This window comes from Rhinopithecus roxellana, chromosome 2, assembly GCF_007565055.1.
Source record: "Rhinopithecus roxellana isolate Shanxi Qingling chromosome 2, ASM756505v1, whole genome shotgun sequence".
NCBI lineage: Eukaryota > Metazoa > Chordata > Mammalia > Primates > Cercopithecidae > Rhinopithecus > Rhinopithecus roxellana.
In genome coordinates, this window is record NC_044550.1 from 142,846,691 (window position 1) to 142,990,869 (window position 144,179).

General features: G+C 43.0%; 1 protein-coding gene, 2 non-coding genes and 1 pseudogene across 4 annotated transcripts; 2 read left to right on the plus strand and 2 right to left on the minus strand.

Moving 5' to 3' along the window:
• Positions 1-3,120: 3,120 nt before the first annotated feature.
• Positions 3,121-95,122, minus strand: SMIM14 (small integral membrane protein 14). The gene is made up of 5 exons (XM_010384533.2): positions 94,771-95,122; positions 55,889-55,998; positions 28,952-29,000; positions 8,833-8,975; positions 3,121-3,862 (listed from the first exon to the last, which is right to left on the minus strand). The coding sequence occupies exons 2-5, from the start codon at positions 55,961-55,963 to the stop codon at positions 3,830-3,832; spliced, it is 300 nt and encodes a 99-aa protein (XP_010382835.1). The 5' UTR covers positions 55,964-55,998; positions 94,771-95,122; the 3' UTR covers positions 3,121-3,829.
• On the plus strand, positions 61,851-63,350 carry LOC104679057 (annotated as a pseudogene). Its single transcript, XR_750267.1, has one exon. The product of XR_750267.1 is annotated as a kinetochore-associated protein NSL1 homolog pseudogene (transcript).
• LOC115896133 lies at positions 76,688-76,751 on the plus strand. The gene has a single exon (XR_004056089.1). It is a non-coding gene; the product is annotated as a U7 small nuclear RNA (small nuclear RNA).
• Positions 95,123-141,651: 46,529 nt separating the features above from the next.
• On the minus strand, positions 141,652-141,759 carry LOC115896326. The gene has a single exon (XR_004056208.1). It is a non-coding gene; the product is annotated as a U6 spliceosomal RNA (small nuclear RNA).
• Positions 141,760-144,179: the final 2,420 nt, after the last annotated feature.

Genomic DNA, 144,179 nt, shown 5'->3' on the forward strand with positions numbered 1-144,179 from the left:
AGCCACAATTCAGGTGAATGTTTACAAGCCAAATAACGACTTAAGAGTGTGCTCAATAACAAGGCCACAGGTAGAAGCTTTAAGAATTAAATAGAATAATATAAATTACTAGGTCAACAAGAATATTTCATGTATAGTACACTGTCTCAGGAATGCAGAGAAATTTTACAAGAAACCCAAGACTAAATACTTCATTAAGAACACTGGTTACGGCCGGGCGCGGTGGCTCAAGCCTGTAATCCCAGCACTTTGGGAGGCCGAGACGGGCGGATCACGAGGTCAGGAGATCGAGACCATCCTGGCTAACACGGTGAAACCCCATCTCTACTAAAAAAATACAAAAAACTAGGTGGGCACATGTAGTCCCAGCTACTCGGGAGGCTGAGGCAGCGTAAACCCAGGAGGCGGAGCTTGCAGTGAGCTGAGATCCGGCCACTGCACTCCAGCCCGGGCGACAGAGCGAGACTCCGTCTCAAAACACAAAACACTGGTTACCAAGTAAATAGATGGTTCATGTGGGAAAAAGCTAATACACATAGACGTAATGTCAACTAAGTGCATGTGACAGAAATTAAGAACTAGGAATAAGAATCTAGATTTTCCAGTCAGGCACGGTGGCTCACGTCTGTAATCCTAGCATGTTGGGAGGCCATAGTGGGTGGATCACCTGAGGTCAGGAGTTTGAGACCAGCCTGGCCTACATGGCGAAACTCCGTCTCTAACTGAAGATACAAAAATTAGCCGGGCGTGGTGGTGGGCACTTACAATCCCAGCTACTCGGGAGGCTGAGGAAGGAGAATCGCTCGAACCCGGGGGTGGATGTTGCAGTGAGCCAAGATCGCACCACTTCACTCCAGCTTGGGCGGAAGAGCAAAACTCCATCTCCAAACAACAACAAAAAAGAATCCAGATTTTTAGGTGTAATACTAGACATTCTGTGTCCAAGTTTCAGCCACTTCTTCCAATAAAGCCTTCTAAAAGTCTTTTTTTTTTTTTTTTTTTTTTGAGACAAGATCTCACTCTGTCACTCAAGCTGGAGTGCAGTGGCCTGATCTTGGCTTCCTGCAACCTCTGTCTCCCAGGCTCAAGAGATTCTCCTGTCTCAGCCTCCTGAGTAGCTAAGACTACAGGCTGTGTCACCAAACCCGGCTAATTTTTGTATTTTTTGTAGACACGGAGTTTCACCATGTTGGCCAGGCTGGTCTCAAACTCCTGACCTCAAGTGATCCACCCGCCTCAGCCTCCCAAAGTGCTGGGATTACAGACATGTCACTGCGCCCAGTCCCCAAAGCCAATTTTCAATTATTTGTGAGCCATAGATTCAGTGACTACATCAATATCTCTTGCCAGGAATTGGCCTTCTAGCAGCTCAGAGAACAGATTGTTAGGATATATATATGGGCAAGCCTTCTAAGTTCAAGAGGCAAGAGCAAAAAATGGCATGCTATAGGGATTTAGCTCCCTCTTAAGCCATTCTGGCCCTTTCTGCTCTACTTCACCAGCTGCAGAGTTAGGAAGGCTTCCAGCAGGCCACAAAAACCTTTATTCTGTGGGGCTCATTTATCCAGGATTTAACTTACCTGTGTTATGTTACCCATCTATTAACACAAGTAATTCAGAGTTGGTTATATTATTTCAAGAAATTGAGCACAAAGCCAAGATGTGTACAAGGAGGAATTCAAACAATCAATATTGGATTATATAACGAAAAGATACCCTTACAATGTTTATGATCTAGAATGTAATCATAATAAAGGGGAAAAAATCTCTTATGAGTATCACAATTGTATCAGAGACTATTAAACAGTACAATGATACAGAGAATTTATTCAATTCATACAAGCAATTTACCAAACAGTGAATAGACTGACCTAAGGGGAAAAAAATCCTTACGTTGATAGCAAATTATCTTCTAGCCCCCATAAATAATCTGCAATCATTTGCTAGGAAAAAAACTTCATAACCACATGGGTCATGCAGACATTTTTATTTATTTGTTTATTTTTAGACAGAGTCTCGCTCTGTCGCCCTGACTGGAGTGCAGTGGCACGATCTCAGCTTATTGCAACCTCCGTCTCCCGGGTTCAAGCAATTTCCTGCTTCAGTCTCCCTAGTAGCTGGGATTACAGGCACACCCCACCATGCCTGGCTAATTTTTGCATTTTTAGTAGAGGCGAGGTTTTACCATGTTGGTCAGGCTGGTCTCGAACTCCTGACCTCAGGTGATTCGCCCGCCTCGGCCTCCCAAAGTGCTGGGATTATAGGCGTGAGCCACCGTGCCCGGCCCATGCAGACATTTTTAAGTGCTATTGGTATTCACTTTATTTCAAACTGAGCAAAACAATACAACCTTTTACTTTTTTACACATTTCAAAATTTCTCTCATATTAACATTCCTTCCTACCCCAATCCATCCCATCACCAAACAGGAATAAGATAAGGAGTGAAAAAAAAGATGTTTGTTTCTCATTTTCCTTCTTTTCCCTTGAAGTAAACCTGTTATTTATTAAAATTTTTTATAGGTCAGAGGATAACAAAGGACTCAATGGAGTAAATAAGTAAATAGGCATTCAAATGTCAGTAACCTAATAGGCCCTAATACAGCTTTAAGATTTTATTTTTATTTTTATTTTTGAGAGAGAGTCTCGCTCTGTCGCTCAGGCTGCAGTGCAGTGGTGCAATCTCGGCTCACCGCAACCTCCACCTTTTGGGTTCAAGCAATTCTCCTGCCTTGGCCTCCTGAGTAGCTGGGATTACAGGCACATGCACCACGCCTGGCTAATTTTTCTGTATTTTTAGTAGAGACAGGGTTTCACCATGTTGGCCAGGCTGGTCTCGAACTCCTGACCTCAAATGATCCGCCCACCTCAGCCTCCCAAAGTGCTGGGATTACAGGTGTGAGCCACCACACTAGTCTAAGATTTTCATTTTAACAGGCAGTGTTAGAACAGAAAAAAAGCTTCCCAAGAGGCACTCATTTTAAAAATAAATTATAGCTTAAATTATTATGTGGATTATACCAGCAAAGGCAGAAAGAATTAATGTTTTCCTCCTTTCATGAACCTTGTAAGGCTAGTGTTGAGTGGCTTACAAATGTCATATAATGGACTGTAAATCATCTGCCATATTGATCAATCATGTTTATTTAAGGTTTTCTTAACATTAGAGATTTTTAATGAGAGTATAAAATTAGTAAACAACCATTTCATTTTTTTCTCTCTTCCTATTCTAGCCACATAAACCAGTTTAATCCATGACACGGATTTCAGCTGTAATTTGCAAAACAATCCAAGAGCTACCACAGTGCCCAAAACTACAGAAAACTGCCATCCACAAATTAACTACCAAGGTAAATGTAAATACAACGTGGTTCTAATTTTCTTTCATACAACCTCAGACAACCTGAAATAACTTTATAAATACCTCATGAAAAAAAGCAATTTAAAAAGCTATCAAATCTATTTAAAATATATAAATGCAGACCTCTCAAATTTCGTTCAATCAGGCCAGAAATTATCACAAAAATTATAATCACAGTTACAAACAGAATGAGTGGAATGTTTGTAAGTTTAGGACAACCAAAAACGCCCCATGTAACTTTTTAAAAATATAATCATTCACTCAAATATACTGTAAATAGGAATGGCAGTAACACAGGAAGCAAAAATAAACTTGCAAGTGAAATTTCTAGAAGCTCATGAAAACAAAACCATCCCATATTGCAGATACAAAAGGAAAAACAGTTCTAATGGGGTTAAGAGTACTCTGGTCATCTTCGTTCGTTTGGTCGTGCAAGGTGTTAACTATTTTCACTTCCCATATCACAAAGTTAGTCCACAGGAGGAGCTGGTGGATCTTGTCCCTGGCATTAGAAAGAAATAAATTATTTAACTGACTTTTTAAAAATTTTAAATTTTTTAACATTTATTTTATTACTGTTTAAAAAATTGACTTATTAAATCCCAGTGCAACCAATCTAACACATAGAGAAAGAACTGAGCAGCAATGCCCCCCACCATCCCATCCCAAATATATGCTTATTTGGACTTTTCATATGTTTTTACATGAGGGAACACTAGATTAAATAACACTGTGATTTTCCACCATTTGTCTCATTTTTCCCTGTAGAATGCAATAGAGAGGGAATCTGTATAACAGTGATGTTATCACTCCTGCCAGCAACCACATTAGCTGACACACAGTCTGCATTGCATTAATATGGTAATATTCAAAGTGTCACAGATACAATACTTGCAGGATTATGCATGGACATCTTGACTGGTTAACCAGGAGAATGTAATGGTAAAATTTCCAGGCTTGCCAAACAATTCCGGAATTTTTTTTTTTTTTCTTTTTTGAGACAGAGTCTCACTGGGTCGCCAGCCCCAGGAGTGATCTTCAAACTAATGAAAGTATCTTCATCCCTCTTGCTAAGGTTGATTGGCTAAGCGAAGTACTGTATATTTAAAATGAAGCTAGGGACTTTTGTTTCTCAATACTGAATGTCTACGAGGAAGCATGTGGCTGCAGTTGCTTCTGGCAGTCATCCTATGACCCTAAGGGGAGCCCATCTTGGAATGAAGTTGATAGTAAGAGGAAAGAAACTGGGTCTTTGATGACACTGTTAAACTTTCTTAACACTGACCCTACCTCTGAATTTTTTTGATGTGTAAATCAATGAAGCCACTTGTTTTAAACCGTTTTGAATTGACTTTTGCTAACTTGCAATAGAAAGCAAGTGAACTATAAAGGAAAGATCAGAGTTTTTAAGATTCTCAAGATTTTATTTATTTACCCTGAAATGATGTATGAGGCCTGAGTTGGGGGTGATCAATATTTCTACTTGGAATTAGTCTCAACACATTTTCTTACTTATTCCTAAGATAGCGGAACTACTATTCCTAGAAACACTGGCCTACAATGAATTAAGGTCCAAAAGAGTATAATCTTGCATTTCTGTCGTTTTAATAGTTTCTTTTTTTTTTTTTTTTCCTATCGCCCAGGCTGGAGTACGGTGGTGCGATCTCGGCTCACTGCAGCCTCCACCTCCCGGGTTCAAGTGATTCGCCTGCCTCAGCTTCCCAAGTAGCTGGGATTACAAGCATGTGCCACCATGCCCGGTTAATTTTTTTGTATTTTTAGTAGAGATGGGGTTTCACCATGTTGGTCAAGCTGGTCTCCAGCTCCTGACCTCAAATGATCCACCCGCCTCAGCCTCCCAAAGTGCTGGGATTACAAGTGTGAGCCACCGCACCCAGCCCATTTTAATGGTTTCTAAGTCAGGTTATTAAGAATTCTATTTCTTTAGCTCCAAACATTGAGGAAGTTACTCTTTGATATGAAAGTAACAAAGCTATACAAAAAAAGTAAGAAAGACGGCTAAGGAATAAACACTTTATCAAGACAATATGCAAGCTGTTTTATAAATACTCTCTTCTCCAAGAAAAAACAAAAATACATGTAAGGCTTTTTATATAGTGCTAATAATGCCTTCTTTCTTTTTTTTTTTTTTTTTGAGATGGAGTCTCGCTCTTGTAGCCCAGGCTGGAGTGCAAAGGTGCGATCTCGCCTCACTGCAACCTCCGCCTTCTGGGTTCAAGCAATTCTCCTGCCTCTGCCTCCCGAGTAGTTGGGATTACAGGCATGAGCCACTGCCCCCGGCCTATAATGCCTTCTTTCTTTTTTTTTTTTTTTTTTTTTTTTTTTTTTTTTTTGAGGCAGAGTCTCGCTTTGTCGCCCGGACTGGAGTGCAGTGGCCAGATCTCAGCTCACTGCAAGCTCCGCCTCCCGAGTTTACGCCATTCTCCTGCCTCAGCCTCCCGAGTAGCTGGGACTACAGGCGCCCGCCACTTCGCCCGGCTAGTTTTTGTATTTTTAGTAGAGACGGGGTTTCACCGTGTTAGCCAGGATGGTCTTGATCTCCTGACCTCGTGATCCGCCCGTCTCGGCCTCCCAAAGTGCTGGGATTACAGGCTTGAGCCACCGCGCCCGGCCTATGCCTTCTTTCTTAAAGTTAGCATGCTATGTATCTTTTTTGTGTATGTTTTTCTTTTCGATTTCTTTTTCTTTCTTTCTTTCTATACTACATATGTTCTACTCCTTTAAAAACAAAGCAAAACACTGACCAATTAACACGGCATATTTGCTTTCTCTTATATAAAAAAATGAGTCTAACCGAACTTCTGATATCAACACCACAACACTGGAGAAAAGAAACAATTATTTCAGGAATTCCACATGCTAAAGGTTGGAAAAGAGAATTAGTGGGATAATTTGGTATTCAACAAGTGAATCTGGCCAGGCACGGTGGCTCATGCCTGTAATCCCAGCACTTTGGGAGGCAAATGCAGGCGGAGCACCTGAGGTCAGGAGTTTGAGACCAGCCTGGCCAACATGGCAAAACCCCATCTCTACTAAAAATACAAAAATTAGTCAGTTGTGGTGACACACACCTGTAATGCCAGTACTTTGGGAGGCCGAGGCAGGCAGATCACCTGAGGTCAGGAATTTGAGATCAGCCTGGCCAACATGGTGAAACCCCATCTCTACTAAAAATCCAAAAATTAGCCAGACGTGGTGCATGTGCCTGTAATCCCAGCTACTCGGGAAGGGGAGGCAGGAGAATCGCTTGAACCCAGGAGGCAGAGGCTGCAGTGAACCGAGATTGCACCACTGCACTCCAGCCTGGATGACAGAGTGAGACTCCATCTCAAAAAAAAAACGAGGCCGGGCGCGGTGGCTCAAGCCTGTAATCCCAGCACTTTGGGAGGCCGAGACGGGCGGATCACGAGGTCAGGAGATCGAGACCATCCTGGCTAATACGGTGAAACCCCGTCTCTACTAAAAAAATACAAAAAACTAGCCGGGCGCGGTGGCGGGCGCCTGTAGTCCCAGCTACTCCAGAGGCTGAGGCAGGAGAATGGCGTAAACCCGGGAGGCGGAGCTTGCAGTGAGCTGATATCCGGCCACTGCACTCCAGCCTGGGCGACAGAGCGAGACTCCGTCTCAAAAAAAAAAAAAAAAAAAAAAAAAAACGAGCAAATCTATTATGGAAATTTTCCCTTTTTCTTATGATGCTCTATCATCTTATAGTTTTTTTAATTATAAATTTTAACATTTTATTTATTTAAATTGACAAATAAAAATTGTATATATTTGTCATATACAACATGTTTTGAAATATGCATACATTTGTAGAATGGCTAAATTGAGGTAACTGGCATATTCATGGAAATTTTTTTTTTTTTTGAGACGAAGTTTCACTCTTGTCGCCCAGGCTGGAATGCAATGGCGCGATCTTGGCTCACTGCAACTTCCACCTCCTGGGTTCAAGCAACTCTCTTGCCTCAGCCTCCCGAGTAGCTGGGATTACAGGCGCCCACCACCACGCCCAGCTAATTTTCGTATCTGTAGTAGAAACATGGTTTCACCATGTTGGCCAGGCTGGTCTCAAACTGCTGAACTCAGGTGATCTGCCCATCTCGGCCTCCCAAAGTGCTGGGCTTACAGGCGTGAGCCACTGTGCCCAGCCTCATGGGAATATTTTTAAAGAGATAATATTCAAATTCAATGTTTAAAAAACACACACACATAAATACTGGTTCTGAAAAGGATTAAAAGGAATCCTTTAACAGAGGTTCTTTTTTTGTGAGACAGTCTCACTCTGTAGCCCAAGCTGGAGTGTGGTGGTATGATCTTGGCTCGCTGCAACCTCTGCCTCCTGAGCTCAAACGATTCTCAAGCCTCAGCCTCCTGAGTAGCTGGGACTACAGGCACACACCACCATGTCCAGCTAATTTTTTGTATTTTAGTAGAGACAGGGTTTTACCATGTTGCCCAGGGTGGTCTTGAACACCTGAGCTCGGGCAATCCGCCTGCCTTGGCCTCCCAAAGTGCTGGGATTGCAGGTGTGAGCCACCACGCCTGGCCAACAGAGTTTCTATTAAAGATAGTACTGAAAACTCCCTGTTGGGTCACTTTATCATAGTTTTAATTTAGAAGGTTCTAAAAATGGTTGTAATCATGACTATCAAGATTTATCAACATGAATGATTCTGACCTCTCCTTTTGCCAGCTCAGCTGATTTGTTGTGGTACAGAAATGGAAAACGGGTTTGAGAGAAATAGGATGGGAAAATGAGGAAAATAAAATAAGACAGGCTCAGTGTCTCTACTGAATAGCTAGGCCAGAAGGGGGTCAAACATTTGAGCTGAAGCTACTAAGAGTTTAGGGGTTAGAAGCATGAGAGGCAAGGGATCAACTGTGAGGTGGACAGAACTGAGTAGTGGAGGATTGAGATTTAAGCAATATTGCTGTGGATTATGAAATGGATTATTTTTTATGCTTCTCATGCGAGTAAAGATTGGAATTCAAGCCTGGGCAACCTGGCAAAACCCCATCTCTACAAAAAAATACAAAAAACTAGTCAGGTGTGCTAGTGCAGGCCTATGGTCCCAGCTACTCAGGAGGTTGAGGTGGGAGGATCACCTGAGCCTGGGAGGTAGAGGCTACAGTGAGCTAGATTGCACCAATGCACTCCAGCCTGGGCAGCTGAGCAAGACCCTGTCCGAACAAAAAAAAAAAAAAGGAATTCATTTTCAAATTAATTTTTGGCTTCTGGTCTGTGCTTCTTTCTGCACTTAACTCCACAAAGATTAAGCCATCAATTAAATCTTGGAATTGCAAGATTTAATAGAACTACATAGGTAGAATACTCTATGAGTTAAATGTAATTTAACTAATTTAGGTATTTTAGTCAAAACCAAGTCCTTCCCTGCCCCAGGTCACATACATTCCCTTACCCAAAAAGCATTTAAAATCTGCAATACTTACATTATGAGGACTGGTTGGCTTTCCAGGTAGGTTGGATCCTCTTAGATTCGGAGGTCTCAGTAAGAACAAGATCAATGCAATAACCATCCAGGCCACTAAGATCATAGTAACACTGATGCCATTATCACCAGAGGGTCCTGGTACTAAAGACAAACAAAAATGTAGCATGCTCACAATATTGTTAAAAGTAAAAATAAATTCTAATGTTTAAATGTCAGTTTCAAATATTGTATTACTATAAAAATTGTATTGATAAATTAGAGAAGTCCATATTATACCTTCAATTTCCCTTTCCTCCAGTGAGAACATCTAAAACGTAAATGATGTTAAATAGTCATAAAACAAAACCTAGTAAGTTTTTGTTGTTTTCATTTTTTGAGATGGGGTCTTGCCCTATCAAACAGGCTGGAGTGCGGTGGCTCAGTCATAGCTCACTACAGCCTTAAACTTCTGCGCTCATGGGATCCTCTCACCTCAGCCTCCTGAGTAGCTGGGACTACAGGTGTGTGCCACCATGCCCCAGGCCCCTAATTTTTAATTTTTGTTTTTAGGAGAAACACTGTGTTGCCTGGGCTGGTCTCTAACAATTTTTTTTTTTTTTTTTTTTTTTTTTTTAGATGGAGTCTCACTCTGTTGCCAAGGCCGGAGTACAGTGGGACGATCTTGGCTCACTGCAACCACCGCCTCCCAGGATCAAGCAATTCTGCCTCAGCCTCCTGAGTAGCTGGGATTACAGGCATGTGCCACCATGCCCAGCTAATTTTTGTATTTCTAGTAGAGATGGGGGTTCACCATGTTGGCCAAGCTGGTCTTGAACTCCTAACCTCAGGTGATCCACCCGCCTTGGCCTCCCAAAGTGCTTGGATTACAGGTGTGAGCCACTGTGTCCAGCCCCACACCCCTAATTTTTTTTTTTTTTTAATTTTTAGTAGTGATGACGTCTCACTATGTTGTCTGGACTAGTCTCTAATAAATTTTTTAATAGTACAATAATTCTTAAAATTTGGGGTAACAGAATCATTTGAGAATTTGATAAAAATTAAGAACTCTATTTTAAGAATTCATGGGGTCCTTCAACAGAGGCCTTGCAAGGCAAGCTGCCCATGCCATGTTTGTAGATTAGTGAGGCTAGGCGCCCTAACTTCCCTAAGATCTACTTTTCTAGCTACCTCTGCCCTGTGTCTGGCACCTACATCCTTCATGATTGTTCTTTTTGATCCATTCTGGATTAAAAATAAATATGAAAAGCACTCATGTATACCAAATTCCATAATTTTGCATATAATTGTGGAAGGTTTAAGGACCCACAAAGCCACGAATCCATAGATTTGCTGAGATCTATGAATCTGAGTTAAGACCACAGAAAAAACACTCTCCTTTGGGGGGAAATCTGCATCTTAATTGCAGAGGCATCATGAAAAAGAAAGGGAACATCGGGCTGCATAATATATACATTAAAAGATCCCTTTAATTACAGTCTCAACCAAAGAGATTACTTTGGCCTTCTTTTTCACACAAAGAAGTTGAATTCAGGTCTAGATATTTTAAAATTTTATCAATTTTTCTCTTCTATCCATTTTTTATCTTCTATTTATCAAGAGAAAAAAGCTAGACGGGATGTATGTAAGTATACAGGTATCAGTTTTTCCTGGCTCCTTGACATAGCCGTGTCTTATTTATTTATTTATTTATTTATTTATTTATTTATTTTTATTTTTTTTTTTTGAGACAGAGTCTTGCTCTGCCGCCCAGGCTGGAGTGCAGTGGCCGGCTCTCAGCTCACTGCAAGCTCCGCCTCCTGGGTTCATGCCATTCTCCTGTCTCAGCCTCCCGAGTAGCTGGGACTACAGGCGCCCGCCTCGTCGCCCGGCTAGTTTTTTATATTTTTTAGTAGAGACGGGGTTTCACCGTATTAGCCAGGATGGTCTCGATCTCCTGACCTCGTGATCCGCCCGTCTCGGCCTCCCAAAGTGCTGGGATTACAGGCTTGAGCCACCGCGCCCGGCAGCCGTGTCTTATTTAATTTGAAATAACAAGTGCCTAGCACAGTGCCTGATATGAGGTTAACAAATTTCTGATAAATGAAACATAGATTTTTTTATTGAAGTATATTAGAGAACTCAATTTTCAGAAATAAAAATGGCCGGATGCGGCGACTCACGCCTATTATCCCAGTATTTTGGGAGGCCAAGATGGGCAGATTGCCTGAGCTCAGGAATTCGAGACCAGCCTGGGCAATATGGTGAAACCCCATCTCTGAGGGGAAAGAAAAGGAAAATCCGTTAGATAAACAGTTAAGGCTGGGCCCCGAGAAGTGCTTGCCTGAAAAATCACAGCTGCTACAGCTGCACAGTTAAGTCTGGACAGATAAGGAGCCAGTAAAGCAAAGAAGCCTTTTTGTTCTTTGTATAATTAGTGAGCTCCCAGGAAAAAGTTTCCTCACCTTTTCAGGCATATACACAGTGGGCTCCATGGGAACTTGTACAGGGAGCAGTGGGGCTTACCTAAAAAAACCCACAGTTACACAAACAAGAGAAGCTGTGCTTTGTGCTTAGAAACAATCCCACAGTTGGAAAAAGGGAGTTGCACAGACAGCTTTACTGATAAGAAAAATTAATCAGTTACAAGGAGAAGAGCAGTTTCTTTTTTTTTTTCTTTGTTTTTTTTTGAGACGGAGTCTCGCCCTGTTGCCCAAGTTGGAGTGCAGTGGCACGTCAGCTCACTGCAACCTCCACCTCCTGGGTTCAAGTGATTCTCCTGCCTCAGTCTCCCCAGTAGCTGGGATTACAGGTGCCGCCACCATGCCTGGCTAATTTTTTGTATCTTTAGTAGAGATGGGGTTTCACCATGTTGGCCAGGCTGGTCTCAAACTCCTGACCTCATGATCTGCCTGCCTTGGCCTCCCAGAGTGCTGGGATTACAGGCGTGAGCCACGGCGCCTGGCCGCAGTTTCTTATAAAAGCATTTTACATTCAGTTGTAACCAAGCGATCGGATTCCCCTCTCTGCAGAGAGCTTTCTCCTTTTGCTTATTACATTTTCACTCAAACTTCACCCTTGTGACCATGCTCCTTAATCATTCTGGAGGTGAGACAAAGAACTCAGGGTGATACCTCATAAGAAAAACTGTTATATTAAGGTGCATTAGTGAGACTGCAAAATCTCTACGAAAATTAGCCAGGTGTGGTGGCGTGTGCCTATAGTCCCAGCTACCCGGGAGGCTGAGGCACGAGAATTGCTTGAACCCAGGAGGCAGAGGTTGCAGTGAGCTCAGATTATACCACTGCACTCCAGCCTGGGCAAGAGAGCAAGACCCTGTCTCAAACAAAACCAAATCAAAACAAAACAAAACAAAAACAAAAGAAAACAACCACAACAACAAAAAATGAAAAGAAAGAAAAAAATTATAGATTAGATTTCTAGAGGAAAATGTAGTATCCCTAGGTGATTACTAAAATAGCTTGTCAAGACTACAGCTGTTTGGTTTTGATCTCCTTGCCTCAGGAAAAAGTAAAAGAAATCCAGACAAGATGTTGAAACTAATCTGATACACTGCATTGGGGTCAGTGGGTCCAGGGCCCAATTCCACAAAAGGAAAGGAATTGGTGGCACTGCTGAGGCCAAAAGGCTAGTGATAAGAGGAGACAAAGTCAAGTTAAGAGTTGCACTGGCCCTGCTGCAAAGAAGTCTTACGGCAAACAAATTAGCACAAAATATATATAAAAAAGAGCTGAGCTGGCCCAAGGCAGGATGGACAGCAATGCTTGTAGCCTCTGTTCCAACCCCAGTCAATTCCCTAGAAACAGCTAAACAGGCCAGGCACGGCAGCTTGTATCTGTAATCCCAGCACTTTGGGAGGCCAAGGCGGGCAGATCCCTTGAACTCAGGAGTTTGAGACCAGGCTGGGCAACATGACAAAAACCCATCTCTACAAAAAATTTTTTAAAAAATTAGCCAAGTGTGCTGGTGTGCACCTGCGGTCCCAGCTACTCAGGAGGCTGAAGTGGGAGGATGGCTTGAGCCCAGGAGGTGGACGTTGCGGTGAGCTGTAATTGCACCAGTGCACTCCAGCCTGGGCAACAGAGCCAGACCCTGTCTCAAAACTAAAACAAAAACAAACCACTTTCTTCCATTGTCTTCTGTGTCATTCCCATTGTCTGATCTAACAGTTGGATACTCCTCCATCAATAATTCTCTATTTCTTTTTCTTTATATTAACAGTCCTTTTGTTCTCTCTCTTATTTTTTTTTTTTTTTTTCGAGATGGAATCTCGCTCTGTCACCAGGCTGGAGTGCAGTGGCACGATCTCGGCTCACTGCAACCTTTGCCTCCCGGGTTTTATTTGTAGTAGAGATGGGATTTCACCATGTTGTCCAGGCTGGTCTCAAACTCCTGACCTCAGGTGATCCACCTGCCTTGGCCTCTGAAAATGCCGGGATTACAGGCGTGAGCCACTGCAACTGGCCAACATCAATAGTTCTTAAACTATGGTATACATCAGAGTCATCTGAAAACTTCTTAAAAATGCAGAAATCTGGGAAACACGAGGTCAAGAGATCATCCGGGAGGCAGAGGTTGCGGTGAGCCGAGATCACGCCACTGAACTCCAGCCTGGCGACAGAGCTAGACTCTGTCTCAAACAAAACAAAACAAAACAAAACGCAGAAATCCCACCTTCCATTTAACATATTCAGTACTTTAGTATTCCAAACAAAAATCATGAGCATCTCCCCCTGCCCTACCCCTTTCCACCCCAACTACCAAACTGGATTTCCATTCATCCAGTTGCCCAGGGCAGAAACCTAAGAAAACACCTGTTTTTTCTCTCAACAACCCTGTATTTAATCCATTATGAAGTTTCTTGCAATTTTTTCCTCCTAATTATCACTTGTATTTGCCCACTTTTAGCTCCATGTCCCCTCCTGCTCACGCTACCATCACCTCTTATCTGGTCTACTGCAGTGGCCTCTTAAGGGATCTCCCTATATCTACTCCTGCTTCCCCTGTGTTCTGTATTGTTTCCAGAGTGATTTGTTTTTCTTTTTTTAAAAGCAAATACATGTTGAGTGTCCCTATGTGAAATGCTTGGGTATACAAGTGTTTCAGAATTGAGATTTTTTCAGACTTGGGGATATATGCAATATACTTATTGGTTCAGCAGCCCTGATCCTAAAATCCAAAATCTGAAATGTTCCAATGAGTATTTCCTTTGAGCATCGCGTCAGCACTGACTAAGTTTCAGATTTTGGAGAATTTCAGATTTTCAGGTTAGGGATATTCAACCTATACTATCATTTTTATTTTAAATAATAGTTCAGGCCAGACCTGATGGGGCTCATGCCTGTAATCCCAGCACTTTAGGAGGCCAAGGCAGGAACATCCCTTGAGCTCAGGAGCTCAAGACCAGCCTGGGCAAAATGGCTGGTGTGGAACTTCTGGCCTCATGCAGTCCTCCTGCCTGGGTTTCCCAAAGAGCTGAGATTACAGGTGTCAGTCAGTAGTCATGCCCAGCCATGACTTTTTAATATTCTTTGCAAGTAAAAGATTCTGAAGCTTAAGAGAGTTAAACCTCAGATTCCAAGTTTACTAATTCATATTTCTAGACAAAGGATACCTGATCCTTTTTTAGAATCTCATGCTGGGCACCGTGGCTCACGCCTGTAGTCCCAGCACTTGGGAGGGTAAGGCGAGTACGTCACCTGAGGTCTGGAGTTCAACACCAGTCTGGCCAACATGGTAAAAAAAAAAAAAACAAACAAAAAGTCTTTACTAAAAATACAAAAATTAGCCAGGCATGGTGGCGCATGCCTGTAATCCCAGCTACTCGGGGTGTTGTGGCGGAAGAATTGCTCAAACCTGGAAGACGGAGGTTGCAGTGAGCCAAGATCATGCCACTGCACTCCAGCCTGGGTAACACAGTGAGACTCCATCTCAACAACAACAACAAAATAGTAATGTCCACTTCTTTTTTAGAATCTCACAATAGTAATAAGACTCTTAGTTCCCTTAACTATCTCCTAGCTTGGTTCCTATTGCAGGTTTTCTTGCTTGCTTATTGCTGCCAGAAAAGTCTGCTTAAAACTGTTCTTGGCTGGGTACAGTGGCTCATGGCTGTGATCTCAGCACTCTAGGAGGCTGAGGCAGGAGGATCCTTGGAGCCCAGGCATTTGAGACCAGCCTGGGCAACATAATGAGACCTCTGTCTCCACAAAAAAATTAAAAATTAGCTGGTTGTGGTGGTGCAGGCCTGTAATCCCAGCTACTTGGGAGGCTGAGGTAGGAGGATCACTTAAGCCTAGGTGGTCAAGACTGCAGTGAATTGTAATCACACAACTGCACTCCAGCCTGGGTGGCAGAGATATACCCTGTCTCAACCCCAAAACAAACAAACAAACAAACAAACAATCCCCTCTGTTCTTAACACATCTCTGCTGATCAACGTGATAACTCAGTTTCCACTGCCTACTGTTTCAACTCTGGGTTTTTGTTTTTATTGAGTCAGTGTCTCCCTCTGTCTCCCAGGCTGCAGTGCAGTGGCACAATCACAACCCACTGCAACCTTTGCCTCCCAGGCTCAAGCGATCCTCTCACCTCAGCCTCCTGAGTAGCTGGGACTATAGGAGTACGCAACCATGCCCGATTAATTTTTTAATATTTTAAAAACTTTTTTTTATTTTATTTATTTTTATTTATTTTTATTTTTTTTGAGACGGAGTCTCGCTCTATCGCCCAGGCTGGAGTGCAGTGGCCGGCTCTCAGCTCACTGCAAGCTCCGCCTCCCAGGGTTCAGCCATTCTCCTGCCTCAGCCTCCCGAGTAGCTGGGACTACAGGCACCCGCCACCTCGCCCGGCTAGTTTTTTGTACTTTTTAGTAGAGACGGGGGTTTCACCGTGTTAGCCAGGATGGTCTCGATCTCCTGACCTTGTGATCCGCCCGCCTCGGCTTCCCAAAGTGCTGGGATTACAGGCTTGAGCCACCGCGCCCGGCACTTTTTTTTATTTTTTAGAGACAGGGTCTCACTATGTTGTCCAGGCTGATCTCGAATTCCTGAGCTCGAGTGATCTGCCCATCTTGGCCTGCCAAAGTTCTGGGATTAAAGGCATGAGCCACCCTACCTGGCCCTAATTTTTGTATTTTTAGTAGAGACGGCGTTTTGCCATGTTGCCAAGGCTTGTCTTGAACTCCTGAGCTCAAGCAATCCACCCACCTGAGCCTTGCAAAGTGCCAGAATTATAAGCATGAGCTACTGTGCCCAGCAATTCTAAATTCTTTAGCTCAGCCTTTCCTCATATGATTTGGCCTTATTCATCTAATCTTACCTCTTACCACTTCTCAGAAAATGCATCCGCTGCTCTAGTCACCCCCTATACCCCTCCCTCCCTCCCTTCCTTCCTTCCTTCCTGCTCTAGTCACCCCCTATACCCCTCCCTCCCTCCCTCCTTTCCTTCTTTTTCTTCTCTCTCTCTCTCTCTCTATTTTGGGACAGAGTTTCACTCTTGCTGGCCAGGCTAGAGTGCAGCGGCACGATCTCTGCTCACTGCAACCTCTGCCTCCCAGGTTCAAGTGATTCTCTTGCCTCAGCCTCCCGAGTAGCTGGGATTACAGGTGCTCACAACCACACCCAGCTAGTTTTTTGTATTTTTAGTACAGACAAGGTTTCACCATGTTGACCAGGCTGGTCTCGAACTCCTGATCTCAGGTGATCCACCCACTCAGCCTCCCAAAGTGATGGGATTACAGGCATGAGCCACCGCCCCTGGCCCCTCTTCTTTCTTTAGCCAATGATTCCCTGGCCTGGCTATGCATCAGAATAGCCTTAGAATCTGTATCAACACCACAGATTCTAAGGCACTGCCTAAGATCATCTGATTCAGGAGCAGCTTCAGGGTGGGAACAGGAGCCAACGATATTTTTTAAAAGCTTTCCAAATGAATCTGATGCAACAGTTGAATGCGAACTTGTCTGGCAGCATTTGCCAACTATGCAAATTCAGTCTTCCTGGGTTACTACTCATTATTTCCCTGTCTAGCATGTTCTTACAACTAACTCCATTTATCCACCTATATGCTATATCCCTCTTCCATAAAAATCTCCATTTCCTCCACCCACTTTTTCCTCTGCCTTCTCTGGACTAGTGTAGCATTTCTAGTTTGAAGGAAGGGTTTCCTATCTCTCCTAATTAACTTTTTAAGAACTGAGACCATCTCATAGCTGTTTGACTGTACCACCTCTTAGATATATAATCCCTGAGCCTCAGTTTCTTTTTCTTCTTTCCTTCTTCCTTCCTTCCTCTTCTTCCTCCTTCTTCTTCCTCTTCTTTTACTCTTCCTCTTCTTCTATTATTATTATTATCATTTTGAGATGGAGTCTTGCTCTGTCACCAGGCTGGAGTGCAGTGGCACAATCTTGGCTCACTGCAACCTCCGCCTCCCAGTTTCAAGCGATTCCCCTGCCTCAGCCTCCCGAGTAGCTGGGACTACAGGTGTGTACCACCTTGCCAGGCTAATTTTTTGTATTTTAGTAGAAACGGGTTTTCACCATGTTGGCCAGGATGGACTCGATCTCCTGACCTCGTGATTCGCCCACCTGGGCCTCCCAAAGTGCTGGGATTACAGGTGTGAGCTACTGCACCCAGCCGAGCCTCAGTTTCTTTACCAGTGAAGTGGAAGTATTTCCATCATCTCAGAGCAGCTACGACAATTGAAATGGTCAATACATGACAAGCAGTTAGCGAAGTGCCTGGTACACAGCAGGTAGTCAATAAACATTATCCATTAACTTTGGGAGGCAGAGGCAGGCGGATCACCTGAGGTCAGGAGTTTGAGACCAGCCTGGCCAACATGGTGAAACCTCATCTCTACTGAAAATATAAAACTTAGCGGGGTGTGGTGGCACGGGTCTGTAATCCCAGTTACTCGAGAGGCTGAGGCAGGAGAATCGCTTGAACCTGGGAGGTAGAGGTTGCAGTGAGCCGAGACTGCGCCACTGCACTCCAGCCTGGGTGACAGAGTGAGATTCTGTCTCCACAAGAAAAAACAAAAAACAAAAAACACCATATCCATTACCAGTATTAGGATCAATTAGAATACAGAAAAGTGGTAACAGGATGGAAGGAGCACAATACTTGGTAACTAACTGTACTGCTGGGAGGAGGAGGAAGAAAAATTAGTGAAGGATGCCTCTAAAATTTTCTGAAGGGTAACAGTATGTGGTAGAATTTCTCTACTTAAAAAGCTAAATGGAAACAGTTTTCCTGACCTCCAAGGTTTGATAACATCATTTTCTCCTATCCTCCAGTAATTCACGGCCCATCTCAGAATAGGATACTAGGTGAACCAATTAAAGTAGAACCTCTTGGTCACAGCCAGTCGTTTTCTGTTTACAGCAGTCCCATGAAATTGAGATTGACTTTGGGATGTACTATCACATGGGCATAGCATGCAAGATTATTAACAAAAAACTGGAAACAAACCTAAACGTCTGCCAAGAGTGCCTGATTAATAAATTATGGTACATCTATACAATGGAATTATTATGAAGCTGTAAACAATTTTTGAGGAAAGTCTCTACGAGGTATAGTTTTTTTGAACAACAAAAAAAAAAGCAGGTGAAGAATGGTGTCTAAAAAGGGGAGACAAGGCTGGGCACAGTGGCTCAAGCCTGTAATCCCAGCACTTTGAGAGGCCGAGGCAGGTGGATCACTTGAGGTCAGGAGTTCAAGACCAGCTTGGCCAACATAATGAAACCCCCTCTGTACTAAAAATACAAAAACTAGCTGGGTGTAGTGGCTCATGCCTGTAATCCCAGCTACTCGGGAGGCTGAGGCATGAGAATCACTTGAATTTGGGAGGCAAAGGTTGCAGTGAGCCAGGATGGCACAACAGCACTCTAGCCTGGGCGACAGAGACAAATAATTTATAGTCGCTCGTACATGTACAAAGACACTCTGGAAAGATAACAGAGAAGACCAATAATGCCTGGAGAAAGGATCTGGGTAGTTGGGATAATATGAGGCAAGACAACTCTTCACTGTATACTAATTAACTTGATTTTTGAACCTTATGTAAAATGTTAATAGAATTAAACAAAAAAAGTAGCCTAAAGTATCTTGGGGTTGAAAACACTAGGTATCTGAACTGACTTAGACTCCTTAAAATATTTAGGGACAGGAAATAAGAGGGTCACTATAGGCTTTCTGTGATTATTCACAGTCCCTTATGACAAGACCTACTCTTTAGAAAGTCTCAGAACACAGGAAAAAGAGAGTTCGACTGGCCTACTCACACTCCCTGACACTGCATGCAGCTGATAAGTAAGAACATCAGGAGCAGCTTTTTTTTCTTCTAAAACGGGGTCTCTAGGAACTCCCTATATATTATTTACTTTAAGAAGTTAAGTATTTTTCACTTTATGGCCTGGAAAGATATCAAATCATAAAAATGTAGAGGGACTTTATACACCAAAATATAGCATTTCGTATTTTGCTTATGCATTAAGTTTTTGGTTACAAGCAAACATGAGTAGAGTTGATGGCCAGAGACCTCACAAATAAAATGCCAAATGGAATATTCACAATGCAGTCGTTAACTTAGCTGGACACCAAGAAGATGAAAAGGTAGAGACAGAGGCTCTAAGAGCTGACCCATCCCAAGAGATTAGTTGTATAAACTTATATAGGTTTCCACTGGGGAAAGCAAAAACAGAATAGCAGTGAAAGTGGACAATACACCAGTATGCTCTAACCCTGTAATTTTTGGTCCTATATAGTAATTACATTGTCCTAAGCATAGCTACCAGTTTTCAAAAAGCTGAGTCAAGGGTGATCTCTATCATTCCCTAATGTAGATCTGTTATCCTACTACAGGCTGAGTATTCCTACTCTTAAAAATCCAGAATGCTCCAAAATCCAAAACTTTTTGAGAGCTGACATCATGCTCAAAAGAAATGCTTATCAGAACATTTCACATTTTCAGCTCAGGGATAGGTCAACTGGTAAATGAATCTGAAAAAAAATCTGAAACCGAATACCCTTCTGGCTCCAAGCATTTCAAATAAGGGATAGTCAACCTATACTTTCATATTGTGTTCTGCGAGGGTGCCCCCTGGTGTTATTTCAAATTAGTGTTTTTAGAGAAAGATAACCTGAATGGAAAGCATCCTCTCTTTTGTTTAAAGGATTCTATTAAAAAAGAAATACATGATATTTTAAGCAGGGGGCTAAGGGAAACCTCACTAAGAAGGCACTCTGGAGTAAAGAAGTAAAGAAAGTGAGGGTGTCATTTGTGAGATTATCTGAAAGAAGCACATTTCAGGCAGAAGGAACAGCAAGAACTCCTGATTCAGGAGCCTGTGGGATGTTCATGGAGGCCAACGTGGCTTAAGTGGAGTGACCTGGGATTGGTGGTATAGCGAGGTGGGATGTAAGAAAAATATTAGGCTGGGTGCGGTGGCTCACGCCTGTAATCCCAGCACTTTGGGAAGCTGAGGTGGGAGAATCACTTGAGGCCAGGAGTTCAAGACCAGCCTGGGCAACATAATGAGATCCTATCTCTACAACATAAAAAACAAACAAACAAAAAAAATCAGCCAAGTGTGGTGCCACACACCTGTGGTCCCAGCTACTCAGAAGGCTGAGGTGGGAGGACTGCTTGAGCCCAAGGGGTTCCGGTTGCAGTAAGCCATGATTGCACCACTTCACTCCAGCCTGGGCAACAGAGTGAGACTCTGTCTCCAAAAAATATAATAAAAAGATTAAATCAAAAGAGTAACAGGATTCAGATCATGTTGGCCTTATAGGTCATAATAAGAACCTTGGCTTCTGTTACATATTAAATAGAAAACCACTGAAGGGGCTTTTTTTTTTTTTTTTTTTTTGAGACAGGGTCTCACTCTGTCACCCAGGTTGGAGTCCAGTGGCTCAATTACAGCTCACTGCAGCCTCAGCCTCCCAGGCTCAAGTGATCCTCCCAACTCAGCATCTGGAGTAGCTGGGGCATAGGCACAGGCTACCACGCCTAGCTACGTTTTATATCATTTCAACATTTTGCTCACGCTGGTCTTGAACTCCTGAGCCCAAGTAATCTGCCTGCTTTGGCCTCCTGAAATGGGATTACAAGTGTGAGCCACTGCGCCCAGCCACCTCTGAAGAGTTTTGAGCAAAATGCAGATGATATCTGACTGTCATTTTGACAGAACCACTCTATCTGTTGTCCTGAAGAAGGAGAAACAGAAAGACAGTGATATGGTTTGGCTGTGTCCCCACCCAAATTTCATCTTGAATTGTAACTCCCACAATTCCCATATGCCGTGGGAGGAACCTGGTGGGAGGTGATTGAATTATGGGAGCAGGTCTTTCCTGTGCTGTTCTCATGATAGCAAGTCTCACGAGATCTCATGGTTTTAAAAAGGGGAGCTTCCCTGCACAAGCTCTCTTCTCGTCTGCCACCATGTGAGACGTGTCTTTCACCTTCCGCCGTGATTGTGAGGCCTCCCTAGACATGTGGAATTGTAAGCCCAATAAACCCTTTTCTTTTGTAAATTGCCCTATCTTGGGTATGTCTTTATTTTTATTTTTTTTATTTTTTTTTTGAGACAGAGTCTCACTCTGGCCCCCAGGCTGGAGTGCAGTGGCCGGATCTCAGCTCACTGCAAACTCCACCTCCCCGGTTCAGCCATTCTCCTGCCTCAGCCTCCCGAGTAGCTGGGACTACAGGCGCCCGCCACCTCGTCTGGCTAGTTTTTTGTATTTTTTAGTAGAGACGGGGTTTCACTGTGTTAGCCAGGATGGTCTCGATCTCCTGACCTCGTGATCCACCCATCTCGGCCTCCCAAAGTGCTGGGATTACAGGCTTGAGCCACCGCGCCCGGCGGGTATGTCTTTATTAGCAGTGTGAAAACGGACTAATACAGACTAATTAGACAGACTAATACAACAGAACCTGTTGCAATAATCTGTTAACATATGAGATGATGATGGCCTAGAGCAGGGAGGAGGCAGTGGGATAGTGAGAAGTGATAGAATTTTGGATGTATCTTCAAGGTTGTGCTTGCTGAAAGATGACTGAACAGTGTAAGAAAAAGGGAAACCAAGGATGAGTCTCAGAAGGATAGACCTGCCATTAACTGTTATAGGAAGGATCTCGAGAGGATCAGAAATTCTTTTTTTTTTTTTTTTTTTTTTTTTGAGACGGAGTCTCGCTGTGTCGCCCAGGCTGGAGTGCAGTGGCGCGATCTCGGCTCACTGCAAGCTCCGCCTCCCGGGTTTCCGCCATTCTCCCGCCTCAGCCTCCGAGTAGCTGGGACTACAGGCGCCCGCCACCGCGCCCGGCTAGTTTTTTGTATTTTTAGTAGAGACGGGGTTTCACCGTGTTAGCCAGGAGGGTCTCGATCTCCTGACCTCGTGATCCACCCGCCTCGGCCTCCCAAAGTGCTGGGATTACAGGCTTGAGCCACCGCGCCCTGCCAGAAATTCTTAAGATGTTGAGTTTGAGGCACCTCGTGAGACATCCCAGTGGAAATGCCCAAAAGACAGTCATCAGCATACACGTAATGAGTCATGAGACCAGATGAGATCACCAAGCGAGTGAGTGTCTAGAAAGGGAAATGATCCAGGGGCTGAGTCCTGGAGCATTCCAAAAATAGGAAGCTAAGAGGTCAGGGGGACAGACAGAGGCACCAAGAAAGAGGACAGCAGATAGAAAGACACAATGCAGCCAGGCACGGTGGCTCACGCCTATAATCCTAGCACTTTGGGAGGACAAGGTGGGTGGATCACCTGAGGTCAGGAGTTCAAGACCAGTCTTGGCAACATAGGGAAACCCTGTCTCTACTAAAAATACAAAAATTAGGCCAGGCGCAGTGGCTCACACCTGTAATCCCAGCACTTTAGGAGGCCGAGGCAGGCGGATCACGAGGTCAAGAGATCGAGACCATTCTGGCCAACATGGTGAAACCCTTCCTTTCTACTAAAAGTACAAAAATTAGCTGGTGTGGTGGCACACGCCTGTAGTCCCAGCTACTCGGGAGGCTGAGGCAGGAGAATCGCTTGAACCCGGGAGGTGGAGGTTGCAGTGAGCTGAGATTGCACCACTACACTCCAGCCTGGCGACAGTGTGAGACTGTCTCAAAAAAAAAAAAAAAAAATTAGCTGGGGATGCTGGCACACGCCTGTAATCCCAGCTACTCAGGACGCTGAGGCAGGAGAACTGCTTGAATCCAGGAGGTGGAGGTTGCAGTGCGCTATCATGCCATTGGGCTCCAGTTTGGGCGACAAGAGCAAGACTCCATCTCAAAAGAAAGAAAGAAAAAAAAAATTAGCCAGGCATGGTGACATGCTCCTGTAGTCCCAGCTACTCAGGAGGCTGAAGTGGGAGGATTACTTGAACCTGTAAGGTCAAGGCTGCAGTGGGCCGTGTTTGCTCCATTACACTCAAGCCTGGGTGACAAAGTGAGACCCTGTCTCAGAACAAAACAAAAAACAAACAAAAGGCCGGGCGCAGTGGCTCAAGCCTGTAATCCCAGCACTTTGGGAGGCCGAGACGGGCGGATCACGAGGTCAGGAGATCGAGACCATCCTGGCTAACACGGTGAAACCCCATCTCTACTAAAAATACAAAAAACTAGCCAGGCGAGGTGGCGGGCGCCTGTAGTCCCAGCTACTCAGGAGGCTGAGGCAGGAGAATGGTGTAAACCCGGGAGGCGGAGCTTGCAGTGATCTGAGATCTGGCCACTACACTCCAGCTCGGGCGACAGAGCAAGACTCCGTCTCAAAAAAAAAAAAAAAAAAAAAAAAAAAACACCCCAAACCATATTCAGTGCCAAATGCTAACGCCCAAATAGATTGTATAAATAAGAACATACGGGCCGGGCAAGGTAGCGCACCTCTGTAATCTCGGCACTTTGGGAGGCGGAGGTGGGTGGATCACTTGAGGTCAGGAGTTCGAGACCAGCCTGGCCAACATGGCGAAACCCTGTCTCTACTAAAAATACAAAAAATTAGCCAGGTGTGTTAGTGCATTCCTGTAATCCTGACTACTTGGTAGGCTGAGGCAGGAGAATAGCTTGAGCCTAGGAGGCGGAAGTTGCAGGGAGCTGAGATCGCGCCACTACACTCCAGCCTGGGCAACAGAGCAAGACTCCATCTCAAAAAAAAAAAATTATATATATTATATGTATATATATATACAAACACACACACACATTTATATATGTCTTCACCATTTACTCTTTGGTCTGTGTTTTAACAACGTTGAATCTACCCAGTAGCTACTTCTAGGACTAAAGGAATAAATGACATTTCTGGTATCACAATGATTAAACACTGTTCTAAAACAATGGAATAACATCTGTGAAAAGGGGAAGAGTAAAAAAATAAGACAATGGAATGTATACAAAATAGAACTACAGAAATGAAAGGCAGAAGTGAACGAAAGCAACCAATGTAAAAAACAAGTCAGGAGAAGAGAATAAAACATATATTTCTTCAAGGCTTATTTCAATTCTTATGAAGCCTCCAATTCCCACAAACTTAAAACACATATTTAATTTTAAAAAATAACTTTTTCCAATTGAATAGTAACACATGTATCTAAATATAAAGATAGCTACAAAATATATGTTTTATTATTTTAAGAAAAAAGTATAAGCTCACTGGAGAAAATTTAGAATATAAGAAAAATAATTCTATCCCTCACAGTAAACTACTGTTTAACCATTTAAAAGCCTAGCTCTCAGAAAGGATTTTTACCAACTGCTAAAAGAATTGGAGGGAAAGAAAAACTTGCCGATATGCCTAAATGAATGTTCAAAGTTTTACCTTTCTTTTTAGAGTTAGGAAGTCACATTTTACCTACAGGAATGAGTATATTTGGTTATAGGTGGGGCTGGTTCAAGAGTCACAAAAGCCGCACAGGTAATAAACACCTGTTTTCCTATGGGGAGGTTCAATAAAATTATTTTCAACTAGGAAAACAGGTTTTAGCTTTACCTGTTGAGGCAAATATTTGAGCTGTACACTGCAGGTTAATGAATGCTACTGGAGAAGTAACATAAAGAAGTCTGGAGGGAGGGAACCACCACCCATTGCCCTAACAATGCATGTTTCTATTGCTTTCTTGTCTTGAAGGCATATATATCGCCCAAATGGACTAGGTTCTGACCAAAGTTCTACTTTAGGCTAGGCACTGCACTAGCTCCCACTTCTCTAAGTTTTATCTGTGGAATCTGATGGGACACCCAGTTCACAAAGTAATAAAAATCATAATGTATACAACTCTCTTTAAGATTACCTTACTGGGCCGGGTGCGGTGGCTCAAGCCTGTAATCCCAGCACTTTGGGAGGCCGAGACGGGCGGATCACGAGGTCAGGAGATCGAGACCATCCTGGCTAACACGGTGAAACCCCATCTGTACTAAAAATACAAAAAACTAGCCGGGCGAGGTGGCGGGCGCCTGTAGTCCCAGCTACTCGGGAGGCTGAGGCAGGAGAATGGCGTAAACCCGGGAGGCGGAGCTTGCAGTGAGCTGAGATCTGGCCACTGCACTCCAGCCTGGGCGACAGAGCGAGACTCTGTCTCAAAAAAAAAAAAAAAAAGATTACCTTACTGTGTCTTGTTTTAGTTTCATACACATAATAAACTGGCAGCTCTGCTTCGGAGATGTTACATATCAGCAACTAACCTACTAATAAATGCAATTTGGTAATATGTAAATAGCCTTAAAATGTGTGAAGAAAACCAGAACGTATCACTCCAAAATATGCCTCTTTCACATAGAAATTATTTTTGAGAGGCCAGGCATGGTGGTTTATGCCTGTAGTCCCAGCTACTTGGGAGGCTGAGGCACTAGAATTGCTTGAACCTGGGTGGCGGAGGTTGCAGTGAGCTGACACTGCGCCACTGCACTCCAGCCTGGGCAACAAAGCAAGACAAGGAAGGGAGGGAGGGAGGGAGGGAGGGAGGGAGGAAGGAAGGAAGGGAGGAAGGGAGGGATATTTTTGAGCTGTAGGCAATTAGGAAGCAGCAAATAGAAGAAAAGCTCTCTCTATTCCCCTCTTTTCTGCCTAAAGGTAGGATACAAATTCTCCTTTATACACAACTCTGCAGACTTAGTAGCCCAGAGACAGCACCAGAGGAGTATGCAAACAAACCTTACTCCATTAGTTTCCTCCCAAATATTTACTTTCCCCGTTTCTTTCTTTTTTTTTTTTTTTTTGAGACAGAGTCTTGCTCTGTCGCCCAGGCTGGAGTGCAGTGGCCGGATCTCAGCTCACTGCAAGCTCCGCCTCCCGGGTTTACGCCATTCTCCTGCCTCAGCCTCCCGAGTAGCTGGGACTACAGGCGCCCGCCACCTCGCCCGGCTAGTTTTTTGTATTTTTAGTACAGATGGGGTTTCACCGTGTTAGCCAGGATGGTCTCGATCTCCTGACCTCAGTGATCTGCCCGTCTCGGCCTCCCAAAGTGCTGGAATTACAGGCTTGAGCCACCACGCCTGGCCACTTTCCCAGTTTCTTATCCTTCGAAGTCTAAAATCTCTTTCCTATGTTCTGCCCTTTTTCCACAAATGTATTGTTCTTTGTTGAAGATGCTACATAAGCCAGAGTTCTGAGCCACTGCTTTGAGTTACTTTGCACTGAGGTTTCTCCCACGCCACACACATTAAACTTGCTTTTCCCTTGTTCATCTATCTTTTTTGTTGTTGTTGTTGTTGTTTTTGAGAGGGTCTTGCTCCGTCACCCAGGCTGGAGTGCAGTGGTGTGATCTCAGTTTACTGCAACCTGTGCCTCCTGGGTTCAAGTGATTCTGGTGCCTCAGCCTCCAGAGCAGCTGGGACTACAGGCACATGCCACCACGCCCAGCTAATTTTTGTATTTTTAGTAGACACAGGGTTTCCATGTTAGCCAGGCTGGTCTCAAACTCCTGGCCTCAACTGATGTGCCCGCCTCTGCCTCCCAAAATTCTAGGATTATGGGCGTGAGCCACCACGCCCGGCAATCTATCCTTTGTTATAGGGTGTCTCAGCAAAGAACTCTGAGGTTGAAGAAAAAATTATTTGTCCTCCCCAACATATGCACACAAATAATGTTCAAGTATTGTTTATAATAGCAAAAAATATATCAGTAACCTAAGATTCTAGTAAAAGGAAATCATTTAAACACTGGTGCTTCCCCACAATGAATTATTATTTAATCAATAATTTTTTTCTTTTTGAGATGGGATCTCACTTTGTCATCCAGGCTGGAGTGCAGTAGCATGATCATAGCTCACTGCAGCCTCAAACTCCTGGGCTCAAGTGATCCTTCTGCCTCAGTCTCCCAAGTAGCTGGGAGTACAGGAGCATGCCACAATGCCTGGCTCAATAAATAGTAAGACAAATATATGTTGATATTTTATAAGCAGTGAAAAATAACACATACAATGTGATCCCATTTCTGTAAGTTTATATGAAATCTAATTATGCCAGGCTTCACCATCCTGTGAATGTCATACTTTCCTTCTTGCAGTCTTCTGGTACAAGACTGGATTGGTTTAAATACTATTTTACTAGTTCCCCTTAAAGCATCTCTCAAAATATTTCTGAGTTTCTGAGTGGAGAAACTTCTCCACTGCCAAACTCCCTGATATGCATGTTAATGTCAGAGCCAAAGGAATGAACTCCACAGCCACCCAAAGTTTCCACACATGGAAAAGAATGGCCTCCTCCCCTAAGAAGTTCTCAAGTGGCTGAGCATGCTGGCTTACGCCTGTAATCCCAGCACTTTGGGAAGCTGAGGCAGAAGGATCACTTGATCCCAGGAGTTCGAGACTCGTGTGGGCAACATGGGAAGGCCTTGACTCTACAAAAAATTCTGAAAAATTAGCCATGCATGGTGCATCCCTGTAGTCCCACCTACTAGGGAGGCTGAGGTGGGAGGATCACTTGAGCCTGGGAGGTCAAGGCTGCAGTGAGCCATAATCACACCACCATTCTCAGTGTGGGCGACAAAGTAAGACACTGTCTCTTAAAAATAATAATAATAATTCTCAAGCCTGCCAACAGATGCACATAGATGTTAGGAAGAGAGTGAATGGTTTGCGCAAGCAGCTTTGATGCCCCAGTTACACCGGCCCACAGTGCCCTGTTATAGACATATTTACCAAGAAAAAAGACTAGGATATACCCGAATTTGTCAACAGTGGTTATCATTAAGTATTCTGGAAGTTCTTTCTTTTCCTTTCTTCTTTTTTTTTTTTTGAGACAGGGTCTCACTCCGTCACCCAGGTTGGTGTGCAGTGGTGCCATCACAGCTCACTGCAGCCTCAACCTCCCCCAGCTCAGATTATCCTCCCACCTCAGCCTCAGGAGTAGCTGGGGCTGCAGTTGTGCACCTGCCACACCCCACTAATTTTTGTATTTTTTGTAGAGACAGGGTTTCCCCATGTTGCCCAGGATGATCTCTCGAACTCCTGGACTCAAGCGATCCGCCTCAGCTTCCCAAAGTGCCAGGATTACAGGCGTGAGCCACCACACCCAGCCATTTTTTTCCTCATACTTATTTTATAATGTTCTGCAATAAACAGGGTTTTTGAGTCATGAAAAAAAATTTTAAGTTAAAGAATGAAATAGACAAGTAGCAAATACATTACTGAGAACCATTTTTTTTTTTTTTGAGACGGAGTCTCGCTCTGTCGCCCAGGCTGGAGTGCAGTGGCCGGATCTCAGTTCACTGCAAGCTCTGCCTCCCGGGTTTATGCCATTCTCCTGCCTCAGCCTCCCGAGTAGCTGGGACTACAGGCGCCCGCCACCTCGCCCGGCTAGTTTTTTGTATTTTTTAGTAGAGACGGGGTTTCACCATGTTAGCCAGGATGGTCTCGATCTCCTGACCTCGTGATCCACCCGTCTCGGCCTCCCAAAGTGCTGGTATTACAGGCTTGAGCCACCGCGCCTGGCCTGAGAACCATTTTCTTATTAAAGAGCAAACTATGAAAATAATTTCCTTCTTTTGTGTCAGTCTTTTTTTTTTTTTTTTTTGGTAACCACCAGAATAGGCAATATAAGAATACATTCTGACAAATATTCACAGGCATCTGGCCTCTAATTCCACCCCCAATGCCATCCTTCCTCCGGTCTCAGTGGTACTTACATTCCTGAAGACACTCTGTGTCTGTGCAGTAAGACTGGGACTGCCGTAACTACAATGAATAAGAAAGGGAAGTTAGCTATTAGACTTCAACAAAAGTGGACAATAATTATTAGAAAGATCATGTTTTGGCCGGGTGCAGTGGCTCACGCCTGTAATCCCACACTTTGGAGGCTGAGGCGGGTGCATTGTTTGAGCTTAGGCATTCAAGACCAGCCTGGGTAACACAGCAAAACCCCATGTCTACAAAAAATACAAAAATCAGCCAGGTGTGGTGGTGTGTGCCTGTAGTCCCAGCTATTCAGGAGGCTGAGGCAAGAGGATCACCTGAGTGTGGGAGGTGAAGGTTGCAGTGAGCCAAGATGACACTATTGCTCTCCAGCCTGGGTGACAAAGTGAGATCTTGCCTGAAAACAAACAAAAAAAATTCATGTTTTGTTTTGTTTTGTTTCTTGAGACAGGGTCTCACTCTGTTGCCTAGACTGGAGTGCAGTAGTGCAATCCTGGGCTCAGGTGATCCTCCTGCCTCATCCTCCTGAGTAGCTGGCACTACAGGTGTGTACCACCACGCCTGGGTAATGTTTTAAAAATCATTTTGTAGAAATTTTTAAAAAATCATTTTGTAGGGTCTTACTATGTTGACCAGTCTAGTGACGAACCATGTTTTGGTTATTATTATTATTATTATTATTAGAGTTTCACTCTTGTTGCCCAGGCTGGAGGGCAATTGTGCGATCTCAGCTCACTGCAACCTCTGCCTCCCAGGTTCAAGCAATTCTCCTGCCTCAGCCTCCTGAATACCTGGGATTACAGGCACCCACCACCACACCCAGATACTTTTTTTATATATTTAGTAGACATGGGCTTTCACCATGTTGTCCAGGTTGCTCTTGAACTCCTGACCGAAGGTGATCCACTTGCCTCAGCCTCCCAGAGTGCTGGAATTACAGGCGTGAGCCACTACACCTGCGCACCATGTTTTTGTTTTTAATGAATGCTGTCACAGAATGTATCTTCAAAATCATACACAAACACAGAATACTCTGAGGGACTGTCTACATTTTTTTCCTACCCAAAATAATTTTCAAATATACTGTGATCTGTTGCAACTGACCCATTTAAATTAAATAATTTTAAAAAAACCACCCATGACACAAATTCTTGCTGCCAATATATAATTAGGCATCCCAAAGGGAAAGTGCTAAACTGTAGAGAACTAGAAGAGTAAACCTTTGTTAAAGAGATTTTTGTTCTCATTGAAAATTAGAAGCAGATAAAGAAAAAAAAAAAAAAACAGATTCTATTTGTAGAAAATGCATCTTTGAAAGGAAGCATAAAGAATCAGTGGTTGGATAGATAAGAAACCAGTAAAAGGAGTTATGAGTGAAGGTGCAACGGGGCAGTAGAGAAGAGCGACAGAAATAGAAGCTAAATTTTTCAATGTCTACCTTTTTATATAGTTTTAAAATCATGTGATTATCAATTTTAAAAAGAAAGTTAAAAAAAAAAAAAGGCCCATCTATCTGTATTATAAACCATCCTTTTATGAGCATACAACCTATGCCGAGAGCTTTTAGGATGTTTAAAAATGAAAATCTCATAAACCTTAATATAGAGATGAATAAATAGTAAAGAGAATGAGGGGCATGTAACTTTCCAAGTTAGTCTCATTACTAACTACACCCTCTCCATTAGAGTAGTAAGCCACACTTGCAATTGTTTGGGACGGCAACTATGGTGCAGTAGTGCTTAGCTGGTTCAGCATGACTCTGCAGAATGACAGGCCTAAAGTCTGGTTCTGCAACTTTTTTTTTTTTTTCCCTTTTAGAGATGGAGTCTCACTCTGTCGCCCAGGCTGGAGGGCAGTGGCATGACCCCAGCTCACTGCAACCTCCACCTCCTGGGTTCAAGCAATTCTCCTGCTTCAGCCTCCCTACAGGTGCATGCCGCCATGCCCAGCTAATTTTGTATTTTAGTAGAGACAGGGTTTCACCAGTGTTGCCCAGGCTGGTATCGAACTTCTGAGTTCAGGCAATCTGCCTGCCTCGGCCTCCCAAAGTGCTAGGATTACAGGTGCGAGCCACAGCACCTGGCCCTGCAAGTTTCTAAGTTTCAAGACCTTCGGGCAAGTAATTTAACACCTCTAAGCTTCAGTTTCCTCATCTGGTAAAATGGGGATATAATATCACCTATATCTAAGAGTACCAGTGAGAATTAAAATGGGTAACAGATGTGAAATGCAGTAACCACTCAAGAAATGTTAGCTTTTATTACTGTGCCATACAAATTATGACCTCAACTAAACAATTACTGGAATTAACAACTAAACGAATCATTTTGTAAATTATTCGATGTTTGGAGCCAGGCACGGTGCCTGTAATCCTAGCACTTTGGGAAGCTGAGGTAGGAGGATCGCTTGAGCCTAGGAGTTTGAGACCAGCCTGGGCAACATGGCGAAACTCTCATCTCTACAAAATAGAAAAATTAGCCAGGTGGTGGTGGCAGACCTTGTTTCAAAACAAAAACAAAAACAAAAAAACTAGTCTTGTTTGAATAAGAATGAGAAAGCAGATTTTTTTTTTTTTTTTTAAGACAGAGTCTCACTTTGTTACTCAGGCTAGAGATGAGTGGCATAATCACAGCTCAAAATAATCCTCCTGCCTCGGCCTCCCAAGTAGCTGGGACTACAGGTGCCACATTTTTGTACTTTTTGTAGAGATGGGATTTCATCATATTGCCTAGGCTGGTCTTAAACTCCTGAGCTCAAGCGATCTGCCAGCCTTCCCCTGCCAAAGTGCTGGGATTACAGGCATGTGCCACCAAGCCCAGTGAAGAAAATATTTTTTTAAAAATTAATTTTAATGAAATAGAAACAGGGTCTATGTTGCCCAGGCTGGTCTCAAACTCATAAGCTCAAGCAATCCACTCACCTCAGGCCTCCCAAAGTGCTGGGATTACAAACAGAAATTAATGTGGATTTACTTACTGCCTTAATACAATTATCATTACTATGTATTCTTTTCTAGTCTTAAAATATGCAGACTTTCACATAATCGCAACTGTTGCAACAATTTTTAAAAATTATTTATTTTTAGATACAAGGTCTCACTATGTTGCCCAGGCTAGTCTCAAATTCCTGGACTCAAGTGATCCTCCTGCCTCAGCCTCCTAACAGAACACAGGTGTGCACCACTGTGTTGGGCAATTGTAACAAGTATTTCTGGGAACTTGCTATATGCTAAATACTATACTAACAACTTTAATTTATTATCTTATTTGGTCCTCACCATGTTGGTCAGGCCAGTCTCGAACTCCTGACCTTGTGACCCGCCCACATCGGCCTCCCAAAGTGCTGGGATTACAGGTGTGACCCACTGCACCCAGCCTGTCACTCAGTAGTCTTTTTTTTTTTTTTTTTTTTTGAGACGGAGTCTCGCTCTGTTGCCCAGGCTGGAGTGCAGTGGCACATCTTGGCTCACTGCAAGCTCTGCTTCCCAGGTTCACGCCATTCTCCTGCCTCAGCCTCCCGAGTAGCTGGGACTACAGGCGCCCGCCACCACGCCCGGCTAATTTTTTCTATTTTTAGTAGAGACGGGGTTTCACCATGTTAGCCAGGATGGTCTCGATCTCCTGACCTCGTGATCCACCCACCTCGACCTTCCAAAGTGCTGGGATTACAGGCGTAAGCCATCCACGCCCGGCCGTCACTCAGTAGTCTTTAAGATGAACATGACCAGTGTTTTCTTCAGCACTAATCTCTCCTCCTTCCACCAGGAAGAGGAGGAGCCTTCCCTTTGATGCTAAAAAAAGAGTAATGTACAATTTTTCCTGCTATATAAGTAACTATAGAACCAATTACTCACACACAATTGGTAATTAGAGAAATTGTGCCAGTTTAATATGGAAGGTATGTTGGTTCTTAAGTATTTTTCCTAGGTAAATGGAGCTGGAAAAGCAGGAGTCAAATTATGCCTTTCAGTAGAAAAGGATACAGTCTTTAGCTTACTGCTGGGCAGACAGGAGCCTTTTTAGTCTTTTTTTTTTTTTTTTTTTTTTTTCTGAGATGGAGTCTGGCTCTGTGTCCCAGGCTGGGGTACAGTGGTATAATCTTGGCTCACCACAACCTCCGCCTCCTGGATTCAAGTGATTCTCCTGCCTCAGCTTCCCAAGCAGCTGAGATTACAGATGTGCACCATCACGCCCGGCTAATTTTTGTATTTTTAGGAGAGACTGGGTTTCACCATGTTGGCCAGGCTGGTCTTGAACTCATGATCTCAAGTGATCCTCCTTCCTCGGCCTCCCAAAGTGCTGGGATTTAGGGATTTAGGTGTGAGCCACTGTGCTTGGCCTCCTTTCAGTTTTAAACGAAAAATGAGTGCCTGTGTACACATACTCACAAACACAATCAAGAATGAAAGAAATTATCAGGATCCTGGCTAAGAAAAGCAACTTCATCTTAGACCAAGCTATGGTGAGTCTTTGAGACATCTTGCCAAGAGCTGGTGTTGGATCCTTCTCTTCTGTGCTTGACGGCTACATTCCTCATATTCATAAACAGGCTATGCTCTAGGCTCTGAATAATGAAATGCCAACGTATCACAGCCACATTCCTAGTCCAGGACTTAAGGTGTTTGGCAAAGCAAAGTGTGCTGGGATGTATATTCAATGTGTTGAATTCAAACACCTATGACAGGTAAATCATAGTCTTTTAAAGCATTCAGAAACCATGTATCCAGTATCCAGTAAAACAGGAGAATTTTAGTTTTGGGGGGTTTTGTTTGCTTTTTAAGAGACAAGGTCTTCCTCTGGTGCCCAGGCTGGAGTGCAGCAGCACAATCACAGCTCACTGCAGCCTACACTTCCTAGGCTCAAGCAATCCTCCCGCCCCAGGCTCCCAAGTAGCTGGTACCACAGGTATGTGCTACCACACCCAACTTGAGAATCTCACGGTTTTGATGCAACTCTTAAGCAGAGAGGCCTAATTTACAATATATCTCAATTTTCTCTTGACTTACTTGGAGAAAACAGTGGTACTAGTGATGCTGATTTTGTCTAGTCCAAAGGGAAACAATTTGTAAAAACAATAATTAGAGAAAAACCAAAGATAATACCCACCGTGAAGGAAACAGACCTTAAATTTATTGTGAGGATTAAGTGATATAAATAAATATAAATAAAATATTAATGTACATAAAAAACTCAGCTCATGGCCCATAGAATGTTTTCACATCATTGCAATATTATAGCTAATATCATGTGCTTAATTAAGAAAGTGTCTTAACAGAACTCTAGTGCTTCCTAATGAGCAAAATTTATTGTACATCATCCTAGAACTTATCCTTAATCTTCAATTTGGCCTTTCTGCTTAAGAAGGAAAAAAAATCTTAAAGACCTTAGTCTTTAATATTCTGGATTTTAATATTATTTATATTGTGCATTTTTCTCTTTTTTTTTTTTTTTTTTTTTGAGACGGAGTCTCGCTCTGTCTCCCAAGCTGGAGTGCAGTGGCGCGATCTCAGCTCACTGCAAGCTCTGCCTCCCGGGTTCATGCCACTCTCCTGCCTCAGCCTCCCGAGTGGCTGGGACTACAGGCACCCGCCACCTCGCCTGGCTAATTTTTTGTATTTTTAGTAGAGATGGGGTTTCACCGTGTTAGCCAAGATGGTCTCGATCTCCTGACCTCATGATCCGCCCACCTTGGCCTCCCAAAGTGCTGGGATTACAGGTGTGAACCACCTCGCCCGGCCGTGTATTTTTCTCTATACTGTCCAACAAAATGTTTTTTAAATATTTTATGCCTAAAAATTTTATATTCTCCCTCTAAAATTCAAATGTTTAAGTTCCTTCTCTATTAATGAGCAGATATGCCCATTAACAATGGAGTTTTATACAGTTTGTCTCTTCACTTTAACCAGAACCTGAATTCGTATTTTTGTTTTTGTAGACTACTTAATTATCATAACTTCTTATAATCATCAGAATTAAAAGACACACACACAGATTTCCACTGGTTAACTTTAACTCAATAGGTGTCTTTTCTTTTTTTGTTTTTTTCTTTTTCTTTTTTTTTTAGAGACAGGGTCTTGCTCTGTCACCCAGGCTGGACTGCAGTGGTGCAATCTGGGCTCACTGCAACCTTTGTACCCCTGCCCACCCCCTACCCCAGCACCAGGCTCAAGTGATGATCCTCAGCCTCCTGAGCAGCTGGGATCACAGGAGTAGCTGGGATCACAGGAGTAGCTGCGCCAGTAGCTGGTGGCGCACACCACCACGCCTGGCTATGTTTTTGTATTTTTAGTAGAGACAGGTTTCACCATGTGGCCCAGGCTGGTCTTGAACTCCTGAGCTCAAGCAATCCACCCGCCTGGGCCTCCCAAAGTGCTGGGATTACAGGCTGAGCCATGGTGCCCAGCAAATGTCTTTTCTTAAACTATAACCAACACACTGGAAGAAGAGTACCCTCTGAAACCTAAAGGTTATTATCACTTTGCCTATAGTGTCTGTGTTGTCTTGCTTCCCCCATAACTTGTATTTAACTGGATCTTTCCTTTGCAGCAAATAGTTCATAAGAGAAAAAAAGGGGAGGCAGTGGATTCTTTTTGAGTATGAAAGGGTCTTGCCGGGCGCGGCGGCTTATGCCTGTAATCCCAGCACTTTGGGAAGCCGAGGCAGGTGGATCACTTTGAGGTCAGGAGTTCCAGACCAGCCTGACCAACATGGTGAAACCCTGTCTCTACTTAAAAATACAAAATTAGTCGGGTGTGGTGGTGTGCGCCTGTAATCCCAGCTACTCAGAAGGCTGAGGCAGGAGAATCGCTTGAACCCGGGAGGCGGAGGTTGCAGTGAGCCGAGATTGTGCCAATGTACTCCAGCCTGGGCAACAAGAGTAAAACTCCGTTTCAAAAAAAAAAAGGAAAGGGTCTTATAGAAAAAGACCGGCTATATATTCCAGTTGTACTGGTCCACCAGTATGCTAAATTCTACTTCAATATTCATTTAAATGGCATTTGTATTTCACCTTTAATTTTTTATTTTTATTTATTTTTGCAAGGGAGTCTTGCTCTTTTCACCCAGGCCGGATTGCGGTGGCAAGATCTCGGCTCACCACAAACTCCACCTCCCGGGTTCAAGATTCTCGTGCCTCAGCCTCCCAAGTAGCTGAGATTACAGGCGTCCGCCATCACACCCAGCTAATTTTCATATTTTTAGTAGTTCAGGGTTTTGCTATGTTGGCCAGGCTGGTTTTGAACTCCTGATCTCAGATAATCCACCCGCCTCAGCCTCCCAAAGTACTGGGATTACAGGCATGAGCCACCGCATCCAGCCTTTTTGTTTTTTTAAGAGACAGGGTGTCACTCTTGCCCTGGCTGGCGTGCAGTGGCATGATCATGGCTCACTGCAGCCTCGACCTCCCAGGCTTAAGCAATCCCCCCACCTCAGCTTCCTGAGTAGTTGGGACTACAGGCACACACCACTACACCGGGCTAATTTTTTATTTTATTTTATTATTTTTAGAGACAAGGTCTCATTGTGTTGCCCAGGCTGCTCTCAAACTCCTGGGCTCAAGCAATCTTCCCGCCTCAGACTCCCAAAGTGTTAAGATTACAGGTGTGAGCCAACTTACCTGGGCTATTAGTCTAACTGGTTTTAAGTATTCAGATCATCAGCTTCAGGTCATTCATTCCAAATTGGGCTTTGGAAACATAGTCACAAAACGAGGGAGGCTGTATTACAGATCCAAAGATCTAGAAGGAGCCCAACATGGAAAATAAAACAGAAAGCCCCTATAAAAATAACACAAACATGACCTTCTTTCTAATGTCGCTCCCTATTGTTGTAGTTGTTATGGATAAAGCAGTGGACAAAATGGACAAAATCCCACCATCCAATGATAACCATTCCGTTACCATTTTGGTTAATGTGTTCCACATACATGTATACATTTTTCTAACACAGTATATATATGATTGCACATATTTTACAAAATAAGACACTGAGTTATTTTGCTATCTTTCTGCCACACTTACCAATCAGTCACAAACTGATGCCGCCAAATAGCTCAAGCTTATCTTTTAGTGCTGAACACAGTATTTCATTTAATTTCATCATTTCCAAATTTATATATGAAAAACAATGCTGTGTATATGTTCCTATAAATACATTCTTACACACCTGATTAATCTCCTCAGGAAAGAATTACTAGAACACAGGTATGCACACTGTAAGTTTTGATACACATAGCCAAACAACAAGAGGAGAATTTTTTTTTAATGACGAAATACAAATAGAGTAGGTTCAATTCAAGTATTCCTGCATAATCACATCTCTGCAGAAGTCCAGGGTTTCAACTGGGAAACCAGCTAGAACCTAATACTACATCTGATCACATTTTGATTAAGTAACATCTCTATGCGGTACTCCATAATGAAAATAATTTGGACTGGGCACAATGGCTCACTCCTGTAATCCTGGAACTTTGGGAGGCCAAGGCAGGTGGATCAGCTGAGGTCAGGAGTTTGAGACCAGCCTGGCCAACATGGTGAAACCCTGTCTCTACCAAAAATACAAAAATTAGCCAGGCATGGTGGCGTGCATCTGTAATCCCAGTTACTCAGGAGGCTGAGACAGGAGAATTGCTTGAACCCAGGAGGCAGAGTTTGCAGTGAGGCGAGATCTCGCCACTGCACTCCAGCCTGAACAACAAAGAGAGACACTGTCTCAAAAAAAAAAAAAAAAAAAAAAGAGAACAAACGGGCTGGGGGCAGTGGCTCATGCCTGTAATCCCAACACTTTAGGAGGCCTAGGTGGGCAAATTGCTTGAGCCCAGGGGTTCAAGACCAGCCTGGGCAACATAGGGAGACCCTGTCTCTACAAGAAATATAAAAATTAGCTGGGTGTGGTGGCACGTGTCTATAGTCCCAGCTACTTGGGAGGCTGAGGTGGGAGGATGGCTTCAACCCAGGAGGCAGAGGTTGCAGTAAACCAAAGTCATGCAACTGTACTCCAGCCTGGGCAACCAAGCAAGACCTTGTTTAAAAAGAAAAAGAAAAAAGCTTTTTTTTATAAAGACTACAAATAATCAGGTTAAAGGCAAATAAAAATATATTTTGAATGTCTAACACTAATAGGTTCGGTTACTTTGACTAAATGATATGCAGGTTGAGCAACCACTCCAGATTTTCTCATATGCTTTCCCCAGCTCTACAAAGCACATTCTGAATTTGAGTTTACTTTATTGAACCAAAAATGATGCAATTTACTGTCATTAAAGAGATAACAGTATAATGTATAGCCATATCCTATGAAAGTTTATTTCAATTATATATAGAAGCATGTAAGTGCCTAGAAATGTGACTGAAAGGTCCACAAACTTAATGTGACCTCTGGCAAAACAAGTAATAGTGGCCATGAAGTGGGATGGATGAGTGGGGGACAATAGAAAGGGACATGTTTACATTTTGCTCCATATTTCTATATTATCTCAAGCTTTCATGGTCTAGATATACACATATTACTTCTATTATTATTATTATTTAAGACAGAATTTTGCTCTTGTTGCCCAGGCTGGAGTGCAGTGGTGCAATCTTGGCTCACTGCAACTTCCCCCTCCCAGGTTCAAGTGATTCTCCTGCCTCAGCCTCCCAAGTAGCTGGGATTATAGGCATGCAGCACCATGCCCGGCTAATTTTTGTATTTTTAGTAGAGACGGGGTTTCTCCACATTGGTAAGGCTGGTCTCGAACTCCCGACCTCAGGTGATCTGCCCGCCTCAGCCTCCCAAAGTGCTGGGATTATAGGCATGAGCCATCGCGCCTAGCCTACTTCTATTGTTAAACGAAAAGACAGAATTCCAATACTATGACACCTCTAAAAAGGAGCCTGCCTTTGATTTGCTAATATCAAAAGATTAAAGTGAAGATGTATGAAGTGGGGAAAAAAAAAAGTTGCAGAAATGTATTGTCCTACAAGGCTCCAGGTAGCACCAACCCCAAGGCTTTGATGACCAAAAAGCTTTGGGCAGATGCCAGCTGGTGTGCTGATACAGAAGGGATGGTCTACCCCTTTTGAAACCGAAGAGGCAGCCCTGATGATCTCTGAATCACTGTTAAGGTCACTCTTCCCTTTTCATGAAGAATAATGTCCAGATCATTCTTCCCTTGTCTTGAAGAATAATGTACACTTGCAGGCCAATAGCTCTACGGTCTTGTCCTGTAAAATAAAAGAACTCTGACATCTATTCTCCTTCATTCCATCCAGTCTCCTTCCCTTTTAGTTCAATCTGGCAGTTTCCTGCTGGGAGTTGGTGATTTGATTCTGCAATTCTCACCCACACAAATCTTAACAAGCGGTTAGTCTACCATATCTTCAGTGTTCTCTTGTGAACTTTCTTTTTGTTATGTGGACAGGCTGAGAATTTTCCAAATCTTCAAGTTGTGGTTCCTTTTTGCTTAATAATTCCATCTTCAATTGGCTTCCCTCTTTTCAATTTTTACTATAAACCATCAGGAGGAACCAAGTCATTCCTTCAACATTTTGCTTAGAAATCTCCTCAGCTCGGCTGGGCGCGGTGGCTCAAGCCTGTAATCCCAGCACTTTGGGAGGCCGAGACGGGCGGATCACAAGGTCAGGAGATCGAGACCGTCCTGGCTAACACGGTGAAACCTCGTCTCTACTAAAAAATACAAAAAACTAGCCGGGCGAGGTGGCGGGCGCCTGTAGTCCCAGCTACTCGGGAGGCTGAGGCAGGAGAATGGCGTAAACCCGGGAGGCGGAGCCTGCAGTGAGCTGAGATCCGGCCACTGCACTCTAGCCTGGGCGACAGAGCGAGACTCCGTCTCAAAAAAAAAAAAAAAAAGAAATCTCCTCAGCTAAATATCCAATTTCGTCACTCACAAGTTCTACCTCCCACCTAGAAAACACTAGAACACAAACATAATTCAACCGAGTTCTTTGCTGCTGTGTAACAAAGATTGCCTTTTCTCCATTGTCCAGTAACGTTCTTCATTTCTATGACCATATCAGAATGGCCTTTATTTTCTACTAAAATTCTGTACATGATTATTTATGTATTATGTAAGATGGAAGCTTGCTCTACCATTCTCTTCTCTTCTTGCTGAGCCCTCTCCAAAATCACCTTAATGTCCTTATTTCTACCAACAGTCCCTCACAGCAAATATCAGCTTGTTATAGCATGCACTTAAAAACTCTTCCAGCCTATATCCATTACACAGTTGCAAAGTCACTTCCCCATTTTTAGGTATTTGTTATAGTAGCATCCCACTTTTTAGTAACACTTTTTGTCTTAGTTCAGGCTGCAACAACAAATACTATGGGTCAGGTAGCTTACACACATTTATTTCTGACAATTATGAAGGCTGGGAAATCCCAGATCGAAGTTCTAGCTGATTTGGTTCCTGGTACGGGTCCTCTTACAAGCTTGCAGATAGAGGTCTTCTTGCTCCATCCTCACATGGTAGAGAAGAGGATCATCTCTTTTCTGTCTCTTCTAATATGGGCACTAATCCTATCACAAGGCCTCTAACCTCATGAACTCATTACCTTCCAAAGGTCCCACCTCCAAATGCCAGCACGTTGGGGATTAGGGATTCAACATACGAATTTTGGGGGGTAGGTACACAAACATTTAGTCCATAGTATGTATATATACTATGATGCCTTCTATGTAAAACAAAAACATAAACTATATACATACGTGCATGCATATTAAATTTCTAGAAAGAGTTGGGCGCGATGGTTCACACCTGTAATCCCAGCACTTTGGGAGGCCAAGGTGGGTGGATCACAAGGTCAGGAGATCGAGACCATCCTGGCTAACACAGTATAACCCCGTCTCTACTAAAAATACAAAAAAATTAGCCAGGCGTGGTGGCAGGCACCTGTGGTCCCAGCTACTTGGGAAGCTGAGGCAGGAAAATGGCATGAACCTGGGAGGTGGAGCTTGCAGTGAGCCGAGATCTCGCCACTGCACTCCAGCCTAGGTGACAGAGCAAGACTCCATCTCAAAAAAAAAAAAAAAAAAAAAAAAAATTCTAGAAAGATGTATGTGTCTATCTATATTTTCCAAAAACAGCCACAAAAAAACAGACACAATTATTTTAAAGTCAAACACGTTCTTCTAGAATCTTGCCACTCCCCATTGAGAGGTGAAATCTGGCCAGACTCTGTGGCTTATGCCTGTAATCCCAACACTTTGGGAGGTCAAGGCAGGAGGAATGCTTGAGCCCAGGCTATGGTTAAGCCATTGCACTCCATCCTGGGTGACAGCGCAAGACCCTGTCAAAGAAGAAAGAAGAAAGGAGGATGAAGGAAGAAGAAAGGAAGGAGGGAGGAAGGAAGGAGAGAAATCTATTTGCCCTCCTCTTGAACCTGGACAGGCTCATGACTGCTACACCCAAGAATACAGGAAAGGTGTTGTGACTTCTTAGACTAAGTTCTCTCCCTCCCCCATCTCCTCTCAGGAGGGATGCTCTCCCTTGGAACCAAGCCACCATGCTGTGAGGAAGCCAAGCAGTCACATGAAAAGGCCTTATGTAGACATTCTGAGAATACTGGCTAAGGTTCCAGCCACTCATCAGCATCAACTATCAGACAGTGAGTAACCAAGCTTCCAGATATTTCCTGCCCTCAACTTCTATGTCTTCTAGCTAAGAACACAAACAATGATCAGCAGACAAGCTATGTGAATTCCAGACACAGTCTGTCAGCTTAATGAACGAAGTTAGTTCATGAACTTAGTTCTATGGAATTAAGTTTTGGGGAAATTTGTTATACAATAATAATAATGGGAACAATACACAAGAAATCGTTGGCTGAGGGTGGTGACTCATGCCTGTAATCCCAGCACTTTGGGAGGTCAAGAAGGGAAGATAGCCTGAGGCCAGGAGTTTGAGACCAGCCTGGGCAACATAGAGAGACCCCATCTCTATTCTAAACAAATAAATAAAACATAACTTTACATCCTAAATGCACAGTTCAAAATTGGTAAGACCAATTGTATCGCTAACCATAGAAGGCTATGTGCCTTCTATGTCTTCTAGTGCCTGGATATTGATTTAAAAAGATGATTAAGATTTGAAACAAAGTAGTCCACTGAAATTTCCTTATTGACTAAAATAAAACTCGAAAGTTATCACACGATTAAAAAAGCTATCATAGCAACATGAAAAATGCAAAATATTATTAAATTGAGGAAAATATACATATTCCATAGTATCTAAAAACATATTTCTTAAAAAGATCTGGGAAGATACAAACCAATTCATCTGGGAAAGTAGGAAATAAAAGCTAAGTATGGAGAAGGGAGTTCAGCCTTACTTTTAATGTACTGATATTTTTTGAAAGCATATATTCATATATTATTTATATAATTAAATATTTTAAAAATAGAAACAAAAAGAAAAACAAATATTTTACAAAAGTTTTAACATAACTAGCAAAAATACATTTGCTGCATAGAGAAGTCTCTCAAAGAAACTTTCCAGACACAGATATTTTTCTTCCAGGAAAGGTCCAATGGGCCTTAAAGTGACTTACATAAGTACAGTAGACATCACAATTTACAGGGCATTCAGGCCTATAAAAAGGAATCTGACCAAGGGTCTCCCAAATCACATGTTTTTACAGTACTTTAACACAGAAACAAATTTATTTTATTTTTTCTTGAGACAGAGTCTCGCTCTGTCACCCAGGCTGGAGTACAATGGCGCAATCTCTGCAGAGTGTAACCCCCGCCTCCTGGGCTCAAGCAATTCTCCTGCTTCAGCCTCTCAAGTAACTGGGATTACAGTACAGGATTACAGCCACCACCACATCCAGCTAATTTTTGTATTTTTAGTAGAGATGGGTTTCACCATGTTGACCAGGCTGGTTTCAAACTCCTGACCTCAAATGATTCGCCCACCTCAGCCTCCCACAGTGCTGGGATTACAGGCGTGAGCCACTGCGCCTGGCCCAGAAACAAATTTCAATAAAGATGTAGAAGTTTTAGTTATGCTGTTTAGATTAAGAGTTGAAATATAGAGCTCAACAATTAAAACATAAAAATAAAGAGGATTACTTGCATTCCAAAATCTTAGATTCCAACAAAACAGGAAAAACACATGAGCATAATCCAAGTTCACATTTCTAAATCCATCTGCTCTCTCTTCTAGAATTCCTATCATTAATAGAAGAAACTATATACCAAGACAGCCAGTGAAGCAGAACAACAGAAGAGGGTGAAGCCAGAAGCAAATTATTTCAATGGAAGAAAAATCTCCGCTCCAGGTTGTTTTCATTGGTATAAGCATATGAGTGGCTTTTTTTTTTTTTTTTTTTTTTTTTTTTTTTTGAGACTGAGTCTCGCTCTGTCGCCCAGGCTGGAGTGCAGTGGCTAGTTCTCAGCTCACTGCAAGCTCTGCCTCCCGGGTTTACGCCATTCTCCTGCCTCAGCCTCCGAGTAGCTGGGACTACAGGCGCCCGCCACATACTAGGCATCCGGGTGTGGTGGCTCACACCTGTAATCCTAGCGCTTTGAGAGGCCGAGGTGGGTGGATCACAAGGTCAGGAGTTCAAGACCAATCTGGCCAACATAGTGAAACCCTGTCTCTACTAAAAATACAAAAAATTAGCCGGGTGTGGTGGCGTGCACCTGTAATCCCAGCTACTCAGGAGGCTGAGACAGGAGAATCGTGTGAATGCAGGAGGCAGAGGTTGCAGCGAGCCGAGATCACGCCATTGCACTACAGCCCAGGCAACAGAGCGAGACTCCGTTTCAAAAAAAAAAAAAAAGAATACTAAAGTAGTTACAAGGAAATACCTGATTTTTCTTTTTCTTGTTTTATAAAGAATACCAGACAACTTAAAAGAATAATTTATGCCAGGTGTGGTGGCTCACACCTGTAATGCCAGCACTTTGGGGGGGCCAAGGCAGGCAGATCACCTGAGGTTGGGAATTCGAGACCAGCCTGACCAACATGGTGAAACCCCGCCTCTACTAAAAATACAAAATTAGATGGGTGTGGTGGCACATGCCTGTAATCCCAGCTACTCAGGAGGCTGAGGCAGGAGAATTGCTTGAACCTGGAAGGCGGAAGTTACGGCGAGCCGAGATAACGCTGTTGCACTCCAGCCTGGGCAACAAGAGCAAAACTCTGACTCAAAAAACAAAAAAGAATGATTTATGATTAGACAGGGGTTTTGTGTAGGCAACTTTCCATACATATACTAGTATTCTACTACTACAGCACTAAAGATCCATAGTTATCAGCTGGGCGTGGTGGCTCACACCTATAATCTCAGCACTTTGGGAGGCTGAGGCAAGCGGATCACCTGAGGTCAGGAGTTCGAGACCAGCATGACCAACAAGGCAAAACCCCATCTCTACTAAAAATACAAAAATTAGCCGGGCATGGTGGCAGGCGCCTGTAATCCCAGCTACTTGGGAGGCTGAGGCAGGAGAATTGCTTGAACCCAGGAGGTTTAGGTTGCTGTGAGCCCAGCTAACGCCACTGCACTCTGGCCTGGGAGACAGGGCGAGACTCTGCCTCAAAAAAAAAAAAAAAAAAAAAAAAATCCATAGTTATCACGGGGCATTTTCCCTACTAAATAACACAGAATTATATGTAACATGATGAAGATACCCAGATTGTCATTGAAAGAGACTCACCGTCTATCTATTCTTATCTACTTTTTTGAGTCCTTTTAGCCAGTATTATAAAGCACTAAATCTCTAATTAAAGTACAGTTATCCCTCGGCATCTACAGGGCCTTGGTTCCGGGAATCCCCTCTGATTCCAAATCCAGACACTTGAATCCTTTATATAAAATTGTATAGTACTTACATACAATCTATGAACATCCTCCCATAGACAAATTGTCTCTAGGTTACTCACAATACTTAATACAATGTATAGGCTACGTAAACAGTGGTTGTGCTATTGTTTTATTATTTGTATTATTATTTTACAAGGATTTTTGATTTACATTTGACTAAATCCACGAATCCAGAGAGCACAGGTACGAAGGGCCAACTGTATTAGATTAGGAAAGAAAAAAGTCCATGAGGTGAGATAATACCTCAATTTTTTAAGTGTTTCTGAACATTCCTGAGACAAACAGAAGCATGCATACACCTGGCAAAATACTGCATTAAGAATAGTCTAACACTCGCTGTAACTCAATGACTGTAATTAAATCATAGGAAGGACCCATGCCAAGTGAGTAAAACCTTGTCACCAGCACCCCAAAATGGGCATTCTTTGTACTGCAATCATATCAGTCTTGAACTTAAACACTATTAGTTTATAACATGTACTTTTTTTTTTAGACAGTCTCCCTGTCACCCAGGATGGAGTGCAGTGGTGTGACAGCAGATCACTGCAACCTCCACCTCCCAGATTCAAGTGATTCTCATGTCTCAGCCTCCCAAGTAGCTGGGATTACAGGTACCTGCCACCATGCCCAGCTAAATTTTGTATTTTTAGTAGAGACTACTAACAACAGGGTTTCACCATGTTGGCCAGGCTGGTCTCAAACTCCTGGCCTCAAGTGATCTGCCTGCCTCAGCCTCCCAAAGTGCTGGGATTACAGGCGTAAGCCACTCCACCTGGCCCTATAACGTGTACTTTAAAATACCCCTATAATAACATAGAGAAGCGTAATGAGGTCACTCACAACTGTAATCTTAGCACCTAAGGAGGGTGGAACAGGAGGAAGCTTGAGGCTAGGTATGTGAGACCAGCCTAGACAACACAATGAGACCCCCATCTCTACAAAAAAAAAAAAAAAAAATACAAAAATTAGCCAGGCACAATGGTGTGTACCTGTAGAACCAGCTACTCCAGAGGCTGAGGTGGGAGGATTGCTTGAGCCCAGGAGTTCAAGGCTGGAGTGATCTACTATCACACCACTCCACTCCAGCCTGGGTGACACAATGAGACCCTGCCTCTTAAAATAAAAATAAAGGAAAAATACAGATAGATCAGAAAGATAATCATTTGCCTCCTTTTTTTTTTTGAGACAAGGTGTTTCACTTTGTTGCCCAGGCTGGTTTCTAAATTCTGCCTTCAAACAATCCTCCCAGCCTCTGCCTCCCAAAGTGCTGAGATTATGAGCGTGAACCCAGCCAGATTTATATTCTTTGTACCAAAACTTACATATAAGCAGTGATGAGTGATAGTAAGAGAAGTGTCAACTGCTGTTAGTGCCCATAAAACTTCATGAGAGGATACTTTTTAAAATTTTTATAGATTTTTAAAAACATTCTAATAAGAACAAATCCTACCAATGTATAAATCAAGGTAAGGAGAAGTTTTATATGAATTATTGAACAGCTACATTGTAGTGTACATATAACTATGGTGCATTTAAAGATTTTTTTCTTCAGTGAAAAAGTTTTCTATAACTACAATTTTTTTTTTTTTTTTTTTGAGACAGAGTCTCACTCTGTTGCCCAGGCTAGAGTGCAGTGGCACAGTCTTGGCTCACTGCAACCTCTGCCTCCTGGGCTCAAGCCATTTTCCTACCTCAGCCTCCTTAGTAGCTAGGACTATAGGCACATGTCATCACACCTGGCTAATTTTTTTATTTTCTGTAGAGAAGGGGTTTTGCCATGTTGCCTAGGCTGGTTTCAAACTCTTAGACTCAAGCGATCTGCCTGCCTCTTCCTCCTTTGGGAAGAGTGCTGAGTTCACAGGCATGAGTCACCATGCCAGGCCTGTAATTACTAATTTTTGTATATATCTGTATTAGATGCTTAGGAAGTTTTATTTTTAGGTTAATTATTTGAGTAGGTAATGCATTCATATGGTTTTAAAATATAAAAATACAGTGAAGAGTATACCTCCTGCTCCTTCCTCCTACTCCTCTACCCCACCCTTGATTGCATATATAGTGCTTTTTTTTGTTTGTTTTCTTTGAGTTTAGCTCTTATTGCCCAGACTGGAGTGCAATGGCATGATCTCAGCTCACCGCAACCTCCACCTCCCGGGACCAAACGATTCTCCTGCCTCAGCCTCCTGAGTAGCTGGGATTATAGGCATGTGCCACCATGCCTGGCTATTTTCTCCATGTTGGTCAGGTTGGTCTCGAACTCCCGACCTCAAGTGATCCGCTCGCCTCAGCCTCCCAAAGTGCTGGAATTACAGGCGTGAGCCATCGGACCCAGATGCATATATAGTGCTTTTTAAGGTGCTTAAAGGAGGTCAACCGAGAAGAACATGATGCTGAAGAAACAGCCTGAAGCTAAACGGTCAGGATTGAACATGTCTCTGCCACTCTCTGGTCAGTATAGCCCTTTGAACCTTTTCTATGTATTTACAAACACATTGTACTGACTTCAACAATACACACGCCTGCAAAGGCTTTTTATGGCACTCACTAGCATTTCTCTGATACTTTTAAAATATCAGTTTATCAAATTATCTTTGTATTTCTAATAATAGTTTTGCATTCTCACTGTCACCCAGGCTGGAGTACAGTGGTGCAATTACACCTCATCGCAGCCTTGCTTCCCAGGCTCAAGCAATGCTCCGACGTCAGCCTCTGAAGTCGCTGTGACTATAGGTGTGTGCCAACATGCCCAGCTAATTTTTGTAATTTTTGTAGAAAACGGGATTTTGCCATACTGCCCAGGCTGGTCTTGAACTCCTAGGCTCAAACAACCTGCTTTTCCTTGGCCTCCCAAAGTGCTGGGATTACAGGCATGAGCCACGGTGCCTAGCCGAGGTTTCCTTTTTTTTTTTTTTTTTTTTAGCCTACTTCTCCTCTCATTGGTTCCCCTATGCATCCAAATGACTCCCTAGGGTATTCTGGACATCTGAGAAGCAGGTTTTTGGTTGTTGTGATTGGCTTGCATCCTACATGGCTTAAAAATGTCCTACCAGACATTCACAAAAATGGAAACCCTGAGCCTGTAATCTAACTTCATCTGACAGAAAAATATAAAGTAATTTTTAGATGGTATTGACTTTTCAAGGAATTTAACTGGACTTGAGCATTTAAATCAGGGAAGATTGTACTTAGTTTTACTTGAAAGCTCTACGAAGGCCTGTCCTCCATTTCAGAAAGTCATTGTCACTGGTGGTTTTTTTTTTGACACGGAGTCTTGCTCTGTTGCCCAGGCTGGAGTGCAGTGGCACCATCTAAGCTCACTGCAGCCTCCGCCTCTGGGGTTCAAGCCATTCTCCTGCCTCGGCCTCCAGAATAGCTGGGGTTATAGGCACCCGCCACCACACCCAGCTAATTTCTGTATTTTTAGTAGAGACAGGGTTTCACTATGTTGGCCAGGCTGTCACTGGTGGTATTTAAACCCAACAAAACAAACATGTACGAGTCTGCATTTATAACCATAATGTTCATGATTTTTCCTGTTTGTAAGTATTTACTTCAGCTTGTCTTCTAATGTAGCTGTACCTCACTACATCATGGTCCTTTTATTTTCTTCAACTACTTTGCCTGTTTTTCTGCTCACATTAGTGGAGAACTAGCTCAATGAACAGTTAGGGTATACAAACAGCTTCCCTAATCAAGGAAGTACGCAGGCAGGCTAAAGAGCCTCTTAACTCTTTGTTAAGGAAGACTTCATTACAAGACTTTATAGTACATTTCATTCCAAAACCAAGTGTTTTTTCTCTTCCTTCCTACTTTATTTACAACCACTGTAGAGTCTGGGGTTTCCTTGGTTTCCCTCTTGGTCCTTAACATACAACTAGGAGTCCTCCCCCAGAAAAGTTTTCTACTTGTCTTAGACAACAACTCTTGTGGTTTTAGCCTGGTAGCAAAGGCCTAAGCCAGTTACTTTATATTGCAGAGAAGGGAAAAGAGGTACAACAGATCCAGCTACTCAGTAGACCTTTTCCTCCTTTTTGCACTCACTGAAAGGTTTTGCTTTCTGTTTTGTTTGGTAGTTTTAATTGTTTTAGTTATTCATGTACACAATTTAGAGTCAACAGTTCTATAAGGTTTGTTCTGAAAAATAGTAATTTTTCATCCTCCTACCCACTTCTCCCTCCAGAAGCAACCATTTTCAACTTTTAGCTGATTGTTTTACTGCTTACCTCCATGTCTTTTATATATGAATATGCACTATTGCAACTTCTTGATTTTTCCATGTTAAACAATATCCACAGACGTACCAGTATAGAGTGTGAAGATCTACTTCTCCCTGACCTCGTGTATGTATATTCTTTCCGTCCCCTAATAATGGTTGTATCATAAAGTTGTTTAGTTCAATACTCAATTATCACATTATTATAACTATATCAATGTTCTTCACAGTTGAGCCACACAGTAAACTATACTGTAATTACTTTTTCTTTTTTGTACTACTTCATGTGTTTCTTTAAAGTTAGTCAATTTTTTTGCATTTTTCTGTGACTTTTCAAAACTTGTTCACAGTTCCCTAGATCACGAGATATCTAGACTCACCAGGTATTGTACCAATTCATCTTTCTAAAGAAGTCTCTCCCAGAGCCATGTGACCCCCCTCCCGCGACTCCCCCACAACTAAGCCAGCTCCCTGTAGTCCTGATGCACAGCTGCCACCCTGGGATGTCCCTTCACCATCATCCCGAAAGGTACTTTGTTTCTCATATGTGCTAGATCTGCTTTCTACACTCAAACTCCTAGTCTTCTTTCTTGGCTTATGCCTTCATTTCGGTGAAAAACAGTTCATCCTCTAGGAACTTTCTACAAAAGCATACTCTCCCAACTTGATTGAGAGATTGGCTGGATACAGAATGCTGGATTGGTAATGATTTCCCTTCAAGATTTTGAAGCCACTGTGCCAATGCCTTTTAGTTTCTAGTTTTGCTGTTGAGAAATCTAAAGTCATTTAGATTCTTGACCCTTAGTATGTGACCTGTTTTCCAGGAACAGCAAGGGGGCCAGAATTGTTAGAACAAAGTGGGCAAAGGAGAAGAGTAGGGTGGAAGGGGACAGATCACACAGGGCCATGTAAATTTCATTTTTTTTACTCTGAGTCTCATGGAAGATACTGTAGGATTCTGAGCAAAGGAGAAACATTACTGACTTCACTAAAATGGATCACTTCAACTGCTGTAGTGAGACTAAACTTGAAGGGGCTTGGGGGTAGCAAGAAGGCAGAAACAAGGTGATCCATAAAGGGGCTAAATGCAGCAATCCAGGCAAGAGATGACTGTAGATTAGACCAAGGTGTTGCACTGGAGGTGTGAAAAATGGCTGGATTCTGCATGTATTTTTAAGGTTGACCCAAAGGATGATTCTGCATCAGATGTGGGTTGAAAGAAGAGGGTGGGCCGGGCATGGTGGCTCACACCTGTAATCCCAGCACTTTGGGAGGCTGAGGCAGGTGGATAACGACATCAAGAGATTGAGACCATCCTGGCCAATATGGTGAAACCCTGTCTCTACTAAAATTACAAAAATTAGCTGGGTGTGGTGGCATGCGCCTTTAGTCCCAGCTACTTGGGAGGCTGAGGCAGGAGAATCACTTGAACTCAGGAGGCAGAGATTGCAGTGAGCCAAGATCATGCCACTGCACTCCAGCCTGAACAACAGAGTGAGACTCCATCTCAAAAACAACAACAAAAAAAAAAAAAAAAAAGAGAGAGAGAGAGGGTAAAAGATAGTTGAACCGAAATTGTTACCTGAACATTCAGAATACTGAAATAAATAGGGAAGACAGAGGAATGTAAGCTTAGGGGCAAGATAAATTTGGTTACACACATGTCAAATTTAAAATGCCTATTAGTTTCCAAATGGAAAAGATGTGTCAACATTTGGATATACAAAAATCTGGAATCTAGAAGCATAAGCATCTTAGCCCAGCTGGCATTGGGGCATGACTTTGGTTCTAGTTTTGACCACTTACCCTCCCTTTTATCCTATTTCCCATGCCAGGCTCTCCAATGTGAGCTACAAAATATCCTTTAATAACTCCTTTCTCAAACTCCTGGTCTCAAGTGATCCACCCGCCTCAGCCTCCCAAAGTGCTGGGATTACAGGCATGAGCCACCGTGTCCAGCCTAATCATCCAGAATGTCTATTACTCATAATGAAGAACCTTAACTGGTAACACTATTAAATCAGGAAAAGGGCCAGGTGTGGTGGCTCAAACCTGTAATCCCAGCACTTTGGGAGGCCTAGGTCGCTGGATCACCTGAGGTCAGGAATTCGAGATCAGCCTGGCTAACATGGTGAATCCCTATCTCTAGTAAAAACACAAAAACTAGGCCGGGCACAGTGGTTCACGCTTGTAATCCCAGCACTTTGGGAGGCCAAGGCGGGTGGATCACCTGACGTTAGGAGTTTGAGACCAGCCTGGCCAACATGGCGAAACTCCGCCTCTACTAAAAGTACAAAAATTAGCCGAGTGTGGCGGCGGGCACCCGTAATCCCAGCTACTCGGGGGGCTGAGGCAGGAGAATCACTTGAACCCGGGAGGCGGACATTGCAGTGAGCAGAGATCGCGCCATTGCACTCCAGTCTGGGTGACAGAGCAAGACTCCATCTCAAAATAAATAAATAAATAAAGCAGAAAGAGAAGTTTTAAATTGTGAATAAATACAATTTTATTTTAAAAATAAAAAATAGGGAATGTATATTCAGGGTAACTTGAATGTATGCTCCCAGAAAACAAAAAAAAAGTTTATTAAAAAAATTTAACATAAGAGATTTATGTATCATACTCTTTACTTGAGCATTATTTATAATAGTATATAGTATACTTTATTATTTATGAAAAGGAACTAATAATAAAATCCTAACTGCTCCTAAGTTGTATATATTCCTTGGCAAAGCTCATCTCCTTCCACAGAATAGGCAAAACTAAACCACAGCCCAGCATAAAACTAATGAGCTAACCCGTAAATAATCATTAAAATCCTCAAGTGTCTCCAGGTGTCTACTTGCTATAAGAACTTTAAATTCTTAAAAAGTGATGATACTCTGGCCTTCAAAAAAACCCAATTATATTACATGAGGTCAAATGAGGTCAACAAAAAAACCCCAAAATTCCAAATTAGTACTTGAAATAAGATGTTACTCTATTACAAAGATAAATTAAATGTCCATTTTCAGAAAATGAGAATAAATCTGTTCTGTGATCATACTGTATCAGTAACTACATCTGTGAGTTTCCTAAGCACACAGGGATTTAAATTCTTGTAGTTATAACAAACAGCAAAAAAGTATAACCGCAGATAAATTGCTTTTAAAATACAGACTGCCATCCTGGCTAACACGGTGAAACCCCGTCTCTACTAAAAAAATGCAAAAAACTAGCCGGGCGAGGTGGCGGGCGCCTGTAGTCCCAGCTACTTGGGAGGCTGAGGCAGGAGAATGGCGTAAATCCGGGAGGCGGAGCTTGCAGTGAGCTGAGATCGGGCCACTGCACTGCAGCCTGGACGACAGAGCGAGACTCCGTCTCAAAAAAAAAAAAGAAATTTCAGACTGAGTTCTATAGAGCTGTCAGACAACAGGTACTAAGAAAAAAGGCTCTCTGAAGTATAAAAGTAGAAGATAATGGATGAGGTGGGGTGCAGTGGCTCATGCCTATAATCCCAACACTTTGGGAGGCTAAGGTGGGAGGATCACTTAAGGCCAGGAGTTCAAGACCAGCCTGGGCAACCTGGGGAGATCCCATCTCTACCAAAATGTAAAAAATTAGTTGGGCATGGTGGTGCATGCCTGTAATCCTAGCTACCTGGGAGGCTAAAGTGGGAGGATTGCTTGAGCCCAGGAATTCAAGGTTGCAGTGAGCTATGACCACACCACTGCACTCTAGCCTGGGGGAAAGAATAAGACCCTGTCTCCAAAAAAAAAAAAAGAAAAAGAAAAAAAAAAAAAGGCTAGTGCGGGACTCAGGCCTGTAATCCCAGCACTTTGGGAGGGGGAGGTAAGCAGATCAATTGAGCTCAGGAGTTCAAGACCAGCCTGGGCAACATGGTGGAACCCCACTGCCCCTACACACACACACAAAAAAAATTAGCCAGGTGTGGTGGCTGGTGCCTGTGGTCCCAGCTACTCAGGAGACTGAGGTAGGAGGACTGCTTGAGCCCGGGAGACAGAGGTTGCAGTGAGCAGAGATAGTGCCACTGCCCTACAGCCTGGGTGACAGCAAAATCATGTCTCAAAAAAAATGATGGTAACGGATGTATGAGAGGTTGAAAAGCCTATCAGAAAAGAATATTGGCTGGGCACAGTGGCTCACGCCTGTAATCCCAGCACTTTGGGAGGCCAAGGCAGGCAGATCACCTGAGGTCAGGAGTTCGAGACCAGCCTGGCCAACATGGTAAAACCCCATCTCTACTAAAAATATAAAAAACAGCTCGGCGTGGTGGCAGGCACCTGTAATCCCAGCTGTTCAGGAGGCTGAGGCAGGAGAATCATTTGAATCCAGGAGGCGGAGGTTGCAGTGACCCAAGATTGGGTCATTGCACTCCAGCCTGGGCAACAGAGCAAGACTCTATGTCAAAAAACAAACAAACAAAAACTATCGGCTCGTTGCTTCTTAAACAAATATTCTCTCCTTAGACTCATCGATTTTTACATAAAGTTATCAGAGCCATCACATTACCATTCTATTTCTATACCCTCAAGAGTCTGATTTAATGTATAAGTTCTTATTCTATTCCTTTCCTTCTGAGGCATTCTTAAGGATGCCAAGTCCTAGTGCATGCTGACTCTAAAAAAGTACCTCACTGACAAGAAACACATTTCTGATCACTACATGTAGCAACACTGAGCCAGCAAAAAACCTGCTTATTAGTTACTGACAACTCAAATATTTGAGCAAATGTTTGTACCTACCTTTATTAACTGACATACAAGAGTATTCTAAAACAATAAAATGTCGTTACAGGTTGAGAATCCCTAATCTGAAACCTTCAAAATGCTTCAAAATCTGAAATATTTTGAGCACCAACATGATGCTCAAAGGAAATGCTCTTTGGAGCATTTTGGATTTTCAGATTAGGGATGTTAAACCAGTAAGTATAATGCAAATATTCCAAAATGCTTTAATCCAAAACACCTGTGGTCCCAAGCATTTCAGATAAGGGATACTCAACCAGTATAATGTATAATATAAGAATATACTTCACTGTAAATAATGGTCAAATTTTTCCTTTTGCACATAAAAAGTATAAAGTAGGCCGGGCACGGTGGCTCAAGCCTGTAATCCCAGCACTTTGGGAGGCCGAGACGGGCGGATCACGAGGTCAGGAGATCGAGACCATCCTGGCTAACACGGTGAAACCCCGTCTCTACTAAAAAATACAAAAAAAAAAAAAAAAAAAAAAAACTAGCTGGGCGAGGTGGCGGGCGCCTGTAGTCCCAGCTACTCGGGAGGCTGAGGCAGGAGAATGGCGTAAACCCAGGAGGCGGAGCTTGCAGTGAGCTGAGATCCGGCCACTGCACTCCAGCCCGGGCGACAGAGCGAGACTCCGTCTCAAAAAAAAAAAAAAAAAAAAAAAAAAAAGTATAAAGTATAATATAAACGGCCCTGTATTTAAGCTTATAGACTCCACTACAATAGACTCAATGAGACTATTCAAATCCTGTTGTTCTGAAATCTACCTCTGTCAAATAACTGATTTGTTTTCAGAAATGCTTTATATAGGCTGGGCTCAGTGGCTCACGCCTGTAATCCCAGCACTTTTGGGAGTCAAGGCTGGCAGATCACCTAAGGTCAGGAGTTCGAGACCTGACCAAAAAAGCGAAACCCCGTCTCTACTAAAAATACAAAAATTAGCTAGGCATGGAGGTGTGCACCTGCAATCCCACCTACTTGTGAAGCTGAGGCAGGAGAATCATTTGAACCCACGAGGTGGAGGTTACAGTGAGCCGAGATCGCACCACTGCATTCCAGCCTGGGTGACAGAGCAAGACTCTGTCTCAAAAAAAAAAGAAATGCTTTACACCGAGATTTGTATTGTCATGCCGTATGTTGGTGTAGGATTTGAACTATATCGTAAGGAACTGTCAATAGCAGCTTAGCAGGCAAACAAGCTCCACACAGCTAAAAACAATTTTATTTGTATTGATATAAAGTAGAAAAGGCAACATACGTATGTGTTATCTACCCATGAGGGCAAATTTTACCAACATAAATCTACCATAAAGACAGCAGTCTGGGCTGGGGAGGTGGATCACACCTGCATTCCCAGCACTTTGGGAGACCAAGGCAGGCAGAACACTTGAGGTCAGGAGTTTGAGACCAGCCTGGGCAACATGGTGAAACCCAGTCTCTATTAAAAATGCAAATATTAGCCAGGCGTGGTGGCACAATCCTGTAGTCCCAGCTACTTGGGAGGCTGAGGCAGGAGAATCGCTTGAACTCAGGAGGTGGAGGCTGCAGTGAGCTGACATGGCACCACTACACTCCAGCCTGGGCAATAGAGCGAGACTCCATCTCAAAAAATAATAGTAATAATAAAGACGGTAGTCTGTTTATATCTCTAATGAAATAATTGCTAGCAAACTTTTTTTTTTTTTTTTTTTTTTTTTTTTTTTTTTTGAGACGCAGTCTCATTCTGTCGCCCAGGCTAGAGTGCAGTGGCATGATCTCAGCTCACTACAACCTCCGCCTCCTGGGTTCAAGCAATTCTTGTGCCTCAGCCTTCTGAATAGCTGTGATTGAAAGTGTGTGCCACCATGCCCAGCAAATTTTTATATTTTTAGTAGAGATGGGGTTTTGCTTTGTTGGCCAAGCTGGTCTCAAACTCCTGAGCTCAAGTGATCCGCCCACCTCAGCTTTCCAAAGTGCTGGGATTACAGGTGTGAGCCACTGTACCCGGCCACATTTTAATCATTACAACTTAAACAAATGTGGAATTTCAATTATGAAATACTTTTTAGTGACCATCAGATGAAAACCCTCCAATAACCAGTATTTTCATGCAAAGAGGATACAAGGGATACAGATCAGTTCGGAATAGGATTGTCCTATTCATCTCACCAGATTGATCAGTCTTCTCATTGCATGTTCATGAGAGCAAACACATTCACAGGGATCGAATCCACCTTCTGCCATGATTACCCAGCTTGATTTTACTTGACTGTATAAATCTGGTAAGAAGGAAAAAATACTGTAAGTCTACTATTCAGAATTACTCTTTCTCTTGAGCTGTGAAAAATTCTGACATTGTATACAATAGTTTTATTAAACTATGTATAGTTTGTATTTCTTAATGACCTGTATCAATTTATTAATCCTATATGAATTATGAATCTATACAGGTGATTGGCTACCCCTTCTGCCATCAGCCCATAAATACAAATGTCTTTAATGCTCTAAACTGGCCCCGCCTTTGATGCTGATGATGCTAGAACCTACTCTGCTTAATTACTCAATTATTTGACTTTATTAGCTCCAGTATGCAAATAATTTAAACCAGCCTTTACCCCCACCAAGAAAGACATGTGAAAAGGTATCTAAAATGATACCAAGGTTTATGGGAGGAAATTAATGACATAGCTAAGAAACAGGTAGATTTCAAAAAATAAAGAGAAACAAATGAGAAGTCAAGATGGAGTATTGGCAACCAGATTTACTGTTCTGCCTAAAACAATTTTTTAAAAACTAGACAAAATACATGAAACAATTATATATATATAAATATATATATACATTTTTTTTTTTAGACAGAGTCTCACTCTGTCACCCAGGCTGGAGTACAGTGGTGTGATGTCGGCTCACTGCAACCTCCGCCTACTGGGTTCAAGTGATTCTCCTGCCTCAGCTTCCTGAGTAGCTGGGATTATAGGCACACACCACGCCCAGCTAATTTTCGTATTTTTAGTAGAGATGGGGTTTTGCCATGTTGGCCGGGGTGGTCTCAAACTCCTGACCTCAGGTGATCTGCCCGACTCGGCCTCCCAAAGTGCTAGGATTACAAGTGTGAGCCACAATGCCTGGCCAGAAACAATTGTTTTTAAGACATTAAGGCCAGGCATGATAGCTCACTCCTGTAATTCCACCACTTTGGAAGGCCGAGGAGGGAGGATCACCTGAGCCCAGAGGTTTGAGACCAACCTGAAAACCTAGTGAGACCTCATCTCTAAAAATAATTTAAAAATTAGTCGGGCACTGTGGCAGTGGCACACACCTGTGGTCCCAGCTACTCAGAAGGCTGAGGTGGGAGGATTGTTTGAGCCCAGGCAGTCAAGGCTGCAATAAGCCATGATCATGCCACTGCATTCCAACCTGGGCAACATAGTGAGTTCACATTTAAAAAAAAAAGGGCCGGGCACGGTGGCTCACACCTGTAATCCCAGCACTTTAGGATGCCGAGGCGGGTGGATCACAAGGTCAGGAGATAGAGGCCATCCTGGCCAACATGGTGAAACCCCGTCTCTACTAAAAACACAAAAATTAGCCGGGCGTGGTGGCTTGTGCCTGTAGTCCCAGCTACTCAGGAGGCTGAGACAAGAGAATTGCTTGAACCTGGGAGGCAGAGGTTGCAGTGAACCAAGATTGCGCCACTGCACTCCAGCCTGGCGACACGGCAAGACTCCGTCCAAAAAAAAAAAAAAAAAAAAGACATCAAACATGAGGCTACAAAGAATAGTGATACCTCAGAGATGGAAAAACAAATGAGGTGAGCCCTATCACTGGCCCAGTTTACTGACTCAGGGAGACTCTAGGCCCAAGTACGGGGTGGGAAAACCCAGACCAGAGCCCAGTGGTATCCCTAAGTTGGGGAGAAGAAACTAGAAGAATGACTATATTAAGGAGAGACATTAAAGATAGTAAAATCATCCAATTTGACTTGTAGGGATTAAAACAATAGTGTCTGAGATGAAAAATATACCAGATGAGTTTAACAGCATATTAGATATTACAGAAGAAAAGATTACTGAACTTGAAGACATAATAACAGTAGCTATCAAAAATGAAATAACAGAAAAAAGGGTGGATAAACCAGTAGTCCCAGCTACTTGGGTGGGTGGGGCAGGAGAACCATTTGAGCCCAGGAGTTCAAGGCCAGCCTGAGCAACATAGTGAGAACCTATCTCTGAAAAAATCAACAAAAACATGCACAGGCCATTAGTGAGCTGTGGGACAACTTCAAATGGTCTAATATATGTGAATTGTGGACACATCTATCAAAACTTATCAAATTGTATATTTAAATGTGCATAGTTTATTGTCTATCAATTATATCTCAATAACAAGTAAAATTAAGCTTATATACAGCATTAGTCACAGAAAACCATTCTGGTTAAAAGGTGGAATAGGCAGATCAATAAAACAATTCATAAATTAACTTAAAGGAACTTAGTTCATTCACTCAAAAATATTTAGTGCTTGTGCTAGGCCTATTAGAAATTTAAAAGCAGGCTGAGCATGGTGGCTCATACCTGTAATCCTAGCACTTGGAAGGCTGTGGCAAGAGGATCACTTGAGCTCAGGAGTTCGAGAATAGCCTGAGCAACATAGTGAGACCTCATCTCTATAAAAAGAAAAAAGGAAAAAGAAATTTAAAGTAAGCAAAAACTGATAGTTCTTACCCTAATAGTGTTCACATTCTAGTAGTAAGAAAGATACTAACCTAAATGTTTTTAAAATTATAAATATAGGGGCCGGGCGCGGTGGCTCAAGCCTGTAATCCCAGCACTTTGGGAGGCCGAGACGGGCAGATCACAAGGTCAGGAGATCGAGACCATCCTGGCTAACACAGTGAAACCCCCTCTCTACTAAAAATACAAAAACTAGCCGGGCGAGGTGGCGGGCGCCTGTAGTCCCAGCTACTCGGGAGGCTGAGGCAGGAGAATGGCGTAAACCCGGGAGGCGGAGCTTGCAGTGAGCTGAGATCCGGCCACTGCACTCCAGTCCGGGCTGAGAGAGCGAGACTCCGCCTCAAAAAAAAAAAAAAAAAAAAAATTATAAATATAAACTGATAAATGCTATAAAAGATAAATGAAAGAGTGAAAAAGACAACTCCCAGAATGGATATTTGCAAATCATCTGTCCAATAAAGGTTTAATATTCACAATATATAAAGAATTCCTATAACTCAATAACAAAAGATAAGCATTTTAAAAATGGCAAAGAACTTGAACAGACATTTATTCAAAGAAAATACACAAATGGCCAATAGTTATATTAGAAATGCTTAAAGTCAGTAATCATTAGGGAGATGCAAATCAAAACCACAGTTAGATACCACTTCATACCTACTAGTATGGCTATAATCAAAATGGAAAATAAGTAATGTGGAAAAATTAGAACCCTCACATAGCCCTCATGTAAGATGGTGGTGTGGCTGCTGTGGAAAATAGTTTTGACAGTTCCTCAAAAGTTAAACACAGATTATCATAAGACTCAACAATTCTACTCATAGGTATATACCTTAAATATTTGAAAACATGGACTCAAGATTGGGCATGGTGGCTCACGCCTGTAATCCCAGCACTTTTGAAAGCTGAGGTGGGAGGATCACTCGAGCCCAGGCAACACGGTGAGAAAGACCCTGTCTCTATTTATAAACAACAACAAAAAAAACATGAACTCCAACAGATACTTATTTACCAAATAGTCACAGCAGCATTGTTTGCAATAGGCAAGAGACAGAAACAACCCAAGTGTCCATCAACTGACAAATGGATAAACAAAATGTGGTGTACACATACAATGGGGACATTCAGCTGTAAAAAGGAATGAAGTTCTGATATATGTTACAACATGAAGGAACTCTGAAAACATTCATCAAACTGAAATTAGCCAGACAAAAAATAACATGGTATGATTCAATTTATATGAAATACCTAGCTAGAATAGGCACATTCATGGAGACAGGAAGTAGAATGGTGACTTCCAGGGACTTAAGAGAAATGGGGAGTTACTGCTTAATGAGTAGAGTTTGTATCTATGGTAATAAAAAAGTTTTCAAAATGATGGTGATGACTGTACAACACTGTGAATGTAATTAATGTCATCAAATTGTACACTTTAAAACTGGTTAAAACTGCAAATTTTGTTATATTTTACCCCAATAAAAACAATCACTCTGGCTGCCTAGAGCTGGAAGTTTGCAGGGGAAATAGGGAGAAACTGCTAATGTGTATAGGCTCTTTTAGGGGCTGAAAAAAATGTTCTATGGTGATAATCACACAACTCTGTGAATATACTAAAAGCCACTGTACTGTACATTTTATTTTATTTATTTATTTATTTTTTTGAGACGGAGTCTTGCTCTGTCGCCCAGGTTGGAGTGCAGTGGCCGGATCTCAGCTCACTGCAAGCTCCGCCTCCCGGGTTCACGCCATTCTCCTGCCTCAGCCTCCCAAGTAGCTGGGACTACAGGCGCCGCCACCTCGCCCGGCTAGTTTTTGTATTTTTTAGTAGAGACGGGGTTTCACCGTGTTCACCAGGATGGTCTCGAACTCCTGACCTCGTGATCCGCCCGTCTCGGCCTCCCAAAGTGCTGGGATTACAGGCTTGAGCCACCGCGCCCGGCCTATTTATTTATTTTTTTGAGATGGAGTCTTGCTCTGTCACCCGGGCTGGAGTGCAGTGTCATGATCTCGGCTCACTGAAACCTCCACCTCCCGAGTTCAAGCAATTCTCCTGCCTCAGTCTCCCGAGTAGCTGGGACTGCAGGCGCGTGCCACCATGCCTGGCTAATTTTTTGTATTTTTTATTTAGTAGAGACAGTGTTTCACCATGTTAGCCAGGATGGTCTCGAACTCCTGACCTAGTGATCTGCCTGCCTCGGCCTCCCAAAGTGCTGGGATTACAGGCATGAGCCACCGTGCCCAGCCTGTACTGTACATTTTACATGGGTGCATTGTATGGTATGTGAATCATATCTCAAAAAAGCTGTGATATAAATGGTGCCTAGAGAGCACATATACATTCTAAACTCATCTGGAGTGTCAGGGAAGATTTTACTGAAGAAATTAACTAGGACTTGAGAATGGAGGAATGAGTTAAATACATTAGGGTGAGGTAGAGGTAGAAGGTGTGAGACTTGGGGGTGGAGGGCATTCTAGACACAAAGGGAAAAGTAATACAAAGGTCCTTAATGAGTAAGAGTATGACACATTGGAGGAAATGAAAGAAAGCCACAATGTGCTAGAATCCAGACAGCAGAGTGGTTTAAAATGAGACAGGAGAAGTCAGAGGGAGTCATGCCACGAAGGGTCTTTCAGGCCATGTTCATGATTAGGTCGTTACCCCAAGAATAATGTGAAGAACAACGTGAAGCAATGTGCTTTCATCCTGGTATATTCTAAAAAGACCACCTTGGCTGCACGATGGAAAACTGAGAAAAGGGAAGCCACAGTATGTAGAGGGAACCTATTAAAATGCTTTTTCAACAGATCAGTGACAATGGTGGGGCTCCTTGGAGAACGATATTTTAACGACAGCATATTGAATCACTGGAAGGAAGACAAGTTATTTCCTAAATCGTGTTGGCTCCCTCCCTATTCTCATTCTTTATGCCAAAATAAATTCTAGACACATGAGTGATTTAACTTTTTATTTTGAGACAAAGTCTGGCTCTGTTGCCCAGGCTGGAGTGCAGTGGCACAAACACCCCTCACTGCAGCCTCAAACCCCCAGGCTCAAGTGATCCTTCCCTCTCAGCCTCCCAAGTAGCTGGGACCACAGATACACACCCCACCTTGCTAGTTTTAAATTTTCTATAAAGATGGGGTCTCCCTATGTTGCCCAGGCTGGTCTTGAACTCTTGAGCTCAAGTGATCCTCCTTCCTTAGCCTCCCAAAGTGCTGAAACTACAGGTGTGAGCCACCGCGCCTGGCCCAGTTTAACTTTTAAAAATGAAGTCACACATAAAATTAGTCAACTACAACAACAGATTAGAATACAGTATTCACAAACTGACCCATGATTTTACTGAAATTTAGAATATGCAAAAGGTGCCATTTAAAAACACGGATTATTGCCCCCGTTCAGACGAAAAATGGCGGGGTCTTCTGAGTTGGTGGTCCTTGACCCCCCATGGGACAAGGAGCTAGCGACGGGGACAGAGAGTCAGGCCTTGGTCTCCGCCACTCCCCGAGAGGACTTTCGGGTGCGCTGCACCTCGAAGCGGGCTGTGACCGAAATGCTACAACTGTGCGGCCGCTTTGTGCAAAAGCTCGGGGACGCTCTGCCGGAGGAGATTCGGGAGCCCGCGCTGCGAGATGCGCAGTGGACTTTTGAATCAGCTGTGCAAGAGAATATCAGCATTAATGGACAAGCATGGCAGGAAGCTTCAGATAATTGTTTTATGGATTCTGACATCAAAGTACTTGAAGATCAGTTTGATGAAATCATAGTAGATATAGCCACAAAACGTAAGCAGTATCCCAGAAAGATCCTGGAATGTGTCATCAAAACCATAAAAGCAAAACAAGAAATTCTGAAGCAGTACCACCCTGTTGTACCTCCACTGGACCTAAAATATGACACTGATCCAGGTTCCATTTTTTTTTGAGACAGGCTGAAGCCACCCAGGCTGAAGTGCAGAGTCCTTGCCTGCATTAATTGAAAAAGGAGAGGGATTTTCCCAAGTTCTCAGGATGCAGCCTGTTATCCACCTCCAGAGGATTCACCAAGAAGTCTTTTCCGGTTGTTATAGGAAACCAGATGCTAAACCTGAGAACTTTATAACACAGATAGAAACCACACCAACAGAGACTGCTTCCAGGAAAACCTCTGACGTGGTACTGAAAAGAAAGCAAACTCAAGACTGCCCCCAGAGAAAATAGTATCCATTGCGGCCAAAGAAAATTAATCTTGATACATGAGCTCTTTCTGTTTATTTTGGGAGTTGAAAATAGGCGCCATCAACATTTAGATTACAGCCTAATACCTAGATAAGACTTCATTTGAAACAAGAAATAACTCTTTTACTAGTGATTCATTTATACAAATATAGTGTCTCTGTGCAGGGATATGATATAATATTATATTTCCTTGCTGTTTTATCTATTGTAAATAAAAAGCATTTTAAAAAATATTGACACAAAGCCCATCAGTGGGTATTAAAAATATTAAAAGTGCAGCCTTTTACTGTCCTTAAGTGCTATCAACTCTCAGCTCCCTTGTAGCTTTTGTGGGATTTAACAAGTAACAAATTCTGTTGTGTTTCCCTGGTATACATCTTTCCAGGAAAAAAAAAAAAAGAGAGAGAGAGCTGTATAATGATTTTTCATTTACGTACTGAAAAGTAGTTATCAGTTCTGCGCAGCAGCAGATGCAGTGTTTTTTTTTAAGATGTAGTGTGATTTAGCAAATTAATGTGCAGATGATAATACTGGCTTTGACTTTGTTACTCCATGTTCAGCTCATTTAGGTTTGTGAGATTAATTTTAGGACTTTTTGTTGTGTAAGACAATGATGACTATTATTTGTGCAACATTACTCTTTGAAATAAAAATTGGCATGTAGCCAATGTTTCCTGCCCGCAGTTTTTTCTATAGACCATTAACATAATTTGACTTGGAACTAATGATTTCTTTTTAGGGTTTCTTATTTCTTTCTTTGTAGATCATTCCAGTTCAAAATATATATCAGATTAATACACTGGCAAAGTGTCATTGTGTTATTGAACTATTTTACATTTGAAGATGTTTATATATCAGGTATATAATCACTGGGAGAAGTCTGAGAAAGCGATATTGCCTTTACTTCTAACATTTAACTGTAGTTTCTTATAGCTCTTATTGTGTGTCTTACATTATACAGTGTAGGCAGGGCCATCGAACTTACCAACTGTTTCCCCTTTTGATGACTGATACCTTCATTCATTTTCAAATGAATTTACTGATCATGAGGTTAGAAAATCTGTATTTCTCTTGCTTATTATATATTAATAGTCATAAATGTCTAGATTCACCAGAAGTCACCAGAAGGTCTGTCTCAGCGAAGAAAACTTATACAGCCACTTTACTGCATTTTGTGTTTCAATGTTACAATTTGAGATCTGTATATTTGTACACAGCCATGTGTTTTTCATTAAAATAATGTACAAAGAAAAAAAAAAAACACGGATTATTTAATAAATGGCAGGGTAATTGTCTTTTTTTTTTTTTTAAGGTAAACTGTGACACATAAAGCACTTGAGGCCTGAGCAATATAGCAAGACCCCATCTCTACAAAAAAAAATATTTTTAATTAGCTGGGTGTGGTGGCGTGTACCTGTGGTTCTAACTACTCTGGAGGCTGAAGTGGGAAGATCACTTGAGCCCAGGAGTTTGAGACCACTGTGAGCTATGATCACATCACTGCACTCCAGCCTGAGTGACAGAACTAGACCTGGTCTCTTAAAAAAAAAAAAAAAAAAAAAAAACCTTAAAGAACATACATCAGACTTAATATGTGAATAGCTCTGGGGAAGAGAATATAATTTGGGGGAACAGAGTTTCACTGTCAATTTTTACATTTCTTATGAGCATGTATTTACGTATTAAGACTTCTAAAATACAAATTTTAATTTTAAAAAGCCACACATATATAATTACAAGAAGATGACTGGGATACATATAGAATATAAGTCCAAGAAACCATGAAGGAAAGGACCAATAATTTTAACAACCAAAACCAATAAAAGTTTCTATAAAACCAAAAACATACCATAAAATGAAAAGACAACGAACCTGAAAAACCATGTGCAATATCAGGGCTATTCTCCTTAATGTACAGAGAACTCTAAAAAATCAGTATGAAAATGGCAACCTAGTAGAAAAGTAAGCGCAGATTACACTCACAGGAAAACACAGAGCCAATAAGCAAATACAAAATGGAAGTGTAAATCAAAACAATCTTACACGTATCAGGAGATTGGTAAAATTAATTCATCCAGCCAGGCACAGTGGCTCACGCCTGTAATCCCAGCACTTTGGGAGGCCAAGGCAGGCCTGACCTGAGGTCAGGAGTTTGAGACAAGCCTGGCTGACATGGCCAAACCCCGTCTCTACTAAAAATACAAAAATTAGCTGGGCACGCTGGTGGGTGCCTGTAATCCCAGCTACTCGGGAGACTGAGGCAGGAGAATCGCTTGAACTCAGGATGTGGAGGTTGCAGTGACCCAAGATAGTGCCAATTCATTCCAGCCTGAGCAACAGAGCAAGACTCCATCTCAAAAAAAAAAAAAAAAAAAAAAAAAAAAAAAAAATTAGCCAGGCGTGGTGGTGTGTGCCTGTAATCCCAGCTATTCAGGAGGCTGACACAGGAGAATCAATGAACCCAGGAGGTGGACGTTATAGTAAGCCGAGATTGCACCACTGCACTCCAGCCTGGGCAACAGAGCAAGACTCCATCTCAAAATAATAATAATAATTCAGCCTAGTTAATTTGAATATCCATATTCAAACAAGTATGCAAAATTTCTGTACAGCATGTTTACTGGAATACAATAACAGCAAAGAAAAAAGTAATGCAAAGTATTTATCAGTGTTGTTTCGATTAAATGATGCCATGAGTACATAAGATCCTATACAGCTGTTAGAAAAATTAAGGTAGATTTCTACGTGGTGATTTGGTGAAACAACCAACATATAGTGAGATGAAATCAAGCCATAAACAGGGCAAACCTTTTCATCTAATATCCTTCTAGATCTGCCTGCCTGAGCTAAGGGTAGAAGGGGAGGTGAGGATTGGAAGGGGAGATGGATATGTGGCCTAAGCTGGAGAGGCTCACTTTCTGGAAGGTGAGCAACACCATGTGTAAACTCTACTTCACAGTTTTGTCTGAGGCCACTCTGTCCACACCTTTAAAAAAAAAAAAAAAACGGTGATTAGCTTTCACGTTTGATTGTATATATCCAACACAGAAAACTCTGACAGTAAATATAACCTACCCTTATATATAAAGTTCACTGGTATGCCGGGCACGGTGGCTCACGCCTATAATCCCAACATGGTTTATAAGTGACTTTTCCCAGCACTTTGGGAGGCCGAGGCAGGCGGATCACGAGGTCAGGAGATCGAGACCATCCTGGCTAACATGGTGAAACCCCGTCTCTACTAAAAATACAAAAAATATCGTGCCACTGCATTCCAGCCTGGGCGACAGTGAGACTCTGTCTCAAAAAAAAAAGTTCACCGGTAAATTCCTGTTTCTCAACTGTCTTTTCTCTTTTTTTGTTTTTTCTTTCTTGAGACGGAGTTTCGCTCGTTACCCCAGCTGGAGTGCAATGGCGCGATCTTGGCTCACTGCAACCTCCACCTCCCAGGTTCAAGCAATTCTCCTGCCTCAGCCTCCCAAGTAGCTGGGATTACAGGCATGCGCCACCACACCCGGCTAATTTTTTATTAGTAGTAGATACCAATAATACTGTGTTGGTTAAAATGAAGATATTTTACTAAGATTTTCTTATTTTTTAAAAATTTGAGACAGGGTCTCACTGTGTCACCAAGGCTGGAGTGCAGTGGCACAGTCACAGCTCACTGCAGCCTCAACTTGCCAGGCTCTAGCTATCCTTCCACTTCAGCCTCCCTAGTAGCTGGGACTGCAGGCACCTGCCAACATGCCTAACAAAATAAGATTAACTCTGTGGCCATAAATGTTATGATTAGGGAAATTTGTACAAAGATTATTATGGAGAGATAAAGTTTTTTTCGTAAAGGACTTTCATTATGTAAATGATATTGGCTTGCTATAATTATGAGGGGTAGGAGTCAGGCAGTTAATGTTAGAAGAGGTGTTGCTAATGGGTCGGAAGACAAATAGGTTGAATAGCTAATGAGGTTGAATTTTTGTATTTTTGGTAGAGACGGGGTTTTGCCATGTTTCCGAGGTTGGTCCTGAACTCCTGAGGTTAAGAAATCCACCTGCCTTGGCCTCCCATAGTGCCAGGATTATTGGCATGAGCCAACAAGCTGGCCTTTTACTAAGGTTTTTTGTGGGTTTTTTTTTTGAGACGGAGTCTGGCTCTATCGCCCAGGCTGGAGTGCAGTGGCCGGATCTCAGCTCACTGCAAGCTCCACCTCCCGGGTTCACGCCATTCTCCTGCCTCAGCCTCCGGAGTAGCTGGGACTACAGGCGCCCGCCACCTCGCCCGGCTAGTTTTTTTATATATACCATCCTGGCTAACACGGTGAAACCCCGTCTCTACTAAGGTTTTTATAAAACAAATTCAAATACAGAAATGACCACCTCTGTTGCCTCTGAACACAGAACTTTTAAGAAAGCACAAGCACACTGGCTTTCATAAAGAAAGGAAGACTTGTTTTTATCACAAGTCTTATAAAATTGTAAAACATGGCTATTTTGGCCGGGCGCGGTGGCTCAAGCCTGTAATCCCAGCACTTTGGGAGGCCGAGACGGGCGGATCACGAGGTCAGGAGATCGAGACCATCCTGGCTAACACGGTGAAACCCCGTCTCTACTAAAAAATACAAAACACTAGCCGGGCGAGGTGGCGGGCGCCTGTAGTCCCAGCTACTCGGGAGGCTGAGGCAGGAGAATGGCGTGAACCCGGGAGGCGGAGCTTGCAGTGAGCTGAGATCCGGCCACTGCACTCCAGCCCCTGCGACAGAGTGAGACTCCGTCTCAAAAAAAAAAAAAAAAGGCTATTTTTAAATCTCTGTTTAATTCATTAAATTAACAAAATCAGACTCCACCACCACCTCTAAAAAAAAACAGAGCTTCTGGAGGGCAGAAATCTTAGTCATCATCATCTCTGAACACCACCTATACTGCTTAGCCACAGCACTCACAGAATAAATATTTACTGAATTCTTGACAATGTTTATTTTCTCTACATCTATATGTGCCAGGAACAAGTAAATCAACTAGAATTTTAAATTATACTTCAGTCTTAATTAGCCTCCAGTAAAATGAGAAAGTATATTTATAAATAGGACATTCCTCAATAGTGCTACACTTCTGTGGAACTTTCTTCCTGTAAACTTGAGCTGTTTTAAGTACTACTTGGTTTTCAGTTAACAGTTTCCATTTTAAAATCACTGGGGTTTTTTTTTTTTTGAAAATAGGATAAACACAGTTCTCTTTTTGATGAAGACCCAAAAACAAGTATCAACACAAACCAGCAGCTAGGCACTAGAAGAAAAAAACTTAACCAGTCCCACCGCACATTTAAATCCCGTGGTCTCCAGAGACATTAAGAAGCTGCTCTATCCTAGGCAAGATAGAACAGTGTTACTGAATCAGAAGCATAGTAAATCTGCCTCAATGAGGTCTTTGATAGAAAGTAATTTAAAACAATGTTTCGTCTTATATGTTTCATAGACTTGTTCATCTACCCAATATATATCGCTAATGTTAGAGAACAATGCCAATACCAAAGTCACGGGGGGCTTGATCCTTGAGGACAAGCAGCTTCAAGACTTGTTTCTCAAAAACGTGCAACAGGTTACAAAGATCTAAGTCATGAAAACATAAGTAGTTTACTAAGAAAATTCAAAATAGCCTGGCACAGTGGCTCACACTTGTAATCGCAGCATTTTGGGAGGCCAAGGAGGGTGGATCACCTGAGGTTAGGAGTTCAAGACCAGTGTGGCCAACATGGTGTGAAACCCAGTCTCTATTAAAAATACAAAAATGTGTTGGGCATGGTGGTGCAAACGCCTGTAAACCCAGTTGCTTGGGAGGCTGAAGCAGAATTGCTTGAACCTGGGAGGGTTATAGTGAGCCAAGATGGCACCATTGCACTCTAGCCTGGGCAACAAGAGCAAAACTCCATTACAAAATAAATAAATAAATAAAAGAAAATTCAATAGAATCGAGGAGCAGTAAGGGAAGCAAACATAGGCATAGACGAAATAAAAGAGACAATAAGTTGATAATTATTGAAGTTGCGTTATAGGTTCTGGGGAGTTCCTAGGTTACCTTTTTTTTTTTTTTTGAGATGGAGTTTTGCTCTTGTTGCCCAAGCTGGAGTGCAGTGGCGCGATCTTGGCTCATTGCAACCTCTACCTCCCAGGTTCAAGCGATTCTCCTGCCTCAGCCTCCAGAGTAGTTGGGATTACAGGTGTGCGCCACATGCCTGGCTAATTTTTTGTATTTTTAGTAGCAATGGAGTTTTGCCATGTTGGGTAGGCTGGTCTTGAACTCCCAACCTCAGGTGATCTGCCTGCCTCGGCCTCCCAAAGTGCTGAGATTACAGGCATGAGCCACTGCACCTGGCCCCTATGCTACTTTTTAAAAATATTTTTATATTTCCATAATAGTCACTGAATTTGTATGTCAGCATTTTCCCATTTTTGTGATAGCAATCTGACTTCAGGTATATATTAAGCAACATGGTTTATAAGTGACTTTTTATGTAACATTAAGGGCAAAATAAACAAACATGTCTGAAGCTCTCAAACAATTCTTAGCACAGAAAAGCAGTGAAATAACATGAATGTTGAGAAGGCAAAAAGTAATTCCCCTTATTCTGCAGGTCCAGGTCACTTTCTCTCCTCTACAACTAACACAACCTTTCCTGGTAGAATTTGGCAGTAATAACTCTGTTGAGTCATACTGTTGCTACATGTGGTGAGGGAATTTTCCAGTGCTGTTAACCAATTTATCATTGCTGTTAGAACCTTAAACACTCCAGCTCATGCAAGCTCATGAAAGAGACAGAGGGAGTTAAAATACCGATAGAGTCTCTAAAATGTTTTTTTATTTTTTTAAATTTATTTATAGAGACAAAGTCTTGCTATGTTGCCCAGGCTGATCTTGAACTCCTGAGCTCAAGTGATCTTCCCACTTTGGCCTCCCGAAGCATTGGGAGTACAGGCGTGAGGCACGACGTCCGGCCCTAAAGTAAGACATTAATATTAGAGGAAGCTGGGTGAGGAGTATACAGTAACTTTGTATTACCTTTGCAACTTTTCTGTAAGTCTAAATTTATCCCAAAATAAAAATATTTACTTAAAAAATGTCAAGTCCAACAGACCTTTAAAAAATAAATGGATGGGGGGATTTTTAGGGCAATGAAACAATTCTGTATACTACTACAGTGGTAGATACATGTCATTATACATTTGTCAAACTCCATAGGATGTACAACACCAAGAGTGAACCCTACGGCCGGGCGCGGTGGCTCAAGCCTGTAATCCCAGCACTTTGGGAGGCCGAGACGGGCGGATCACGAGGTCAGGAGATCGAGACCATCCTGGCTAAGACGGTGAAACCCCGTCTCTACTAAAAATACAAAAACTAGCCGGGCGAAGTGGCGGGCGCCTGTAGTCCCAGCTACTCGGGAGGCTGAGGCAGGAGAATGGCGTAAACCCGGGAGGCGGAGCTTGCAGTGAGCTGAGATCTGGCCACTGCACTCCAGTCCTGGCGACAGAGCGAGACTCCGCCTCAAAAAAAAAAAAAAAAAAAAAAAAAAAAAAAGCGTGAACCCTAATGTAAACTATGACTTTAGGTAACAACGACTTTTCAATGTTTGGTTTGTTGACTATAACAAAGGTTAACACTCTGGTGTCTGATAGTAGGGAATATATTCATGTGTGGGGGCAGGGGATATATAAGAACTCTATACTTTTTTTTTTTTTTTTTCCGATACGGAGTCTCACTCTGTCGCCCAGGCTGGAGTGCAGTGGCGCAATCTCAGCTCACTGCAAGCTCCGCCTCCCGGGTTCACGCCATTCTCCTGCCTGAGCCTCCCATGTAGCTGGGACTACAGGCGCCCGCCACCGGCCCAGCTAATTTTTTTGTATTTTTAGTAGAGACGGGGTTTCACCGTGTTAGCTAGGGTGCTCTCGATCTCCTGACCTCGTGATCTGCCCATCTCGGCCTCCCAAAGTGCTGGGATTACAGGCTTGAGCCACCGTACCCCGCGAAAACTCTATACTTTCTGTTCAATTATCCTGTGAACCTAAAACTGCTCTAAAAAAAAAAAAATGACATTTAAAAAAATAAACTAAAAAACTGGATGTGGATCAATGAAACAAGACTGGCCAGGAGGCCGGGCGCGGTGGCTCAAGCCTGTAATCCCAGTACTCTGGGAGGCCGAGACGGGTGGATCACGAGGTCAGGAGATCGAGACCATCCTGGCTAACACGGTGAAACCCCGTCTCTACTAAAAAATACAAAAAACTAGCCAGGCGAGGTGGCGGGCACCTGTAGTCCCAGCTACTCGGGAGGCTGAGGCAGGAGAATGGCGTGAACCCGGGAGGCGGAGCTTGCAGTGAGCTGAGATCTGGCCACTGCACTCCAGCCTGGGCGACAGAGCCAGACTCCGTCTCAAAAACAAAAAAAGAAAAAAAAAAAGTGTTTTTACAAAGCTTGTACCCTTAAGAATTACATTTCTATCACTCTGTCCTAAGGGACTGTCTGAATTGTGCGTTATTGAATATTCAAAAAATTATAAAGAACCCAAATGTTAGTAATTAAAGCTATGGTACACTGGAGCAATGAAACATACTATGTAGTAACATGGTATAGCTAGCAAAACTGGTCTCTTGCTAACAGCATCTCTATAGGAGATTTGGCTTATTCTGCTAGGCTATTCCATTGAAAATAAAGAAGGGACATCCCTGAAAAGGGTTAAACATTCCCAATTTTGTTGTTGTTGTTGTTTTGAGGCTGAGACTCACTCTGTCACCCAGGCTGGAGTGCAGTGGTGCCATCTTGGCTCACTGCAACCTCCACCTCCCGGGTTCAAGTGATTCTCCTGCCTTAGCCTCCCGAGTAGCTGGGAACACAGGCGTGTGCCACCACACCCGGCTAATTTTTATATTTTTAGTAAAGACAGAGTTTCACCATGTTGGCCAGGCTGGTCTCAAACTCCTGGCCTCTAGTGATCTGCTCCCTCAGACTCCCAAAGTGCTCGGATTACAGGAGTGAGCCACCCCACCTGGCCACATTTTATAACTTGGGAGTTTCTGACTCTTGCTGCTCATACTCCATTGTCATAACAGACAAAAACTGAATGCATGATGTGGAAAGTTCTTTTTCTTTCCTTAAGTTAATCCTCCCTGCTACCCACATCAAAACATAACAGAATAGTGTAACCTGACTGTGAGCTTATCTTCTCTATACATCTTCCAATCCATTCCTTACATTTAAAAAAGAAAAAAGAAAAGCAGTATTCTAAGGACCCAGAATTACTGCAACTGGACTTTTTCCTTATTTTTCTCAAGGCTGTAGTATAAAAATATGTACCCTTATTAAACCTCTCTACTCTTTTTGCCAATCCCTGGTTTCCTCTCTCCTTCCAAAAGGTTAGTTCCCCACTCCTTTTCCAAAAGCAACAGTACTAAGAGATTCATTTCCCTCCTAAGAAATGAGTCAGATTTCCAGTATGCTCAGTGTGAAATTCCTGTGATTAAGGTTTTTGAAAATATGTAGAATTACTACCTACCAAGAATTTAAACTTGGGGAAGAATTATTATACATTAAACTCATTATTCTGGTTATTGTTAAGATGATCAGGTATTGATTTTTCTTCTTATTTTCTTATGTTTCTATACATAGTACTTTTTTAACCAAATTATATATTTGCATATGTGTAAATATTTACATATATGTGCAAATTTGCATATATGTGTAAACAACAGATACTACCCAAAACAAAAATAAAATGCTGCTGTGGAAACTCCAATAACATTAGTAACTTAAGGCTAAGTTTTTATCAATGGAGAGATGTTTGCAAATAGTCCCAAACTTTTAGTATTTGAAAGAGGACCTAAGTGGCCTGGAGACAGAAGTAGTAAGGAGACTTTTTGCTGCATACAATTGTGTTTTCTGAAATTACACTATTTGAATATTTAACTATTCAAAGAGTATTAACTTTGTAAAAGAATAATCTTTTTTTTTCATAGTTTTTTTTTTTTTTTTTTTTTTTTGAGACGGAGTCTCGCTCTGTCGCCCAGGCTGGAGTGCAGTGGCCGGATCTCAGCTCACTGCAAGCTCCGCCTCCCGGGTTTACGCCATTCTCCTGCCTCAGCCTCCCGAGTAGCTGGGACTACAGGCGCCCGCCACCTCGCCCGGCTAGTTTTTTGTATTTTTTAGTAGAGACGGGGTTTCACCGTGTTAGCCAGGATGGTCTCGATCTCCTGACCTCGTGATCCGCCCGTCTCGGCCTCCCAAAGTGCTGGTATTACAGGCTTGAGCCACCGCGCCCGGCCGTAAAAGAATAATCTTAAAGTTTCTTGTTCTTCTCTTGACTATAACCATTAGCTCTAGGGATAATTATATATCAATGTACTCAAACTGAATATGCTAAATTGTCTTTCTATCATCACTAAAGTTGTTGGTTAGAGATAATATATCATAAAAGGGATTGTAACTCTGTAGGTAAATGTTACAATATTAACCATATCCCATCATCAATGAAGATATTAAAAAGTATATAAACAGGCCCTATCATGGATACTTCTAAAGTCAGCCTTTGACCTAAATCTGAGGCAATCATTGTTTGCAAAAATCCGTTTTCAAAGTTTACTTTTCCCTTCCCTACTTACTCTCTCTCTGGTGGAAGCTTTAACAGTGGAAGAGAATCTAAACAGTGAAACAGTGTACCTGAAACAGTGTATCTACCATAAACTACTAATGTTGGTATAGTATTTTGTTAAATTAAGTTTAAAATAAAAAGCAAATGGAAATTAATTTTTAAATTAATTTTTAAAACACATGTAAGACAGAAAAAAATCAGGAAAATGACAATGCCTAGTTTTGTTTTTTAACTTTTCCCAAGGTGCATCTGCAATCAAATACATTATCTGGATGCTTACCATAGTTGAGATGACAAAGGAAAAAATGGTAGAGAAAGGAGAGAAGTAAGAGAGAATATTACTCCTGCCAAAGCAAGTCCACTTCTTCAGAAATAACAAGTGGAGCCAGCATAGAAACCTAAAACTATCAGTGACATCAAATCCATGACCACTCAAGTCTTGGCAAATACAGAAAAGGCCCCCAAAACATCAAGAGAGGAATTATCACCAGGGGCTGCGCAGGAGAACTTACACCATCAAGAAGGAGGAAAATTCATTCACTCAAGCCCAACTCATTTGAACACCTTGATAATGAACACTGCAACAGGCATGGGAAAAACAATGATGAGCAAGATGTGATCACCTCCAGATAATCTCAGTCTAATAAAAATGGGGCTCCAGGAACTGCACTTAAAAGCCCCAGAGTATTGGGAGGCTGAGGCAGGTGGGTCACAGGGTCAGGAGTTCAAGACCAGCCTGGCCAAGACGGTGAAACCTCATCTCTACTAAAAATACAAAAATTAGTCAGGCATGGTGGCGGGCGCCTGTAATTCCAGCTACTCAGGAGGCTGAGGTAGAGAACTGCTTGAACCTGGGAGGTGGAGGCTTCAGTGAGCCGAGATTGTGCCACTGCACTCCAGCCTGGGTGACAGAGCGAGAGCAAGACTCCATCTCAAAACAAAACAAAAAAAAGGTCCCCGAGTAATAAAACTCACTCATTCTCATTCTCTTTTACCCACTGTCACTGATTACACTTCCCAAGCAGCAAGTATCATTGTATAATAGCTTTTCTATTTTTTAGGTCTGGTAATTTACAGAAAGGACTGCACACTTTTTTCAACCTGCATGTTGGACCCTGAAGGGCTGTCAAGCCCCCCTGTTGAGAAGAAAGTGAGTGTGAATAGACTCAGTGGGAAGCAGCATTATGGAGCAGAGATTTGGGCATAAAATAGCAGCAGGGATGCATATACACCACATACACACCTCTCCTGGCTGTGAGATCCTTTATAGTCCACAAGCCTGTCTTTGGAAAATATATGATATATTATCTCTAACCAACAAATTAAGTGATGATAGAGGGTAAGACAGGGTTTAGACAATTTAGCATATTCAGTTCAAAACAAAATTGAAATATAATTAAATATATTTTTTGAGAAAATTGAGATGTAATATATATTGAGAAGAGAAATTTTCTCAAACTATATATAAATATATTTTTTAAATTATATTTATATTTAATTATAAATATATATTTAATACATTTATTTATATTTAATATACTTATACATATTTAATATGATGTATTTGTTTAATATATTTAATATATAAATATATATTTTAAGAGAGAGATAGGGACTCACGCTCTGTTGCCCAGGCTGGAGTGCAATGGCAATCATAGCTCACTGCAGCCTCAAACTCATGGGGGCTCAAGTGATCCTCCCACGTCAGCCTCCTGAGGAGCTGGGACTACAGGCGCAGGCCACCACATCCAGCTACTTAAAAAAATATTTTTGCTGGGCATGGTAGCTCATGCCTTTAATTCCAGCACTTTGAGAGGCTGAGGTGGGAGGATTGCTTGAGCCCAGGAGTTCAAGACTGGCCTGAGAAACAGCAAGACCCCATCTCTATTAAGAAAAATATATATTTAAAAATAAAAATAGGCCGGGCGCGGTGGCTCAAGCCTGTAATCCCAGCGCTTTGGGAGGCCGAGACGGGCGGATCACGAGGTCAGAAGATCGAGACCATCCTGGCTAACATGGTGAAACCCCGTCTCTACTAAAAAATACAAAAAACTAGCCGGGTGAGGTGGCGGGCGCCTGTAGTCCCAGCTACTCGGGAGGCTGAGGCAGGAGAATGGCGTAAACCCGGGAGGCGGAGCTTGCAGTGAGCTGAGATCCGGCCACTGCACTCCAGCCCGGGCGACAGAGCGAGACTCCGTCTCAAAAAAAAAAAAAATTAAAAAATAAAAAAGCCGGGCGCGGTGGCTCAAGCCTGTAATCCCAGCACTTTGGGAGGCCGAGATGGGCGGATCACGAGGTCAGGAGATCGAGACCATCCTGGCTAACACGGTGAAACCCCGTCTCTACTAAAAAATACAAAAAACTAGCCGGGCGAGGTGGCGGGCGCCTGTAGTCCCAGCTACTCGGAGGTTGAGGCAGGAGAATGGCATAAACCCGGGAGGCGGAGCTTGCAGTGAGCTGAGAACCGGCCACTGCACTCCAGCCTGGGCGACAGAGCGAGACTCCGTCTCAAAAAAAATAAAAAATAAAAATAAATAAATAAATAAATAAATAAAAATAAAAATAAAAATAAATTTTTTTGTAGAGACGGAGGTTTTGCTATGTTGCCCAGGATGGTCGACATAGCAAAGCCAGGCTGATCCTCTGGCCTCAGCCTCCCAAAGTGTTGGGATTATAGGGGTGAGCCATTGTGCCCACCCTGGAATATACTGAATATAAAAGTGCTTGTGGCCGGACGCAGTGGCTCAAGCCTGTAATCCCAGCACGTTGGGAGGCCGAGACGGGTGGATCACGAGGTCAGGAGATTGAGACCATCCTGGCTAACACGGTGAAACCCCGTCTCTGCTAAAAAATACAAAAAACTAGCCGGGGGAGGTGGTGGGCGCCTGTAGTCCCAGCTACTCGGGAGGCTGAGGCAGGAGAATGGTGTGAACCTGGGAGGCGGAGCTTGCAGTGAGCTGAGATCGCGCCACTGCACTCCAGCCTGGGCGACAGAGCAAGACTCCGTCTCAAAATAAATAAATAAATAAATAAAAGTGCTTGTGAGCTGCTATGTACTATAGGAATGTAATGAAAATGATATTTTACTATTACTGTTTCTACAACAAACCACTTTTATGTGGGAAGTGGTGAGTGAGTCCTGATGACCCTGTGTTAAATTTTTAAGGCCAAATGTCTTCCTTGTCCTGGCAGGAATAAACAAGTTTGTAAAAAACAGTGTGCAAACACACACACACATACACAATTACAACCAGCAAATCAGATTTATAGAATTGTCTGAACAAATTCCCCTCAAAATATATTTATTTTTATGTATCAAAATTGGAATCACAAATAAATGGGGAAGGGATTCCAATTTCAATAAATTCAGTGCTAGGAAAACCTACAGTGTTATAGCTCTTTCAGAATTTGTCTAGCGGACTTTCCAGTTTTTGCTGGAAAGCTCCCCAGAAAAAATTCCAAAAAGAAAAAGAAAACCTACTAGCAGTTAAGGAAGAAAAAAAATCAGCAATTCTACCAGATAAGTAAGGTTAACATTTATTTGATATTCAGGGAAGGACTTCCTACAGATACATACAAACTTTGCATCCATTAAAGTACAGAGAAAATGCAAAAAAGATAAATACAATGAAAAATATCAAATTTAGGACACAAGATTGTGCATTTAAAAAAAATCCCAAGTAAAATTTAAAAAGCAAAAGAATTAGGGGAAAAAAACTCCAAACATTTCACTAATATAGCTGGCAAAGACATTTTAAAAATAAAGAGCAAATGCAAACCAATTCTTTAGTAAGATGGAGCCATTTATACACTGCACTGGAAATTACAAACTATGATAACTTTTCTGGCAATACAAATCCAGATGTTAAAAAACGTGCATGCCCTCTGAGTAAGTCCAGTTCTAAGCCTATCAAGGAAAATAATCTGAAATACAAAGATTTATATACAAAGACGGTTATCATGCCTTTAAAGTAGTGAAAAATAGGGATAATCTAAATATCCAGCTAAAAAGAAATATTTAAATTGTGATACACACTGTAAAGTATTATACAGCCAAATGTTTCTTTTTTTTTTTTTTTTTTTTTTTTGAGAAAGGCTCTCGCTCTGTCACACAGGCTGGCATGCAGTAGAGCAATCATGGCTCACTGCATCCTTGACCTCCCAGGTTCAAGTGATCTGATCCCAAGTGGCTGGGACTATGGGGGCACATGTTATCATGCTTGCCTTTTTTTTTTTTTTAAGTAGAGACGGGGTCTCATTATGTTTCTCAGGCTAGTCTTGAACTCCCAGGCTCAAGCGATCTTCCTGCCTCAGCCTCAAGCGTTCTTCCTGCCTCAGCCTCCCAAAGTGCTGGGATTACAGGAATGAGCCACCACATTCAGCCTCATTTTCTTTCTTGATAATATGAAGGAATGATCACAACATAATGTTAAAAGTATATTTAAAAGGGCATAAAAATAAACATAGCAAATGCACGTTTTATTTTTATTAATTTATTTTTTGAGACAGAGTCTCCTTTTTTTGCCCAGGCTGGAGTGCAGTGGCACATCTCGGCTCACCGCAATCTCCGCCTCCTGGGTTCAAGTGATTCTCCTGCCTCAGTCTCCTGAGTAGCTGGGACTACAGGTGTGTGCCACCACACCCAACTAATTTTTTTTATTTTTAGTAGAGACAGGGTTTCACCATTTTGGCCAGGCTGGTCTTGAACTCCTGACCTCAAGTGATCCGCCTGCCCCGGCCTCCCAAAGTGCTGGGATTACAGGCATGAGTCATCGCTCCTGGCCTGCAAATGCACATGTTTTTAAAGGCATAGGAACACACATACAAATGAAAAGGCTGAAAGAAAACATAAAACTTTAACATCTGTTATCTCTGGGTGGCAGGATTTTACTTTTCACTTTGTACAATTTTCAAATATCATATAATGGTTACAAATTGACTTTTATAATCAGGAAAAAAAAATTTTGGATGCAGCAGCTAAATCCAGGGAATGTCACTCAGTTTCTTCAACAAATAAATGGCAAAAAATAAATAAATCTTAAGAGATGGCAGGGGAATGGTTACAGATTAAAACAAAATTAAGAGATACCAATCCTGATTCAAACCAACCTAGTAAAAGGACATTTATGAACTATCAGGAACTTTGAACACTGCTGAAATGACATTGTTACATAAGTACAATGTCAATGATCACATCCAAAAAGAGTCCTTATCTCTTAGGGATCTCACTAAGTATTTTCAGTTAAAGTGATACAATATCTGGGGTCTAGTTTAAAATAAACCTGCCAAGTGGGGAGAGGTATGGATGAAACAAAACCACCATGAGTTTAACTGTGGAAGGCAAGTGATGGGTCCACAGAGATTCATTATACCATTCTACCTTTTCGTGCTAAAAATTTCAAATTATTAATACATAAAAGTTTTTTTAAAGATACATTTTTATAGAAAAACAATTATCTCCTCCCCTTCTCCCCCACTCCATGCAAGCAGAGCTCTTCCTGAGAAGGCAGGGACAACACTGGCTAATTCAAGGCCAGAATATGAAAACTTTCTTTATTGTGATTTTAAAGAATGTGATTTATAATAAAGTTACTTTTCACATAGCCAGCCAAATCTTCACAGTGATGAAGAACAATATCACAAGTCTTTCCACGTTAAAAATAGGCCGGGTGCAGTGGCTCACACCTGTAATCCTAGCACTTTGGGGGGCCGAGAAGGGCGGATCACCTGAGGCCAAGAGTTCAAGACCAGCCTAGTGAACATGGTGAAACTCCATCTCTACTAAAAATACAAAAAAAAAGTTAGCTGGGCATGGTGGCGCACGCCTGCAGTCTCTGTTACTTGGGAGGCTGAGGCAGGAGAATCACTTGAACTCAGGAGGCAGAGGTTGCAATGAGCAGAGATTGTGCCACTGTACTCCAGCCTGGGTGACAGAGCAAGACTCCATCCTGAAAAAATGAAAAAATAAAAATAAAAACCCTCAGCAAGAAGAAAATGTAATAAATGCAATGCAATCTGATGTGCTAAAAGAGAAAAAAAAAAGAAGAAGAAAATGTATAGTAACAATTTAGAAGGTATGCAATTATTCATAACCATTGCCTGCTCAGTAAAAAAGAAAAAAAAGGTTTAAAAAAATAGAATGTATGCAATTAGTTTTTATGTAACAGAAAATAGAGATACTGGTCAATGAAATGGGAAGCCAGAGGAAGCATTCTATGCATTTTTATCTTAAAAAGCATCAATAAGTACTTGGGATGACTTTTATCAGATTACTCAAAGTCTCAGTATAATGAGGTGTTCAAACATACTCATACACAATACTTTTTACAAAATATTCAAAGCTGATTATTCTTTTAACACAAATGGCTCTCAAATATTGCCGCACCTAGTTTATGTTCTAATGTAGCTTTACTACTTTCACATCTTAATAAGAGCCCTTCTGATAAAAATCAAAAGCAGGAAAATTTTCTGTTTTTAAAATGAGGAACATAGCCCTAGCTAAGGTAGTAATTTCACCAAGATCACACATCTAGTATATGACAGATCTTATACAGGAAGTCACATTGTAAATTCCTGACCAGGACTTATTCACCATCTGCCAGATATGACCAATCATGCTAGTTATGTTTGTTTCACCCTTACAAAGACAACTTTAGGGCAGTACAGAAATTAGATAACTACCAATTAACTTCATATTAGTTCGTCCAGGCGCAGTGGCTCATGCCTGTCATTCCAGCACTTTGGGAGGCCAAGAGAGGCGGATCACCTGAAGTAAGGAGTTCAAGACGAGTCTGGCCAATATGGTGAAATCCCGTCTCTACTAAAAACACAAAAATTAGCTGGGCATGGTGGCGCGCCCCTGTAATCCCAGCTATTCGGGAGGCTGAAGTAGAAGAATCACTTGAACCCAGGAGGCGGAGGTTGTAGTGAGCTGAGATCACACCATTGCAATTGTACTCCAGCCTGGGCAACAGAGCAAGACTCCATCTCAAAAAAAAAACTTCCTATTAGTTCTTAGCAACAAAATACTTTTCTCTTAAACTACATTTGCATCTCTGATGGCAAGTAGGCAAGAAAAGGATGCGGACTCGGCTGGGCATGGTGGCTCACACCTATAATCCTCGCACTTTGGAAGGCCGAGGCGGGCAAAAAAAAAGACTGGTATAGTGGCGCGTGCCTGTAATCCCAGCTACTCGGGAGGCTGAGACAGGAGAATTGCTTGAACCTGAGAGGCGGAGGTTGCAGTGAGCTGAGATCACGCCATTGCACTCCAGCCGGGGCAACAGGGCAAGACTCTGTCTCAAAAAAAAAAGGACGCAGACTCAAGTTCAAATTGTTCAATTACTGTTTGCTAAAAATTATTCTAAAGCTATACTTGGGAGAAGTTAAAGACATACAAAATTTAAATGATGAAATAAACCCCATTATATGCCCTTAATATCACAACTCTCTGTGATCAAAACTCACTCAGGATTAAAATTCCCTGAAACTCATCATTACAAATTTTTATTTTTCTTTTTTGAGACGGAGTCCTGCTCTGTTGCCCAGGCTGGAGTGCAGTGGCACAATCTCGACTCACTGCAACGTCTACCTCCCGGGTTTGAGTGATTCTCTGCCTCAGTCTCTCAAGTAGTTGGCACTACAGGTGCGCACCACCACACCCACCTAATTTTTGTATTTTTAGTAGAGACGGAGTTTCACCATGTTGGCCAGGCTGGTCTCAAACTCCTGACCTCAGGTGATCAGCCTCCCAAAGTGCTGGGATGGCAGGCATGAGCCACTGCACCCAGCCCATCCCTGAAATTCTTATAAAATATTTTTACAAGAAAGCAAAAGCTTAAAGACACCCTTTTCCGAAGGCATACTATTCAAAAGGAAGAAACTAGAGCAGGCGAGAAGGGACAACAGAAGTTTATTTTCCACAGAGTACAACAGGAATATATAGAATAAACTAGGTCAGCATGGCCAGAGGCCTGTGCAAGATATCACTGTATAGATCAGGTATAGATTAGTACAGGGGTCCCCAATCCCCAGGCCATGGACTGGTACTTGTCTGTGGCCTGTTAGGAACCTGGCAGCACAGCAGAAGGAGGTGAGGTGCGGGCCAGTGAGCATTACCACCTGAGCTTTGCCTCCTATCAGATCAGCGGTGGCGTCAGATTTTCACTGGAGCGACTGCATGCGAAGGATCTAGGCTGCACACTCCTTATGAGAATCTAATGTCTGATGATCTGAGGTAGAACAGATTCATCCCAAAACCATTCTCCCCCCTCCCCCCACCCTGGCCCACTGTCTGTGAAAAAACTGTCTTCTATGAAAATGGTCCCTGGTGCAAAACAGGTTGGGGACCACTGGATTACAGTATACTGTCTTCATTTATTTATATTCAACAAATCACAACTTCAAAAGTGGCACTATGACAACTTTGGAGATACAGCAGTTCTCACCCACTCAATTAAAGAGGAAAGAACTGAGGCTCTGAAAGCTTCAGTAATTTGCCCAAAGTCACACAGCACAGGAGGTGGGATTCAAACGCTCTGTCTTCTCTCACTTCTCCTTTCTTGAAAAGGATGTATCTAACAAGTTCTCAGGGGACTAAGTAACCAGCAAGAGAGTTCAGAGGAGGATACAGAAGAAACAAAGGTAGATTTTACCATCAAGAGCTTGCAATCAAGTTAACTGTTAATTTAAATAATAATTGCCTACCAATATATAATTAACAACTAAATAAAAGTTACAAATTACCTTTGTGATCACTACTCCAGAGAATGCTCAAAACTCAAGAAAAGGAGAACACTCTTCCCCTTAACCCTCTATTCCATCGCTACTATGCTTAAGTCTTCAAGGTCAGAGAGAATTTCCTCATCTCCTTAATGTTTCCATTTCTCCGCAACACGTGATTCTGTTCAAGATTCACCCTCCAGGGTGCCACCATTTTTCTAGAAATTCTCATTAAATGTGACCCTATTTTCTCGGGTGCCTTAGTCTATTGGGCTGCTTAAACAAAATAACACAGACTGGGTAGGTTACAAAGAACAGAAATTTACTTCTCACGGTTCTAGAGGCTAAGAAGTCCAAGATCAAGGCACTGGTAGATTCAGAGTCTTCTGAGGACTCACTCTCTGGTTGGTAGATGGTGCCTTCTCACTGTGTCTTACTATGGTGGAAGAGGGCAATCAGCTCTCTGAGCCCTCTTTTATAAGGGCACTACTCCTCATCATGAGGGCTCCACCCTCATGACTTAATCACTACCCAAAGGCCCACCTCCTCCTAGGATTTCAAATATGAATTGTGGGGAACACAAGCATTCAGACCAAAGGACTGTCTTAAACATTACCTCTCTTTCCTTGGTGACCCTTTTTTCTTTACCTATATCTGACTCCTATTCTAGAATCACTTTAGACTACACTTGCCAAAACATCATGGGATAGCAGAAAGAACATCCTTAGACAAAAAACTTAAGGCTAGTACTGAGAAATATTAATAGATAAACCACTTAGCCTTGTGGTGACTTCAGTTTATCCATAAAACAGGAGTGATAATTGAAACTATTCATTTTAAACAGTTGTGCAAAGATCAAGTAAGAATTTGTAACGGTACTTAATAAACTGAGAAAGTTTTAAAACTTGGGCTCAGTTGAAGACCAAAGTATCTCTAACCCTTAGCCAAAGTTCTCTGTATAGTGCTCTGGAGTGTGTGTGTTTCGCTGGGGCCAAAGCTATCACTCATCTGCATAAAAGGGAAAGAGAAGAAAGAAGTCTTCTTAATCTTGGTCTCTCACCTACTAATTTCCTGTCCTTTCCTGGCTGTAGTTTACTCTTATACAATCCTAAGAATTCTCTCTGCCTGGTCAAGGTCTAGGGGTAAAACTGATCATAAATAGTCAAACAAAGGAAAGCTGGCCGGGCGTGGTGGCTCAAGCCTGTAATCCCAGCACTTTGGGAGGCCGAGACGGGCGGATCACGAGGTCAGGAGATCGAGACCATCCTGGCTAACACGGTGAAACCCCGTCTCTACTAAAAATACAAAAAAAAACTAGCCGGGCGAGGTGGCGGGCGCCTGTAGTCCCAGCTACTCGGGAGGCTGAGGCAGGAGAATGGCGTGAACCCGGGAGGCAGAGCTTGCAGTGAGCTGAGGTCTGGCCACTGCACTCCAGCCTGGGTGACAGAGCGAGACTCCGTCTCAAAAAAAAAAAAAAAAAAAGGAAAGCTTTTCAATTAAATCATCTTTCTTTGTATTCAATATTATAACCATAAGTTTCATAATTTGAAAACGTTTTCTAAAATTTCCACCCAAGAGGGCACATGTCATCAGGACCTCCTGTGTCACGGAGAGAAAATTTTTAAATCCTAAAAACAAAGCCAGGCGTGGGGGCTCACGCCTGTAATCCCAGCAGTTTGGGAGGCCGAGGCGGGTGGATCACAAGGTCAGGAGTTCAAGACCAGCATGGCCAATGTGGTAAAATGCTGTCTCCACTAAAAATACAAAAATTAGCCGGGTGTGGTGGCGCGCGCCTGTACTCCCAGCTACTCAGGAGGCTGAGGCAGGAGGGCAGGAGAACTGCTTAAACCCGGGAGGCAAAGGATGAAGTGAGCCAACACCACACCATTGCACTCCAGCCTGGGCAACAGAGTGAGACTCCATCACAAAAAAAAAAAAAAAATTATACCCAAGAATATTTACTAGTCATATTCTAAATTTTAACATTGTAAACTCAGGAAAATATGTCCGAGTGCCGTGGCTCACGCCTGTAATCCCAGCACTTTAGGAGGCTAAGACGGGCAGATCACAAGGCCAGGAAATCAAGACCAGCCTGGCCAACATGGTGAAACCACGTCTCTACTAAAAACACACACAAAAAAATTAGCAGGGCATAGTGGCGCACGCCGGTAGTCCCAGCAATTCGGGAGGCTGAGGCAGGAGAATCGCTTGAACCCGGGAGGCGGAGGTTGAAGAGAGCCGAGATCGCACTACTGCACTCCAGCCTGGGTGACAGGGCGAGACTCCATCTCAAAAAACAAACAAACAAACAAATACTCAGGAAAATGTTTTTCTTTCTTTTTTAGAGCAGGAGTCTCCCTCTGTCGCCCAGGCTGGAGTGCAGCAGCACATTCTCAGCTCACTGCAACCTCCACCTCCTGGGTCCAAGTGATTCTCCCAAGTATCTGGGATTACAGGTGCCTATCATCACACCCAGCTAGTTTTTGTATGTTTAGTAGAGACAGAGTTTTGCATGTTGGGCAGGCTAGTCTTGAATTCCTTACCTCAGATGATCTACCTGCCTCGACCTCTCAAAGTGCTGGGATTACAGGCGTGAGCCACTGTGCCCAGCTAGGAAAATGTTTTTCATAAATCAGAAACAGAAATATTTAACAGAAAATATAAAAATTCCAGGCCAGGCCTGTAATCCAAGCACTTTGGAAGGCCAAGCTGGGTGGATCACCTGAAGTCAGGAGTTCGAGACCAGCCTGGGCAACATGGCGGAAACCTATCTCTACAAAAAATACAAAAATCAGCTGGGCATGGTGGTGCACATCTGTAATCCCAGTTACTTGGGAGGCTGAGGCAGAAGAATTGCTTGAACCCAGTAAGCAGAGGTTGCAGCAAGCCAAGATCGCGCCACTGCACTCCAGCCTGGGTGACAGAGCAAGACTCTGTCTCTTTAAAAAAATAAAAATAAAAAATCCATACTATGTTGATCCCACATAATAGTGGATACAAGTTACTTATAAATGATTTTTTTGTTTTTTGTTTTTTTTTCGAGACAGGGTCTCTATTGCCCAGGCTGTAGTGCAGTGGCGTAATCATGGCTCATTGCATCCTTGACCTCCTAAGCTCAAGCCATCTTCCCACCTCAGCCCCCCAAGTAGCTAGGACTACAGGCGTGTGCCACCACAATGGCCCCACCTATAAATGTTAAGAAAGCAGTAGGTTTTTGTTTTGAGATAGGGTCTCTGTTGCCTAGGCTGGAGTGCAGTGGTGTGATCACAGCTCCCTGCAGCCTCAACCTCCCCAGCTCATGTAATCCTCCCACCTCAGGCTCCAGAATAGCTGAGACCACAGGTGCGTGCCATCACACTCACCCAATTTTTTTAGTTTTTTGTAGAGACGGGGTCTCGATGTGTTGCTCAGATAGGTCTTGACCTCCTGGGCTCAAGTGATCTCCCCACCTCAGCCTCCCAAATTGCTGGGATTATAGGCACAAACCACCATGCCTGGCCAGAAAGCAGTTTTTAACAGCTGTATTACAAAATACTAGTGTGTTCTAAACTTGAGAGGTATATTACAAGCAATGGTACTAGTTTGTTAATGATGCATGTTATCTAAATAAATTACAACAGAATCAAGACTTTTCCTTAATATTTCATTCACATGCTTGTCTATATGATTTCTCTGAGCAGAAAGAAGCAGAGTGCTAAGGGCAGTGGCTCACATCTGTAAAATCAATACTCTGAGGGGCTGAGGCAGAATGGCTTGAGCCTAGGAGTTTGAGACCAGCCTGCCAAGGTGGTGAGACCGTCTCTATGAAAAACTTTAAAAATTAGCCAGGCATGCTGGCATGTGCCTTCTTATGTCGTAGTCCCAGCTACTCGGAAGGCTGAGAAGGATCACTTGAGCCTAGGAGTTCAAGGCTACCATGAGCTATGATCACACCACTGCACTCCAGCCTGTGTGACAGAGACCCCATTTCTAACTAAAATAAAAATGAAAGAAGCAGAGTATGGGTACTGCTCTCCAAACTATGTAACTCACAGCCTCTTTCTTCCATATCATAGCTGAGATGACATGTGCACAAAGACATGCATAAACATCATTAGTCATATTGGCAAAAATGCTTAGAACTACCGTGATAAAGCAATTATTGGGCCAGGCATGGTGGCTCACGCCTGTAATCCCAATACTTTGGGAGGCCAAGGCAGGCGAATCACCTGAGGCCAGGAGTTCAAGACCAGCCTGTCCAACATGGTGAAACACTCTCTCTACTAAAAATACAAAAATTAGCTGGGCATTGGCAAGTGCCTGTAGTCCCAGCTACTTGGGAGGCTGAGACAGGAGAATCACTTAAACCCAGGAGGTGGAGGTTGCAGTGAGCCAAGACTATGCTCTGTGCCATTACACTCCAGCATGGGCAACAAGAGCGAAACCTTGTCAAAAAAAAAAAGAAAGAAAGAGATAGAGAGACAGAAAGAAAGAGAGAAAGAGAGAGAGAGAGAGAGAAAGAGAAAGAAAGAAAGAAAGAAAGAAAGAAAGAAGGAAAGAAGGAAGGAAGGAAGGAAGGAAGGAAGGAAGGAAGGAAGGAAGGAAGGAAGGAAGGAAGGAAGGAAGGAAGGAAAGAAAGAAAAAGAAAGAAAGGCAATTGTTAACAAATAAAATGAATAAACAGATTTTGAAAGTCTGTTCAAGCAAGTCAGTTTCTTCTACATTACCTTTCCTAAGAGTAACAAAGCAGCAAAGTATGCATTGTATAAAAAGCAAACTTGTTTTTGCCAGGGCATGGTAGCTTTAATCCCAGGACTTTGGGAGGCTGAGGTGGGCAGATCACTTGAGGTCAGGAGTTCGACACCAGCCTGGCCAACAGAGTGAATGAAGCCCCGTCTCTACTAAAAATACAAAAATTGCCGGGCGCGGTGGCTCAAGCCTGTAATCCCAGCACTTTGGGAGGCTGAGACGGGCGGATCACGAGGTCAGGAGATCGAGACCATCCTGGCTAATACGGTGAAACCCCGTCTCTACTAAAAAATACAAAAAACTAGCCGGGCGACAAGGCAGGCGCCTGTAGTCCCAGCTACTCGGGAGGCTGAGACAGGGAATGGCGTGAACCCGGGAGGCGGAGCTTGCAGTGAGCTGAGAGCCGGCCACTGCAGCTCCAGCCTGGGCGGCAGAGCAAGACTCCGTCTCAAAAAAATAAAATAAAATAAAATAAAATAAATAAAAATACAAAAATTAGCTGGGCATGATGGCAGGTGCCTATAATCCCAACTACTTGGGAAGCTGAGGCACAAGAATCTCTTGAACCTGGGAAGTGGAGGTTGCAGTGAGCTGAGATCGTGCTGCTGCACTCCTAGCCTGGGTGACAGAGTGAGATTCCATCTCAAAGAAAAAAAAAAAAAAGAGTAAACTTGTTTATAAAAACTATATTGTAGTCGGGCACAGTGGCTCACACCTGTAATCCCAGCACTTTGGGAGGCCAAGGCAGGCGGATCACAAGATCAGGAGATCGAGACCATCCTGGCTAACACGGTGAAACCCTGTCTCTACTAAAAATACAAAAAAATTACCCGGGCATGGTTGCGGGTGCCTGTAGTCCCAGCTACTCAGGAAGCTGAGGCAAGAGAATGGCATGAACCTGGGAGGCGGAGCTTGCAGTGAGCCATGATCATGCCACTGCACTCCAGCCTGGGCCATGGAGGGAGACTCCATCTCAAAACAAACAAGCAAGCAAACAAAGAAAAAAAACTATGTTGCAAGATAAAACATGAGAGCAGCCAGAACATTGACCTCTAAGTCTGGTGCATATACCAGGAAGATGCTTACTGAATCCCTAATTCAATTTGAAATACCTTTATTAACTATTAAATTTTGAAAGCTCTGCACTTGTAATACTTGTCAATGAGTGCAGTCAAGCATAAACCAGCTTCATTCTGTCATTCTGTATTTTTACAAAGCTGAGACACATCTGTGCTTTGGCCTAAATTAAAAAAAAAAAAAAAAGGAAATGAAAATTCAATATGAAAATAAGCAATAAGAAGGTAACTTTCTCCAAAACAAGTCTTAAATGTTATCAAATACATATATAAGTCCTACTATACACCTAAAAATTGGATTAGTTTAGAAAAATATACTTTCCCAGAGTTAATTTTTAAAAAATAAAATATACATTTATAATTTAAAATTTAAATACCAAAAGTTAAAAAAAAAAAATGGAAAAAAGGAGGTACTTTCCTCTCCTCAGAGACAGCTTCTATTAAAAACCTTCATGTCGGCTGGGCGCAGTGGTTCATGCTTGTAATCCCAGCACTTTGGGAGGCCGAGGTGGGCAGATCACATGGTCAAGAGATCAAGACAATCCTGGTCAACATGGTGAAACCCTGTCTCTACTAAAAATACAAAAATTAACTGGGCGTGGTGGCACGTGCCTGTAATCCCAGCTACTTGGGAGGCTGAGGCAGGAAAATCACTTGAACCCGGGAGGCGGAGGTCACATTGAGCTGAGATCGGGCCACTGTACTCCAGCCTGGCGAAAGAGTGAGACTCCGTCTCAAAAAAAAAAAAAAAAAAAAAAACCATGTCTGACCGTCACGATGGTTCATGCCTGTAACCCAGCACTTGGGGAGGCCGAGCCAGGTGGACTGCATGAGCTCAGGAGTTCGAGAACAGCCTGGGCAACATGGCAAACCCCAACTCTCCAAAAAATACAAAAATTAGCCAAGCGTGGTCCCAGCTACTAGGGAGGCTGAGGTGGGAGGGTAGCTTGAACCTGGGAGGTAGAGGTTGCAACGAGCCAAGATCGCCCCACTGTACTTCAACCTGAGTGATAGAGTGAGACTCCCATCTCACAAAAAGAAAAAAAGAAAAGAAAAGAAAAAAAGACAAATCTTTATGTCTCAGGAAGATTTTAGAATTCAAAAAATACCAAAAACAAACAAATAAATAAAAATGTTTAAAAACTTCATGTAACATTTTCTAAGCATATGCAAGTATATATATATGCTGTATATACTTGTTGAATTATGATTAAAATCATTTAAGAAGTCTCAGCCAGGAGCAGTGGCTCACACCTGTAATCCCAGCACTTTGGGAGGCCAAGACGGGTGGATCACCTAAGGTCAGGAGTTCAAGACCAGCCTGGCCAACATGGTGAAACTCTGTCTCTACTAAATATACAAAAATTAGCCAGGCATGGTGGCGCACAGCTGTAATCCCAGCTACTCAGGAGGCTGAGGCAGGAGAATTGCTTGAACCCGGAAGGCAGAGGTTGCAGTGAACTGAGATCACTCCACTGCACTCCAGCCTGGGCAACAAAGTGAGACTGTGTCTCAAAAAAAAAAAAATTATGAAGTCTTTAATATACCTTCTATTTGTAATTAGACTGGCTGCTGTAATTATTCAGTTTTTAGGTTAATTATTTAAAACCATGGTTCACCATAATATTATTTATAATTGTGAAAATCTGGAAACTACATTCATGCCCAATATTAAAGGAAAACTTCAAATAAATCTGTTTATTTAAAATATCTTTGGATGCAGTGGTTCATGCCTGTAATCCCAGCACTTTGGGAAGTCAAGGCAGAAGGATCATTTGAGCCTAGGAATTCCATACCAACCTGAGCCTGTCTCCATAAAAAACAAACAAACAAAAATTAGTGTGGTAGTATGCGCCTGTGGTCCTACCTACTCAGGAAGCTGAGGTGGGAGAATCGCATAAGCCCAGAAGGTTGAGGCTGCAGTGAGCCATGGTCGCGCCACTCAGTTCAAATAGTAAAACACAAATCAAAGGAGAAAATGTAGGAAGAACTCTGATGATTTGATCAACACAAAGTAATAGGTTTTGTGTGTGGGGAATGAGCAGGTAATACACAAGTAAGAAGAAAATGCTCCAAATTTACTTGAAGCCTGGTGGGCTCTCAGCACTCAATACAACAATGCAAGACCTAGGAGTCTTTGCAGAATGTTTTTTGTTTCTTTATTTTTTTGAGACGGAGTCTTGCTCTGTTGCAAGGCTGGAGTGCAGTGGTGCAATGGCTCACTGCAACCTCCGCCTTCTGAGTTCAAGTGATTCTCCTGCCTCAGCCTCCCAAGTAGCTGGGATTACAGGCGTGCATGACCACGCCCAGCTAATTTTTGTATTTTTAGTAGAGAAGGGGTTTCACCATGTTGGCCAGGATGATCTCAATCTCTTGACCTTGTGACCACCCGCCTCGGCCTCCCAGAGTGCTGGGATTACAGGCATGAGCCACCGCACCATGCCACAAAATGTTTTTTAAGGCCATCTCCTGTTTGTGCAACTTCAGGCAAAAAGACCAACAAAACAATGGACTTCATTAAGGACAGGATTGGAAAAGGAACAGAAAACACTATCGTGTCCTGAACAAAAACACGGCCTCTCTTAATGTACTAAACACAATTCTAAACTCTATAGTTCAGAAGCAGTAAAGTACAGTGATTAAAAAGACTTGGGTTTCAAATTCAAGTTTCCACCACTTACTGTGTCTCATTGTCTTCATTTGTATGATACCTACATATCTGAGTTGCTTTGCAGTTATATGAAAACATGTAATAGTAATTTTTAGCATAACACTTGACATACAAAGCAGTGTTCCAAAAAAATGGTAGCTATCATTACTACTATAAAGAATCAATCTTCCAAAGAAAAGCCACTAAAACATTGAGAGATTCTCAAAGTTTGATATGCATTAAAATCACCTGATAGATTTATTGAAAATACAGATTCTAAGGACCCATTTCTCCCAGAAATTAATTCCGCAGGTCTAAAGTAGAATATAAGTGTACTGTGACCCAAACACCAAAGAGAATAAGGCACTGCCCTATAAAAAGAGGCTGAAAATTAGGGTTTTCTCATGGGGAAAAAAAAACAAAAAAAAAAAAACAAAAAAACGGCCTACGATAGACAGTATGTTCAAGAGGAATACAGACATTTCACTAAGTTCATTTATTCAACCAACATTCACTGAGTACCTCCTATGCAGTGAGAAGGACAGACAAGGTCTCATATTCACAGAGCTTAATTTCCAGGGTAGGAGACAGAACATTTTTTTAAAATTCCATATATTGATAAATGCTGTGAAGAAAATAAAATACAAGGGAGAGATTGGTCAGTCTCCTAGAAGAGGCAACATCTGACCTAACACCTGAATAACACAATGGTATCAACCACAGCAAGATCTGGGAGAAGAGTACTGAAGCCCCAGGGGGCAGCAAATGCAAAGGCCCTAGAGCAAGAACCAGCGTGGCAACTTCCAGGGACAAAAATGCAAGTGGGATTGATATACAGGAAGAAACTTACATGGCCAGGCTCCAGGGTACTGAACTAAGTAGAAGTAAACAAGGTAAGGTAAGAGAGGAAGGCGGTGCCGAAACTTGTATCGCCTGGCAAGCTTTGGTAGAATTTGGATTTTATTCTGAATATGGATGGAAAAATTTCAACAAGGGGGTGTCAAGGTAATTTACATTTTAAAGGATCTCTTAGGCTGGTAAGGGAAATGCACAATAAAAAGCCAAAGTGGAAGCAGGGAAACCAGGAGTTTCTACAATAGATCAGGTAAGAGACGAAGATAACCTGGCAAAGCTGATGGCAGTAGGGATGGGAAGAAGTGGACAAATCTAGAATACATATTGAACACTATAAGCCAAATCAAAGAAAAAGAAACTAGGTTGTATAATGAGTAGTAAACATCTAGGACTACTCATCCAAGAGCTACAAAATGAAAATAGAGATTTAAAGATTTCAGGTAAGTTTATGAGGCTCAAACTCAAAATAAGTTATTAGCAGATTTAGGATAGTTCATGGCATGTACTTATCCTTTGAAGTTGAGATGAAGAGGACATTTCCTTCCATAGCAGGCTCTTCTGGTGCCAACTGGTAACTCAATGTATATTAAGTGTGATGTGGGCCAGGCGAAGTGGCTCACGCCTGTAATCCCAGCACTGTGGGAGGCCGAGGTGGGCAGATCATTTGAGGTCAGGAGTTTGACACCAGCCTGGCCAACATGGTAAAACCCCGTCTCTACTAAAAATACAAAAATTAGTCGGGCATGATGGTGTGCACCTGTAGTCCCAGCTACTCAGGAGGCTGAGGTTGGAGAATTGCTTGAACCCGGGAGGCAGAGGTTGCAGTGAGCTGAGATCCACCACTGCACTCCAGCCTGTACAATAGAACAAGACTCCATCTCCCCCAAAAAAAAAAATTGTGATGTGTAAAGTTAAAATCTTCCAGGACCTTACTGCCTGGATCCTGAACATCTGATCAGCATTTGGAACAGGGTATAACTACGGAATAGAACTAAATCTTTACCCAAATCAAATCACTGAGTTAGCAAAAACTACTTAAACTTTCATATTATCCTCAGGCTGTGCTTTCTTTCCCAAGAGCCAAACAAGTGAGGCCTTACTTTGCCACACAATGCATATTAATTTCTTAAATCATACATCATCATAGAGATTTGTCAGGAAACCTTTTAAAACCATGCTTTTAATAATTATGGTTTGCCAAACACAGAAGCCCTCCATTATCCACAAGGGATACATTCAAAGAAACCCCAGTGGGCTGGACCTGGTGGCTCAGCATGCCTGTAATCCTGGCATTTTGGGAGGCTGAGGCCGGAAGATCACTTGAGATCAGGAGTTTGAGACCAGCCTGGACAACACAGTGAGATCTCGTCTCTATTAAATTTTAAAATTAAAAAATTATAAAACAACCCCCCTGTGGATGCCTAAAGCCCACATAGTGAACCCTATATATGGACTGTTTTTTTCCTATACACATCTATAAAATTTATAAATTAGGCACAGTAAGAGACTGACAATAGTTAATAATAAAATAGAACAGTTATAACAATATACTATAATAAAAGTTATGTGAATGTGGTCTCTGAAAATATGATTCTATTTTCGAACTGCGGTTGACCACAGAAACTGAAACTCGGGAAACCCCTGAAAGTGAAACCACGGATAAGCGGGCACTACTGTACAGTGAATACTCCCTAAAATTTAAGGTCCGAAGTCCATGTCTGAAAAATTTAAATTATTACTCAAAAAAGAAGTATTAGAATGTGAAAAAGCAGGTTATGTACTGAAAAGCATATGTGGTATGATACCACATTTGTATAAAATATATAAATGCAAAAAAGTAGTTTAGAAGGGTATAAACTAACATTTTGGTGATCTTTGGGTGGCAGGATTATTGATTTTTTTTCCCATCTGCTTTTATCAACATTTTCTCTATTACACAAAGTATTTCGTATAACCAAAAATATTAGTTAGAGGCTAGCATAAAAGGTAAAAAGCTGAAAAAGAACTTCAAGAAATTTTTCCTTCTTCTAAATCAGGATTACAACTGCAGTAGTAAGAAAAAAAGATCTCAATGGCAAACACTGGAGAAAAGACTGGTTAAGAGGTTCATGTTATACCACAAGGACATACCCTTCAAGGAAATAATCTAAACTCGTAACTCTTACTGGTTTGATAAGGAGCAATTAACTATCACGTACTGTTGTTCTTGCTGTTAACCACAGAAACACCTCAATTAATGAGTTCTCGGGGGCGGGGGGTGAAGCGGTGTTCTTTTTAAAAACCATGTTGGAAAAAATAGGAAAGAAAGTTAGGACAAAAAGGTTTGGTTTTCTGGTCGCAGTGCTGTAGAGGGCCGCGGAGAGCGGCAAGTTCGGAGCAGGCTACACTAAAGGAATCTGCGCGGCCAGCCACCCTAAGTGGAAGGGAATTCAAAGCCTCCTGCAACCTCCACAGCGCCGGGCGGCGAGAATGCCTCCTAGGCGTCGCAAGACTCCAACACCTGGAAGGTCTTACGCTTTCCAAGTTATAATGTGTACAGCTGCTAACTGTTTCTGACAATAACACACAAAACCTGGAAGGACTCCTCTGCAAATGTAGCTATTACGTGTGTGAAGCTCAACCAACTCTCTCGATGCAAAAGTAAGACATTCTATTAAGGCCACAGCCTCGGTTTTGCCAACTGGGGTAACTGAAAACATCCTACCGACTCTCTAACAGCTAACAAACCATCTCGGCTAAAATCCTGGCACATATAAACAGCCACTTTGGTGAAGTCTGCCTTTAAACAGCAACACGAGACTTCGGGTACAGCCGGTAACCAGTTTATCACACACTATTAGTTCCAATAAAGGGTGCTGCTACCTCTTCACTGTCAGCCTTGGTTCTACCTATTGAACAAACAGAAAAAGGGGATCCTTTAAATTCGCGACACAATAGGAGCTAAAAAGCTCTCGCTTTCAGGGTGGCAGCTTTCTCGTCTCACTTATCACAACAAAGGATGCATCCTAGTGACTTCACCGTACCCAGAAAGGGCTGAGGTAGACGGCAAACAAGATAGTGTGGATTTCGGGATTTGTGAGTTTTTCCTTCCAGCTACGACTCTCTTTTTACTCCATTATACGTCTCCACCCGTGTCGACAATCTGATCCTAAAAATAAAACCATCCGTGGCTACCTTGCCCTTTCCTGCCAAACACCGACTCTGACATCCTGCAGAGAAAGCCCAACTGCAGACTCTGCGGGGGGCGCGGGCTCGGCAGCAGCGGAGCTTCTCCCGGTGCAGAATCGCCAGCCCGGCCGGGGAACCGCTGAGCCCGAGAAACAGCCCTGTTCTGCCGCAGCCGCCACCGTCCCCGAGAGCCTGAGAAGCCCCCAGGAAAAACTGGGGCGAGGGGAGGGTGAGCCAGCAAACGCTGGTGGGAGAGGGGGAGACACTCACCCGCCCAGACAACAACCGATGGGGCGGGGAGGATGGGGGCCGGGACCGAGGCTCGGCAGAAAGACCGCCTGGAGCTTCCAGAAGGCTGCGGCTGCTCCGGACGCTGCTGCCGCTGCCGTTCCTGGCTGCCGGCTTCCTCCCCCTCCTCTGTTTTGATTCGAGTGACCACGTCACTCTAAGCCACAAGACCCGGATCTGCCGGCTCCCGCCGGCGGCAGTGCAACAGATTGCAGCGCCTGGAGACGCCAGCGGCCCCGCCTGCCGAGCATGCGCACGACCAGCGCCTGCCTTGTGCGTCCCGGGAAGCCAGGCGGGAGCCTGCAGCTTCAGACGCCTACGACACGCTGTGCGTGGGGGCGCGGAGCGCGGGGGATGTAGTTCCGGTTGGGAGGGGTGTGGCTGAGGACTGTGAAGCAGTCGGGGCGAGGCCGGTTGTCTGTTGAACTCTTCCGCGTAGCCTGTTTCGTCGGCGGCGGACAGTGTTCTCTAATGTGTCTCCCTTTGCCCGAGCTAAAGGTTTTCCTCGACGGAGTCTTTAGAATACCGTGGTAGAAGTAGACGTGGTTACAAATTGATGTTTGTTGAGGCAGTCTACCCCTGTAGTTTTTGGTTACTCAGGCCCGGATGGAAATTGGAGATGGGGATTACAAAAATACATCAAATGTGGCAGTTATTGGTTCCCTTTACCCTAACATTTTTGCACCGGAAACGACCAAAATTAAGTTCAACAGGAATATTAATAAAGGGAATATGTAGTCGGGCTTGGTGGCTCATGCCTGTAATCCCAGCACTTCGGGAGGCCGCGGTGGGCGGATCACTTGAGGTCAGAAGTCCGAGACCAGCCTGGCTAACATTGTGAAACCCCATCTCTACTAAAAACAAAAATTAGCCAGGCGTGGTGGTGCCCGCTTGTAGTCCCAGCTACTCGGGGTGCTGAGGTGTAAGAATCACTTCAACCCAGGAGGCGGAGGTTGCAGTGAGCCGAGATCGCGCCACTGCACTCCAGCCTGGGTGACAGTGAGACTGTCTCAAACTACATAATTAAAGATATGTGACCAAAGATGACTTGCTCGTCAGGAGATAGTGGGGAAGTAGGAGGGAATGCTGTGGCTAGGCAGCCAGCCGGCCCAAGTCTTCGTCGATTTGGTTGTAGAGCTGGAATAAGGGTGCTGTTTTTACCCAATTTTCTTTTTAGAGCAAGCTGGTGCTTCCTACTCTCCCATTCTAGCCTCTGAGTCTCCTCGGTAAATTTTGGGGACCCTGGAAATTAACCAATTTGGCAAAATGCAGAACTATATTGTTTTCTTAGGTCCTTCAGTTGGCAAACTTTAATTAAAATGGGACAAGTGACGAAGTAAAAGTGAGTCCCAAACAAAGATTTCACAAAAGTGCCTCTTTGCCAGTCTTGACGGAGAGGTGAAAGCTGCAAGCTTTCTTAACTCAGATTTGATGACCTTTTCACCTACCCAGACTTCCACCTCAGCTATTTGGTTAATTACCCCTCAACAAGCTGAATCACCGTCCCCAAATTAGTATAATTTACAAGAGCTTTTTAATTAAAGTGGATATTGAACACAGGTAAAGGTTTCTAGAAAATTAGAGGTTTCTGGTAAAACTTGGAAGTGTTTCCCAGTTAACTAACTACAAAGTAGGTATAAAGAATAAAGATTTGGGTCCTTAATCTGCAATCTTGAACTCTGCTTACTCAAATTCAGAGTTTGAGATGGAATCTGGTGCCCTAATGAGCTGACACTGTACCAAAGGGTCTTTAATTTGTGGAAGTCCAAACAAAATCTGTTATGCTGGAGTGCACCCATGTGCACGTATGTGTTTGAGAACACAGCTGTGTTTAAGACAACAGTATGGTACAAACTAGAATTGTACTGGTTGTTGCAACATTCTCAGTACTTGCTTTTTTTTTTTTTTTTTTTTTTTTTTTTTTTTTGAGATAGCATCTTGCTCTGTTGCCCAGGCTGGAATGCAGTGGTGTGATCATAGCTCACAACAGTCTCGAACTCCTGGGCTCAGAGTGATCCTCCCATCTTAGCCTCCCGAGTAGCTAAGACTACAGACACATGCCACCACACTGAGCTATTTTTTTTTAATTTGTTATAGAGATAGGGTCTTGCTATATTGTTTAGGCTGGTCTTGAACTCCTGGTCTCAAGTGATCCTCCTGTCTCAGCCTCCCAAAGTGTTGGGATTACAGGCATGGGTCACTGTGCACACCCAGTACTAGCTTTATAAAGTAAATTACAGGAAAACCAAGATGTTAGGATTAGCCTGGTGGGGTGCTGTATGCCTGTAGTCCCAACTACTCAGGAGGCAGAGACAGGAGAACTGCTTGAACCCTAGAGTTAGAGGCTTTAATTAGCCACTGCACTCCACCCTGGGCAACATAGCAATACCTTGTCTCAGAAAAAAAAAAAAAAAAGATTTTGGGATCCTTGGTAGTCAGCCTCTAAGATGACCCCTAATGATTGTCACCTCTGGTGGTCTGCATCAGCCCTTTGAATCAGGACTGCTGTGTTTTACCAATAGAGTACAGCTGAATGTGTGTGACTTCTGAGGCTAGGTCACCAAGGTACTGATTGCAGTTTTCCCTCTCATTCTCTTTGATTGCTTGCTCTGGGGGAAGGCAGTCTCCACACCACTCTGCTCGATTAGCTCTATTAACAGGCCTATGTGGAGAGGAGAAAAAGCCTCCACTAAGCCAGCACCAACTTGCCAGCCATGTGAGTGAACTAACCTGATTGATCCTGCAGCCCTAATCAAGCATTCAGATGACTGCATCCCTGCCCAACATTTGATTGCAAGTTCATGAGAGCTAGAAGAGGCTGGCTCTTACCCACAGACACTGATATGGGATATCATGTGCTTTTTTTAAAAGTTCTGATCTTTAAGTGCAGTTTTTCCTCTTTTTTTTTTTTTCTGAGTCTCTGTTGCCCAGGCTGGAGTGCAGCGGTGCAATCTCGGCTCACTGCAACCTCCACCTCCTGGGTTCAAGCGATTTCCTGCCTCAGCCTCCCTAGTAGCTGGGATTACAGGTGCACGCCACCACACCTGGCTAATTTTTGTATTTTTAGTAGAGACGGGGTTTCACCATGTTGGCCAGGCTGGTCTCAAACTCTTGATCTCAGTCGATCCGCCCACCTTGGCCTCCCAGAGTTCTGGGATTACAGGCGTGAGCCACTGTGCCCGGCCCCTAAGTGCAGTTTTTCTAAACTAAACAATGGAAGAACTAAAAAGTGTGTAATTCTATATGTAAAGAACAACATAGAATTCCTACCATACAACCAAGAGTGTAGTAAACATTGGATAAATATTTGTTGAATGGACACAGAATTAAAAAAGAAACACCAATTGGAAAATTTGGAATAAATACTGATAGATAAAGGAGAAATACCATAATATATAAAGGGTTCATACAAATCAATGGGGAAAATTAATGCCTGCCACACATGTATAGGTTTATAGTATGAACGGATTTATATACTTTATAGTATGAACAGATGGTTCACACACACAAAGGAAATACAAATGTTTGAAAATCTTCAGTCTCACTAGTAATCAAAAATTGCAAATTAAAATGATTTTCTTTTTTGGCTACTACATTAAGGAAACATTTATTTACTTATTTTAGAGATAGGATTTTGCTCTGTCACCCAGGCTGGAGTGCAGTGACTATTCACAGATGTGACCATAGCACATTGCTGCCTTGAACTCCTGGGCTTAAGCAATCCTCCTACCTCAGCCTCCTGAGTAGCTGGGACTACAGGAAGGCACCACCCAGCTTTTTTTCTCTTTTAATAGACAGGATTCTCACTATGTTCACAGGCCAGGCTATTCTCCAACTCCTGGCCTCAAGAGAAATGCAAACTACTGCACCCAGCCTGCGTAACATGGCAAAACCTTTTCTCTACAAAAATAAATAAATAAATAGATAAATAAATAAATAATGATTAACCAGATGTGGTGGCGAAACCTTGTCTCTTAAAAAAAAAAAAAAATTGGCTGGGCGCGGTGGCTCAAGCCTGTAATCCCAGCACTTTGGGAGGCCGAGACGGGCAGATCATGAGGTCAGGAGATCGAGACCATCCTGGCTAACATGGTGAAACCCCGTCTCTACTAAAAAATACAAAAAACTAGCTGGGCGAGGTGGCAGGCGCCTGTAGTCCCAGCTACTCGGGAGGCTGAGGCAGGGGAATGGCATAAACCCGGGAGGCGGAGCTTGCAATGAGCTGAGATCCGGTCACTGCACTCCAGCCCAGGCGACAGAGCGAGACTCCGTCTCCAAAAAAAAAAAAAAAAAATTAACCAGACGTGGTGGTGGTGCCTGTAGTCCCAGCTACTCAGGAGGCTGACGTGGGAGGGAATGGCTTAAGCCCAGGCAGTAGAGGTTGCAGTGAGTCAAGATCACGCCACTGTATTCCAGCCTGGGCAATAGAGCCAGACCTTATCTTGAAAAAAATTTTCTTTTTTTCGTATTTGAAAATAGAGATAGGGTCTCACTATGTTGCCTAGACTGGTCTCGAACTCCTGGGCTCAAGTGATCCTCCCGCCTTGGCCTCTCAAAGTACTGCGATTATAGGCATGAACCATGACACCCAGCCTATTTTATTCTTTTTGATGATATTATAAATGGAATTGCTTGCTTTTTGTTTTTGAGACAGAGTCTTGCTCTGTCACCCAGGCTGGAGTGCTATGACATAATCTCAGCTCACTGCAACCTCTACCTCTCAGGTTCAATTAATTCTCATGCCCCAGCCTCCTGAGTACCTGAAACTACAGGTGCGTGCCACCACCCTGGCTAATTTTTGTATTTTTAGTGGAGACAGGGTTTCACTATGGGCTTGAACTCCTGGGTCTTAAATACCAGGGTCTTAAACTCCTGGCCTCAAGTGATCTGCCCACGTCGACCTCCCAAAGTGCCGGGATTACAGGCATTGAGCCACATCGCCTGGTCGCTTTCTTAATTTCCTTTTTAGAGTGTTCATTGTTAGTATGTAGAAATGCAGGTGATTTTTGAGTATTGCTTTTGTAGCCTGCAACTTAGCTGAATTTATTAGTTCTAAATTTTTTTTTTTTTTTGGTGGATCTTTAGAGTTTTCTACATATAAGATCATGTGATCTGCAGAGATAAGTACTTCTTCCCTTCCAATTTGAAAGCTTTTTTCTTCTTCTTTTTCTCTTTATTTCCTTCTTTCTCTCTCTCTGTCCCTCTCCCTCCCTTCCTGCCTCTCCCTCACTCCCTCCCTGCCTCCCTTCTTTCTTTCTTTTTCTTTTCTTTTCTTCTTTCCCTCTTTCCTGCCTAATTTATCTGGCTAGGAACTCCATGGATATGTTGAACAGAAATAGTAATTACTCCGTGTTGATTAGTAGTAGGATCACACCAATGAATGGCCACTGCACTCCAACCTGGGCAACACAGCAACACCCTGTCTCTTAAAAAAAAAAAAAATCATTAAATAATTTGAAATTACAAATACCCTACAGCATATGGAGAAATGTTATGGACATAATTGTTAAGGGGGAAAATGGTACAACTTGCACACTATGATTACATCTGGGTAAAAAATATTTTGCAGGCTGGGCGCGGTGGCTCACGCCTGTAATCCCAGCACTTTGGGAGGCCAAAGTAGGTGGTTCACCTGAGGTCGGGAGTTCGAGACCAGCCTTACCAACATGGAGAAACCCTGTCTCTACTAAAAATACAAAATTAGCCAGGTGTGGTGGCACATTCCTGTAATCCCAGCTACTCAGTAGGCTGAGGCAGGAGAATCACTTGAACTGGGAGGCAGAGGTTGTGGTGAGTCGAGATTGTGCTACTGCACTCCAGCCTGGGCAACAGACTGAGACTCTGTCTCAAAAATATATATATATATATACACACACACACATATATATATTATATATACATATATATCATCTATAATATCTATTGTGTATATATAATATATAGTGTATATAATATATAGTATACATATAACATGTATAGTATATATATTATATATACTATATGTATATTGCAGATGGATAAATGCTAAAGAAGGCAAGTGAAAACTAGGCAATGAGATACATCTTCATTTTATCATGTTTGGATTTTTTTGTTTTGGTTTTTTTTTTTTTTTTTGAGACAGAGTCTCACTCTATCACCAGGCTGGAGTGCAGTGGTACCATCTCGGCTCACTGCAACCTCCACCTTCCAGGTTCAAGCGATTCTTCTGCCTCAGCCTCCCGAGTAGCTGGGACTACAGGCGTGCGCCACCATGCCCAGTTAATTTTTTGTATCTTTAATAGAGACAGGGTTTCACCATGTTGTCCAGGATGGTCTGATCTCCTGACCTTGTAATCCACCCGCCTCAGTCTCCCAAAATGCTAGGATTACAGCTGTGAGCCACCGTGCCCGGCCGGATTTTTTTTTTTAACTTTTAGTTTGGGAGTCCATGTGAAGGTTTGTTACATAGGTAAACACATGTTACAGGGGTTTATTGTACATATTATTTAATCACCCAGGTTTTTTGTTTGTTTGTTTTGTTTGTTTTTTCATATGAAATCTTACTCTGTCACCCAGGCTGGAGTGCAGTGGAGCAATCTCAGCTCAGTGCAACCTACGCCTCCCAGGTTCAAGAGATTCTCCTACTTCGGCCCCTCAGCCACCTGAGTAGCTGGGATTACAGGTGGGCGCCACCACGCCCGGCTAATTTTTTTTGTATTTTTAGTAGAGACAGGGTTTCCCCAGGCTGCTCTCAAACTCCTGACCTCAGGTGATCCACCTGCCTCAGCCTCCCAAGGTGCTGGGATTATAAGCGTGAGCCGCAGCACCCGGCTTATCACCCAGCTATTAAGTCCAGTACCCAATAGTTATCTTTTCTGCTCCTCTCCCTCCTCCCACCCTCCCCTTGGAATTTTTTTTTTTTTTTTTTTTTTTTGAGACGGAGTCTCGCTCTGCCACCCAGGCTGGAGTGCAGTGGCCAGATCTCAGCTCACTGCAAGCTCCGCCTCCCGGGTTTACGCCATTCTCCTGCCTCAGCCTCCGGAGTATCTGGGACTACAGGCGCCCGCCACCTCGTCCGGCTAGTTTTTTGTATTTTTTAGTAGAGACGGGGTTTCACCGTGTTAGCCAGGATGGTCTCGATCTCCTGACCTCGTGATCCGCCCGCCTCGGCCTCCCAAAGTGCTGGGATTACAGGCTTGAGCCACCGCGCCCGGCCTCCCCTTGGAATTTTAAAAATATTTCAGTTGCTGAACTATAGTTGGGACTTAGCATATTAAGAATTACTGTGTTTTTAATAGTAATATTCTAAGGTATTGGTTATCATTCTTAAAATTAATCCCCTCTGTTCCAAAGAGTATATGAGACTGATGTTTTATCTCAGACCTAAAGGATTTTTCTTGTTGTTGTTTAGAGATGGGGTCTTGTTATGTTGTTCGGGCTGGACTCAAACTCCTGACCTCAGGTTATCCGCCCACCTTGGCCTCCCAAAGTGCTGGGATTACAGGCATGAGCCACTGCACCCGGCCACAAGACTTGATATATTCATTGTTTGCTGTATAATAATAGACATTATTGTTTACCAACTTTTTAGAAAGTAATAAAATTAAGCTAAACCAGTAATAGAATAATTCTTCAAGCTTTTTTATAATAGAAATTGAAGGACCAGGCGCGGTGGCTCACGCCTGTAATCCCTGCACTTTGGGAGGCCGAGGTGGGTGGATCACTTGAGGTCAGGAGTTCGAGACCAGCCTGGCCAACATGGTGAACCCTCGTCTCTTCTAAAAATACAAAACTTAGAAGGGCATGGTGGCATGTCCCTGTAGTCCCAGCTATTCGAGAAGCTGCGACAGAAGAATTGCTTGAATCTGGGAGGCAGAGGTTTCAGTGAGCTGAGACAGCACCACTACACTCCAGCTGGGGCAACAGAGCGAGACTCCATCTCAAAAAAACGAAAGTGAAGGAGACAGGACCTAATGAGGGAAAGTAGGGAAGACACCAGTGGTTTTACGGGGAAAAATATTTGAAAAAGAAAGACACTTAGGATGAGAAAAATAAAAGACCAACTATTTGTCCCCTGACCTTGGGGATCATGTTTAATGTCTAAGTGTGGAGAAGTAGGTATGATAGCTTCAGTATAGCTCCCATCTGCTCTTCAGCATTTCTTTCTTTTCACACACACACACACTCACACATGCAATCTGGGATGATTGAGTTCTGGCATTCACTAAGATACATCACTTTCCCCATTTCCCACCAGAAACTCCACAAAGATATTCCTGTCTCTTTCTCTAAAGTTTAAAAGACATCACTTCTGCTGTTGGAATATTCTCTTATTCTCTTTTGTAATGCGATATTTAGGATTGTGAATCCTGAAGGTGCCCCAAGCATTATAGAAGGACTTTAAGTGCTCCTCTCCTGTTCTAGCTGTTATAGTATGTCTTCATCTGATTAAATCTATAAACCTTTTAGCTTCAGCCGCAATTCAAAATATCATACTAGCAAAGATTTTAAAGTTAAAAAGAGAAGGAAATAAGCCAGGGAGGAGCTGAGAAGTGCAGGAATTCCACTGGGCCCCTTCTATGGGCTGCCTATCTGTCTTACTCTTAGTAGTGGAAACCAGCAGCTCTATGATTTGGAAGCCAGCTATAAATTCTAAGATGCACACTGTTCTTTTTTCTTTTTCTTTTTTTTTTTTTTTTTTTGAAGCTTACCCACAGCTGACACACTTTTAAAAAATCATGTAACCAAGATAAAGGTAGGTATGCAGATGGTACAAAGTCCTGTAGTAGATTCCAAATGCAGTTGTTGAAAAGAATCTAAGACCAGGCGCGGTGGCTCACACCTGTAATCCCAGCACTTTGGGAGGCCCAGGTGGGTAGATCATGAGCTCAAAAGTTCGAGACCAGCCTGGCCAACATAGTGAAGCCCTGTCTCTACTAAAAATAAAAAAATTAGCCAGGCATGGTGGCACACACCTGTAGTCCCCCAAAGTGCTGGGAGGCCCAGGTGGGTAGATCATGAGCTCAAAAGTTCGAGACCAGCCTGGCCAACATAGTGAAGCCCTGTCTCTACTAAAAATAAAAAAATTAGCCAGGCATGGTGGCACACACCTGTAGTCCCAACTACCATGCTTGGCTTCACTTTAAATAGGATCCTGGGCCAGGCACAGTGGCTCACACCTGTAACTCCAGCACTTTGGGAGGTAGAGGCAGGCAGATCACCTGAGCTCAGGAGTTTGAGACCAGCCTGGCCAAAATCATGAAACCCCATCTCTACAAAAAATACAAAAATTAGCCAGGTGTGGTGGTGTGCACCTGTACTCCTAGCTACACGGGAGGCTGAGGTGGAGGTTGCAATGAGCCAAGATCATGCCACTGTACTCCAGCCTTGGCAACAGAGTCTCCAAAATAAAAAGATTAAATGGGTTGGCTAGCTACTTTTATAATTTCTAATTCATTTTAAAAACCCAAATAAGTCCAGGCAAGATGGCTCACACCTGTAATCCCAACACTTTGGAAGGCCGAGGCAGGAGGATCATTTGAGGCCAAGAGTTTGAGACCAGCTTAAGCAACATAGAAAGACCCCATCTCTACAAAAATTTATTTAAAATTTAGCTGAGCATGGTGGTGTGTGCCTGTAGTCCTAGTTACTCAGGAGACTGAGGCTGGAGAATTGTTTAAGCCCAGGAGTTCGAGGCTGCAGTGAGCTGTGATTGTACCACTGTACACCAGCCTGAGTGACAGACTAAGACCTTGTCTAAAAAATATGTAAGAAAAGAAAACCAAATAGATCAGAGGAGTTAAAGTTAATTGTGATTATCATAAGATTTTATGCATCTCAAGGCTAAGATGATCATACTTGTTAGATAACATAATCTAGCCGGGTACAGTGGCTCACACGGGTAATCCCAGCACTTTGGGAGGCTGAGGCGGGTGGATCACGAGGTCAAGAGATGGAGACCATCCTGGTCAACATGGTGAAACTCCGTCTCTACTAAAAATACAAAAATTAGCTAGGTCTGGTGGCGGGCAACTATAGTCCAAGCTACTCGAGAGGCTAAAGCAAGAGAATCACTTGAACCCAGGAGACAGAGGTTGCAGTGAGCAGAGATCATGCCACTGCGCTCCAGCCTGGTAACAGAGCGAGACTCCATCTCAAAAAAAAAAAAAAAAGAAAAGAAAAGAAAGATAACATAATCTTTAAATTATTGCATTTTATAGCCAGATCCCTAATTTCCTTATTTTATTTTTATATGTTAGAGACAGAGTCTCACTATGTTGCCCAGACTGGTCTCGAATTTGTAGGCTCAAGCAAGCCTCCTCCTCAGCCCCACAAAGTGCTGGGATTACAGGCATAAACTACCTTGCCCAGATCCCTAATTTCTACCTCTTTTATTTAAACTAAATCTTATTGCTCAGACTTTCTTTCCATTACACACTAATGGACCTGAACCTGAACAGTGACCTGTAGACCACTGAACAAACTTAGAAACAGTAGTCAGCTCAGTGGTGATAAGCACCCCAATCACCCTGATTATGGTCTCTGAAGATGATTTCCCACTGAACTCCTTGCAAGCTTAGGGAAGGAAATGTGCAAGATGGGCCCAAAACAATTTATTGTACCATGAAGCTATCAAAGCTATCAAGATCATGTTAAAAGGACATAAGATCCAACTTGAAGGGACTCACATTGACCAAAGATTTGTCAATTTGAGAATTAAAAAGCAGAATAACTTTTGGCCAGGCTTGGTGGCTCATGCCTGTAATCCAACATTTTGGGAGGCTGAGGCAGAAGAATTGCTTCAGCCCACAAGTTCAAGACTAGCCTGGGCAACATAGTAAGACTCCATCTCTACCAAAGAATACAATAATTAGCCAGGTGTGGTGGTGCACTCCTGTAGTCGCTGCACTTTCAGAGACTGAGGTGGGAGTATTGCTTGAACCCAAGAGTTGAAGGCTGCAGTGAGCTTTCTTTTTTTTTTTTGAGATGGAGTTTCACTCTTTGTTGCCCAGGCTGGAGTGCAATGGCGCGATCTTGGCTCACTGTAACCTCCGTCTCCCGGGTTCAAGGGATTCTCCTGCCCCAGCCTCCCGAGTCCCGAGTAGCGGGGATTACAGGCACGCGCCACCATGCCCGGCTAATTTTGTATTTTTAGTGGAGACGGGGTTTCTCCATGTTGGTCAGGCTGGTCTCAAACTCCTGACCTCAGGTGATCCGCCTGCCTCAGCCTCCCAAAGTGCTGGGATTACAAGCACGAGCCACTGTGCCCAGCCTGCAGTGAGTTATTATCACAACACAGCACTCCTGTTTGGGTGACAAAGTGAGGCCCTGTTTCAAAAAATAAAAATAAAAAAGACATGAGATTTTTCAGCATTGGTTTAAAAAAAAAAAGCAGACAAAATAATTTTTTTGGATTGCAACATATATATTAAACTCTGTGTGTTCCTAATATTAAAACATTTCAAAAACTTTTTTGGTTGCCTTTGTGAGGGACCAGGGAACAAACCCATTCTGAAATTTAAATAAATGTAAACAATCAAGTATTTGTCCTGACTTTCCTGTATTAACTACACCCCAGAAAAAATAGTTGGTAAAGGAAAGTAATTCCATCTAAAAAAATAAAGAAGAAATGACAGAGTTCGAATGTTGCCATTTTGCAACCCCTAATGAAATAATGGAGCCAGACAATGGTTATCAATGACTGCTAATACACTTACGTAAAAAGCTGATGGGGGGCTGGGTGCAGTGACTCACACCTATAATCCCAGCACTTTGGGAGGCTGAGGTGGGTGGATCACTTGAGGTCAGGAGTTTGAGACCAGCCTGGGTATCAAGGTGAAACCCCATCTCTACAAAAATACAAAAATTAGCTGGGTGTGGTGACACATGCCTGTAGTCCCAGTTACTCGGGAGGCGGATGCAGGAGAATTGCTTGAATCCAGGAGGAGGAGGTTTTAGTAAGCCGAGATCACACCCCTGTGCTCCAGACAGAATAATGGAGTGAGACTTCATCTCAAAAAAAAAAAAAAAAAGACATATCTTACACCAGACATGGTGGCATGCACCTGTAGTCCAAGCTACTTGGGAGGGTGACATGGCAGGATGGCTTGAGCACAGGAGTTTGAGACTAACGTGGACAACATAGCAAGATCCCCATCTCTAAAAATAAAAATAAAAATTTTAAAACAACATCTTACGTTTCTTATACATTTTGTGTACAGTATTATTTTCGTCATTTTTAGTTTGTTTTATTTGGGACAGTCTTGCTCTGTCACCCGGGCTGGAGTGCAGTGGCGCAATCATAACTCACTGTAACCTTGAACTCCTGGGCTCAAATGATCCTCCTGCCTCAACTTTCCGAGTTGCTAGGCCTACAGGCATGTGCCACTATGTCCAGCTAACAAAAAAAATTTGTAGGGGTGAGGTCTCGCTGTGTTGCTCAGACTGGTCTTGAACTCTTGGTCTCAAGTGATCCTCCTACCTCAGCTTCCCAAAGTGCTGGGATTACTGGCATGAGCCACTACATCCAGCCCTATTTCTAGTAGTTTTAATTACATATATTATAATTTTTAAACACTCAGTAACCTTAGTGAAACTGCCTTTGCAAAGATGACAGAAAAGTCTAACATGGTTGACTCCATCTTGTTGCTAGCCTTGCTGGCTATCTTTGCTCATTCCTGGGTAAAAGTCAAGCTAACTATGGGAGGAATTTAGTTTATAGTTTAACATGGATGTCCAGATCTCTATCACTCAGGATTACATAAAGCTGTGCCCTGAGGCAACATGGCTCTAACTGGGCCACAGGAACCCCTTGTCAGGTTGCTGGTTTGGCTGGCTGCTTGGCGGGAACCATGGAGGGGGAGCACCAGGAGTGTGGAGCCTGTCTGGTGGCACTACTGTTGCAGCAGTTTCAGTGGGACTCCAGGCTCCTCAGGTGCCAGCTGGTTCTTTGGCTCTGGGTGAAGAGTGTGTCTGCTTCTTTTGTGAGCACCCTGGGCATATCAAGAGGCACTGCTATGGATGTCAGCCATGGTTGTGATTGAATCCTGGTGAGGCTTGTCCATCTGGACCTTTAGAGTGGCTGTGAAGCTGCTCTGGGAAAATTCTGTGGACATTTCTTGTACTTGGAGCTGGTCCTTTGGGAGAGCTGGAGGTTGCTGTCGCTGATGAGACTGTGCAGTTTTAGATGTGGCTGACAACCACTGTTTATGGCGGATGGTCATTGCTGCAGGGGGCTGCTCCTTTCTTTGTGCATTTGTTTAAGAACAGCGCAGTCTGAACACTTAGATGTCTTTATGGCAGGTGTGCTGTGAAGGCACTGTGCAGCCCAGTGTCGTGGTGTTTCCCTCTTTTGGGGGACTTGAGATTCAGTATAGGGGTAAAGTCCTTGATTTTTAAAGGCCTGGATGTTCTGCCTTTCAACTGTTACTATTTTTCACATATTTGGATTGCTGGGCCCTAAAAGCTGCAAGTGCTTAATTGGCCCTGTTCCTTAATGGGTTCTGTCTGGAGCTCAGTGGTCCAGTTGGAGAAACAGGCTGAATTAAAAGCTATTTATCTAAATGCAGTTGGTCTCCTTGTAGAGTCCTGTGGTGAATTTCTTTTTTTTTTTTTTTTTTTTTTTTTTTGAGACGGAGTCTTGCTCTGTCGCCCGGGCTGGAGTGCAGTGGCTGGATCTCAGCTCACTGCAAGCTCCGCCTCCCGGGTTCACGCCATTCTCCTGCCTCAGCCTCCCGAGTAGCTGGGACTACAGGCGCCCGCCAGGTCGCCCGGCTAGTTTTTTGTATTTTTAGTAGAGACGGGGTTTCACCATGTTAGCCAGGATGGTCTTGATCTCCTGACCTCGTGATCCACCCGTCTCGGCCTCCCAAAGTGCTGGGATTACAGGCTTGAGCCACCGCGCCCGGCCCTGTGGTGAATTTCTGTGAGTTGTGTTGCCTTGGCGTCCTTTCTTAGTCTTCCACTAGCACACCCAGACTCCTTCTTGAAGACACTTGGACTCTTTCTCTCCCTCTGTGCTTTGAGATGTGGATTGTGCCTGGGCATGATGGCTCATGCCTGTAAATCCAGCATTTTGGGAGGCTGAGGTGGAAGATCTCTTAAGGTCAGGAATTCAAGACCAGACTGGGCAATAGAGTGAGACCTTGTCTCTACAAAATGATGATAAAAAGAAGAGATGTGAATTGCTATTCTGATTTCTCTGGGGCTCAGTGAGGACTTGGGCTGTGTGGGACAAGTGAACTTTGACTTGTTCTATTTTGCAGGGGCATAGTTTGAATCCAACTGACCTTTTGGACTAGTGAGTTTTGCCAGTCTCATGGCTAGAGTTTTGAAATCAAGGCTGTAGAGTCTTTGCTTGCATCTCTCTGTATCCTTTTTTCTTTTCCCTCATGCAGGACACAACTGTTTGTATCTTTATGTGTATATGTGTGTATGTCTGTTTATATATTGTCTATGGTACCAAATGGGCTTATAAATGAAGAAGTGCTCATAAATTAAGCAAATAAGCCCAAATGCTTTTCAAGTGTGATTTTAGCAATCTTTGGTAAATAAACATAGTTTTGTTTTCTCTTTATTTTTTATTTTTTTATTTTTTATAAATATGAACTCTCGCTATGTTAACCGGGCTAGTCTCAAACTTCTGGGCTCAAGAGATCCTCCGACTTCAGCCTCCCAAAGTCAGTAAATATGGTTTTTAAATTGTTGGTAAAATAAAATAAAAACATCTTCAAATTTTAATTCAGATATTTTTTGCCTGGGTCTATTGGTTAGGTAGGCTTATGCTGTCACTGCTAGATGTTTTAATGCCATAAAACTGTTGCTTCTATGATATTTTTGATACTTGCTTATGAAGACATGAAAATGTGGTTTTTGTTAAAGGGAAGGTAATTTTGTTTGATTTAGAGGTGGTTTGTTTTTGTTTTTTGGGGTTTTGTTTGCGATGGAGTCTCACACTGTCACCCAGGCTGGAGTGCAGTGGTGTGATCTCGGCTCACTGCAACCTCCGCCTCCCATGTTCAAGTGATTCTCCTGTCTCAGCCTCCCAAGTAACTGGGTTATAGATGCATGCCACCATGCCCAGTTAATTTTTGTATTTTTAGTAGAGAGGGGTTTCACCATGTTGGTCAGGCTGGTCTTGAACTCCTGACTTCAAGTGATCCGCCCACCTCAGCCTCCCAAAGAGCTAGAATTACAGGTATGAGCCACCATGCCCAACCAGTTTAGAAGTTTTTAAAAGTTGTTTTAAAACCGAAAGAAAATATGATAAGACTAAATAGATCTAAAAGTTGTGGAAAGATAAAAATAGTCAAAAATTTGTAAGAGGATATAAATAAACCAACTGCTAAAAAATTTTTGAGAAAGTTGGGGAAATATAAACACTGACCAGATATTTACTGGTATTAAAGAAATATTGTTTTTAAAAACGATAATAGCTTTGTGGTTTTTTAAACTTTTCTTTTTTACTTTTTTTTTTTAAGATGGCATTTTTCTCTGTTGCCCAGGCTGGAGTGCAGTGGTGTGATCTTAGCTCACTGTAACCTCTGCCTCCTGGGTTCAAGTGATTCTCCTGCCTCAGCCTCCTGAGTAGCTGTGATTACAGGTGTGCACCACAATACCTGGCTAATTTTTGTATGTTTATTATTATTTTATTTATTTGTTATTTATTTATTTATTTATTTATTTATTTTATTTTTTAGATGGAATCTTGCTGTGTTGCCTAGGGTGGAGTACAGTGGTGCGATCTCTGCTCACTGCAGCCTCTGCCTCCCGGGTTCAAGCAATTCTCCTGCCTCAGGCTCCCAAGTAGCTGGGATTACAGGTGCCTGCCACCATACCCGGCTAATTTTTGTATTTTTAGTAGAGACGGGATTTTGCCATGTTGGCCAGGCTGGTCTCGAACTCCTGACCTCAAGTGATCCGCCTGTCTTGGCCTCCCAAGGCAGGGAGCCTGCTGGGATTACAGGCGTGAGCCACCATGCCCAGCCAAAATATTTTAAATGTTTCTATACCACCATCTATGTCAAAGATCAGATGGCTTCTCTGCAGCTGGAACAGCAAAAACTCAAACGGTCCACACAGTAGTTCATACCTACAAGTCACCAAACATAAACTAAGTTGTTATCTGACCTTCTGGAAGTGAGGAGAAATAGATAAATACCAGTTTCCCAAACAGGCCAGTTTAAATCTTCATGTAAGCATGATAATGAAGTTCCCTCTGATTTAATCCTTCCACACGAAAAAGTAGCCTTAAAGAACCGGATATTGGCCGGGCGCGGTGGCTCAAGCCTGTAATCCCAGCACTTTGGGAGGCCGAGACGGGCGGATTACGAGGTCAGGAGATCGAGACCATCCTGGCTAACACGATGAAACCCCGTCTCTACTAAAAATACAAAAAATTAGCCGGGCGAGGCGGCGGGCGCATGTGGTCCCAGCTACTCGGGAGGCTGAGGCAGGAGAATGGCGTGAACCCGGGAGGCGGAGCTTGCAGTGAGCTGAGATCCGGCCACTGCACTCCAGCCTGGGCGACAGAGCAAGACTCCGTCTCAAAAAAAAAAAAAAAAAAGAACCGGATATTAACTCATCAGTTATTTTTCTATCATTTTGTCTTCCTGCCCCCACTTTACAAGAAAAGTAACTTTGAAAGGACTAATACATTATTTGTTTTTTGCTTCTGCTTTCTTTCTTCAGCTCTTCTCTGTCTGTAAAGCCAACTGCTTTTGCACAGCTCACTGGAACACTTATTTTTGTTTCTATTTTTATTTTTTGAGACAGTGTCTCACTCTATCACCCAGGCTGGAGAGTGGAGAGTAGTGATGCAATCTTGGCCCACTGCAGCTTCAACCTCTTCAGCTCAAGTAATCATCCTGCTTCAACTTCCCCGGCAGCCATGACTACAGCCTTCCACCGCAATACCCAGCTAATTTTTTTTTTTTTTTTTTTTTTTTTTTTTTTTTTTTTGTTGTTGTTGAGACAGAGTCTCGCTCTGTCCCCCATTCTGGAGTGCAGTGGCACGATCTCGGCTCGCTGCAAGCTCCGCCTCCCGGGTTCACGCCATTCTCCTGCCTCCGCCTCCTGAGTAGCTGGGGCTACAGGCGCCCGCCACTGCGCCAGGCTAATTTTTTGTATTTTTAGTGGAGATGGGATTTCACCGTGGCCTCGATCTCCTGACCTTGTGATCCGCCCGCCTCGGCCTCCCAAAGTGCTGGGATTACAGGCGTGAGCCACCGCGCCCGGCTCCCAGCTAACTTTTAAATTTTGTTTTTGGCCGGGCGCATTGGCTCAAGCCTGTAATCCCAGCACTTTGGGAGGCCGAGACGGGCGGATCACGAGGTCAGGAGATCGAGACCATCCTGGCTAACACGGTGAAACCCCATCTCTACTAAAAATACAAAAAACTAGCCGGGCGAGGTGGCTGGCGCCTGTAGTCCCAGCTACTCGGGAGGCTGAGGCAGGAGAATGGCGTAAACCCGGGAGGCGGAGCTTGCAGTGAGCTGAGATCTGGCCACTGCACTCCAGCCTGGGCGACAGAGCGAGACTCTGTCTCAAAAAAAAAAAAAAAAAAAAAAAAAAATGTTTTTGTAGAGACAGGGTCTTGCTATATTGCCCAGGCTGGTCTCAAACTCCTGGCCTCAAGGGATCCTTCTGCCTTGGCCTGCCAAAGTGCTGGGATAGAATAAGTGTGCTGGAGCCACCATGCCCAGGCCACCACACCTGGCCCACTTATTCTGTTTTATGGAATGAAGTGTTACCCAATTCTGGCTTTTTTTGAGACAGGGTCTTGCACTGTTGCTCAGGCTGGAATGCAGTGGCACAATCTTGGAACGCTCCAACCTCCACCTCCAAGGCTCAAGCGATCTTTCCACCTCAGCCTCCCGAATAGCTGGAGCCACAGGCATGTGCCACCACATCCAGCTAATTTTTGTATTTTTTGTAGAGATGGGGTTTTGCCATGTTGCCCGGGCTGGTTTGTTCTCAAACTCCTGATCTCAAGCCATCCACCCACCTCGGTCTCCCAAAGTGCTGGGATTATAGATGTGAACCAATGTGTCCAGCCTTTTTTTTTTTTTTTTAGACAAATTCTGGCTCTGTCACCCAGACGGAGTGCAGTGGCACTGTCTTGGCTCACTGCAACCTCCAGCTCCGAGGCTCAAGCAATTCTGTCACCTCAGCCTCCTAAGTAGCTAGGACCACAGATGCTCACCACCACGCCTGGTTAACTTTTGTATTTTTCGTAGAGACGGGGTTTTGCCATGTTGCCTATGCTGGTCTGGAACTCATGAACTCAAGAGATCGTCCCGCCTCAGCCTCTCAAAGTGCTAGGGTTACAGGTGTGAGCCACCGCGCTTGGGCTGCCCAATTCTAGAACCGCAATAAAGTCAGTTGAGATCTTTGCCATTTGTTGTAATTTTGTCCTTTGACCAGGATGATACAGGAACTTGAATACAAGACTTTCCTAGTTTACTACAAGTTTATTTTTCAGTGCTACTCAGTGGTCGCTGGACTGGGTCTATAATGAAGGGTCCCAGAGGTTTGATAGTATTCTAAGACAATGTACCGTGTCTATTCATTTGAACCTAAATACAAAAATCCTAAAGGGATTGATGAGACAGAGTATTCCTTCCCCAGTCTTGTAAAGTTGGAGCTAACTGTGCAAATGTTTTGTTGCCTAATGGAGAGGATAGCTGCATTTTCTCCACTTATCCAATTTGCCCTCTATGATTGAGAACGGACTGGAAGGGAACTCAGTGTATATCTCATCTTACTACCAGACATATGGACTAGTCCAGTGGCTGAACCAGAGGGAGCTACTTGGGGGAAAATGTTCAGATTAAAATTAATGATTAAGGAAAGAAAGGTGAAATTGTTGCTGAAGGGAAAGTCAATAAATGTGTTGTATAAAAGGAAAAACCTAACAATTTTGGTGAGGCATAAAGAGAGGCTTAGAACAAGAGAATAGTCTTAGCGTGGACTCGGATGTTTGTTGGGGAGAAGAACTCTAGCAAAACAACTTCTTTTGAAGAGGCAAGAAATAAGCTGAATGTAAACAACAGCAAAAATTATCAGGAGTAGTCTATATTTTCAAGATGAGTGAAAAAAGGGGAGCTCCAACTACGACTACAGAAAATGCTAATGTAGGTATGTCTTTTGATTTTTGTTTCACAGGACATTATCGCTGTAGAGGAGAATTTGCCTAAGGAATATATAGACTTGGCTAATGATAGGTTATGATTCCTTTTTTTTTTTTTTCTTTTTTGAGATGGAGTCTTGCTGTTGTCACCCAGGCTGCTGGAGTGCAATGGCACAATCTCGGCTCACTGCAACCTCTGCCTCCCGGATTCAAGCGATTCTCCTGCCTCAGCCTCCCAAGTAGCTGGGATTATAGACACCCGCCACCATGCATGGCTAATTTTTGTATTTTTAGTAGAGACAAGGTTTTTCAACGTTGGCCATGCTGGTCTTGAACTCCTGACTTCAGGTGATCCACCTGCCTCGGCCTCCCAAAGTGCTGGGATTACAAGTGTGAGCCACCGTGCCCAGCCAGATATTAATTTTAACTAAAAATATGCTAAGACAATATGGGCATGCAGTTGGATTATCATCAGTGCCCTGTTTAAAAGATTAAAAAAGGCTGGGCTCATAACTATAGTCCCAGCACTTCGGGAGACTGAGACAGGAGGATCACTTGAGCCCAGGAGTTTGAGATCAGCCTGGGCAACATTGTGTCTATTTTTTTTTTTTTTAAGGAAAACACAAAAAAGAATAAGAAACAAAATATATTAAGGATACAATGTTACTTAATTTAGGGGGAAAATGGAGAAAAACTAATAAGCAGAATATTTTGACTTCAGAACCCCACTACTTAACAGGGAAGTCAAAACTAGCTGTTCCAATTCCAATTGTAACCATCCTCAACACATAGCAGTTTATTTGACATTAAAATACTTGGCTACACTTTCTGTTGCTGTGATATCAGGGTGTGGTTGGCCAAGAGTGTGGTCAGATTCCAAAAAATGATGTTATGATAGTCAAACATACAATATAGTTTAAACATAATCTAGAGTCTCCTCTAACTCCAAGCTAAGGGTATCATGGTTCATACCTAAACTGAGAGTGTAAGAAAATGTAAGGAAAGGTGTTCATGGATAAATTGGTGTGTTTTGTGAAATATTTTGTAGTATCCAACATGAACTGAAATGGGAAGAAGTTGGAAACAGAAACTTCCCAAGAAATAATTTTTAGTTCTTGAGTATAAATTAACTAGGGCCAGAGCAAAAGTTTTGAGAGACCATAAGATCAGTTGAATCCAGCAGATAAGAATGAAAAAGAGATGACATTTGGCAATATTTTGAAAACATTGTATATAAGCAGTCTTACCTTAAAATTATAGAAAACCATAAGTTAATATTTGTATTTGGACTGGGGATGAAATCTATGACAAAAATTTCTAGGCAGAATGATCTATAATGGGTGGAGGCCTGCTTTTCCTACTGGAAGACTGACTTTGCTTACAAACATAATTTAAGACCAGATACCATTTTCGATGATTAAATCATAGAACTACTGAGTAATATAAGGCCAAGGACAGACACTGTGGTTATTTAGTGATTGAATAAACATGACATAGAAACAGAACACACAGTACTTGACTTTGATAAATAGTTCTCCACCCAAATACTGAAAATCATAAGCAATGACTGCCATTAAATTATGGATGACTCTGCCCGCCAATTATTTGCAAGCAGAGTAGATTTGTCATCAGGGACAGGGTAAAGTGAAACTTAATAGTCAATAGCCAGCAATAGTTGAGCAATTTTTTTTTCTTTTTTTTTTTTTTTTTTCGAGAAAGAGTCTTGCTCTGTCACCCAGGATGGAGTGCAATGGCACAATCTTGGCTTACTGCAACCTCCACCTCCCAGGTTTAAGTGATTCTCCTGCCTCAGCCTCCCTAGTAGCTGGGATTACAGGTGTCCACCACCACACCTGGCTAAATTTTTTTGTACTTTTAGTAGAGAGGGGGTTTCACCATGTTGGCCAAGCTGGTCTCGAACTCCTGACCTCAAGTGATCCACCAGCCGCAGCCTCCCAGAGTGCTGGGATTCCAGGCATGAGCCACTGCACCTGGCCTTTTTTTTATTTCTTTTTCTTTTTTTTTTTTTTTTTGAGACAGTGTCTTACTCTGTCACCCAGGCTGGAGTACAGTGGCATGATCTTGGCTCACTGCAACCTCCGCCTCCCGGGTTGAAGTGATTGTGGTGCCTCAGCCTCTTGAGTAGCCTCTTGAGTAGCTGGGATTACAGTGCACACCAACACGCCCGACTAATTTTTTGTATTTTTAGTAGAGATGGGGTTTCGCCATGTTGCCCAGGCTGGTCTCGAACTCTTGAGCTCAGGCAATCCACCCGCCTCAGCCTCCCAAAGTGCTAGGATTATAGGCGTAAGCCACTGCCCCGGGCCATCTTGACCAATTTTGATGTGCCAGGTCTTGTGCTATGTGTTGGGCTTAGTATGTAATTCTCCCAATAATGCTGTAGCTCAGCAGTCCCCAACCTTTTTGGCACCAGGGACTGGTTTCCTGTAAGACAGTTTTTCCACCGGCTGGGAGTGGGGTGACAGGGAGGGGGATGGTTTCAGGATGAAACTGTCAACCATAAATCATCAGTCATTAGATTCTCGTAAGGAGCATGCAACCTAGATCCCTCACATGCACAGTTCACAATAGAGCTCATGTTCCTATGAGAATCTAATGCTGCCACTGATCTGACAGGAGGCGGAACTCAGGCAGTAATGCTTACTCGAGATGGGGTTTCACCATGTTGGCCAGGCTGGTCTCAAACTCCTGACCTCAAGGGATCCGCTTGTCTCGGCCTCCCAAAGTGCTGGAATTACAGGCATGAACCACCGCATCTGGCCAGCAAAATGTTATTGGAATCTCAAACGATTGCCTGGGCTCTTGGAATTCTCACTATTCTGAGGTAAAGCTAGAAGCCACATGTTTGATTTGGATACATCTGTGATTTTCAAGTTCTGGGGATTTTTTGTTTTTTTGTTTTTCCCCTCTAAGTTGATTAACAAAGATGGACTAATAAAAGTCAACCTCAGGTTCTTTCTTGAAACCTAGATCAAATCCTAAATAGCCAGTTCTCTGCTGCCTCCTCCTGGTTTCCTTTAATTGTCAAGAATTAAAAGGTGTAGAAGGCATTTCTTCAGAGAGAGAAGGGGAGAGGGAGAGCGAGACGAAATGAAAGTCAAGCTACTATGAAACCTAATCATGGAACCTAAAGTTCCATGAAGTTAAAAAAAAAAACCAAAAAGGCCCTAACCAAGTAGTCTAGTTCTCCATCACTCAGAATCTCTTCAATTGCTTTGTAAGTCTCACCCAAGTAAGTGTCCGGACACGACCATGGAGGGAAGAATAAGCAGGAATTTGTCTACTTTTGCTTTCTGCTAGACAGTACTTTCAAAATAACTTTTGCATTTCCACAGTAACTCCAAACCCCTCATCCTTGTCTTTACTCCATTATGGGTCCTGATGCACTTCCAGTAACCTTCCTGAAAGGTGTGGTTGAGAGAAATAGGATGGGTGAGAAGATTGGAAAGTGGAGGTAATGCAGACCTAGAAAACCACTAATTAATTATAAATTAACATTTTCAATATATGACATAGGGCTATGACATGGAAAACAGTTCCCATATATTATATTGTATGGAGGAAATTTGTTTCTACTTTGTTTTCTTCTCATTATCTCTTTTTTCCTTTACCACCTTTTATAGTTTATTTTTTATTTATTAATTTTTTTTTTTTTTTTTGAGACAGAGTCTTGCTCTGTCACCCAGGTTGGAGTGCAATGGCGCAATCTCAGCTCACTGCAAGCTCTGCCTCCTGGGTTCACGCCATTCTCCTACCTCAGCCTCCCGAGTAGCTGGGACTACAGGCGCCCGCCACCACGCCCGGCTAGTTTTTTGTATTTTTTAGTAGAGACGGGGTTTCACCGTGTTAGCCAGGATGGTCTCGATCTCCTGACCTCGTGATCCACCCGTCTCGGCCTCCCAAAGTGCTGGGATTATAGGTGTGAGCCACCGTGCCCAGCCTACAGCTTTTTTTTGTTTCTGTCTTTTTATTGGGTTTACATTTTTAAAATATGTCCTTTATCTCACTGGTCCTCCTTTTCATTTTTCTTTCCACTGCTTATTACATTGTAGAAATTTATATTTTAAAATTTGCCACACTGCACTTTTTGTTCTGTGTCTTGAATAGAAATTGGGCAAGAGGAGAAGTTTAAGATAACAGAAATTTGTGTTAGGTTCATTTTCTGCCTCTGTAGAGAAATAGTGCCTTCTAGTGTTTGCAATAACATTTGGGGTTTTTGTTTGTTTGTTTTTGTTTTTTGTTTTCTCAAGAAGGAGTATTGCTCTTGTCGCCCAGGCTGGAGTGCAGTGGCGCAATCTCAGCTCACCACAACCTCCGCCTCCTGGGTTCAAGCGTTTCTCCTGCTTCAGCCTCTCTAGTAGCTGACGTTATAGGTGCCTGCCACCAAGTCCAGCTAATTTTTGTATTTTTAGTAGTAGAGACAGGGTTTCACCATGTTGGCCAGGCGGGTCTGGAACTCCTGATCTTGTGTGATCTGCCCACCTTAGCCTTCCAAAGTGCTGGGATTACAGGCGTGCACCACCATACCAGGCTATTGCAATAACATTTGTATTTACAACATTTCAATTCATCTGAAAAGTAAAATAATATTGTTTAGAAAAAAATTATACTTTTGAAGTTCTCCTGCCATATTTATTAAATATATGCATACCATTATTATCTCCATTTTAGAGATAAAAAGCTAGAATTATAAAACATTTATTTAGGGGTTGGGCGCAGTGTCTCCCTTCTGTAATCCCAGCATTTGGGGAGGCCAAGGCAGGAAGATCACTTGAGTTTAGGATTTTGAGACCAGCCTGGGCAACATAGGGAGATGCTATCTCTACAAAAACATTAAAACATCAGCTGAGTGTGGTGGCACACACTGTCTCAGCTGCTCAGGAGGCTGAGGTGGGAAGATTGCCTGAACCCAGGAGTTTGAGGCTGAAATGAGCCATGATTGTACCACTACACTCCAGCCTAGGCAACAGAGAGAGACCCTGTCTCAATCAAAAAACAAATTTATTTAATAGTGAGTTGATGATAGCACTTAAACCTAACATATGAAAGGGTTTTAAAAAATGTGGCCGGGCACAGTGGCTCACGCCTGTAATCCCAGCACTTTGGGAGGCCAAGGCAGGCAGATCACCTGAGGTCAGGAGTTTGAGACCACGCTGGCCAACATGGAGAAACCCATTTCTACTAAAAATACAAAAATTAGCCAGACATGGTGGTGTGTTCCTGTAATCCCAGCAACTCAGGAGGCTGAGGCATGAGAATCGCTTGAACCTGGGAGGCGGAGGTTACAGTGAGCCAAGATCGCACTACTGCACTCCAGCCTGGGAGACAGAGGAAGACTCCGTCTCAAAAAAAAAAAAAAAAAAATGGTCGGGTGCGGTGGCTCACACCTGTAATCCCAGCACTTTGGGAGGCCAAGGTGGGTGGATCACGAGATCAGGACATCGAGACCATCCTGGCTAACACGGTGAAACCCTGTCTCTACTAAAAAATACAAAAAAAAAAAAAAAAAAAACTAGCCGGGCAAGGTGGCGGGCACCTGTAGTCCCAGCTACTGGGGAGGCTGAGGCAGGAGAATGGCGTAAACCCAGGAGGCGGAGCTTGCAGTGAGCTGAGATCACTTCACTGCACTCCAGCCTGGGCAGCAGAACGAGACTCCGTCTCAAAAAAAAAAAAAAAAAAAAAAATGTATTTCACGTAAAACAGTCCCCACTCAGCTGCCATCAGTCACCAAATGGTGAGAAGACAGATCACCCACAAAGATGATGCCACAGATAGCGAATTGCAAAAGCTGATTGTTGGAGGACAGTTGCATGAACAAGAAATGTTATGGGAGGGTTGCTAAAACTCTAATCTCTCAAGGTAACCCTTTTAGGAGTGATTGAAGGTATGTTTTCTTTGGTTCTGCCACTCCTGAGTCACCTTTATTTCTCCTAGAACTGTCATGTTTCTCTGGAAAAGAACCATGCTCTCAGAGAAGCAGACATATTCCTTAAGAGATTTACCAGATGTGAGAATTTAGTTGTAGCCCTGTATTTCCCAGCTTCCTGTGGGTTTGTATAAGCATTCCCTGAAAAGGATTCTCACTTGTCGACTATCATGAAAATGTAAGAAGAGGTATGTGTATGTTTATATCCATAGTATTAGGCAGGGTTCCCCAGAGGAAAACAACAAATAGGGTGTGTGATTGTGGAGGGTGACAAGTTTCATGATCTATAGGATGAGTTGGCAAGCTGAAAAGCTGATGGTTTACTTCCAGTCAGAGTCTGAAGGCCTGGGAACCAGGACAGCAATGTTTCGGTTTGAGTCTAAAGGGAAGAAAAATTATCTTATATTTGAGATAGCTTTTTTGGTCAGTTTTTTTGGTGAATTGTTTTGTTCTGTTCAGGCCTTCAACTGATTGGATGAGACCCACGCACATTAGGGAAGGCAGTCTGCTTTACTCAGCCTGCAGATTCAAATACTGTGTATGTGTGTGTGTGTGTGTGTGTGTGTGTGTGTGTGTGTGTGTGTGTGTGTGTGTGTGTTTGAGACGGAGTCTTGCTCTGTCGCCCAGGCTAGAGTGCAGTGGCACGATCTTGGCTCACTGCAACCTCTGCCTCCCGGGTTCAAGCAATTCTCCTGCCTCAGCCTCCCGAGTAGCTGGGATTACAGGCGCCTACTACCACACCAGGCTAATTTTTGTGTTTTTAGTAAAAACGGGGTTTCACCATGTTGGCCAGGCTGGTTTCGAACTCCTCACTCCCTGATCCACCCGTCTCGGCCTCCCAAAGTGCTGGAATTACAGGCGTGAGCCACCACACCCAGCCTGTTTGTTTGTTTTTTAAGAGGCAGGGTCTTGCTCTGTCACCCAGGCCAGAGTGGTGCAGTGGTATGATCCTTGCTCACTGCAGCTTTGAACTCCTGGGCTAAAGTCATCCTCCTGCTTCAGCCTCCTGAGTAGCTGTGACTACAGGCCTGTGCCACCATGTACAGCTAATTTTGTTTTAGGGAGACAGGATCTTGCTGGGTTGCCCAGGCTGATCTTAAACTTCTGGTCTTAAGTGATCCTCTTACCTCGGCCACCCAAAGCACTAGGATTACAGCCATAACCCACCTCACCCAGCCCTCAAATGTGCCTAGAAACACTTTCATAGACACACTGAGAATGTTTTACCAAGTATCTGGACACCCCATGGCATAATCAACTTGATACATAAGATTAACCATGGCCAGGCGTGGTGGCTCATGCCTGTATTCCCAGGACTTTGGGAGGCCAAGGTGGGCGGATCACCTGAGGTCAGAAGTTTGAGACCAGCCTGGCCAACAGGGTAAAACCTCGTCTCTACTGAAAATACAAAAATTAGCCGGGTATGGTGACATGTGCCTATAGTCCCAGCTACTCGGGAGGCTGAGGCAGGAGAATTGTTTGAACCCGGGAGGTGGAGGCTGCAGTGAACTGAAAATACAGGAAAATAAAAAATAAAAATAAAAAAAAAGAAGATTGTCATTCCATAATTAAGAGAAGGAGAAAACCATCTCTGAAATTTTGCTGTTTGGGCTGGGCGTGGTGGTTCAGCCCTGTAATCCCTGCATTCTGGGAGACCAACCTGGGAGGATTGCTTGGGCCCAGGAGTTTGAGACCAGCCTGGGCAATGTAGTGAGACTTCATCTCTATACTTTTTTTTTTTTTTTTTTTTGAGATTGAGTCTGCCTCTGTTGCCCAGGCTAGAGTGCAGTGGCATGATCTCGACTCACTGCAACCTCCACCTCCTGTATTCAAGCTATTCTCCTGCCTCTTCCTCCCAAGCAGCTGGAACTACAGGCGCCCACCACCACGCCTGGCTAATTTTTGCATTTTTAGTAGACACGAGGTTTCACTATATTGGCCAGGCTGGTCTTGAACTCATGACCTTGTGATCCCCTTGCCTCGGCCTCCCAAAATACTGGGATTGCAGGCATGAGCCACCATGCCTGGCCGATAATCTTTTTTTTTTTTTTTTTTTTTGAGATGGAGTCTGGCTCAGCTGCCCAGCCTGGAATGTGGTGGCACAATATCGGTTCACTGCAACCACTGTCTCCCATGTTCAAGCAATTCTCCTGTCTCAGACTCCTGAGTAGCTGGGCTTACAGGCACCCGCCATCATGCCCAGCTAATTTTTTTTTTTTTTTTTTGTATTTTAGTAGAGACAGTGTTTTACCATGTTGGCCAGGCTTATCTTGAACTCCTGATCTCAGGTGATCCGCCCACCTTGGCCTCCCAAAGTGCTAAGATTACAAGTGTGAGCCACCACACCCAGCCAATTTTTTTTTTAATTAGCCGGGCCTGGTGCCCAGAAGGTCAAGGCTGCAGTGAGCTATGATCATGCCACTGCGCTCCAGCCTAGGTGAAAGAGTGAAACCTTGTCTCAAAAAGAAATTTTGCTGTGTTTGCCTTATACTTCTGACCGTGGTGGAACAATTGATAGTGGATTAGTTCTCCCCCTGAAATCAACTGTAAAACTGGACAAAACATATGCAGCAACTATATTCTGGCAGTATAAAGTAAACAGCAGAAGACTGCAATTTCTGAGAGAAAGGAAACTCATGAGGTGAGCCCCATGATTGATCAGCTGTCTGCTTGGGGACAACTCCCTAACTATAATGCAGAGGGCTTGATTCTGACCAGAACATAGCGGTCCTGCTGACTGAGGTCGTAGATATGAGAGTCTGGGACCGCTGAGCTAAGTGAAATCTCTGGGGCCAGGCATTAGAGAGGAACCAAGCTATGCAGAAAGGTCCTTATCTATCAACACAGAAAAAGCATTTGACAAAATTTCTTTTTCTTTCGTTTTTTTCCCCACGCTACACAGATGCTTTTTTTTTTTTTTCTTTTTCTTTTTCTTTTTTTTTTTTTGAGAGAGTCTCACTGTGTCACCCAAGCTGGAGTGAAGTGTCATGATCTTGGCTCACTACAACTTCCACCTTCCAGGTTCAAGTGATTCTCCTGCCTAAGCCTCCTGAGTAGCTGGGACTGCAGACACCCACCACCATGCCGTTAATTTTTTTTTTTCGTACTTTTAGTAGAGATGGGGTTTCACCATGTTGGTCAGTCTGGCCTCGAACTCCTGACCTCAAGTGATCCACCCACCTCGGCCTCCCAAAGGGCTTGGATTAGAGGTGTGAGCCACTGCACCTGGCCTTTTTGTTTTGTTTTGTTTAGAGAGAGAGATGGAGTCTCAGTATGTTACCCCCAAGTTGGTCTAGAACCCCTGGGCTCAAGCAGTCCTTTCACCTCAGCCTCCCAAAGTGTTGGGCCTACAGGCGTGAGCCACCACACTCAGCCCAACATTCAACAAAATTTAATAACCATTCATGCCATAAATTATCAGGGAACTAGGAATAGATGAGCACTTCCTTTGAAGTTTAAGTAGAAATATGTACAAAAATTACAACTAGCATATTTAATGGTAAAACAGTGAAATGCTTTCTCCTCAAGACTGGGAATAAAGCTAGGATAACCACATTTACCACTTCCATTACATTGTTTCAGAGGTCTTTTTGAATGTAGCAAGACAAAAATAAAGATATAAAAATTCAAGGCCGGGCGCGGTGGCTCAAGCCTGTAATCCCAGCACTTTGGGAGGCCGAGACGGGCGGATCACGAGGTCAGGAGATCGAGACCATCCTGGCTAATACGGTGAAACCCCGTCTATACTAAAAAATACAAAAAACTAGCCGGGCGACGAGGCGGGCGCCTGTAGTCCCAGCTACTCGGGAGGCTGAGACAGGAGAATGGCGTGAACCCGGGAGGCGGAGCTTGCAGTGAGCTGAGATCCGGCCACTGCACTCCAGCCTGGGCGGCAGAGCAAGACTCCGTCTCAAAAAAAAAAAAAAAAAAAAAATTCAAAAGTCGGCGGGGTGCCGTGGCTCAAGCCTGTAATCCCAGCACTTTGGGAGGCCGAGACGGGCAGATCACGAGGTCAGGAGATCGAGACCATCCTGGCTAACACGGTGAAACCCCGTCTCTACTAAAAAAATACAAAAAACTAGCCGGGTGAGGTGGCGGGCGCCTGTAGTCCCAGCTACTCAGGAGGCTGAGGCAGGAGAATGGCGTGAACCCGGGAGGCGGAGCTTATAGTGAGCCGAGATCGTGCCACTGCACTCCAGCCTGGGCGACAGAGCGAGACTCCATCTCAAAAAAAAAAAAAAAAAATTCAAAAGTCCTGGAATTTGAAGTCTAAGAACCAGGAGCTCCAATGTCTAAGCATGGGAGAAGATGAATGTCCCAGCTCAAAAAGAGAGAGAGTGAATTTGCCCTTCTTGCCCACCTTTGTGTGTGTGTATGTGAGAGAGTTTCACTCTGTCACCCAAGCTGGAGTGCAATGGTGCAATCTCGGCTCCCTGCAACCTCTGCTTCCTGGGTTCAAGCAATTCTCCTGTCTCAGCCTACTGCGTAGCAGGTACCGCAGGCGCACACCACCACACCCAGTTAATTTTTGTATTTTTAGTAGAGACAGGGTTTCACCATGTTGGTCAGGCTGGTCTCGAACTCCTGATCTCAAGTGATCCACCTGCCTCAGCCTCCCAGAGTGCTGGGATTACAGACGTGAGCCACCACGCCTGGCCTCTTCTTCCACCTTTTTATTCTATTTGGTTCCCAATGAATTAAATGATGCCCACCCACATTTATGAGGGCAAAACCTCTTTACTCAGTCAACTGATACAAATGCTGGTCTCTTCCAGAAACACCCTCACAGACACACCCAGAAATAATGTTTTACCAGCCATCTGGGCATCCCTTAGTCCACCCAAGTTGACCCCAAATTAACTATCGCACCATCTTACCAGCTCCCTTTCCCACATCCAAATAATCACTGAATCCTGTTAATGCAACTTCTAAGTCAGCTTAAGTTTTGGCATTCTCTCTTTTTCAGTACTAATTCTTAGATCAGTTCCTGGACTAGTAAAATAATCTCTTAACTGGTGATTCTGCCTAGAGTCAGCTCTTCACAAATAATCCTCTGTGTTGTTGCCAGGGTGTTCTTTCTAAGATCTTTCTCTAACTATGTCATTTCCCCATTTAAAACCCTCTGCAGTACAGGACAAAGTTCAAATTCCTTTACATCTGAATCCCATTCTCCACCTTATGCATTGCACTAGAACATTATACATCTCTTTATTTCCTGCACACATCATGCTCTTGTATATGGTGTTTCTGCTGCCTGGAATGTCCTTTCCACCTTGACTTCCTGCTGCATATCTATTCATCCTTTCAAATCTGGTGCCTGCAACACTTGCTGGTGTTCCTGAACCTCACAGTGAGAATATCCTCCTCTGCACTATTTCACGGCCTTGCACATAGTTCAGTTGTTTCACACATCACACACTGTTGTGTTATGTATTGATATGGCTGTCTTCACAACTAGGCTCTGAGCACCTTAAAGGCCGGGACTGACTCCAGTCAGTCTAATGCAAAGGACAGTGCTGTTATGGAAATGTTTATTGAACTGAACTGAAAATCCTGCCACATAAGGAGAGCTTAGGAAGGACAGAGAAGAGATAGAATGCTGAAAATGCCAAGCATAAACTTTGCAGTGGCTGAACTGTAAGAAGTTCACCCAAAGAATCAGCTCTGAGTCATCTCTTTTGAGGTTCAAAATCACACAAATGAAGCAACTGAATGTAGAATTTAACCACTTACTTTGAAGAGGGTTTCTTGCTAGCCATTCAGGAAAACACAAAATGATGCAAATATCTTTTTAAAATAAAGAATATGTAGAAATTCAAATCAAGTATTAAAATGTAAAGCTAGTTCACCTCCTCAGAGAGAATGAATAACTTGGAAGAGGAAAAAATGGTCTAAAAATTTCTGTTAGTATAGTATCTCTTCTTTCTCTTGCATTATCATTTTGTATTTTCTAAGAGATAGAACTCACTTTCTGTTCCTACTGTTTTATAAGGCCTCTATTTTAGCAGTAAATTGATTGAATTACTGCCTGAAACTCTACATTTTAGATGAAATATTATAAATAGGATGTTTTGTGAATTGCGGTTACTTGTTACATAAAGGAACAGCTATAAAAATGCATCCGAATAGGTAAGACATTTTGAAAAGCAAGATTTTGTATTAAACTGTCGTGATGCACTGTAATAGGTTAGTCCAAAAATATTAACTTGTTTTTCTTGTCTTTTTCTTTTCTTTTTTTCTTTTTTTTAGCTCAAAGGACCTGGCATAAAAATATTAACTTGTAATAAAAGTGTTTAGTAGCACTAATATGTGATGGCAATTTCAGGAACGTCAATGTTCTGAGCAAGAAGAACAAGGAACAGAAGGTATAATGATAACAGATGACAGAGGAAAAAGCAGACTCAATCAACTCCTACTTTTCCATCATTTTTCCATTACAGAGAATTATCCTCAAATTAGAAAGAGTAGGACCTACGTGGTAAAGAAAAAATTTACATGCAAGGCAGATGAGGAAGTAAGGCAGAGAGGAGGTAAGACAGCATCCAGCCCCTTCACACAACTCCATTCTCTGTCTTACTGAAACAATGTGAAATGTGGTGGTAACTTTACTGGGGACAGGAGAGGTGCCAGAAGTTTGAAGATGGACTAGTGTCCTCGTTTTCTAAAAGAAGAACCTATAAGTCTCTGAGCACATTTTTCCTTGGCAAAATTCTGGAATGCATAATTAGACAAATGGTTTGTGAATCTTTAGAAAAGTGGCAAAAACAAGGCACAGCATAAATTCACTAAAAAATAAGTGGACCTAAAGTAAGCATTCTTTCTTCCTGATAGGAATCCTGCTTTCCTTGATCTGACACCTGCAGGGTCAAGTATGGGCCTTGGAGTCAGCTGAGGCTGAATTCCAATTCCAGTTCCACCACTCTAAAAGTGACACTTGGACACCAAATTCTCTGAGACCCTCCTGTAATGTGAGTGTAGTGGAGCTACTTTGGGGTTAGCACGCTCTCCCCCAGGGCCTTCCTTGAGACCAATGTCACACATGGTCTCATTACAAAACAGTAACAACAAAAATCCCAACTTTGGAAGCATTAATAAATAATGGGGATTATATTATACATAACAAAGCAAAATCTTCATAAAAATCATCTTCTATAACCCGAGTCTGGCCAAGTGCAGTGGCTCACGCCTGTATTCCCAGCACTTTGGGAGGCCAAAGTGGGCAGATCGCTTGAGCCCAGGAGTTCCAGACCAGCCTGGGTGACATAGGAAAACCCCATCTCTACAAAAAATACAAAAATTAGCTGGGCATGGTGGTGGGTGCCTGTACTCCCAGCACAAGGGAGTCTAAGGCAGGAGGATCACTTGAGCCCAGGAGTTTAAGACCAGCCTGGGTAACATAGGAAGGCCCTGTCTCTTCCAAAAATACAAAAATGAGGCCAGGCGCAGTGGTTCACGCCTGTAATCCCAGCACTTTGGGAGGCCAAGGCAGGTGGATTACCTGAGGTCAGGAGTTCGAGAGCAGACTGGCCAACATGGTGAAATCATGTCTCTACTAAAAGTACTAAAATTAGCCATGCATGGTGGCGGGTGTCTGTAATCCCAGCTACTTGGGAGGCTGAGGCAGGAGAATCCCGTGAACCCAGGAGGCGGAGGTTGCAGCGAGCCAGGGTTACGCCATTGCACTCCAGCCTGAGAAATAAGAGTGAAACTCCGTCTCAAAAAAAAAAAAAAAAAAAAATTAGCTATGTGTGATGGTGGACACCCATAGTCTCAGCAACTGGGGAGGCTGAGGTGGGAGGATCACTTGGGCCCAGGAGGTCAAGGCTGCAGTGAGCCGTGATTGCACCACTGCACTCCAGCCTCAGCAACAGAGCAAAAAATAGAATCTGACACCTTCCCTAAAATTCTTCCCTTAGGAATCTACATCATTTCCTTCACCTCTTAACTCCCTGAAAACAACAAAAACAAAACAAAACAAAACAAAAAGCAACTACTACTTTCTCTACAACTTCTCCAGGCATATTTCTCTTTCTCTCCCAGTGATCACTAAAAGAAAAGGCAGCCAACAATATTTGGAAAAACAAACATGTGGTTAGCTAAAACTAGACCACACTCATGTATGCCTTACAGGTCCTCAATTCTTCTCCCGTAATAAAAATTAAAACAATAATACCTCAGAAAGTTTTTGAGGGGACTAAGTTAAAAGTAATCTATCAAGGCTAGGTGTGATGGCTCACACCTATAATCCCACCACTTTGGGAGGACAAGGCCGTAGGATGGATTGAGGCCAGGAGTTCAAGAGCAGCCTGAGCAACATATCAACATGTTGTCTCTACAAAAAACAAAAATAAATTTTTTTTTGAGACAATGTCTTGCTCTGTCAGCCAGGCTGGAGTGCAGTGGCACAATCTTGGCTCACTGCAAACTCGCCTCCTGGGTTCGAGCGATTCTTGTGCCTCAGCCTTCCAAGTAGCTGTGATTACATACATGCACCACCACACCTGGCTAATGTTTGTATTTTTAGTAGAGAGGGGGTTTCACCATGTTGGCCAGGCTGGCCTCAAACTCTGATCTCAAGTGATCCACCTGCCTCGGCCTCCCAAAATGCTGGGATTATAGGCAAGAGCCACTGTGTCCAGCCTCTACAAAAAAAATTTTAAAAATTAGCTGGGTGTGGTGGTATGCACTTGTAGTCATAGCTGCTTGGGAAGCTGAGGCGAGAGGATTGCTGGAGCCTAGGAGGTTCAAGCTACAATGAGCCATAACTGTGCTACTGCACTCCGGCCTAGGTGACAAAGCAAGCAAGACCCTGTCTCAAAAAACCCCCAAACACACACACACACACACACACACACACACACACACACACACACACACACACTCTTAAAGCTTGACCAGGCCACTCAATAAATGATAGTTTTTATTATTCATTACTATTCTTACTACTGTGGTAGATCAAGAAAATGGTGTGGAACCTGTGTCCTTCTTATTTAGAGGCATTCGACAAATCTTCATGAAGAAGGAGGGCTGGATAATAGCACAGTTTATTGGAAGCTGAGATTATGCAAAGGTTGAAATAGAAATTTCTAGCAACTTGTCAAAGGCCTCTATGACCCTTTGCTGTTAAACCTTTTTATGAATGACTTGGCATGATCAAGCATGGAGGAAGTATGCTTGTCAAATCTGCAGATAATACAAAAAGGGGAGGGCTTGATGGGTCAATGGCTGAGTGGCAGAATGCACATTTCAGGAGATCTAAACAGGCTGAGCCAAGAAGTAATTTAACCTAAAGCTGAGTGTGTATGCTTGAAAAACATAACTACTGCATAAAAACAGAATGATGAGACTTGGATTTACTAGCATTTCAAGTGAAAAAATACTGGAACATCTTGTTGACTACAAGCTCAAAAATGAACCATCAGTCGTATAAAACCTAAAGAGCAATTGCAACAGTGATGGCCCTACACAGAATATTTCCTTTTTTTTTTTTCTTTTCTAAAATAATTTTTAATTAAAAAGGAAATACAGATGGGGTGTTCTTATGTTGCCCAGGCTGGTCTTGAACTCCTGTGCTTAAGCAATCCTTCCGTCTCGGCCTCCCCAAAGTGCTGGGATTACACATGTGAAGCCACTATGCCCAGCCTATGTTCTTATTTCCCTACAGCATCAAGTAGTGGTGTCATAGCCTGAAGATCCCACGTTCTAGTCTTGGCCCTCCGGCACTTACTAGCTGCATGACCTTGGGCATGTTGGTGAATCTTTCTGAGTCCTAATCCTGCAATTCAAAAGAGGTAGGGAGGGGAGTTTGGACTAATTTATTACTCTGTGTGTGTGTGTGTGTGTGTGTGTGTGTGTGTGTGTGTGTGAATGAGACAGGGTCTCACTCTGTCACCCAGGCTGGAGTGCAGTGGTTCAATCATAACTCACTGCAGCCTTGAACTCCTGGGCTTAAGCAATCCTCCTGCCTTAGCCTTCTGAGTAGGTGGAACTATAAGCATGCACCACCATGCCTGGCTAATTTTTTTTTTTTTTTTTTGAGACAGAGTCTCTCTTGCCCAGGCTGGAGTGCAGTAGCATGATCTTGGCTTGCTGCAACCTCTACCTCCCAGGTTCAAGCAATCCTCCTGCCTCAGCCCCTCTAGTAGCTGGGATTACAGGCACATGCCGTAATGCCTGGCTAATTTTTGTATTTTTAGTAGAGATAGGGTTTCACCAGGTTGGCCAAGCTGGTCTCGAACTCCTGACCTCAAGTGATCCATCCACCTCAGCCTCCAAAGTGCTGGGATTACAGGCGTGAGCCACCATGCCCAGCCACACCTGGCTAATTTTTTTTTTTTAATTAAACTTTAAATTCTGGGATACACATGGAGAACATGCAGGTTTGTTACATAGATATAGACACACCTTGGTGGTTTGCTGCACCCATCAACCTGTCATCTACATTAGGTATTTCTCCTAATGCTATCCTTCCCCTAGCCCCCATCCCCTGACAGGCCCCAGTGTGTGATGTTCCCCTCCTTGTGTCCATGTAATCTCATTGTTCGACTCCCACTTATAAGTGTGAACATGTGGTGTTTGGTTTTCTGTTCCTGTGTTAGTTTGCTGAGAATTATGGTTTCCAGCTTCATTCATGTCCCTGCAAAGGACATGAACTCATCCTTTTTATGGCTGCATAGTATTCTATGATGTGTATGTGCCACATTTTCTTTATCCAGTCTATCAATGATAGGCATTTGGGTTGGTTCCAAGTCTTTGCTGTTGTGAACAGTGCTGCAATAAACATACATGTGCATGTGTCTTTATAGTAGAATGATATATAATCCTTTGTGTATATGCCCAGTAGTGGGATTGCTGGGTCAAATGGTATTCCTGTTTCTAGATCCTTGAGGAATCACCACACTGTCTTCCACAATGGCTGGACTAATTTACACTCCCACCAACAGTGTAAGAGTGTTCCTATTTCTCCACATCCTCTCCAGCATGTGTTGCTATCCTGACTTTTTAATTATTGCCATTCTTTTTTTTTTTTTTTTTTTCTTTTTTTTTGAGATGGAGTCTCGCTCTGTCACCCAGGCTGGAGTGCAGTGGCGCAATCTTGGCTCATTGCAAGGCTCTACCTCCCGGGTTCACGCTATTCTCCTGCCTCAGCCTCAGGTGTAGCTGGGACTACAGGTGCCCGCCACCGCACCCGGCTAATTTTTTGTATTTTTAGTGGAGACGGGGTTTCACCGTGTTAGCCAGGATGGTCTCGATCTCCTGACCTCGTGATCCGCCTGTCTCGGCCTCCCAAAGTGCTGGGATTACAGGCATGAGTCACCGCGCCCAACCTTTTTTTTTTTTTTTTTGAGAGGGAGTCTCGCTCTGTTGCCCAAGCTGGAGTGCAGTGGCACGATCTCAGCCCACTGCAAGCTCTGCCTCCCGGGTTCATGCCATTCTCCTGCCTCAGCCTCCTGAGTAGCTGGGACTATGGGCGCCTGCCACCACACCTGGCTAATTTTTTGTATTTTTAGTAGAGACGAGGTTTCACCATGTTAGCCAGGATGGTCTCGATCTCCTGACCTCGTGATCTGCCTGCCTTGGCTTCCCAAAGTGCTGGGATTACAGTTGTGAACCACCACGCCCGGCCCTAATGATTGCCATTCTAACTGGCGTGAGATGGTATCTCATTGTGGTTTTGATTTGCATTTCTCTAATGACCAGTGATGATGAGCTTTTTTTCATCTGTTTGTTGGCCACATAAATGTCTTCCTTGGAGAAGTGTCTGTTAACATCTTTCGCCCACTTTTTGATGGGGTTGTTTGTTTTTTTCTTATAAATTTGTTTAAGTTATTTGCAGATTCTGGATATTAGTCTTTTGTCAAATGGGTAGATTGTAAAAATTTTCTCCCATTCTGTAGGTTGCCTATTCACTCTGATGATAGTTTTTTTTTTGCTATGTAGAAGCTCTTTAGTTTAATTAGATATCGTTTGTCAATTTTGGCTCATGTTGCCATTGCTTTGGTGTTTTATTCATGAAGTCTTTGCCCATGCCTATGTCCTGAATGGTATTGCCTAGGTTTTCTTCTAGGGTTTTTATGGTTTTAGGTCTTATGTTTAAGTCTTTAATCCATCTTGAGTTAATTTTTGTATAAGGTATAAGGAAGGGATTCAGTTTCAGTTTTCTGCATATGGCTAGCCAGTTTTCCTAACACCATTTATTAAATAGGGAATCCTTTCCCCATTGCTTGTTTTTGTCAGGTTTGTCGAAGATCAGATGGTTGTAGATGTGTGGCGTTATTTCTGAGGCCTCTGTCCTGTTCCTTTGGTCTATATATCTATTTTGGAACCAGTACCATGCTGTTTTGGTTACGGTAGCCTTGTAGTAAGTTTGAAGTCAGGTAGCGTGATGCCTCCAGCTTTGTTCTTTTACTTAGGATTGTCTTGGCTATATAGGATCTTTTTTAGTTCCATATGAAATTTACCATAGTTTTTTCTAATTCTATGAAGAAAGTCTATGGTAACTTGATGCAGATAGTATTGAATCTATAAATTACTTTGGGCAGTATGGCCATTTTCACAATATTGATTCTCCCTATCCATGAACATGGAATGTTTTTCCATTTATTTGTGTCCTCTCTTATTTCCTTGAGCAGTGGTTTACAGTTCTCCTTGAAGAGGTCCTTTGCATCCCTTGTAAGTTGTATTCCTAGGTATTTTATTCTCTTTGTAGCAATTGTGAATGGGAGTTCACTCATGATTTGGCTCTCTATTATTGGTATATAAGAATTCTTGTGATTTTTGCACATTGATTTTTGTATCCTGAGACTTTGCTGAAGTTGCTTATCAGCCTAAGGAGATTTTGGGCTGAGACAATGGGGTTTTCTAAATATACAATCATGTCATCTGCAAACAGGGACAATTTGACTTCCTCTCTTCCTATTTGAATACCCTTTCTTTCTTTCTCTTGCCTGATTGCCCTGGCCAGAACTTCCAATACTATGTTGAATAGTAGCGGTGAGAGAGGGCATCCTTTTCTTGTGCCAGTTATCAAAGGGAATGCTTCCAGCTTTTGCCCATTCTGTATGATATTGGCTGTGGGTTTGTCATAAATAGCTCTCATTATTTTGAGATACATTCCATCAATACCTAGTTTACTGAGTGTTTTTAGCATGAAGGGGTGTTGAATTTTATAGAAGGCTTTTTCTGCATCTATTGAGATAATCATGTGGTTGTTGTCATTGCTTCTGTTTATGTGATGGATTACATTTATTAATTTGTGTATGTTGAACCAGCCTTGTATCCCAGGGATGAAGCCAACTTGATCGTGGTGGATAAGCGTTTTGATGTGCTGCTGGATTTGGTTTGCCAGTACTTTACTGAGGATTTTCACATCAACGTTCATCAGGGATATTGGCTTGAAATTTTCTTTTTTTGTTATGTCTCTGTCAGGTTTTGGTACCAGGATGATGCTGGCCTCAAAAGATGAGTTAGGGAGGAGTCCCTGTTTATCTATTGTTTGGAATAGTTTCAGAAGGAATGGTACCAGCTCCTCTTTGTACCTCTGGTAGAATTTGGCTGTGAATCCATCTGGTCCTGGGGTTTTTTTTGCTTGATAGCTACTTATTACTGCCTCAATTTCAGAACTTGTTTTTGCAGTGGCTGGTACCGGTTTTTCCTTTCGATATTTAGTGCTTCCTTCAGGAGCTCTTGTAAAGCAGGTCTACTGGTGACAAAACCTCTCAGCATTTGCTTGTCTGTAAGGGATTTTATTTCTCCTTTGCTTATGAAGCTTAGTTTGGCTGGATATGAAATTCTGGGTTGAAAATTACTTTCTTTAAGAATGTTGAATATTGCCACCACTCTCTTCTGGCTTGTAGGGTTTCTGCAGAGAGATCCACTGTTAGTCTGATGGGCTTCCCTTTGTGGGTAACCTGATATTTCTGGCTACCCTCAACATTTTTTCCTTCATTTCAACCTTGGTGAATCTGACGATTATGTGTCTTGGGGTTGCTCTTCTGAAAGAGTATCTTTGTGGCATTCTCTATATTTCCTGAATTTGAATGTTGGCCTGTCTTGCTAGGTTGGGGAAGTTCTCCTGGATAATCTCCTGAAGAGTCTTCTCCAACTTGGTTCCATTCTCCCTGTCACTTTCAGGTACACCAATCAAACATAGGTTTGGTGTTTTTACATAGTCCCATATTTCTTGGAGGATTTTTTCATTCATTTTCATTCTTTTTTCTCTAATCTTGTCTTCACACTTTATTTCATTAAGTTGATCTTTAGTCTCTGATATCCTTTCTTCCACTTGATTGATTCGGCTATTGATACTCATGTATGCTTCACGAAGTTCTCGTGCTGTGTTTTTCCGCTCCATCAGGTCATTTATGTTCTTCTCTAAACTGGTTGTTCTAGTTAGCAATTCCTCTAACCTTTTTTCAAGGTTCTTAGCTTCCTTGCATTGGGTTAGAACATGCTCCTTTAGCTCGGAGAAGTTTGTTATTACCCACCTTCTGAAGCCTACTTCTGTCAATTAGTCTAACTCATTCTCCGTCCAGTTTTATACCTGCTGATGAGGACTTGTGATCCTTTGGAGAAGAAGAGACATTCTGGTTTTTGGAATTTTCAGGCTTTTTGCATTGGTTTTTCCTCATCTTCATGAATTTATCTAGCTTTGGTCTTTGATGTTGGTGACCTTCGGATGGGGTTTCGGTGTGGACATCCTTTTTGTTGATGTTGATGCTATTCCTTTCTGTTTGTTAGTTTTCCTTCTAACAGTCAGGCCCCTCTGCTGCAGGTCTGCTGGAGTTTGCTGGACGTCCACTCTAGACCCTGTTTGCCTGGGTGTCACCAGTGGAGGCTGCAGAGCAGCAAAGATTGCTGCCTGCTCCTTCCTCTGGAAGCTTCATCCCAGAGGGGCATCTGCCAGATGATGCCTGACTAATTTTTCTTAAGTTTTTGGAGAGATGGATTCTCCCTATGTTGCCCAGGCTGGTCTTGAACTCCTGGCCTCAAGGGGTCCTCCTGCCTGAGCTTCTCAAAGTGTTGGGATTACAGATATGAGCCACTGGAACTGGCCAAGACTAAATTATTTCTGAAAAAAACTTATGGCCATGAAATTATATTTCAATTATTTAATTCGAAGCCAGTAGTTATTTTAAGCAATTTAGGTTAGCAGATTAACTGATTGCCATTTTAGATAAGGGATACATTAGTTGTTGTAAATGGTATAAATCCAATTCAAATTATTTCAGGCAAAACAGGATTATATAGGTTCTCAGAATTCAACAAATGGTTAAGCAATGAAACAGTGGGAAGGACAGAGATGCAGCTGAGCCTTGGGAACCCTGATACTCACACTAAGATAGACCTCAGTTCTAAGAGAAGTAAGATTTGAAATTGGTTACTTGATTTGGCTGTGAAAGCCAGCCTTGGCCGATGAATTACAGAAAGAAGAAGGGAGAGGAGCAGGAACTGAGCTTTGTTGAATGTCCACTATGTGTCAGGTTCTGTGCTAAATAATGTCAAGAAATCTCTTTTAATCCTTATCAAAAAGTATAGAAACTGAAGTTTAGCGTGTTTTAAGAAACTTGCCTAAAGTCAAGTGGCAGGGCCAGATGCAGTGACTCACGCCTGTAATCCCAGCACTTTGGGAGGCCAAGGCAGGCAGATCATGAGGTCAGGAGATCGAAACCATCCTGGCTAAAATAGTGAAACCCCATCTCTACTAAAAATACAAAAAAAAAAAAAAAAAAAAAAAATTAGCTGGGCGTGGTGGCGGGCGCCTATAGTCCCAGCTACTCAGGAGGCTGAGGCAGGAGAATGGCATGAACCCGGAAGGTGGAGCTTGCAGTGAGCCGAGATCACGCTACTGGACTTCAGCCTGGGTGACAGAGCGAGACTCCATCTCAAAATAAATAAATAAATAAATAAATAAATAAATAAATAATGCAAAATTTACCCGGGCATGGTGGTCCACTCCTATAATCCCACCTACTCAGGAGGCTGAGGCAGGAGAATTGCTTGAACCTGGGAGGCAGAGGTTGCAGTGAGCAGAGATCGTGCCACTGCACTCCATCATGGGCAACAGAGCAAGACTCTGTCTGGAAAAAATAAATAAATACACACAAAAAAAATTAAGTAAATTCAAAGTAGAACCAAAGAAGTGGCAGTGACAAATAATTTTCCCTGGTTTGGTTTAATGATGCTCAGCTAATAATATGCTTCAAAATATTTTTCTTTTCTTTGTTTTTTGTTTGTTTTTGTTTTTGTTTTTCCAACAGAGTTTCGCTTTTATTGCCCAGGCTGGAGAACAATGTTGTGTTCTCGGCTCACTGCAACCTCGGCCTCCTGGGTTCAAGCGATTCTCCTGCTATAGCTTCTCAAGTAGCTGGGATTACAGGTGCCCACCACCATGCCCAGCTAATTTTTGTGTCTTTAGTAGAGACAGGATTTTGCTGTGTTGGTCAGGCTGATCTCGAACTCCTGACCTCAGGTAATCTGCCCGCCTCGGCCTCCCAAAATGCTGGGAATAGAAATATGAGCCACCACGCCTGGCTGCAAATATTTCTTAATAGTGGTAGCAGCCGGGTGCAGTAGCTCACGCCTGTAATCCCAGCACTTTGGGAAGTTGAGGCTGGCAGATCATGAGATCAGGAGATCGAGACCATCCTAGCCAACATGGTGAAACCCTGTCTCTACTAAAAATACAAAAATTCGCTGGGCATCAAAAGGTGGAGGTTGCAGTGAGCCAAGAATGCGCCACTGCACTCCAAACTGGGCGACAGATTGAGACTCCGTCTCAAAAAAATAAAATAAATAAATAAGCTAGGAGTGGTGACGTGTACCTGTAGTCCCAGCTACTGGGGAGGCTGAGGCAGGAGAATCTCTTGAACCCAGGAGGCAGAGGTTTCAGTGAGCCAGGATGGCGCCACTGCACCAGCTTGGAGGCAGAGCGAGACTTCATCTAGAAAAAAAAAAAGTGGTAGCTAACAGATTTATAGTGCTTACTGAGTGACAAGAGCATATATAAGGTTAACTTTTTAATTTTTTTTTTTTTTTTGAGACAGAGTTTTACACTGTCACCCAGGCTGGAGTGCAGTGGCGCAATCTCAGCTCACCGCAACCTCCGCCTCCTGGGTTCAAGCAATCCTCCTGCCTCAGCCTCCTGAGTAGCTGGGACTACAGGCGCGTGCCACCATGCCTGGCTGATTTTTTGTATTTTTAGTAGAGATGGGTTTCACCATGTTGGCCAGGCCAATCTCAAACTCCTAACCTCAGGTGATCCACCCACCTCAGCCTCCCAAATTGCTGGGATTACAGTCGTGAGCCACCATGCCCAGCCAACTTTTTAATGATTTTTAATTTTTTTTTTTCAGACAGTGTCTCTCTGTCACCCAGGCTGGAGTACAGTGGTGCAGTCTCAGCTCACTGCCACCTCTGCTGCCTAAGTTCAAGCAATCCTCCCTCCTCAGTCTCCCAAGTAGCTGGGATTACAGGCAGAAACCACCATGCCCAGCTAATTTTTGTATTTTTAGTAGAGACAGGATTTCATCATGTTGCTCAGGCTAGTCTTGAACTCCTGAGCTCAAGTGATCTGTCCATCTCGGCCTCCCAAAGTGCTGGGATTTCAATTTTTAATTTTATAATAATTATAGATTCACAGGAAGTTGCGAGGTTCCATGTGCCCTTCACCCAGTTTCCCCCAGTGGTTACCTCTCACATAAATACAGTACACTGTATCAAAACAAGGAATTTGACATTGTTGCAATGTGTGTGCATAGTTCTATGTCATTTTATCACATATGTAGATTTGTGTAACCACCACTACAATCAAGTCACTGGTTCTGAGATTTTACCTTACCTCCCTTTACATCCCTTTACCCTCCCTCATTTATCGTTTAATTGTCTTAAGTATTTCCTCTATGTACATCGAGAATTAGAAAGGGTTATTTTTGCTTCAACTGCCAAACATAACTTAGAAAATGCAAGAGAAGGAAAGTCTATTGTATTTACCTACGGTTTTCTTCTTTCCATGTTTTATCTTCCTTCCTGATGTTCCAAGATTTTTTCTTTTATTTCCTTTTTGTTTAGAGAACTTCTTTTTTTTTTTTTGAGATGGAGTTTCGCTCTTGTTGTCCAGGTTGGAGTGCAGTGGGGCAATCATTGGCCACATTGGCCATTCTTTCAGGGTAGGTCTACTAGTGACAAATTTTTAGTTTTCTTTTATCTGAGAATGTCTTAATTTGCCTTCATATCTAAGGATATTATCTCTGGATATAAAATTCTAGATTGACAGTTATTTTCTCTTAGCAATTCAAAAGTGTTGTGCCATCTTCCTTCTGGCCTCTGGTTTCTGATGAGAAATCTGCTGTTATTCAAATTGTTTATCCCCCTGGGAGGTAATGTTTCATCTGTCTCTGACTGCTTTCAAGATGTCTCCTTGTCTTCAGTTTTCAGAAGTTTAACCATGGCGTGCATTGCATGGATTTCTTTGAGTTTATCCAGTTTTCAATTCAGTCAGCTTTAACCTGTAGGTTTGTGGTTTGTTTGCCAAATTTGAACATTTTCAGTTATTATTTCTTCAAATACTTGTTTAGCACTGCTTTCTTCCTCTATGAGACTTTTATGAGATGAAGTTTAGATTTTTTTGTTACAGTCCCACAGGTCCCCAAGTTTCTGTTAATTAACAAAAATCCATTTTTTCTCAGTTGTTTAGACTAGATAATTTCAACTGCTCTGTCATTAAGTTCACTGATTCTTCTATCCTCTCCATTCTTTCTGTTGAGCCCACCCATTAAGATTTTTATTTGTTTTTGTTTTGCTTTGTTTTGTTTTGTTTTGAGATGGAGTCTCCCTCTGTTGCCCAGGTTGGAGTGCAGTGAAACAATTTCGGCTGGCTGCAAACTCTGCCTCCAAGATTCAAGCCATTATCCTGCCTCGGCCTCCCAAGTAACTGGGATTACGGGCACCGGCCACCACACCTGGCTAATTTTTTTTGTATTTTTGGTAGAGACAGCGTTTCACCACATTGGCCAGGCTGGTGCTGGTCTCGAGCTCTTGGCCTCAAGTGATCCACCCGCCTCGGCCTCCCAAAGTGCTGTGATTACAGGCATGAGCCACTGCATCAGGCCTCATTTTTTCAGTTCTAAATTTCTACTTGGTTCTCTTTTATATACTCAATTTCTTTTCTAAGATTTCCTATTTATTTGCTAAGACTTTCTATTTTTTCATTTGCATTAAGCATGCTCATAATTGCTTGTTGGAGTATTTTTATGATGGCTACTTTAAAATCCTTGTCAAATAATTTAACATCTGTGACATGTTGGTACTGGCATCTATTAACTGTCTTTTTCTCATTCATTTTGAAATCTTCTTGGGTTTTGGTATGATGAGTGACTTTTTAATTGAGACCTGGGCATTTGGAATAGATCTTATTTATTTAATTATTTAAATCTCATGTTGGGATCAGCCCTACCTCTGACACTGGGTGGGTAAATGTGAAACCAGGTGAAAGTCCCGGTTCTCCTCTGTTGATACTATGGGTGAAAGAAGGGACATTTCATTACTGCTGAGTGGGGGTGGGAGTGCTGGCTGCCTACATGGTCTCCACTGAGACAGTAAGGTTATGTGTGGCCTTGTTACCACTGAGAGGTGGGGAAAGGACCTAGTGGTCCTGACTTTCCACTAGGCTTCCTCTGACATCACTTACAAGGAAGAAGGGTGCCTTGGATGCAGACTGAAGTCCAGGCTCCCTATGTGGTCTCCACTGACACCGTGGGGCATTCAATATTCTTTACCACCAGGCAGAGATGAAAGTCCAGGCTTTCCATTTGGCTTTCTCTAACACTACCCTACAGGAGAGCTGGGCTGACACATCACAGCTTGGAAAGAATGGAAGTCTACGCTCTCCAGTGGGCTTTTGCTGCTAATCATGTAGGTGGCCACGGTTTGGGTTTTTTTGTTTTTTGTTTTGTTTTTTTCTGTTATGCTTTAGTAGAGTAGAGCAACTATTATTTAAAGCAGTGGTGTCCAACCTTTTGGCTTTCCCGGGCCACACTGGAAGAAAAAGAATTGTCTTAGGCCACACATAAAATACAATAACAAATAATAGACGATGAGCTTAAAAAAAAAAAAAAAAAAAGAGGAGCCAGGTGTGGTAGCTCAGGCTTATAATCCCAGCACTTTGGGAGGCCGAGGCAGGTAGACCACCTGAGGTTAGGAGTTCAAGACAAGCCTGGCCAACAAGGCAAAACCCCGTCTCTACTAAAAGTACAAAAATTAGCCAGGCCGGTGGCTCAAGCCTGTAATCCCAGCACTTTGGGAGGCCGAGACGGGCGGATCACGAGGTCAGGAGATCGAGACCATCCTGGCTAACACGGTGAAACCCCGTCTCTACTAAAAAAATACAAAAAAAAAAACTAGCCGGGCGAGGTGGCGGGCGCCTGTAGTCCCAGCTACTCGGGAGGCTGAGGCAGGAGAATGGCGTAAACCCGGGAGGCGGAGCTTGCAGTGAGCTGAGATCCGGCCACTGCACTCCAGCCTGGGCGACAGAGCCAGACTCTGTCTCAAAAAAAAAAAAAAAAAAAAATTAGCCAGGCATGGTGGCGGGTGCCTGTAATCCCATCTACTTGGGAGGCTGAGGCAGGAGAATTGCTTGAACCAGGGAGGCAGAGGTTGCAGTAAGCCGAGATCGCACCACTGCACTCCAGTCTGGGCAACAAGAGAGAAACTCTGTCTCAAAAAAAAAAAAAAAAAAAAAAGAATTGCACGAAAATATCATAGTATTTTAAGAAAGTTTACAAATTTGTGTTGGGCCACATTCAAAGCTGTCCTGGCCTGCATGTGGACTGTGGGCTACGGGTTGGACAAGCTTGATCTAAAGGTTTTCTGTCTTGCTAGGCTACTCCTTTCCTGATCATTTGGCCCTTGGTTAGAGAGAGCAGACTTAGCCAGATGCAGTGGCTTATGCCTGTAATCCTAACACTTTGGGAGGCCGAGGTGGGTGGATCCCTTGAGCCCAGGAGTTCGACACCAGCCATGGGCAACATAGCAAAACCCAGTCTCCACAAAAAATACAAAAATTAGCTGGGCATGGTGGCTTGCACCTGTGGTCCCAGCTACTTGGGAGGCTGAGATAGGGAGGAGGAGTTCAAGGCTGAAGTGAGCTATGACTGTGCCACTGCACTCCAGCCTGCATGACCGAGTGAAAGCCTGTCTCAAAAGAAAAAAAAGAGAGGGGAGGGTGGGGCTTGTGCAGGCTTTTCTTTTTTTTTTTTTTTTTTTGAGACGGAGTCTCGCTCTGTTGCCCAGGCTGGAGTGCAGTGGCCGGATCTCAGCTCACTGCAAGCTCCGTCTCCCGGGTTTATGCCATTCTCCTGCCTCAGCCTCCAGAGTAGCCGAGACTACAGGCGCCCGCCACCTCGCCCGGCTAGTTTTTTTGTATTTTTTTTAGTAGAGACAGGGTTTCACTGTGTTAGCCAGGGTGGTCTCGATCTCCTGACCTCGTGATCCGCCCGTCTCGGCCTCCCAAAGTGCTAAGATTACAGGCTTGAGCCACCGCGCCCGGCCAGGCTTTTCTTATGCCTTCTTTTTTTTTTTTTTCTGTCTATGGCCATTGCTGTTTCTAGGTTGCTTGCTTTTTCGGTATCCAGTGTGGGAAATATGCAGTAAAAGAAAACCAGGGGAACTCAGTATCATGTTGTTCTTTGGGTACCAAGGTCTCTAGCTGGTCTGCTTTCTCTGCTAGACTTTTTTTTTTTTTTTAACTTTTTCCTTTTTATTCCCTCTTCCCCCCCAAGAAGCAGACACCCTGAAGTGTCATGAATAATGCAAAAATATGGAATGCTTCACGAATTTGCGTGTCATCCTTGCACAGGGGCCATGCTAATCTTCTCTGTATCGTTCACAATTTTAGTATATGTGCTGCCGAAGCGAGCACCTCTGCTAGACTTTTAAGTGTCTTCTTATATTTTGTTTCATATTGAATGTCCAAGGATCTTAGTTACAACTAATAGAAGAAATAGGGAAAAGTACATCTATTCGATTTCTTCCTAGAAGCAGAAGTCTATGTTAACTTTTTTTTTTTTTTGAGACGAAATCTCGCTCTGTGGCCCAGGCTGGAGTGCAGTGGCCAGATCTCAGCTCACTGCAAGCTCCGCCTCCCGGGTTTATGCCATTCTCCTGCCTCAGCCTCCCAAGCAGCTGGGACTACAGGCGCCCACCACCACGCCCGGCTAATTTTTTTTGTATTTTTTAGTAGAGACGGGTTTTCACCGTGTTAGCCAGGATGGTCTCGATCTCCTGACCTCGTGATCCGCCTGTCTCAGCCTCCCAAAGTGCTGGGATTACAGGCTTGAGCCACCGCGCCAGGCCTGTTAACTTTTATTTATTTATTTATTTTTATTTTTATTTTTTTGAGATGGAGTTTTTCTCTTGTGACCCAGGCTGGAGTGCAATGACACGATCTTGGCTCACTGTAACCTCCACCTTCTGGGTTCAAGCGATTCTTGTGCCTCAGCCTCTAAGTAGTTGGGATCATAAGCACTCACCACCAAACCCAGCTGATTTTTGTAGTTTTAGTAGAGACAGGGTTTCACCATGTTGGCCAGGCTGGTCTCAAACTCCTGACCTCAGGTGATCCATCTGCCTTGGCCTCCCAAAGTATGTGAGCCACTGCGCCCAGCCTATGTTAACTTTTAAAATCCTCCTAATAATCCTATGTAGTAATCACTATTAGACACATTTTAGATGGGGAATCTAAAGTATTGAGAAGTTAACTCATTTGCCCAAGGTCACACAGCTAGTAAGTAAGGAGATAAGATTCAAACTGAGGCAATCTGGTGTCAGAGCCCATGGTCATGACTACCACATGGGCTTTTGATAGCCTTTCATTTATTTATCACTTTATACTCTCAAAGTACCATCACATTTAATTTCATTCATTATTAACCCTATCATATCAAATGCTTACTGAGCACTCATTATGAAGCACTTTGTACTAGGTATCAGGATACAACAATGAAAAGACTTGGTCCCTGATTATAAAATGCTTACCGCCTAGTAAAGGGTATAGAAATATGAATAAATAACTGCAACAGAACATGATGAGTACTATAGCAGAGATATGTGGCAGATGTTATGGCTACATGAAAGAGGATGTAACTTTGTTTGCAGAAGTCAGGCAAGTTTCACAGATTATTTTTATTTATTTATTTAGAGACAGGGTCTCACTCTATTGCCCTGCCTGGAGTGCAATGGTGAGATCACAGCTCTCTGCAGCCTTGAACTCCTGGGTTCAAGCTATCCTCCCACCTCAACCTTCTGAGAGGCTAGGACTGCAACAGTGCACCCCCATGCCCAACTAATTTTTCTAAAAAATTTTTTGTAGAGATGGGATCTCACTATGTTGCCCAGGTTACAGATGACTAATTTGGATCTTAAAAGAAGGACACGCTTTCAACAAGGGTATGAAAGGGAGAAAGAATTCCAGGCAGAGAGAACAGCACAAGCAATGGTATGGAAGCATGAAAATAGCATCTCTGGTAATGTCTAGTAAGCAGTAAACACAATGACATAGCCACTGTGCAAGGTGCACGTTGTAGGGTGGAAGATGTGGTTGGCTTGCCCAAATTATCCTAACACTGCTTATTAAACAATTCATTATTTATCTACCAAATTTAAATTCCACATTTATCACATGTCAAAATTTTATTAATGGTGACTCTGCCTGTTCTGGTTACATTGTCTGGTTTGATTCCTTTTTTTTTTTTTGGAAACGGACTCTTGCTCTGTCGCCCAGGTTGGAGTACAGTGGGGCGATCTCAGTGCACTGCAACCTCCACCTCCTGAGTTCAAGCAATTCTCCCGCCTCAGCCTCCTGAGTAGCTGGGACTACAGGCCCGTGCCACCAAACCTGGCTAATTTTTTTTTTTTTTTTGTATTTACTTTAGTAGAGACGGGGTTTCGCCATGTTGGCCAGGCTGGTCTCGAACTCCTGACTTGGTGATCCCATCACCTCAGCCGCCCAAAGTGCTGGGATTACAGGCATGAGCCACCGTGCCCAGCCCTGGTTTGATTCTTAACAGCTTTAAAGTATACTTTGATATCTGGGCGCGGTGGCTCACTCCTGTAATTCCAGCAATTTGGGAGGCAGAGGCGGGCAGATCACGAGGTCCGGAGATCCAGACCATCCTGGCTAACACAGTGAAACCCTGTCTCTACTAAAAATACAAAAAAAAAAAAAAAATTAGGTGTGGTGGCAGGTGCTTGTAGTCCCAGCTACTCGGGAGACTGAGGCAGGAGAATGGTGTGAACCCAGGAGGCGGAACTTGCAGTGAGCCAAGATTGTGCCACTGCATT

Excerpts from the sequence above, each read along its gene's own strand:
- SMIM14 (XM_010384533.2), bottom strand. The coding sequence starts at position 55,963 with ATGGCAGAAGGTGGATTCGATCCCTGTGAATGTGTTTGCTCTCATGAA. Across the intron at positions 29,001-55,888 it reads TGAGAAGACTGATCAATCTG|TTACGGCAGTCCCAGTCTTA; the intron begins GTGAGATGAATA and ends TATTCATTGTAG. Across the intron at positions 8,976-28,951 it reads CACAGAGTGTCTTCAGGAAT|TACCAGGACCCTCTGGTGAT; the intron begins GTAAGTACCACT and ends GTTTGTCTTTAG.